General features: G+C 37.4%; 4 protein-coding genes across 4 annotated transcripts in view; 1 reads left to right on the top strand and 3 right to left on the bottom strand.

Annotated features, from left to right (window-relative positions):
- Positions 1–242: 242 nt before the first annotated feature.
- On the bottom strand, positions 243–68,085 carry LOC140149654 (uncharacterized). The gene is made up of 16 exons (XM_072171733.1): positions 68,023–68,085; positions 44,167–44,269; positions 42,645–42,928; positions 40,729–40,974; positions 38,795–38,892; positions 37,829–37,921; positions 37,210–37,243; positions 36,390–36,752; positions 34,726–34,961; positions 33,887–34,024; positions 32,990–33,170; positions 31,858–31,911; positions 23,640–23,930; positions 21,611–21,712; positions 20,638–20,790; positions 243–1,054 (listed from the first exon to the last, which is right to left on the bottom strand). Coding segments are annotated over exons 2-16 (3,087 nt in total). The 5' UTR covers positions 44,169–44,269; positions 68,023–68,085.
- Positions 51,430–66,193, top strand: LOC140149653 (zinc finger BED domain-containing protein 4-like). Its single transcript, XM_072171732.1, has 4 exons — positions 51,430–51,754; positions 63,598–64,488; positions 65,229–65,555; positions 66,072–66,193. Exons 1-4 carry the CDS (start codon positions 51,430–51,432, stop codon positions 66,191–66,193), a joined length of 1,665 nt encoding a protein of 554 aa, XP_072027833.1.
- Positions 68,086–75,378: 7,293 nt separating the features above from the next.
- Positions 75,379–77,286, bottom strand: LOC140150508 (probable G-protein coupled receptor No18). The gene is given in 1 exon segment (XM_072172541.1): positions 75,379–77,286. A coding segment is annotated over 1 exon segment (1,140 nt). The 5' UTR covers positions 77,024–77,286; the 3' UTR covers positions 75,379–75,883.
- A 22,675-nt stretch (positions 77,287–99,961) lies between these two features.
- LOC140150507 (tRNA-dihydrouridine(47) synthase [NAD(P)(+)]-like) overlaps positions 99,962–117,117 on the bottom strand; it is a 22,267-nt gene continuing 5,111 nt past the window's right edge. Inside the window, exons 2-12 of the mRNA XM_072172540.1 lie at positions 115,574–115,776; positions 113,680–114,700; positions 112,819–112,971; positions 110,401–110,517; positions 109,587–109,652; positions 108,733–108,843; positions 107,998–108,094; positions 105,241–105,367; positions 104,716–104,803; positions 102,944–103,125; positions 99,962–102,434 (exon numbers count right to left, since the gene is read on the bottom strand). Of these exons, the coding sequence (XP_072028641.1) occupies positions 102,362–102,434; positions 102,944–103,125; positions 104,716–104,803; positions 105,241–105,367; positions 107,998–108,094; positions 108,733–108,843; positions 109,587–109,652; positions 110,401–110,517; positions 112,819–112,971; positions 113,680–114,700; positions 115,574–115,767 (2,229 nt within the window). The 5' untranslated portion in view covers positions 115,768–115,776 and the 3' untranslated portion in view covers positions 99,962–102,361. The remainder of the gene's footprint in view (positions 102,435–102,943; positions 103,126–104,715; positions 104,804–105,240; positions 105,368–107,997; positions 108,095–108,732; positions 108,844–109,586; positions 109,653–110,400; positions 110,518–112,818; positions 112,972–113,679; positions 114,701–115,573; positions 115,777–117,117) is intronic.

Here is a 117,117-nt window from a genome sequence, read left to right as displayed (position 1 = left end):
ATTTCTATCCCCATTTTACCCCCCCCACCATATTCTTTTAACTCTCCTTTGTGGGATTTACAACATTTACCCCCCCATATTTATTCCCCTTTATGTGATGTAAAACATTTGTCCCCCTATATTATTACCCCCCCCCCCAATAAGCAACCCCCACCAAGCTATTATAAACCCACAGTGCTGCCGTCCCCTTTAATGGCTACTTGTAATTAATTTGATGTTGAAATATAAAAGTTGCATTTGGCCTACTGTAATTTGTATATCCTCACATTATAATCCCTCACTTGTCCCACAGCAAGGAACCCATCAGATGTCACTGATAAGTTCCTTTCACCCACCTCCCCTAAACCATCAATGATACAACCAGAGTTGATATACTCTGGCTTGCCCACCCCGTTCCATGTGTATTTGTACACACAACCCTTGTACCCACCCTGATCACAAGCAGCATATATTTCTGTACCATTATTCCTAAAGGAAACAGCCTGGAATAGCCACCCATCAGGTCTCTCTACCCTCCATACATCCTGCATCACATCAGATAATGCCTTCACTACCATCACGCCCCTACCCATTACCAGCAAATAATCTGATGTCATACTCATATGGTATGGATAGAAATGTATTTTTACACACGATTGATGTGTAAATTGTGGCAATCCACACACTATAAATGAATAGTCAACACCATGCATTCCAATAACAGCAACACTAGCATTAGCTGATATACACAATGGGGATTTACTATTACTTTTAATTTTATATTTGTTGATTTTTTTATCAGATTCATAGCATGGGCATTGATACACATACGGTCTGTCTTCACATATCACCAGCATGCTGTCTGGCATGCACTCACTCACGGCGACACCATAGATGAGCTTCCCTTTCCACTCCTTAGATGACACTGTGTATGCCAGAGTTGAGTTGTTAGCAGACACAGTGTACACCTGTACACGTTCACCCTGACACACAGCCAGCTGGTTGTGACTTATCATGTGACATGACCACACAAAGCCAGCTGCGTCTACTGTGTGCAGGTATTGCCATGTCATACCTGTAACAGAAAACAGATAAATGAGATCAAATGCATTATTTCACATTGATATTTGTATTAAATCATGAAATGTGTCAACTATATTATTTTAATACTCCTAAATGATTACATTAATGACATCATATTAATTATAATCATGTTAAAATAGTAATAAAAACAAGAAAATAATTGGCGGTCTGATAATAATAAATACATATACTAGACTGCCGTCCCCTTTTCTTGAACAGTGACTTACCCTCAATAAAGAAAGATCAAGTAAACTGAACTTGTATAAGGATGCAATAATAAGGGAGCGATCGTTATTTATGGCAGGGGGGAATGGGTAAAGTTAGGGGGGAACACGACATTTTTTTGTGATCTTGAGGGGGGAACCTGAAATTTTTAGCTGAACCAGGAGGGGGATTGTTAAATTTTAAATGGAGAAAATTGGGAAAACAAGGGGGAACGCGAAAATTTTGAGCGGACGCGAGGGGGGAACGTGAAATTTTTTGACGATATTTTTGCCAAAACACCCATTCCCCCCCCCTGCCGTAAATAACGATCGGTCCCTAATATTATGTAACAACAATACTACAAAAACAACATCATCAACAACAACAACAACAACAACAACAACAACAACAACAACAACAACAACAACAATAACAACAACAACAACAATAACAACAACAACAACTACCAGCAATGTAATAATAGTACTGCTACTAAATTACTGCATGTACTAATATTAACATTAACACAACCTCTAAATGGAAGTGTTTTTGAAATTATTTATTACTTTTACCTGAAAATTTTGTTTCAATTGATTTTTTTATTATAAGGATGGCTGGCTGATTTTAATGTACGTATGACCCAGAAGCCTTATCCCCAGTTTACTATGTGGGCTCTTTTTTAAGGGTAAACACTTGTGCACATGTACCCATTAACAATTGCATGTGTGCATACCCATAAACACTTGCGTGCATACTCATTAGCACAGGCGAGTGCACATGTATACATGCAAACACTTGCATGTAAACAAGCATGCCAGTAAACACTTGCATGTGCATATCCGTAAACACTTGTGCGTGCACAAACATACCCTCAAACACTTGCGGGCATGCATACATGCAAATATTTAGTGCACTAGTATGTGCGCAGAAGTGAACACTTGCAAGTGTTGTGTGCATACACGTAAACACCTGCGCGTGCATGTGCATATCCGTAAATACTTGTGAAAACACTTAATTGCTCTGATGCGAATCTGCAAACACTTGAACACATACGTACATGCAAATGCATGTGCATACTAAATTAAGAGATGGGCGTGCGTTTCCACAAACATTTGCACGTGTGTACCAGCAAACACTTGCACATGCGTACCCGCAAAAACACTTGCGCACGAGTGCGCAAACACTTGTGCATGCACTTACTCGCAAACACTTGCATGCGCACGTTCGTCTAAACACTTGCAAAAACTTACATGCGCATGCTCATTTATGTACAAGGAAACATTTGCTTCTGTGTACCCATAAACACTTTCATGCGTGCGTAGTACTGCATACCCTTAAACACTTGCATGCGAATGCGCGTGATACACGTAAACACTTGCACACATGTGTGCATACATGTAAACACTTGCGCGTGTGTGCATACCCGTTAACACTTGTGCGCGTACCGCAAACACTTGCCCATGCATGTGCGTGCTCGAAAACACTTGCTTGCATAGGTGCAAACACTTATATACATGCACACCCGCAAGCACTTGCGTGCATGGGTACCTGCAAACACATACCCGTAATCACTTGCACATGTGCCTGTGTACCCATTAACACTTGCAAATGCATGTGTGTACTCATAAAGAGTCGCGTGTGTGTCTCCATAAACACTTACGTGCGTGTAACCGTAAACACTTTCATGTGTGCATACACATTAATACTTGTGTACAAACACTTGTGTAGGGGTGTACTTATGTGTGTGTGCATACCCATAAACACTTGCGCGTGCTTACCTGTAAACACTTGCGCATGTGCATAGCCACAAACTCTTGCACCTGCACGTGCATACCCTGCATACACTTATGCGTGCACATGTGTAACTGCAAACACATGTGCCTTTTGCGTGTGAGTACCTGAAAACACTTGCATGCACATGCCTACCTGCGATCTCTTGTGGCATGCATGCATACGTACCTGTAAACACGTGCGCACACGGGTGGGGCACCACAAACACTTGCGCATGCATATACATACCCGCAAACTAGTCCAAAACAGAAATGTTTTGTAGACTCCTAACCGGAGCGATCTTACCTTTCCGATGTTGATTAAGATACTTCTTGCATCGATCCCTAGATGCGAAAAACCAATAGTCATTTTGTCCCACATAAATGAATAAATAACAAAAAACCTGATCCCCGGTGGACTCACCCACATTGGTGACGTCACACCAGATAATCATCCCTTATCCGACTTGGGATCCCCTACTCGGACCAAACTTGTAGGGGGTGGTCCGGGAATAATCAACATCGGAAAGGTAAGATCGCTCCGGTTAGGAGTCTACAAAAAAATTCTGTTTTGGACTAGACTCCATACACCGGACGATCTTACCGTTTCCGATGTTGATTAAGATACTTCTTGCATCAACATCTGAAAGAACGATCTAGCAAGTAACCGACGGATGGAGGTACAAGATTGGTTAGCATCTGATCAGGGATCGGGAGCGGGTAACGATGGTTTTCGCGAGGTCAGGAAAACAAAAAAGACCATGTGATCACAGACATAAACCTCCTTACTTATTAAGTTCGGTGGTTAAGAATAGAGCGGGTGTGGGTCCCACTCCGCCACCAGGGAAGGGCAAGCCCAGTAAGCAAACCTGAGCATGGAGGCTGGTCGCTAGTGGTACGGCTAACTTTATTACTAAAAATGTCAGACGGGTCCCTACCATGCCCCACCATATGAATATCTGAATAACTCGTCATCGGACTGGTGTGAAAGACATAACGATAGAGTAATCACCATAAACATAGCAACAATAACCTACCGTACATGATATACAATGTGCATGTACAAAACATCTATTGTAACTTACAGGCTGTAATGGTTGTTTTACGTGGGAAACAAAATGAATGGCGCCAGCGAGCAGCCATTTTGAATTGCTCGTGTGTCCCGTATACAAACGGAGGCACGATATGTAGCTAAGTTTTGGATCGTTTTCAACACTTTTTCGCCAGAAAATGTCGTCAAAACTATCCTCAGCCGAACAATACCGGTTTGGTTTTACCTAAGGTGTGAAACTATACAACCGTCTATCTCGCCTTGGTCGAGAAATTGATACTCAGTGCCATGAACAATTGATAGGCACGTCTGTGTCAGTCGGAGACCAAGTTGGATAAGGGATGATTATCTGGTGTGACATCACCAATGTGGGTGAGTCCACCCGGGGATCAGGGTTTTTTTGTTATTTATTCATTTATGTGAGACAAAATGACTATTGTTTTTTCCGCATCTCGGGATCGATGCAAGAAGTATCTTAATCAACATCGGAAACGGTAAGATCGTCCGGTGTATGGAGTCTCTTGCACCTCCAGGCATCCAGATAAGCGGGCGCTCGGGCGCTTTTTACCCCATGGTTCTGATGTTATAGCGCCTGGTTGAGCTATAAAAACAAACCCCCAGGCACTGAAGAAATTCAGTATTGAGCGCCTGGTGTGGAGTTAGGTGCGGGATTGTAACTTTTTTTTATATTTTTAGATAATTTGGATAATTTGTGTGTTGTAGTATAGGGTGAAAAATCTGCTATTTTAGATAGTTACAAGGTTGTTTTTGGCTATTTGGCTATTTTTGTGGATCATATTATCTCATATTATCTAAAATATCTGATATTTGTATATTAGGGACTTAGCAAATTTTTTGTGCAATTTTTTACTTAGTAAGTGATGGATATTAAGATATTATCGGCTATTTAGCTATTATCTAAATTAGCCAAAATATCTGCTAATTTGGATATTAGCTACAATATCTGCTAATTTGGATATTAGCTACAATATCCGATATTTCAGATATTTGTATATTAGGAACTTATAAAATTTTAATTGAATTTTTTTACTTAGTAAGTGATGGATATTAAGATATTATCAGCTATTTAGCTATTATCTAAATTAGCCAAAATATCTGCTAATTTGGATATTAGCTACAATATCCGCTATATCAGATATTTGTATATTAGGAACTTAAAAAATTTTAATTGAATTTTTTTTTGCTTAGTAAGTGATGGATATTAAGATATTATCAGCTATTTAGCTATTATCTAAATTAGCCAAAATATCTGCTAATTTGGATATTAGCTACAATATCCGCTATATCAGATATTTGTATATTAGGAACTTATAAAATTATAATTGTAATTTTTTGACTTAGTAAGTGATGGATATTAAGATATTAGCAGCTATTTAGCTATTATCTAAATTAGCCAAAATATCTGCTAATTTGGATATTAGCTACAATATCCGCTATATCAGATATTTGTATATTAGGAACTTATAAATTGTTAATTGAAATTTTGTTACTTACTAAGTGATGGATATTAAGATATTATCGGCTATTTAGCTATTATGTAAATTAGCCAAAATATCTGCTAATTTGGATATTAGCTAAAATATCCGCTATATCAGATATTTGTATATTAGGAACTTATAAAAAATTTATTGAAATTTTTTTAACGTAGTAAGTGATGGATATTAAGATATTATCGGCTATTTAGCTATTATCTAAATTAGCCAAAATATCTGCTAATTTGGATATTAGCTAAAATATCCGCTATATCAGATATTTGTATATTAGGGACTTACAAAAAAAAATTGAAATTTTTGTACTTAGTAAGTGATGGATATTAAGCTATTAGCGGCTATTTAGCTATTATCTAAATTAGCCAAAATATCTGCTAATTTGGATATTAGCTAAAATATCCGCTATATCAGATATTTGTATATTAGGAACTTATAAAATTTTAATTGAAATTTTTTGACTTAGTAAGTGATGGATATTAAGATATTATCAGCTATTTAGCTATTATCTAAATTAGCCAAAATATCTGCTAATTTGGATATTAGCTAAAATATCCGCTATATCAGATATTTGGATATTAGGAACTTGTAAATTTTTTTTATTGAATTTTTTTACTTAGTAAGTGATGGATATTAAGATATTATCAGATATTTAGCTATTATCTAAATTAGCCAAAATATCTGCTAATTTAGATATTATCTGAAATATCCGCTATATCAGATATTTGGATATTAGGAACTTATAAAAAAAAATATTTTATTGAATTTGTTTACTTAGGAAGTGATGGATATTAAGATATTATCAGATATTTAGCTATTATCTAAAATAGCCAAAATATCTGCTAATTAATATTAGCTCAAGAACGACGCATACATCATGCATGTTGTGTTAGTTCATAAAAGATGTGAAATTAATATGGTCCTTTGTATTGACATTTGGGCCCCTGGGATATCTGCTGGGCCAAAATTGGCCAAATTAAGAGGAAAGACCTTTAGGCCGCCGTCCACATACGGGGTCCTTTGTAGTTTTAGAGCCAGCTTTGATGATACCCTTATATCTAACATCTAACATTGGGGGCCCTGGGCCCATACTCGATGACCTACTTGTATTGTGAGAAATTGTATTCCCGAATATTAAATTTGGCCCCTGGGGCCCTTGATCTTTGACCTCTTGCTGGGTCCAAAACGGGCAAAATGAAACTTTTTAAGAATCATAAATAGGCCTACTGGCATAAATAGAATGTCCTCTTGCAATGCACGGGCATATATATAACCTTTTCAGTACTATTCTACCAACCGCACCTTTGAACCTTGTAGAAAACAATTAAAAAAAGCAACAAAAAAAAAAAAGCAGGGGGGCCCTTTGGCCAAAATAACAGGGGGCCTTGTCAGCACTTGCTGACAGCTTAAATCCGCCACTGGTGACTAAGAGAACAGTATTTACCATGATAAAATCATTGACATGCACATGTAAAACAGCAGAATGTGAAATCAATTTTTACAACAGAATGTGAAATATTTATTTATCTTTTAATCTCTTTCAAGTGGAAAAAGAGAATCATCATTCCTGCATCATGATAAAACAGTAAAAACAGTAAAAAACTCTTTGTATTGTGTATTGTGTATTCTTTTGATTTCATGAAGGAACTCTTGATAAACTTGATGCTATCACTGTTACATGTAAAGCCCTCTTCCATAGTAAAAGTGGCACAATTGTGATTTTACCCTTTCGTCTTTAACTAAACATATCTCGAGATTAAAACAAGCAAATTGAACAGAACAAACGGCATCTGAGAGCTAAGACTACACCCTTGACGTTGATGTAAGCATTATTTCACAACGGTATTTTCTAATTGCCAGAGAGGGCGCTTTTCACTTGCACAATTTTTTTGGAGACAGGCTGTACATGTAGTTGTATGATGATTTCTCATGATGTGTTTTAGTTCATAATCCTAAACGATGGATATAGTTGTAAAAGACTTTTTTAAAGAACGACGATATTATAGTATACATTAAAGTTGCATATGCATCAAGTTTCCTAAATCATGTATACTGCTGTAAAATCATACTGCAGTTACTGTCCGTTTTCCTATACACAATACACAGTGCTCTTACCATTGACGCGTGACCTCTACAAATAGCCTACGTTAAAAGTATGGGGATTTGCCTAGTTAACGTCGCTGTGTGAAAAATAACCGGCCAATATTAAAAGTACTCTTCTACAGTTCTAGAAAATATAGTTTTGTAACATGTCCTAAATTTTTAGCTAATTTAGATGTTTGGAAATATGCGTACTTTGGTGTTTTAGTGTATGTTTATAGGTAATAGTACATTGCCTAATGCCTAGTTAACGTCGCTGTGTGAAAAATAACCGGCCAATATTAAAAGTACTCTTCTAAAATTCTAGAAAATATAGTTTTGTAACATGTCCTAAATTTTTAGCCAATTTAGATGTTTGGAAATATGCATACTTTGGTGTTTTAGGAAGGATATGTAAACGACAGATAACACCAAAAATATGAAGAAATTATTTCCAAACCGTGTTAAGTCTGCAAACCACCATGCTTCTCATTTTCAAGAACGCTGGTTAACAATAAGCACGTATTGTCTCATTTCAGTAAACAAAGACCACACAGACTTGTTCTCTAGCGCTTCGCTTTATAATCGTTCACCCAACTGAAACTATAATCCCAGCGCATTGCTCCATTGTACGTGTAAAGCAGAAACATATGTTGTGTGTATTTAACCAGAGAAGATATGATTTAATCAGTTGAGCTGTTTTCAATGAGTGTTATCTTGGTTTAATAGCTTTTAATGGGGTTTAAGTCCTACAAAGGTCGAGGTGAATTCTACTGTAGACATGACTGCATCATGTATTGTAAAGAACGACGCATACACCTGTACACTAGTGAAATTGCATATTGAACAATATTATGAACAGCCTACATCATGCATGTTGTGTTTTAGTTCATAATGCTACACGATGGATATAGTTGGTAAAGAATTATAAAGAACGACGCATACATCATGCATGTTGTGTTAGTTCATAAAAGATGTGAAATTAATATGCCTGAGAACCATTTAATGAACAGCCTAGAATGGATAATGCATGCATGTTGTCTTCTAGTTCATAGTATAATCCTAGACGATGGATATAGTTGGAAAAGACTTTTAAAGAACGACGCATATTGTATGTGAATGTATTAATGTAGTTATATATACATATACATGTAGTTGTATGATGATTTCTCATGATGTGTTTTAGTTCATAATCCTAAACGATGGATATAGTTGTAAAAAACTTTTAAAGAACGACGCATATTATAGTTTACATTAAAGTTGCATATGCATCAAGTTTCCTAAATCATGTATACTGCTGTAAAACATTGTAAAGAACGACGCATACACCTGTACACTAGTGAAATTGCATATTGAACAATATTATGAACAGCCTACATCATGCATGTTGTGTTTTAGTTCATAATGCTACACGATGGATATAGTTGGTAAAGAATTATAAAGAACGACGCATACATCATGCATGTTGTGTTAGTTCATAAAAGATGTGAAATTAAAGGGGCATTTCGTGATCCACAGCCTCATCCCCCACTTTTCTCAAAAAAGTTGAGATTTTTATATCACTGGAAACCTCTGGCTACATAATGTTTATGTACAAAATATTTCTTGCAGATTAATTCGTTTTGCAAAGATATCGTGAAATTTGAATTTCGTTCTGGTGCACCAGAACGAAATTACAACGCATTGTCTATGGAGCAGTGTAATACACATAATCATGCATAACTCGCATAAGCAAAAATCGGAATCAACTGAAATTTTGGGGATAGGCTTTTTTCGTGGATATGTACTGACAAATGTCATAAAAAGAGGATGCTAGGATCACGAAACACTCCTTTAATATGCCTGAGAATCATTTAATGAACAGCCTAGAATGGATAATGCATGTTGTCTTCTAGTTCATAAAAGTATAACCCTAAACGATAGATATAGTTGGAAAAGACTTTGAAAGAACGACGCATACTATATTGTACATTAAAGTTGCATATGCATCAAGTTTCCTAAAGCATGTATAGTTGGAAAAGACGACGCATATTGTATTTTACATGTCAGTGTATTTATGGTGATGATGATAATATTGTACATTAAGGGGGGTACTACACCCCTGGCCAATTTTGTGCCTATTTTTGCATTTTTCTCAAAAATTATAGCGCATTGGTGACAATTAAGATATGCATGTTGTAGGGGCAAGGACTACAACTATTGCTCTGAAAATTCAGCAACTCAAGTCAAGTAGTTATTGATTTATTGATCAAATACTGGTTTTCCCTCATTTTTGACTGCAACTCCACAACTGCTATATGTGCGAAATAAAATTTCCAGTGCAGTAGTTGTAGTCCTTGCCCTATAATATACATATCTTACTTGTCACCAATGCACTATAATTTTTGAGAAAAATGCAAAAATAGGCACAAAATTGGACAGGGGTGTAGTAGGCCTACCCCCTTAAAGTTGCAAAAACTATGAGAGAAAGATGTATCATTTGAAGACTCATATTTGTAAACGTTGTGAAATAGGTAGGCATAGCCATAATAATATCTGAAAAATATCCAAATTATCCTAATTAGCCCTCAGATCATAAATATACAAATTATCCTAATTAGCCATAATAATATCCAAAATATCTAAAATATCCAAATTATCCAAAATAGCCCTAATAATATCCAAATTATCTAAAATATCCAAATATCTGAAACATCCAAATTATCCTAATGACCCATAATAATATGAAAAATATCAGAAATATGCAAATTATCCTAATTAGCCATAATAATATCCAAAATATCTCAAATATCCAAAATAGCCCTAATAATATCCAAATTATCTAAAATATCCAAATATCTGAAATATCCAAATTATCCTAATTAGCCATAATAATATCCAAAATATCTCAAATATCCAAAATAGCCCTAATAATATCCAAATTATCTAAAATATCCAAATATCTGAAATATCCAAATTATCCTAATGACCCATAATAATATGAAAAATATCAGAAATATGCAAAATATCTCAAATATCCAAAATAGCCCTAATAATATCCAAATTATCTAAAATATCCAAATTATCCTAATGACCCATAATATGAAAAATATCAGAAATATCCAAATTATCCTAATTAGCCATAATAATATCTAAAATATCCAAATTATCCAAAATAGCCCTAATAATATCCAAATTATCTAAAATATCAAATAGCTGAAATATCCAAATTATCCTAATGACCCATAATATGAAAAATATCAGAAATATCCAAATTATCTTAATTAGCCATAATAATATCCAAAATATCTAAAATATCCAAATTATCCAAAATAGCCCTAATAATATCCAAATTATCTAAAATATCCAAATAGCTGAAATATCCAAATTATCATAATGACCCATAATAATATGAAAAATATCAGAAATATCCAAATTATCCTAATTAGCCATAATAATATCCAAAATATCCAAATTATCCAAAATAGCCCTAATAATATCCATAATAATATGAAAAATATCAGAAATATCCAAATTATCCTAATTAGCCATAATAGGCTAATATCCAAAATATCTAAAATATCCAAATTATCCAAAATAGCCCTAATAATATCCAAATTATCTAAAATATCCAAATAGCTGAAATATCCAAATTATCCTAATGACCCATAATAATATGAAAATATCAGAAATATCCAAATTATCCTAATTAGGCATAATAATATCCAAAATATCCAAATTATCCAAAATAGCCCTAATATCCAAATTATCTAAAATATCTGAAATATACAAATTATCCTAATGACCCATAATAATATGAAAAATATCAGAAATATCCAAATTATCCTAATTAGCCATAATAATATCTAAAATATCCATAATAGCCCTAATAATATCCAAATTATCTAAAATATCCAAATAGCTGAAATATCCAAATTATCCTAATGACCCATAATATGAAAAATATCAGAAATATCCAAATTATCCTTATTAGCCATAATAATATCCAAAATATCTAAAATATCCAAATTATCCAAAATAGCCCTAATAATATCCAAATTATCTAAAATATCCAAATAGCTGAAATATCCAAATTATCCTAATGACCCATAATAATATGAAAAATATCAGAAATATCCAAATTATCCTAATTAGCCATAATAATATCCAAAATATCCAAATTATCCAAAATAGCCCTAATAATATCCATAATAATATGAAAAATATCAGAAATATCCAAATTATCCTAATTAGCCATAATAATATCAAAAATATCCAAATTATCCTAAATAGCCCTAATAATATACAAAATATCTAAAATATCAAAATTATCCTAAATAGCCATAATAATATCCAAAATATCTAAAATATCCTAATATCTGAAATATCCAAATTATCCTAATTAGCCACAATAATATCCAAAATATCCAAATTATCCAAAATAGCCCTAATAATAGCCAAATTATCTAAAATATCCAAATATCTGAAATATCCAAATTATCCTCATGACCCATAATAATATGAAAAATATAACAAATATCCAAATTATCCTAATTAGCCATAATAATATCCAAAATATCTAAAATATAATAAAGAGGGGGCTTTTTATTTTCTATCGCAAAAATTGGTGTAAATACCCATACTTAGAGCTGTTTTAGCGTATACAATAATGCCTGGAAAAAGGAGGAGGCCCTTTTTTATTTGTTGTTCTGAGAGTTACACCCCCTCTAATGATCACAAAACCTTCCTAAAATGTTTCTTGTATCTTAACAAGGCCATAGAAAGCATCCCAACTTCCTAGACATATTTGTTGAAAAGTTATAACTGAATTTCAAAAAATAAAAAGATATTTGAGGAAACCTCAAAAAAGGAAGCGGGAGGGGACGTGAAACATGTTTATTTTTTTATTTGGCCTAATATCCTTGATAATATCCAAATTATCTAAAATATCCAAATATCCAAAATATCAGTGGTGCAACTATTATCCAAATTATCCATAATATCCTTTAATAATATCCAAATATCTTAATAGCTAATAGCTGAAGCTAATTGGATATTTGTCAGGATATTTTAGATAGTTACAATCCCGCACCTTAATGCTGGTGTGACTGTGAGTGGAAAACGCCACAAACATTCCTACATGTTGATGTTCATGATGTTGTTTTCTAAATCAGGCTCAAAACTTGCATTATGCACATCATTTTCGAACCATCTGAACCCCTGAATTACCAAGTTATGGCTTAATTCACTTCAATAATTAATATAGGCCTAGTGCACAGTAATATTGCTTTCAGAGTGATATTTTTGACAGCAAAACAGCCGTGATATCGAGAAAATTGGGTGAGATCTCTCTGGCTGCCATATTGTTTATATGGTTGGCAACTTCCATACAAAAGAGGGCAGTATTTAAAATTATTATTGGCCAGCAGGGGCATGTATGTACGTCATCCACCAGTGGAGCTCCTGCGCCCCTCCGCAGAACTTCCGGTAGTGGATGTTCTGCGCTCGGGGGCGCAGAGAATCCACTGTCGGAGTTGCTGCGCTCGGAAGCAAAATAATAGATTTTCTTATTATAATAACGGTGGTTCATTGCTGCGCTCGGGCGCAGAACATCCACTGTCGGAGTTGCTGCGCTCGGAAGTAAAATAATAGATTTTCGTATTATAATAACGGTGGATCATTTCTGCGCCGGGCGCAGAACATCCACTGTCGGAGTTGATGCGCCCGGCGCAGTCCCTTATATGTAACGGTGGATCATTGCTGCGCCGGCGCAGAGAATCCACTGTCGGAGTTGCTGCGCCGGAAGTAAAATAATAGATTTTCGTATTATAATAACGGTGGATCATTTCTGCGCCGGGCGCAGAACATCCACGGTCGGAGTTCATCGCGCCCGGGCGCAGTCCCTTATATGTAACGGTGGATCATTGCTGCGCTCGGGCGCAGAACATCCACTGTTGGAGTAACTGCGCCGGAAGCAATATAATACATTTTCTTATTATAATACTGGTGGATCATTTCTGCGCTCGGGGCGCAGAACATCCACGATCGGAGTTCATGCGCCGAAGCAAAATAATACATAGGCCTATATTAATAAATATACATGCGTATAATAACTAGTATTAGGCCTATTATAACTCCAAATTGAAAGCAAAATAATACATTTTCTTATTGAAATTACTGCGGATCATTGCTGCGCGCGGCGCAGAAAATCCACTGTCGGAGCTTTTGCGCTCGGAAGTGAATTGCTATTAGTATAACCGAATTGACATCAAATAATATATTTTCTTATTATAATAACGGTGGATCATTGCTGCGCTCGGGCGCAGAACATCCACTATCGGAGTTGATGCGCCCGGGCGCAGTCCCTTATATGTAACGGTGGATCATTTCTGCGCTCGGGCGCAGAACATCCACTGTCGGAGTAACGCAGCAACTCCGACAGTGGATTCTCTGCGCCCGAGCGCAGCAATGATCCACCGTTACATATAAGGGACTGCGCCCGGGCGCATCCACGCCGCCAGTTGATGTTCTGCGCCCGTGGGCAGAAATGATCCACCGCTATTATAATTAGATTATCTACTATTTACTTCCGAGCGCAGTTACTCCAACAGTGGATTCTCTGCGCCCGAGCGCAGCAATGATCCACCGTTACATATAGGGACTGCGCCGGGCGCATGAACTCCGATAGTGGATGTTCTGCGCCCGGCGCAGAAAATGATCCACCGTTATTATAATAAGAAAATCTATTATTTTGCTTCCGGCGTAGTTACTCCAACAGTGGATGTTCTGCGCCCGAGCGCAGCAATGATCCACCGTTACATATAAGGGACTGCGCCCGAGCGCAGCAACTCCGACAGTGGATTCTCTGCGCCCCAAGCGCAGAACATCCACTACCGGAAGTTCTGCGGAGGGGCGAGGAGCTCCACTGGTGGATGACGTACATAACTCGCAGGGGTGGGCCGTAAATATTAGGTAATTATACTAATTTGATTGAAAAAAAAAGAAAAGAAAAAAGAAAAGAAAAGAAAGTAGGAAAAGAAAGAAAAAAGAAAAGAAAAAAAAAGAATGGAAAAACACTGAGTGATTACCATAAATGATATCAGTATCATTGTATCAAGTTTGTACTTTTGTAGTCTAGTACTGAAGTAGCAGTAAGGGACTCTGGGTGGGATTTAGGGGGGTTGTAGTAGTACTTAGGCCTACATGTAACATATTACAGTGTAGTTAACACTTAACAAGTAATAAAACTGTTTAATATTGGATTTTAAGAGTAGCTCCTGGTTGTGTCAAAGTAGCTCCTGGTTCCTTGGTAAAATTGAATGACCAGGAGCTGCTTTTTTTAAAAAGTAGCTCCTGGTTTGCGCCCGCTTATCTGGAAGCCTGCTTGCAGGTGTGTACCCACAAACACTTGAGTACACGAGTGCATACCCTGCAAACACTTGTGGGCTGGCAAACACTCATGCGCATGTACGTACCTGTGCAAGTATTTAGTAACTCTTGTCAACACAAGCTGCACATGGGCACTGAAGAGGTTCACCCAATTTTGTTTTGACATATTTTGTCCTCAAGTAGTGACATGGGGGATGGAGATTGGTGGTTTCCCAGGGGAGGTAGGTGGGGACAGGTTCATGCCCTACAAATTTATCAATGTGTCTATAAAGCCCTCCCCTGTCAAAGTCACCTTGCTGATCTTCTCCAATGAATTTACAAATCTTCTTGAAAAAAATGTGTGCAGAGCATGCAAAAATATCTACACTATAATAATATGTCGATAATCACTGTAAATTTCAAGCCTGAAACACAGTGATCAAGTGCCAGTATCTGATCAAGTTTGTTTGTAGTGCTGTATGGTCCCATCCTGGGGAAACTGTGGGTAAAAACCCAAGACTAACAGGCAAATACCCGGTCCGGTAACAATGTCCCCTTTGTGCTGGCCCTATTTGAAAGAAGTCCACTGGCGGCAACATCTATCAATGAGGGACAAATACACTGATGTCCCCTTCGTGCTGTCCCTATTTGACAGTAGGAGGGGTAAATCCCAAAGATGAGGGGCAAATCCCTGATGACCCATTGGGACTGCCATTATTTGACAGGAGAGGGGCAAATGGGTAAAAAAGCCCAAGACTCATTGGAAATACCTTATGCGCCCTTTGTGCCGCCCCTGTTTGACAGGGGCAACTGGCAGCATGAGCCCAAAAATGATGGCTAATTGGAGGGAACCCAAGACTAAGGGGCAAATGCCCTAATAATCTTCATGCCGCCCCTATTTGACAGAGGGCAACTGGGGGAAACCCAAGTCTGAGAAGTCAAATGCCCACATTCCCCCTGTTTATTTTTATATGAAAAAAAATACTAAAAAGTTATGCCTTGTTATGTAAATCAGACAATTTCATGCTCTGTGGCTTTTATGCTGGATCTCGGAGCTTGTTCCTTTGTTATTATGCTAAATCCTTTTTCTATTTTCTGGGCATAAGGTCCTTCCTATACAGGTGAATGAACATGAAGAGTGTATCGCACAAGTATATCGTGCGGAGTAAATATCACATTAGTACATTTGTATACTCAGGGAATGTAATGAAATGTAATTGTAAACTTTACAGCAGAAGAGGTCATACAATATCACCCTTATAGCATGTAGCTGCAGAGTGGACTAATAAAATTTCACAAAGGCAAACTCACTATATTCATAAATATGCAATATGATGACACTAAACTATACAGCACAAGAGATCATCATAGTTCTATCAATAATCCTACTAAGCTGAAGTTCATTGGTTATTGCATTCAAGGTGCAGAAGGATGAATGATTTTGCTTCCAACCAACCAATACCATAACATACGCCCCACACAACACATTGTTTTGGGGATCAAAAGCAACTTTATGAGGACCAAGCATTATAAATTATAAACAAATAAGAACATCTCCACCAGTTTGTGTGGTCGTAACTTAATGCACAATTAATTAAAGGTCCGTAACCCGATCAACAGCATCATCCCCCCGATTTTTCTCCAATGTTGATGAGTTTTTGATATCATCAAATGAATCGTATTTTTCTCATTACCATCCTGCAATTTGACGCTTCAAATCGATGTATTTCCGAAGAAATCTTGAAAAAACCACCTTGTTAATAGAGGCTACCACTTGATCGACATTTTACACGACACGGGAGTTTTGGGTAGTCATAGAATGGAATCGGAATAAATTCGGAAGACTTCACCCAGTACCAATTCGTCCGCAAAAATACATCAAATAGGCCCCCCTAACATCAAACTATAGATGGCGCTATAATGATATAAAACAAAAAACAAAAATAAAGAAATACATAAGGGGTGAAATAAATAAGAAAACATGACCTATTTTGTCAAGCATGATACGAGGAATATGAAAAAAATATGATAGCACCTCCCCCCATTAAAGAATTAGTTAAAACAAAGAAAAATAAAAAAATGTGTGAAAATGTGTATGATATAGCTAAAAACAAAGACATAATTGAGCGAAATAAATGCAGCATGGGCTATCTTGTTAAGAATGATCATGAGCCCAGTGATATGTAATGTTTTTTAAGATTAATCAGTATGAATGACTGGTATAAAAGTGTAGAGGGGCGAGCTGGTTGTCATGTACTTATGTGTGTGTGCATACCCATAAACACTTGCGTGTGCTTACCTGCAAACACTTGCGCATGTGCATAGCCACAAACTCTTGCACCTGCACTTCCTGTTTCCATCGGGACATGCACTCGGGATGCCTGACCAGAATGGAATTCACACGTACCAATGTATTGGCTTGCTAATTATGCTAATTATTCACATTTACGCTGAAATTGTTCCCATTTTTCTCACATAGATGCATAAAGGGGATGCTATTTTGACATTTTATGTAAGTTTGAAGAGAATCCATATCCTAAACCGCTAGGGCTACCCCCTTAAAAAGGCAATAAAATAATATGAACGCAAGGAGAATTTTGTTAGCTGCAGTATGATACCAATGGCGGTCAGACAGTGTGTGTCATCAATTGGCAAGAACCACCGCTGACAGCGATCTTTTCAATTTTGAGAATTATGCATTATGTGCATGGTTGATTGTTAAAGTGTATGCTTTGACACAACACCCCTAGTGGTGAAAGACGAATCGGGTATGGTGTGGGCTAGTTCTTCTTTAAATGGTGAAATCAGTGGCGTAGCGTCATAGGTGCAGGGGGTGGTACGTGCCCCCCAATCGATCTGAAATTGTTTTAAATCCCATAGGAAAATTGCCGAAAAACGGTTTGTGTCCTCTTCCCAATCAGACCCAGTGCCCCCCCCATATCATGGTCGGTGCCCCCCAATGTAATGACCCACGCAACGCCACATGGTGAAATGATCTTTGATCTGGTTTTTTAATGCTTTGGGTTCTTGGATATTGATTATTTCTTGTTGTAGATTGTTCCAGTGTATGTGCCCCCCCCATCATGGTCGGTGCCCCCAATGTAATGACCCATGCAACGCCACATGGTAAAATGATCTTTGATCTGGTTTTTGAATGCTTTGGGTTCTTGGATATTGATTATTTCTTGTTGTAGATTGTTCCAGTCTATGACGGTTCTTGGAATAAATGAATACTTGTAGCAATCTTTTGATGGTTGAAGTTCAATGAATGATTGTAAATAAGATCTCCTGGTGGAGCGCTGTACCGGGTGCAGTAGTGTTCGCACTGGTATGGAAAGGTAACAGGTGATGTTTCTTCTTCTGGCTAGTGTTCCCCCATTGTAGTTGTTGGATCATGGTGGTGACACTGCTGTATCTGTCGTAGTCATTTTTTACAAAGCGGGTTCTGTGGTATACGGGTCCAAGACCGCTGAGCAATATCCAAGTGATGGCCTAACTAGCCAGCAGTATGCCAGATCTTTAATGTCTTGTGTGCATGAACGTAAATTTCTCTTTATGAACCCCAATGATCTGTTTCCTTTTGCTGTCATGTGGTCTATGTGCTTATTCCATTTTAGGTCATTTGACAATTCTTGCCCGAGGTATGTGTGTGAGTTTATCTCCTGCAGGGTAGTGTTATTTAATATGTATGTATGAGTTTTGGTTATGTGAGTTTATAAATTTCAGAACAAAACATTTTTCTTGGTTAAATTTCATTTGCCAGGTATGCTCCCAACTGTAAGTCGGTCAAGGTCAGTCTGTAGAAGGTCAGCGTCACGGTCACCAGAAATGGTTCTGTAGATTACGCAATCGTCTGCAAATAATCGTACAGTGGAGGTTATATCGTCAGGAAGGTCATTGATATACATTAAGAATAAGAGTGGACCGAGTACAGTGCCTTGCGGAATGCCAGATTGGACACTGACCCAGTCCCAGCATTCACCTCCAATAACTACCCTTTTCTCTCCGAGCATTAGGAAGTTGGAAATCCAGTTGTAGGTCGGTCTTGTATGCCGTAATGGTCAAGCTTCAGCATGAGCCATTTGTGTGACACCACATCAAAGGCCTTGCTGAAATACATAATCACAATGTCCATCTGTCCTTTTGTGTCAAGGGTCTTTGTAAGGTCATGGATCGTAAGAATTAATTGAGACTCGCATGAACGATTGCGGAGAAAGCCATGCTGTTTGTCGGTCAGTATATCACATTTGTCTAGATGGAGCATGACGATATTCGAATGAAGTACATGCTCCATCACCTTGCAGCATATAAACGTGTGTGAAACTGGTCTACAGTTGAAAGGCTTAGTGCGGTCTCCTTTCTTGAAGATTGGAGATATGTTAGCACATCTCCAATCATTCGGCAGATTGCCTGATTCAAGAGAAAGCCTGAAGATGGTAGTCAAGGCTGGAGCGATTTCTTTAGCCCCCAACTTTGACAGGATGCGTGCCGGTACGCCATCTGGTCCTGTCATTTTACAGTAATGTTAGCATCTAGCATTTGTTGGTAATGAACATGTTGTTTATCAATGTTAGATAGTAAAGTGTCCTCCTGTGTGAATACTGGTTGTTAAGAGCATTTGCTTTCATGATGTTGTCAATAATTAATTTACCATTAATTTCTAGAGTGGGAAAGCCAAACGAGTTGGGTTTTTTTGGCTCTTAAGGTCCAAAATTTCTTTGTGGATGTAGCACAAATATCTCTGATATACTTGCAATGCTTACTACGAGTCAAGCAGTTGATAAATTTTCGGAGGGAACGAAAGGTCTCCCAATCTTCAGGAGTGTCAGATTTTCTAGCATGGCTGTTAGCCTTATGCTTCTGACGAAGGGCTTTTTAAACTTTGTGGTCAACCCTTGGCATGTTTTTACTAGACGACACAAACTTAGATGGCACATTTGCATCTATTACTATATCACTCCACAAATTCATTCAATCATTCCATTTTGTTTTTACACAAATTTATAATATCAATAATGTACATGTATTGCTTTCTGTCAGTGATGCAGCCAGTGTGTGTGGTTGGGGGTGGGGGGGGGGGGCTTAGCCCATCATAGTCTCTCAGAACATCACAGGTCATTGGGTATGTTGTGACAGTCCCAGGGCAGTGTACATACAAAACTGGCCAACCAAAATCTGTGATGTGCTTCTTCAATCCTTTTGGCATGTTTCAGGCCAATATAACCTAATTTTGACCCATTTAAGAAATAATATTGCACATTTTTGCATGCAGTTGTCCCAATAAAGTCATTCTGAAATTTCTGAAATTTTTGGCAGGTACACCACTGAAAGCTACTGAAGTGGGAGGGGATAGGGGTAGTCACTGATGTGGCATGCTTGACAAGAACACTCATCGGTGAATATTTTTGTTGGTACATTCACAAGTTTGGGCCTCTCCCACTCCGAGAACCTGGCTACACCACTATGCTATCTGTTGTGCATTTTGTGGCAAGTATGCCTACAATCAACTTTATGTGAGACCAAGATATGCTAATTATTTTGTGAGCATGTGGAAGAACCAAAACCAAAGTGATTCTTGGTTGTTACTTTACTCAGTAAGTTCTACATGAAGTCTTACCATTGTCAGTTTCACATAGTTCCACATAGTTTGATGGTAACAGGCCAAATGAGCCATCTGGTGCTGTACCTTGCCACCAACCTACATCAATGCCATGTTGTTCAATGTTTGTGATAATGTCACCAGGGTTCAGGGTTATTTCTGTGTCATCAGCTGTGAAATAAGAAGAAACAAGAAGACAATCAAACTCATGTGTTAATATAATAAACTGAATTTGTCTGAATTGGGGACAAACTAAGAAATAGGACTTGTTTTTACATGACAAGCAATTTGAGATCAATTTAATTGAAATCGGAGCATTTTTTAATTTTTGGCCCCTGTATGGCCAAAAAAACTGACCACCCCCCAAAATTTGACCTTCTTGCTTATAACTCAAGAACGGTATTGCGCAGGTAGGTCAAACTATACTTTTTCTGAATACTTGCAATGAGCGGAATAATTTGGTGTGCTTGTTAACCAGATTTGAGCAACTTTGAAATTTGAAATGGCGGCCATTTTGAAAATGGCTGCCACCGGAGTTCATCCCTACGGTTTCCATGTTAACATGTAAAATATCACTCAGAAGGATCCAAGGAACAAAATGATACCACTCGCAGAGGATCTGGGGTGGGGTGCATGGGGGCCTTATCTAGCTCATGGACTAGTACTAGTTTTACGTGGGTAGGCACGATACGCGCATATCGTGTTGACGGTGTCAAAAACATGAAAAATTGGAAAAAAAGGGCAGCAAAATTGCAATTGCTAATACACGGAAACGAACTTTAGGGTATGAAATTTGATGCAAGGAATACAATCCCTCTTTAGGGTGTGAAAACAGGCGCGTATTACCTGTTTAGGGTATCGTTTTAGCCAAGGGTTAAATCCTTGTTTATCTCCCCCACCCGATGGCCGTTAGCCAAGAGTTTAGTCTTGTCGATAGTGATCTCTGTCTGAAAATGACTATATATGAATAACTTCTCTTTTGTACACCTACCTGCTTGGTAACGATAGATAGCTTTTGCTTTTTGACCATCACCTCCATTAGTAGGTGTTGCTGCATGTGGCTCATCATAGGTTGTTGGAGCTGATACACCATCTAAAACAACAAAACATTAAAAATACCATGATAATATTGTATAATTTTCAACCTTTGATTGTGATAGAAAGTGTTATAAGTGTTTAAAGAAATGAGAAATAAAGAAGACTGGTAACATGAATTGACTTGAAACCAACTGGCAATAAATAAAATGCATGAATGATTTATCATGCCATATCTGACACTCCTATGCCACATTCACAGCCACAAATTAAACCTAAACCCATCTATTGTTATGTCCAGGGTTCGAATTCAGTCAATTTTTTTGCATAGCTGTTTGTGCGATGCAAAACACATTTTAAATTTGTATAGCAGTTTCCAAATTTTGCATAGCAGTTATTTTGCTATGCAAAAAAGAAAAATGCGTAGCATTTTGCGATGCACTATTGGTATTTGCGTAGCAAATCTACATCTCCTGTCATTGTCATCAAATCTCGGCTATAAAGCCCCCAGATGATCACTTGTCACGCTCGAGGGCAGAGTTTGAGGGCAATTAGCAAATATAATTCTTATTCAATGGGTATGCGTCTTGTAAAGAATTCACGTAATTTGATTTGTTTTCTGGTGTATATAATATCTCACAATAGTTGATAGTGATATTAGTCAGGGCACGATAATGCATTCGCGTAATACACATGCGAGAACTAAGAACGCGACAACGGGAATGTCCTCACAAAAGTAACTTTATTTTTTTCTGAAAAAAGGCAGTTTTTCTCGCAAAAATTACATTAAAACTGAATAAGAATAATCGTAGTGGATGCCGGCTGCGCCGGCATCCACTACTCAAAATATTGGCCAGCCCATCCATTATGACACGATATTGGATATTGGATAGGCAAAAGACAAAATTCTATCTTTTATTCTCTAATTATATGCACCATGCAGGATCATAGCATTTGAAAAAAAGGGTAGGCCTAAACTTTTACCGCGAGGAATGAGCATTAAAAAATAATGTTGCAATTTTGCAAACCTGGTAAAGTCGCTCCACGAACAGCAAAAATACCAAAGATGAAAAAAACCTTCAAAAATTATAAAACCAGATTAGGTCTTCAGTAAACTCTTCGCCTAATTTTTGTTCAACATCTCGACATTATCTCATCCCCGTAAAAATATTGCAAGCTTCCGAAGGTCGCTGATCTTATGGTTTTGGTAACTCCCTTCACCAGGAACGTGTGTTATGATTTTGTGTATAGTTAGTGCGTGCAATGGCGACATTCTCTCGCATAATTGGGGGAGTAACGCTAGTAAACATAAGCATGACATAAGCAATCAACCACAACAGATTCCGCAATATGGTACCCAACATTGCTTTGTCTTATTTTTGCAACGGAATACAGTATAATTATCTTAGATGTAACTAGAATGAGCAAATACCGACTGTGATGTTTTTGATTTTCGGGGAATTCCAGATCATCCAGATGTGTTTTGCGGTTAATGCGACGTGTCGTGGAATTTGGCTCGCAAATAGCGATGCATTGGGGGACTTTTGAGGCAAGTGCGACATGAAATTTAGCTCAAATTTATGTATAGCACTTTTAGCGATGCATTTTGGAAAAGTGAATAGCAGTTGATGGAAATTGCATCGCAAAATGCGATGCGATACCATCGAATTCGACCGCTGGTTATGTCCATGTGATACTACAAGCAGGGAAGAAGTGGGTAAATACTATTTAATCATTATGTAAAGCAAGAGCCCCTTCAACATATAATGTGCACAAAGGTATCCCTGCACTTAAAACAAAAGCAATTATTTAAAGACACTAAAACTAAATTACAAAATTAAGTGGTCGATAGATGGAGAATTTTGTTCTGCATACTTTGATAACTCAATCAGTACAATGTGACTTTATATCTAAATAAACAAATAGTAGAGGTTCAAAAGTGACAAATTTGGTTATTTCCTTTTTCAAGGCTATTTCTTGCTCACCTTTAAGACCCCATTTCTCCTCTAAAATTTCTTTGGCCTCTATCAAGTCACATTCCTGTAATGCATCAAGGATGGTTTTCCTGTTTGCTTTACTGCCACTAGATTTCCGCCAATGCTCCAACACTTTAGTTGCCTGTATTTTAAAATCTAGTGTATTAGCCACTCTCTTAGCATTGTCGATATCAGCACTCTTTATTTCGAGTTCTATATAGAGATTTTCTAGATCTTCATATGCAAGGTCAGCTTTATTAGCTACATCACTGATGTCTTTGTCGCTTACCGTCTCCATTTCTATAATATTAATAATGATAATAATATTTATTTGAATTATACTTGCAAAACAGTACAAAATATAATACTCAAAATATTGCACGATAATCAAATTCAAATATAGAGCAAAATTACAAAAAAAACCACACACCAATATACAACCATGTACATTCAGTAAGTAAACTCGATCTGAATGTCTGAATGAGCTATATATGCAAGCCCGGACACGTACGTGTGTCATAACTGTGGTCCAAGTTAACTTTTTTTTTTATCTTTCCACAGTATACACTAGGTACACCGTGCTTTTATTTTATCAGCAGGTTACATACATGTACAACGTAGCATGAATAATATATGACATGTGATATGTATAAACAACAATGCATTTGTACTCAATAAACATGATACGGTATACAATTATAATTATTTTACAAAATGGAGTTCCAACGTTTATGCCATTCATTTAACCTTTTTTCAGTACATGACATGCTTTTTTCTACCTTAGCAGTCTTCTTAAGCCTCCTAATAAAATAATAAATATTTAGAGAACCTTGTTTATACTTCACATCATAAATGAATTTTTTCCCATGAAGAACAAGGAAGTTGAATTTGGACAAATCTGGGTCAAGAATACCTAACAAAACACTCTTCATGTCCAGGTAAACCTGTTTTTTTACACAGCCGTGACGTTAGTCACGGCTGTGTCTTTTTTCTTCCAGGTTCTTTCTTCTTTCTTTCTTCTGTCAACCATTACATTTGCTCTAGCACTCATATGCTTACATCGATTTTGACCTAACTTGGTCACAATGATCATTGACCGTGCCCCTACATGTCACATGAAACTCGTGGGGTCAAAGGTCACGCAGGGGTCACAGGGGTCAAAAACGTGATTTCAACTAAAATGCATCTTCTCCCAAAACTTCCGTAGGACAGCGACCCCACTAGCACACATGCATTGATATTACCCAGTGTCTATGTGGTGTACACAGATTTGGGGTCAAAGGTCATTAAGGGTCACTTCCGGTATAAAACGAAAAACCTTCAAAAATTTTTATTAGCTAAGTAAAACATAGCACAGTAACGGTATGTTCACATATGATCTGTAGTCACCCAATGTATATGTGGTATTTTTTTTACTTGGGGTCAAAGCTCATTAAGGGGTCACTTCCGGTATAAAAAGAAATACTTTTAAAATGCATCTTCTTCCACAAATTATGTGGGACAGAGACACCACTTGCACACATGTATTGTTATTACTCAGTGTCTATGGGGTGTACACAGATTTGGGGTCAAAGGTCATTAAGGGGTCACTTCCGTAAAAACGAAATATTTTAAAAAAATTTATAAGCTAAGTAAAACATGGGACAGTAACGGTATGTTCACAGGTGATCTGCAGTCACCCAATGTATATGTGGTATTTTTTTATTTGGGGTCAAATCTCATTAAGGGGTCACTTCCGGTATAAAACGAAATACCTTTAAAATGCATCTTCTTCCACAGATTCTGTAGGACAGTGGCGCCACTTGCACACATGCATTGTTATTACCCAGTGTCTATGGGGTGTACACAGATTTGGGGTCAAAGGTCATTAAGGGGTCACTTCCGGTATAAAACGAAAAACCTTCAAAAATTTTTATTTGCTAAGAAAAACATAGGACAGTAACGGTATGTTCACACATGAATTGTGGTTACCCAATTCATATGTGGTATTTTTTATTTGGGATCAAATGTCATTAAGGGGTCACTTCCGGTCTGAGACGAAAAACCTTCAAAATGCCCCTTCTGCTACAAATAACATGGCAAAGTGATGCCACGTGCACACATACATTGACATTAGCCAATGTCTATGGGGTTTTCATATATTTTGGGGTCAAAGGTCATTAAGGGGTCACAACACGGCTGTGTTCGTGGTCTTAGACCACAGCTAAGTCTAGTTATGATTTGATTTTGAACATCATTCCAGAAATTTCTTACAACATTACATTCCCAAAAGAGATGCTGTATATAGTCTCAACTTCATGTTTACAAAAATAACACAAATTGGAATCAACATAACCAAATTTAAACATATTATTATTGGTACCAAGGTACCTATGAAGAATTTTAAATTGAAAATATCTAAGTTGGGTCGATCGGGAGGAGGACAATGGAATTTGATAAATATCACACCAATTCAAATCAATATTATCAAAGATATACGACCATTTCTCCTCAGCGATTGGTGGTTTGAAGAGCTTACTCATACAGATATCACTAATGATTTTACACACTTTAACAGTCTTTGTAATTCTGGCAAGCATCTCCTCCTGAGATGAATTAATATTATCATTGTCCTCCCCCCTCTTGACACTTCTTTTCCATTTATTTGGAATGGCATAAATAAGTGAATAGTAGTCCAAAAAGTTACACTTCAAATTAAACTTATCTTTCAAACGTGACAAGGCTAAAAATTCCCCATCATCATCTAAAATATCTTCCAAAAACTTAATCCCTTTACTGCACCATACATGCTTATAAATAGTGCTACCATTGATAATAATAGAAGAATTATTCCAGAGAATTTGATGTCTAAAATTATATGCAGGAGGATCATAAGTCGTAAAACACCATGCATTTACAACATCTTTAATAAAATTACTTTTAATACGATTAATACATCTAGCAGAAGGCTTTACATTACACTCCCAAATGAGATTACCACCTAAATTATGTAAATGGTGTCTATAAAAATACTTCCAACTACTATCATTCAGTATCCAGAAGGCGTTTCACCCAAGCAATTTTGAGACCGTTAATAATGGATGGAACATGAATCATCTTAAGACCGCCTTGCTCGTAGTTCCCAATAATAGTACTTCTTCTGATTTTATCAGGTTTGTTTGACCAAACAAATTTGAAAATAATAGAATTCAATTCCTTAACAAATGCATCAGGCGGATTTGGGAGAACCGAAAAAAGGAAAATAAGCTGTGAGAGAGCAAGAGATTTAAGAATGGTAATTTTGCCAATTGGAGTGAGATCTCTCATAGACCAAATTCTAAGAATCTCTTTGAGTTTTTTTAATTTGGGCGCAAAGTTTAACTCAAAAGTATTATTTAGATTAGAATAAAAAAGTACTCCTAAAAGTCTAACAGGCTGAATGGTGTATAACAAATCAATATCACTAACATTGGGAGGGTTTCTACGAAAAGAGCCAAGAGCCAAAAGCTCAGATTTATTAAAATTAATTTTAAGACCTGAAAATGATTGAAATTTCTTGAGGATACAAATAATCTGTTTTAAGGAATCAACATCCCTAATAAAAATCGTAGTGTCATCAGCATATGCACTTACAAGAATATCCTTATCAACAATTTTAATACCTTTCACAATATTATCATTCCTGATCATACAGTTCAGGATTTCACTACAAATAATATATAAGAGAGGGCTAAGCGGGCATCCCTGACGAAGATAACATAATAATGGAAAAAAGGTGGATCCATGACCATTATTTGTTACACAAGACGAAATATTTGAATAGAAAACTTGGACCCATCTTATAAGATCTTGACCGAAATTAAAAAATTTAAGAGTTTTAAACAGGAAAGACCATTCTAATTTATCGAACGCTTTTTGAAATCAATTAAAAACATTAGCCCTGGCAAGTTATTATCATTCAGATACTCAATTGTATCAAGAGCAAGCCTAATATTTTCACCAATATAGCGTCCTTTTAGAAAACCTGTTTGATCATTATGAATGATATTGGGAAGAACCTGTTTCAAACGAAGAGCAATAATTTTTGTGATGATTTTGTAGTCTGTGTTTAAAAGAGAAATTGGGTGCCAATTTTTTTAAAAAAGATGGGTCTTTGTCTTTCTTAGGTATTAAATTAATAATACCTCTGCACTGATCAACAGAAAGGTTTCCATTCTGAAAAGAATAATTATAACTTTTAATTAAAATGTCACCTAAATCATTAAAAAACAATTTATAAAACTCAGGGGGAAAACCATCTGTACCAGGTGTTTTGTTATTAGGCATTGTTTTTAAAGCATCAAGACATTCCTTTCTGGTCACCTGATCCTCACATTGTTTTTGCATGTCATTGTTCAACTTGGGAATATTATCATTATTATCAAAAAGATCATCATAATTAAAATCTGGAGGTTACATGAACTATAAAGATTCTGATAATATTTCTTTTCTTCATCTAAAATTCCCTTGGGATCTGTAATTGGTTGATTGGAGTCACTGCTATACAATTTAGAGATTGTTTTGTCTTTGATTCCTCCTTTCTAAATTAATGAAATATTTTGAATTTCTCTCGCCATGCTCAATCCAGTTTGCTCTTGATCTAATAATTGAACCCTCAGCTTTAATCTTATACATGTCTTCAAGCTCAGATTTACACTCATTAATAGTATTTAAAAGATTATCACATGGGTCAGAACTATATTTTTCTTCAAGATTATTGATCTTAGGGCGCGTTCTCACTATGCCTGTTTGATACCAGGACGTGGACTCGATCCTACATCGAGTCCACTTCCAAGCATAGTGAGAACGCGAAATAAGATCCTACATCCAGGATGTAGCATCGAGACCACCTCATTGAGGTAGTCTCGTACCTAGGACGTGGTATCAAACAGCCTAGTGAGAACGCGTTTACAAGTGGACTCGATCCACTTATACCGGAAATGCTCTATGCACGACCTTGATGGCCGTCGTTGTACTATAGGCCTATACAATACAGTCTACATTATATAATTCTCCATTATAAAATTTAAACATATGCATTTTCAACTTAAAAAATTCATAGCTGGTATTATAGAACAAATTTCTACAGGCTTTATTTCATGTAGTAATTTACAACATTTATTTTTTATGTGGAAAAAGCTCTGGGAAAGTGGCTATACACGGAAGTTCGTTTGAGATGCTTGCCGTAGTTTGATGAGCAGCATGCTTCTCGTGCAGTGTGAAAACAACGGCATCGCAGCAAGATACAGATTTTATCCAGTTTCAGAATTAAACAAAACGACATTGAACTTTACAGGATAGTACAAAAGGATATTATTCTGGTGTAATATATTCGTTTTTGAGGTGTACATTTTGCTAGACCGAGTCAAAATTACCAATGGTGATAGAGGTTGTGTTGCATGTAAATCGGCGTGTTTGACCAAAATCAGAAATAACAACCCGATGTATTTCTCTCATTTTACACGTATAGGCCTAATATAAAATAATAGTTTTTAGAGCGTTTTATTTCAGATCTTACCAAATTATACATATCACAAAATAACATATCCATAGATTGCAGAAATATATCAGGGGCCTGGAAATAAAAAATGATCTTTCAAAATTGATAGTCTAGTAAAGTTTGATTTGTGCTGTGAGTTCGGCTCAAAACATGCATTGCAACAGAATTCGTGACGTCATGCATTGATATTATAACATCCGGGTAAGTGGAGTCGATCCTACATCAGCATTTTGGTGTTAGTGAGAACACGAAATCAATGTGGACTGAGTCCACTTGTATGTGGACTCGGACCTAGGTACGAGACCCCATGTCTGTAGTGAGAACACGTCCTTATTGACCAATCTAGCTTCGCGAGTTTTGCGCTCCCTGGAAAGTTTTGCAGAATATTTCATTGTCATTGATCTAATATGACATTTTAAATAATCCCAAAGCAAATTCGGATTCAGATCTTTATTATCATCATTTTTGACAATGTCATCAATCCAGCGAGCTGCATTAGATGTTACAATGTTAATATCAACTGATGAGTGGTCATTTTTAAAACCAGTAGAAATACTACAGTTATCAATCTGAGACAATAAATTAAACGATACAAGGAAAAAGTCTAAACGACAATATACAGGAGGATTACTATTAGAGTGCCAAGTATACTTATACACATTAGGATTTTTCCTTCTCCAAATATCAACTAAATCATATGCAGTAATAATATCATTAATATATTTAGGTGAATTACAATGTGTTTGCGCCCTTCCCCCTTTTTTATCCATCATAACATCAAGAACACAGTTGAAATCCTCACCCTAAACAATTGACTCACAATGAAAGTCATTCATCTTTCTATGGATACTTTCAAAGAAAAGAGGATCATCTTTGTTTGAACCATAAACATTAATAACAGTAATCTTTTGGTTATTCAAAGTAATATCCAAAATAATAAATCTACCATCCTCATCATGGTAAGTTTTAACCAAATCAAAATTGCAAGAGTTTTTAAAAAGAATACAAACTCCTCTACTATTGGAGGTGCCATGAGAGAATAAAACATTTGCATTACCCCAATCATCTTTCCATTCCTGCTCAAAATTTTCCTGAAGCAAAAATATTTCAGGTCTATTTTTAAGCCAAGAAAAAACTTGAACACGTTTGACACGATCCCCCAAACCTCTAACATTCATTGAATAAAAACTAACCCCACGTGGATTACTCATTTAAAAAAACAAACTAGATTCGAATGAATTAACCACAGGATAAAAACATAATCTGAACAAGGAACATTTTGTTTGCAAACATCAAAACACAAAGTACGTTTGAAGGAATAGTGCACATTACAGGGAAAAAGATTGTATTTCACCAGACCGGCAGAAGAGTCAAACTTGTGAATACCACACCAATACATGCATATATAATTGGTTCATGAAAGGGAACTCTATTGTACAACATAACATACACGTATTTGACATAATTATAATATTGTTGATATAATATTGAAACATTATCATGTTTATAAGTGTTACCATGTTTGTAGATATCATTTAAAGAATTCATATTGTTAACTTATATAGCACTAAATTCAAATTATGTAGCTGTGGTATGATACCAGGCTTGTGCAACAAGATATTGCAATATTCAAGAAATTAATGATTGAATGGAATATGATACATTTCAAAATGTTGCTATGTAAAAGGATATATATGTTAATGGGTATATGCACAATGCTCTTGGCAATCAATTTTATAATATTAAATTTTGTGTCATAGCTGACTCCTTCCTTCCATGATACCGGAAGTTGGTCAAAGTAACATTGATATCTTTAAGAGCAATGCTCTAGAGCATACATGTAGGAGAAATGTAATCAACATTTTTAACTAGTTTAGTTTATAGGAATTCATCAGTCTTTTTGTTTGTTCCTTTAGCTCTGATATAAGTGTATCAACTATGGATTTGCTAAGGCGTAGCTTCTTCGAAGGAGCTTCAGAGTAGCTCCATTATGGTGTAGCTTCAGAGTTACACCAGGTGTAGCCGCGAAGGTTAAGCTGCCGCGGTGGTACACCGTGAATGAGAATCTGGATGTGTACTTTTCATTTATACATGCTTTGTTGAACTTCAGAGAACAATTAAATGTAGCTTGAATGTGGCTAATGTGGACCTTTTCAACAGCTGGTCAGATATCTTTACAAATTAGTCCAGAAAGATGTCATGTGCATGCAGTATTAATGCTCTGCGTGCTATCCATGCGCCTCCATGGAAAAAGGTCAAGTTTTGAAATATTTTCTCAAAATATCAAGAGCTATCTTAAGAACTACTGAATCAATACTAGGCTTGTTTGTACTCATTTTAATGCATTTTTCATGCTGATTCCAAATATGGTCATGAAAATTTACATTTCTGAAATTTTTGAATTTCTAAAAATTTTTTGAAACTTGTCGTCTGCAGTCGACATCCGCGTGAAGAGAGTTAACCACAAACACCACAACCAATCACTTACTTGACGCTAGCATGCTTGATGATCATGTGGCAAGGTGTGATCATGGTGATTGTTCACCATATCAATAATATACGTATGGTTTTTCTTACTTGACACAGCATAGTGTATGGTCAAATACATGTCCAAATCACTTATATTGATTGGTTGAATATGTTTTGAAAGTTGCGCGTAATCATTTTACCGTATATGTCCCATGTCTTTGGGTGCAACATATAACTTACCAAACTTTGGTAGAGGTATCATCCTGCCTTTTGATAGGGCTACTGGGAGCTTGGCTGTAAAACAAAAAGCAAACAATTAAATTGTAATACTGTACATATATCTTTTCTTTTATAATTATTAGAACTCATAGACAATAGGAGAGTTTTAAGAAAATCAATAGTTCAGCTTGCATGCAGTTGATATTATTAAATGTAACCCCTGCTGGGAAATACAGCTAAAATTACAGTGGCGGATTTAGAGGGGGGCGCACCCGGCGCGCGCCCCCTGTATTTTTTGCAGATCGGCGCCTGACTCTGTGTATTTTTGCAGAGCGGCGCCTGACTTTGTGTGGGCGCCGAGCCGCCGTGGCAGCGGCTGTGGCTCAGCGCCCTCTCTATTGAAAATTCCTGGATCCGCCCCTGAATTATATTCATTTTTAAATGAATAGAAGAAATTAAAAAAACAACACATTTTTTCATGGCACAAGGCAAATTTTGGTTGTATAGTTATTATTCAAAGATCTGTATTGGTCATAATATCGTCTTTTTTATCCCTAGTTATATCGAGAACCACAGAATAAACCTATGCTGAAAATTCCAGTTTCTGTATATTTAGGTCCCATAGGCCACTGTTCTAAATCTAAGTCTAAAAAATATATATACAAAATTCTCTGTTGTAACGTACATAAAAACGCAGTTTAGAGCTTATTAATTTAAGTTACTATATTGGTAAGCTTTGCAGACAATGCAAAAACTCGGAAAGTGTGGGGAAATTTTGGTTCCTTGCCATTTCATATTCACTGATCTCTACATATTGCTTTAAAGGAGTATTTTGTGATCCTCTTTTTATGACATTTGTCAGTATATAACCACAAACAAGTTTTGATTATGAGTGAGTTTGCATGACTATGTGTATTACACTGCTCTAGGTCACTGTGTTGTTATTCTGTTCTGTTACTCCCAGAAAGTAATACAAATGACAATATTTTGCTAAACGAATTAATCTCAAAGAAATCTTTTTGTACATAAACATTAGGTAGCCAGAAGTTTCCAGTGGTATAAAAATCTCCATTTTTGTTGAAAAAAGTGGGGGGAGGGATGAGGCTTTGGATCACAAAATGCCCCTTTAAAGATTGAGTAACAAAATGTGTACCTATTGCATCTTGAAACATGTGGCTGTCGAAGTAGCGACCCTTGATTTCACATTCTGTGTCTTGCTGTTGTACATCATATTGACCACGCAGCTCCATGAGATTCATGTGTGTAGGTTTTTCAAAACGAAACTGACATGCTGACCCTGAATCTCCTGTCTGAAGTTGATCATGTGGAATTTTCTGTGTCACAAGGTGTACAATATCATTAAATTAAGTGTGATGATGAAAGGCAACACGCTTTGGCATTCTTATGTTTTTTATAATAATACCGGTAATAAAGATGATGGAGGGTTATTAGTAGGCGCGCAATCTTCAAAAGAACTCAAGGCGCACATACAATAAAGACAAACAAGTTACATATGTGAATCCGGAAAAACACAAAGAAAAAGATGAGTTTTACAGGCGTGTGCCCAGTGGGGAGCTTTGGGGGCTGCAACCCCTGGGTCTTAAAGGAAAAGGGTGAGGGAGAGGGAGTGAGACAGCAGAGGCACAGCAGTGGCATAGCCAGTGAAAAATAATTAAAAGGGGAGTAAAAAGTGGATTCATATTTCACAAATTTTGAAGAAAATTAAACCTATTTTATAGCCGGAGGCCCACTTTTCCGATCAAATTTTCCGAAAATTGAAAGAAATTTCCCGAAAATTGAAAACAAGTGAACCATTTGTTGAAAAATTACAAAATAATCTAGTGTACCCAACCTGGGACAAAAAAGTTACCAAAACCGGGTTGAAAAGTTTGTTTTGCAGCCCCCACCCGTACCCCGACCGGGAAAGTTGGCTATACCATTTTGATTTAACAAAATTTGGTTTCATTAGACATAGGCCTAGGCCTATAATAAATACAGCACTTTTGAAATGCTACATTTCATCCATGCATAGCACATAAAAATAACCAACCTCTACTTTTTGTGTAAGTTTCCAAGTTTCTGGTTGTATTTCATGCAATCTAATTGCAAGATCTTTTCCTTGGACTGTAATTGTTTGCTCTTCAGCACATTCCACATATTTCTTTCCAGCTTGTTGTATCCTTATTTCCTGTGGGCAGAACATTTTGATGAAATAATTGTTCAGATCATTTTATTTAGCAAACAACCCACATCTTTTCTAAAGACAAAAGAAGACAGCTATTAATGATTTCAAATATACACAAAAGAACTATTTCAAGGTAAATAAGAGTACAGTAGGTACTTTTGAATATAAGAGTACTTTTTCCTGAACAATATGTACAGAATCAAAATCGACTGAATTCAAATATAAACAGGGTTCAGCTTCAGCCAAATTTTCTTTTTTCCCTTCTTCATTTCATATTATTACCGGTTCGGTTTCTCTGCACATGTACATATTGTTTACTATAAGTTAAAGCCACATCTTCATCACCTGTCACTTCCTGTATCTTGGGTGTGATCGATCACAGTCTCATGGCTTTGACCAGCGCCCTAGCATAGATATTTGCAATTGGGATCCATCATAGGGCTGGATAGTGGAGCACTGGTCTCACAAAGCAGAGGATAGAATCCTGCTTCAGCCAATTTTCTTTACTTCCCTTCTTCAAGAAACTTTTTCAATACACATGTTTCTCATTTTGGGTGTCCATAAGAGCACAAATGTGTGTGGGGGGGGGGGGGTGCTGGTACTTTGCATCACTGAATACTTCCAAACAAGGGTTTCAATACATTTGGGAAAACTTACATGAAAGTTGTGAAGAATAAATGTCCTTAACACTATAGTTTTCTTACCTCAGTACGACTCTTGTGTACAGAATACACTGTCAAATACACACACTGTTTCTCTGCAATATCAATTGCCTGTGGTATAAACATTAGGAGCTCCATTTTGAGAGGTCTGAATGATGAAAAAACCCACCGAGCAAAGTGACAGGTTTCAAATATAATTGTGCAAACTGTAATGCCCATCAGCCGAACTCCTTGAGTTGTACCTCTGGCAAGGTTACCTGCAACTTTCTGCCAACCTCCTGCAAAAAAACAAAGTGTAATTTCCAATTTGTTTAAATGCTGGTCTTGAAATGCAACAAGATGAATCTGAATGCACTAAAACAAGACATACTTTTAAGTAAAATTAAAATCTAACACCAGTAAATAGCCCAATATTTAAAGGATAACCATTGCGCATCCCATGTAATGCCAATCACTCTGAGCCCTATATATGCACCGAATTGCTGGTCGGGCCAGAGTATGCACAATGGGCAAGTAAACTACGGAGAAGTCTAAACTCTATTGTGCATGCTTTTTTGACAAAGACAAACAGAGCAATATTGTCTATGCTATTGAATGCAAGGTCAACAATTGCCAGGACTTGTACATCGGTGAAACAAAACAGACCTTGGCTAAGCGTATGTACCAACACAGACGTGCCAGCACCAGTTGTGGGGATTCTGCAGTATATACGCATTTGGACAGCACGAATCACTCCTTTGACAACAAGGACGTTGTAATCTTAGACAGGGAGCGCAGGTGGTACGAAAGAGGAGTAAAAGAAGCGATCTATGTCAAGAAAGAACAGCCTTCACTCAACAGGGGAGGCGGCCTGCGTCACAACTTGGCGGGGGCCTACAATTCCGTTATCAAGAACATTCCAAAGAAACACTAGACGTATTCATTCACAGATAATTTGAAAAAACAAAAATGGAAAACATTACAAAACTAGATGGACGGCGGTTCTCGGATGTCGCGGTTTTCGACGCCTCCACCTAAGGGAGTGATTTAGCACAACGGTTGATACAACCCACCAAGTTACATGCACATGCGACCAATTTATTAATTTGACCTCAGGTGACCCCTCGGTGAACCCAAAATAACCCGCCAAAAATTTGGCTCTAAATGTGGACTATACCCATTAAGTTACATGCCCATGCAACAGTTTTTAGTAATTTGACCTCAGATGACCCTGGTGACCCCAAATGACCCCAAAATGACCTTCCAAAGATTTGGCTCTAAATGTTGACTGTACCTACCAAGTTTCATGCCCATGTCAACTTTTTGGAAGGTCATTTCCAGGTCATCTGAGGTCACCCAGGGGTCATCTGAGTTCAAATCACTGAAATCAGTCATATGGGCATGAATATTATACATGCATTGGTTTTCCATGCATTTTAAAATATGTGCTAGATGAAGAGGTAAACATTAGTTAGTGGTTTGCATATTAAGGATAACAAACTGTAATTTTTTTGTAATTTTTTCCGATTGTTTTCAAATTAACTGTGAATGATCCTAGCACTTCAGAATAGGTCCAGTGCTTCTCCAAATTTATTTATTTATTTATTTATTTATTTTTTTTTTTCAGAAAATCGGAGTACTCCGATTTTCGGGGGTTTAAAACTCGAAATCGGAGTAACTCCGCGAAAATCGGAGTAGTTGGCAGGTATGCAACTAAGCCTACATACCTTGCATTGATTTAAGTGGGGATTTGAACCAAAGATGGACATCATCATCATCAAGTCTCCTTATGTCAAGATCCTTGAAACTTTCAACAGAGTGAGGAAGAGTGATGATAACTGGTTTGTCAAAAGATTCAATTTCACCGGCAGTACAACTGGCAACGGGAGTTATCATCAGATGATCAGGATAAATTGGTGGGGAATCATCATCACTGTCTTGTATAGTCAGGGACACATCTACCGCTGGGATGTCCTTCCTAACAGCGCCCTCTGGAATTTCACATTTGGCTCCAATCTCTGGAAGTGAAAGGTTTCCTCCTTGGAAGTCCACTTTACTCTGGTCACTTCTCATGTACTGTAATAGTGCCTCTGAAATTAGACAGAATGTATATAATATAGATTAGGACACAGTGCAAAATCTCGCCGAGTAAGTCAACATCGTTGGAATATTTTGATGGCTCTCCTGCATCTTGCATTTTTAAGACGTAGTGTACCGATGATATCACTGGCAGGGCACTGATGAATTAATATAGTGTAGACTTATCAATGATTGCATCTTCACAAGGAACAATTATCGACATGAGAACATCTTGACATTTTCAGAACTAGAACTAAGATGAAAATAATGTTGTCCTAACTCGAACTAAATTCCAGTATGCCCTCTATATATTTTGATATCAAAAATAATATATGGTACAAAACAAACAAACAAAAGTAATTTGAGAGCTTATTTTCTATTTTTTATAGTTATATAATATTCAAATCTCAAATGGTCAAATTGAGTGGTTTTCTTAGTCATATAATTCAATGTTTTATAGAAACTTACTTGATCTTTTGATGCCTTTTTGACCGCTGAAGATCTGCCAAAAAATAACAAAGAACAAACAAATTTAAAAAAGTACATAGCACTCCTCAGTTAAGTGGACTCGAGTCTAACTATATACACATTTGTCCAATGTTGCTATCTAGTGCAACATGGGTCGATAGTGAGGAAATGTACTTCAATGAACAGAGCACACACATCCAGATCTTGCAAAACAGGGCTGTCAACTTTTTGGAATTGCTTGGCGTGAGACAGAGGCACGTACCGGGATTTGCCGATTCCAATGTTCATTTTGTACCATGATTATTTGAGCCATGGCGCTCGAGGTGGGAGCAACAAATTATTCATGACGATGCGTGAGATTTTACTCATTTTCCAGCTTTTTGCGTGAGATTTACTATCTAGGCGTGAGATTATACTACCTTGGCGTGAGACCGTGAGAAAGTGACCCAATGAGTGAGAGTTTATTTCTTGACTATCGCACCAAGTTTAACCAGTTTATTCTCAAACTGAAAATAAAGGGAACCTGTACAACAGGAGTGTCATTTGATGAAATGAAGTGACATATCAGGTTACAAAGGATTCTGGGAAGGGTAAGATATTTTCTCTGATTTAAACCTACCTCAATTGGTGTGCAATGACAGAACTGATCAATATATGTGATTATTGCATTTTCATCTGTTTGAGGGTTGAGAATGTTGTCAGCAGTCACAAGCTTTAAAGTAAATAAGAAAAGAGAAAAATATAAATATTTAAAATAAATATTTCAAACAATTCTATTATGATTTACATTTTTCAAGAGTATTGATTTCCACAGGTTTAGATTCAAAATTAGATGAGGGATTGCCATTTTGAATTGACGGGCTGGCTGGCGGCAAGTTGTGTAAATTATATATAACCACCAGGAAGAAACATGTTATATCCATTGACTTACATGATATCAACTCTATGTGAAAGAAACAATCAAGTGTGCAGAGTTTGTCTAGTGTAAGAGATTTCTGTTTACATGCAGATTTGTCAACATATTTATAATTAACTTGTTTGTCACCAAAAGGCTTGCGCTGCACTCTGCAGAGGTTTCATATATTGTGAAGTATCAAGAAGCTGAGGTGTACGTCGTTATTTAATATCACAGTAAAATATTTCACACAATGACCCCATGTTGATATTGGGTAAAAAGTAAGCTGTATTTTCACTCATAAGGGTATGAATTCATGATATTTTATGGGATGCCATTTGCTTTTTCTCTGACAATTGAAATATAATCGCAGTACAAGTTCAGCAAGTTGTTCAAAAGTGAACTTCAATGTGCAGGTCTTGGCACCCTTGTTGATTTCTACAACAGGATGAGATCGACGGATGGATTACGAGAGATGGTTAAGATACAAGATGTTATTATTACGGCTATCGTTGTGATCACATATTCATGTACGGCGCCATATTTGTTACAAAGCCTCATGGGATACCGGTGTTGGGCGGTATCTCTACAATTTCCATGCCAAACAAGCTGTTCATGAGATGTATTATTTATTCCAAAGAATAGAATTAAGACATGGCATTACATATGTACTAGAATGGGACTACTTACTTTGTACACATTGAGCCAATTTTCAGCAAATTCCATTGCTTTGTTGATGTTCTCAAACGCATCTTCTTTTTTCCAGACTTTCCAGTCTGGAAATGCACCTGTTATGTCAAATGTAAAAAGTAAACAGATCAAATTATCACAGCTGTATCTCTGTTCTTTATTGTTGTGTTTAGTCACTTATATTTATAATGCAAAAACAGACTGACCTTCAGATTTGAAGTACAGTTAAAAAATGTGAAATATATTTTACAGTGTAGATACACTGTGAAATATATTTCACATTTTTTAATGACCTGCCATAGTTTTGTAACTGAACATTCAGCATTTTATTTTTAACATACAAATGCATCAGAATTGTAAAATCTATGCTATGAAATATATGGGGTCGTTTATCTTTTCAGTTTCCGGAGCTCTATTGTTCAGAAACGAAAATGCAAGGGATTATGCGAGTTGATATGTAATTTGAATTCATTGAAGTACCAATCAGCTTAATATTTCAATAGAGGTGAATGCCTGCTGTCAATCAAGGCTGGAAAAGACTAAATTACATTATATTTATAGAACACACACAGTGTGTGGGATACCGGTGTTTTTAGTGGTCTAGCGAGCCTCTCGCTTTTATGTCCTCTAATACCCATAATAGGCCTTTGATGTCGTTAAAGTGGTTCACATTTATGTGACAAATTGCCAATTTGAATAAAAAGGTCTCCTCTTTTTCTGGAAAACGTTGAAAAGCAGCCCTTAAATCACGAAAGGTCCGCTTTTGAGCTGATCTCACCCCAATAAATCCTGATATTTGGCTATTTCAGATGCTTGTTTCATCGCTAATATGAAAGACTTTTGCTTATAACTTGGCAACATGGTCAGTATATATTTCAATGCTAGGCTATTTTCACAAGCCACCCCCGCCCAGGCGGAAGTGCCTATACACCAAACGCAAGTCAATTGAAGCTGTACAACTTATTGCGAATTTACGACTGTAAAATTTAGACATTTCTTTAGTCTATATTGGCACCAACCCTCTCATCTCACGTTTTCATGTTAGAAATTAACATAACTCACCAAACCGAAAACATAAATTGTCTTCGTTCAACTTTTCAGTGAGCAACAAAAGATTAGAATAAAAGGATTGTTCACACGTATTATTTGCTAACACTTCGAAATAACAATGAGAGCCGAAACCGAAAACTGAAAAAGGAATCAAAACTGAAAAGATAAAACAACCCTTAGTAATGTTCCAATTTGATTTGAATATGCCTACCAATTTGTGAAACATCATATTACGAACCTGAACAACTGTATCATATTATTGTAGTTTACTCGGGCTAAAACATCAATACCTTTATAGACATCACAGGGAGCAGTCTGCCCCTCCTGCCCCCTTCTGGTTATGCAACTGACTACTTAACCTGGGCTAGAACATCAATAACTATCCAGACATCACAGGGAGCAGTCTGCCCCTCCTGCCCCCTTCTGGTTATGCAACTGACTACTTAACCTGGGCTAGAACATCAATAACTATCTAGACATCGCAGGGAGCAGTCTGCCCCTCCTGCCCCTTCTGGTTATGCAACTGACTACTTAACCTGGGCTAAAACATCAATAACTTTTCCGACATCACAGGGAGCAGTCTGCCCCTCCTGCCCCCTTCTGGTTATGCAACTGACTACTTAACCTGAGCTAGAACATCAATAACTTTTCCGACATCACAGGGAGCAGTCTGCCCCTCCTGCCCCCTTCTGGTTATGCAACTGACTACTTAACCTGGGCTAAAACATCAATAACTTTTCCGACATCACAGGGAGCAGTCTGCCCCTCCTGCCCCCTTGTGGTTATGCAACTGACTACTTAACCTGGGCTAGAACATCAATAACTATCCAGACATCGACATATATGTCTGTCCTTCCCCAACATTATACCACTAAATACTTTACCTGGGACTAGAACATCAATAAGTACCCCTAATGCCCTTCCGTCTCTCCAGTCTTCTTTGAAATTGTTGATCTTTGGTGACGGGAGTTTTTCTCTTAACCATTCCAGTAATTTTTCCTTCAGAGATGGCTGTCTCCTTGCTGTCCGTCTTCCTCCTCTTCCTCCTCCAAGTTTGGAATAATGCTGGATGAGTTGCCATACCAGACCTAAGATTAACTTCCGGTCACCATCTACAATGTCTTCCATTCCTACAGATAATTGCACAGAAAAAGAATTATATAAGAGAGTGTTAGTGTTTCAATCTAAACACTGTTCAAGAACACTTCCACTGTAACAATCAACTTGTTGATGGTTTTAAAATGATTTAATTGTTATAGACACCTTTATGTCTCAGTGCAGGTGTATGAAGCCCAGTTTGAATTCAAATGCCGTCAGTTTTGGATAAGCAAAAAGTTTGAATTGAATTGGCAACAATGAGTATGTAAATATTGCAAGTTGCTATGAGAAAGTGGTCTTTTGAGGTTTGCTCTGTACGAACCTCCCTAGAGGAGTAGAAAAGTACCTTAGGTTAAAAGTATTAACAATTAAAATAACAATTTTAGTGTACACTTTAGGTGTTTTAATTAAGACAATTAAATTGTTTTAAAATGATTTAATTGTTATAGACACCTTTATGTCTCAGTGCAGGTGTACGACGTATGAAGCCCAGTTTGAATTCAAACGCCGTCAGTTTTGGATAAGCAAAAAGTTTGAATTAAATTGGCAACAATGATCGTTTTCTAGATTTGATTAAGTTCAGACTACATGTACCACTCTCCCCATAAAATAGAATTGAATAAATGAACCATGAGAGTTTGTAGGAGTGTTCTGCCAGCGCATAGACAATAAAACCAGCCGTCTGTCATATATAGCCATGCCTGTACATAATCACAGTCAGATTTGAATTGTGAATGCATGAGTCACTCACGAACCACACATCCATGCAGCTACATGACCAAGTTGTCATATACTGTATATGGGGTATAATTAGAAATTATGGCACCAAAGTGCGATAAGATTTATTTCAAACGTTGTTCAGAGATGCTATTGTTATTTATTGTAAGCATAAAACAACTCTGGCAATCATGTTTGTGTTTTCTCACAATTCTACAAAACCACATATGATTGTGACTTTATAATGGATCAAGATGTGGGTGTGACATTTGATATTATACCCCCACACTTTTAAAAGTAGGGAAATGTCAAATGTGTCCCCCTGTCCCCATCTGATTTATGCCCTTGCTTATAGACAGTAAACTATAATAGTCATTTTCTTTGGTGGTCTCTTTCATTTACAGAACAGGCATCAACGCCCCAATATGGTACTATTATTTTTTATTTTACCCATATGTGCACAAGTCAACATAAATGATATTGCGATTGAAATTGCACTCCGACCCTCTCACAGTAATTGTATTGCACTGATAGTCATGTGATTATTATAATTTCTAATATTGAAACCACATGACGGTGAAACACTGACACTCATGATCCACTCTTTCTATTTCACTTTATCATGTTAATTGGAGTTATCAATGTGGATATTCTTTTACAATACGCTGGCGAAGTTACGTAATAATCGGATTAACTACCATAGCAATAGGTGAAAACAATTTTTGAATATACCGCGCTGCACTGATACGTTCACGCAGTACCTCTGCATTGAACCACATCATGCTGATTACTTGCACCTGTAAGATTAGTATCTTTGAAAAGACCAATATTGTATTCAATCTATGATTGCAGACATACACAGGTGATGAGCGTAACCTGCTTGTAGTGCAGCGCGATATGTTCAAAATTGTTTTCACCTATTGCTATGGTAATTAATCCGATTAATTACGTAACCTCGCCAGCGTCTCAAATACCGTTATTGCACCTATGCCTATCAAGGGTACATGTTCTGTGTCCTTGAGAAATTCCAAAGCCATCGACACCACATCAAGCCGGCGAATTCTATCGGTTGGTAAAGCTGATTTCTGTCTGTTGCCAGGTACCTTCTTTTTGGATAATGCTTCCACTAAAGCAATCAGCTTCAAGCCATTTGAGAAATCCGTTTCCAAGTTGTCAATGCGTTCATCAACGGTTTCTAGGTGCTTGTTGCACCAATTACGAAAAGCCTGCAGCTGAGTCTCTTCAGTGTAACTACCTGTTGCAGAGGCCCTGAATTAAACAAAATAAATACAAGTATATAAGCAATTGAGCAAATTCCCCCTTTCTTATTATATTCTCTTAGAGCCTCAGATCAATAGTGATATTTACAAAGACTTTTATTTCTGTTTTAGTTGTCTTTTTAAAGAAATAATAACATAGCCGCATGAAATTCTCCTTAGGTTAGCTCCCAAACATGCACCCTCCCCATGGTTACACACACTCCTCCCTGGTTATTGATTCATTCTGATTAAACCCAAAGCATGAGATAATCGTATATAAATACAGGCTGTATCAAAATGATTGGTACCCATCAGCTTCCAGTGACTATGGACAAGACTGTTACATCAAAATGCAACACAGGAGCTACATGTACCTTATTTATAGATGAATCATGAATGTTACATTTATATTCATAAAACTATTAACTATGGGCATTTCAAAAGGATCCAATGTCGCATAAAGCAGGTGTGTCAATAGAAACCACAAAAACTGATGCGCATAACAATCATTTTGATACAGCTTTTAGGTACCATGCAGTGTGGATTTCCAATTTGTAACATAAAAGACACATTCAAGTGTGAGGTATGTCTTGTGTAAGAGATTGATGTTTAAGTTGCTTCACTTTTCTTTCCATTGCTGTCATATTGTGACATCATTGCAACATAATATCATTTGTCAAAACTTTAATTTTGATTCTACACCCAATACATTGACTTAAAGTTGGGTAACCCGATTGACAGCTAGCCTCATCCCCCCACTTTACCCCATCAAAATGCAGATTTTGGTATCAGGTGAAAGCTCATATTTTTCTCATTAACATATTGAAATTAGGCATTCCAAATCGGTATATTCCTGAAGAAATCATCAAAAAACTGTTGAAATAGTCTTATTTGTCGTATGTTTGAGACAAATTCGACAGTTTTTTGGGTGATATCTTCGAAATACACCAATTTGGAACTCCTAATTTCAATATGTAAGTAAGAAAAATAGGATCTCCCATTTCATATCAATTTTTTTTAAATGAATGTCATTAATAAAAACACTGTAGGCTATATTATCATGATTATCACACTGTATAAATGTCAGTAATTCCATAAGGAATTAGTCCCATTTACCAAAAACATTTGTGTTCTTTTTGCATGAATGCTTGAATGGGACACATGTATCAATTTTAAAGAATTCTTCTATTTTCCAAATAAAAAAAAATATATCAGGTCAACTTTCTTTAATAATTATTTGGTACTTACATGTTGATGTTGAGTTATACAAGGATTGTTGAACTGTGTAACAATTCAAAATGGCGTAGTCTTCAGGTTTGAATTCCTGGTTATGTTGTTAAGTGTATCAAGCCTGCATGAACAGCAAAGAAAAATACATGTAATAATAATTTTAAAAAAAAGTTAAGCACAAACAATGCACAGAAGTGAAAGAAACAATTAAAGCAAAAAAAGAAAGAGAGATCAACAGAACCGTAAGCAAAATTACAGAATTTAACAAACAACTGACTGATCACTCAGTATATCAATGAGCTTCATCTACATCAATAAAATTTTAGTGTTATTTTCAAAGCAGAGCATAAATAGCCACTTTGTGCTGAGTGGCATATAACATAGGCCAGACCTATGATAGGTATGGAGTATATGGGGGGGAGATGTAATATCCTAAATTTTGACGTTGCCATTGGAATAACACATAATCATGAAAAATAATTGACTGCCCTCCTCTCCAAGCTGGTTGTTTAAACACACACAAATAAATCGCATGTATGTATATGACATAATTCGGCTGGGTCTATGAAAATTTGCCAATATTTAAAAAATGATTTAAACATAACATGCTTATTTGTCTGCATATAATTTGCATTCATATGAAAGAAAATAAACAGAAATACACACTTATTAATCCAGTTATCCTTTTATATGCTGACATGTTATTTATAGACCTTTAGAGGTCAATGCTTGACCTTTGAACTTTTAGTAATAACTCAAGAACAGTACATCCTAGATCTAGGTAAAACTATACTTTTTCTGAATCCTTATGACCAGAGGGATACATAAGTAATGTTATTGTTACAATTTGATGAAGTTTGAAATTTGACCAGCATGTAAAGTTTAACATTTCCCCGCCCATGGGACAATATTTTGTTTTTGGGAAAAACAAAATTTGCGTACTAGGGACCTTAAGGGATCTGGAATGAAGCGTTTCGACAGTATTTTTTGTGGGACATGAGAGCACATCAGACATATCGAATTGCATTCTGAATCGAAGAATGTCTTTCTGATATCAAATAATTTTCATTTTTGAAATTCACGATATAATACAAATTTTATGACACATTATTAAAATTTGATATTTTTCACATTTTGATATATAACAGTCCTCGAAGTAAATTTTATAAATCTAATGATATATTCTTAAAGTGTATGTAGCTGGGAGGAAAAGCCGACGATCAATTGAAAATTTTGACCTTTCATATTGAAGATATGGATTTTTTTCCCAAAAAGACCTAATTTTTTTGGTGTTTTGGGAAAAAAATCCATATCTTCAATACTGAAGGTCAAAATTTTCAATTGATCGTCGGCTTTTCAATCCACCTACATACACTTTAAGTATAAATCATCAGATTTATAAAGTTTACTTCAGTACTGTTAAATATCAAAATATCAATTTTAATCATTTGCCATAAAATGTGTATTACATTGCGATTTTCAAAAATCAAAATTATTTGATATCAGAAAGACATTCTTCAGTATTCAGAATGCAATTTGATATGTCTGATGTGCTCTAATGTCCCACAATAAATACTGTCCAAACGTCATACCCCAGCCCTTAAGGATTACAAAGAAATAGGTTAAAAAAATACATCATCTGGGTGCATTCTTGGATTATTAACTTTAAAACTATGTCTTCTATGAAAATGTGAACTACATCAGAGCTCTTCAAATTACAAAAGATGCTTTTGTCTTCCTTAAAAAAAATGAAATTGTAACATTGTAAAATGACCTCAGATGACCTTTGACATCACACATGTCAATGTATCCAAGGGTCATTGAACAACAAAAAATATTAAAAGTCCATGTATACTGTATTGGAAATGCATTTCATTCAATAATATACTACTAGTCCTAATATTGATCTTCACTGAGAGTGACAACCCGGGGGGGGTTCTCAGTACAAATGACCATACGGGGACGTGCCGCAAATATGGGTAGCATTTTCAGCCTTTTGGTATATCAATGACCCCTTTTTCAAAGCCTATTTTGGTATATAAATGGGTCCTTTTTTCAAAATTTTCTCAATTTTTTCGGAAAATAGCCCAATTTTTCCTTAATCTAGCCAAAATTTTCAAAATTTTCCCAAAATTTTGGGAAAATTTGTAAAAACTAAGACAATTTGGTTAAATTTGGCGAAAATTTTGACTTTCGGTATATAAATGGGTCCAAATTTCTTGAAAAATTGGTATATTTATGGGTCCACTTTCAAATTCTCAGCGGCACGTCCCTACCAAAACCAAACTTGAGTACCCCCCCCGGGAGTGACAACAACCAATCTCAACCCTTCTCAGCAAATGGTACAATATTGCTCTCAAAAAATTCTTAAGTATAGCTTCTAATATTAATTCTCACTATATAGTATGAGTGACCATTGGTTTTTTTTTATTTTTGAAAATGCAATAACGTTTTATAAAATGCCTTTATAACTAGAATTACGCGGTTCATAATTAAAGGCCCATTCAGTGATTCCAGCATAAGTGTAAAAAAAATTAAATTGTTTATAAATGGCTTAAAAGTGAAGGATAAGTCATTCAAATTGTCATTTGATATTTTTTTAATGAAAAAATTTGGCAAAACACAAAGAAAACAGCAGTATTGATGCAGTTGAAGCACCATTCAAATGCATGAAGCTAATTTATATACTGTCAGTATATTATACAGATTCAAGTAAATGCTTTATTTTGTTTAAATACACGGCCTTCGGCGGAACCACTAGCAGGCTATTTTAGCATATCTGTGACAATAACGAAGGTACCAAAATCTGAATAAATTTTACAATCGTCCAGACGAGCAAATCACTGAATGGGCCTTTAAGGTGGCACTGTGAAGTTAACAAGGTCAATGCTATCAAAAGCGGAACCTGTTGAAATTGTTCGTTTCACACAGATCTTTATGCAAATGCACTGAAGTGGAGAAAAGGGGAATTTTACAACAAAATCCCTAAACCTATACTGAAATGGCAATAACTCCTTCAACATGATTGAACAAAATTCACAGTAAAATAGAGACACATTAATAAACATATTATTTATAGGCCTATATCAGTTTTTCCATTTCCAGCTCCTACCACAGAACATTCTATGTCTGCATCTTGTCTCTTGGTCAAGTCATTCGAGCCAGACCTGATGAAAGTGTGACAACTTTTTCAATCTAACGGTGGCGGTACACACTGAAACTTTAAATGTTGATTATTTTGTGTCTGGTGCAAAATTCTGCAGTTTGAATGAAACATATTACCACATTTAAAAACAGTATTTCAGAAGTTATTCACCCCCCGGTTACACAACCTGAACTGAAGTCCAACAAACTTTGAGTTTGACACTAATAATTGATAGAGTACCTGTAAATTACATGTACATAATGAGTAACTGTTTCTCTCACAAATACAATATCAAAGAGCTAGTTTAGTCTATAAGCGTGCATAGTCCTGTTCGCAGAGGGGTGGGGGTACCCCCATTTGCAAAAGTATAAAAAGTTCTCACAAAATCCCAATTTGCAAGGATAGGGAGCAAATCAGGTTTTTTATGATGCTTTTTTAAAAAAAAAAAAGATCCAAATTTTTAGGAAGGTCCATTTCTCACAACATTTGCTCCTCCTGGAAAAAAGATCCACTTTTTCAAAATGTGTACCCCTAAAAAATCCTGCATGGGCCTGAGTAAGCCCTTTTACTGATTATATTGTAAGCCCTTTACTGATTATATTGTAAGCCCTTTACTGATTATACTGTAAGCCCTTTACTGAGTAAGCCCTTTTACTGATTATATTTTTATAACATATTTATTTTTCAAATAATTGTTTGCTCAAATGTAGACAAAATAGGAGGAATTCCATGTCCGCTCTTTTTCATTGGCAGACGCTATTCAGTATAAACAAGCATTACATTTAACCTGCAACTTCACAACATGTATTATGTGCAGTATACTATGTTAATATAAAAAAAACTTACCTTGACATTAAATATTTCCCTGTCGCTCCAGGTTTGTTCTGTTTTCCGCTGCTTTCTTATATCTATAGGTTTGCATAATTAAATGTATGCTCAAATTTTCAATCAATGCAATTTTATTAATTTAAAAGGCCCCATAAACCCAAGAATTATAAAAAAAAGCATTCTGTGAAAACACAGACTGAGGGGTCAACAAAACAGAACTTGAATGAGGTGGTTGCCATTTCAAGATATGTCAACCACCTCATTCAATCAAGGTCAATTATCAGTGCCCACCTCATAGTGATAGGGGAGGGGACTATCAGGCTATACTGGGGGTTGCATGGGGATAATTCAGTCAATTTACTTGGGTTGCGTCACAGTTGCAATTGACCACTGAATTGGCACCATATTCTCTCATGAAAGTCTCATGATCATATCTCAATCAAATTGTTGACCTTTGACCTATTTGGGCTCATATCGTACAATCAAAGCATATGAGAAGTTTCTATTCCATGTTTTGTAAGGAAGAATTTGAGTTACAGTACAACTTGATCGGAGCAATATGCTTTTTGTACCCCTAAAAGGGGGCGTGACCTATGATGTCATTGACAACTCAAAATTTTGGGGCACCTCTTATATATAAATTGTTCTATACACCCCAAAAATGGTTCGTACCCAATTCCTTGCTTATATCCAGAAGTGCACGATCAAATAATATATGCACCATCATGTTGACAATAGGCAGTTATTAACTACACTGTGTAAACTAGGAATGGCTGGAAGTGGAACCCAACCACAATATTTTGTGATTCATAACCTCATCCCCCACAAAAAAGTTGAGATTTTTATACCACCAGAAACCTCTGGCGTCATAATTTTTGTGTGCAAAAGATTTCTTGCAGATTCACTTGCTCGTCAGATAATATATAGTCAAATTTGCATATTATTTAAACAGAACAAAAGTATAGCACATTGGCTTTATGGAGCAGTGTAATATATACATAATCATGCATGCATAACTCAGAAGTATACCGGGGGGGGGGGGTACTCAGTACAAATGACCATACAGGGACGTGCCGCAAATATGGGTAGCATTTTCAGCCTCTTGGTATATCAATGACCCCTTTTTCAAAGCCTATTTTGGTATATGAATGGGTCCTTTTTTCAAAATTTTCTCAATTTTTTCGGAAAATAGCCCAATTTTTCCTTAATCTAGCCAAAATGTTCCCAAAATTTTGGGAAAATTTGTAAAAACTAAGACAATTTGGGTTAAATTCGGCCGAAAATTTTGACTTTTGGTATATCAATGGGTCCAAATTTCTTGAAAAATTGGTATATTTATGGGTAAACTTTCAAATTGTCAGCGGCACGTCCCTACCAAAACCAAACTTGAGTACCCCCACCCCCCGGGGAAGTATATACAAAATTAGAGACTTTTCTTGTGGATTTCTACTCAAACATACCATAAAAAGAGGATGTTAGAATCACAAAATACTTCTTTAACACCAAATACTTTTTTTTAAACAAGTAGGTTTTCAGCAACTAAAGAACTGAGTGCACATCACATAGGTTGGAAGGCTGTTCCATAGATATCTTCTTCCCTATTTGCCTCACACTCATGCGGACTACAAATATGTACTACTTGTTTTAAAGCCATAAATATGGTGGAAAGCTGTTCCATATAATTATTATATCACTATCCTCTTCCCTATTTGACCCACACTATAAGCTACTATACTCCGGGACTATACTACTATTACTAAGGCCATAGACCAGGGCTCCGCAAATAGCGGCGCGTGCGCCACATGTGGCGCGCCGTGGCTTCCCGAGTGGCGCGCGGCGCCGTTTAGATTTTAAAAATAAATAAATAAACAATGCGATTCCCATGTTATCCTTGTAAAGACAGGCTAAAATAGTACAAAATGTTGCACCAAATGGCGTCATTTGCACCTCAAATTTAAAAAAATCGATAGCTTCCGAGGGGGCCAACACCCCTCTGACTCCCCCGGCGACTTCGCAGCCCTTGAGTGGCGCTTTGCAGGGTTTTTTTTTACTTCATGTGGCGCTTCAACAAATCTATTTGAGGAAGCCTGCCATAGACCCTATGCTCAGGCTGACAACAAACATGTACCTGCAGTAGCCCGCAGTGGTTTTCAATTGAACTTTTTACCATGCAGGGTTTTCTGTGTAGTCTTACCTTGCCAATCTTATGAATTGAAAATACCAGCTATAGATACTGTACAAGTTCACCATTGTTTCTGATAAGAATTGCCTTCAAACACAAATTGGACAACATAACCCTAACCGTACTAAATACTACAAAATACTACTTGATATATGCGCTGTTCGTGCATGCATCCCACGTGGTGTGATGACGCAATCGCCCTAAGTGATATATAGGCACAGTTTCGCTGGCTTAACGAAGCCCAAGACCGTGGCAAAGTGTCGCCGACCGAGTGCTTGGCATGCGAGGGTCTCGGGTTCGAATCCCACCCAGAGCAAACAACTTCTTTCCTTCTTTTCTCTCTTTATTCTTTCCTTCTTTCCCTTCCGTCCGCCAAAAAAAAGCCCTTAGGCGGTTAGGGTTAGGTTACCACTATCGAAACTCAGTATAGGCTTCCTTAACCCTAACCGTACTAAATACTACAAAATACTACTTGATATATGCGCTGTTCGTGCATGCATCCCATGTGGTGTGATGACGCAATCGACCTAAGTGATATATAGGCACGGTTTCGCTGGCCAGCGAAGCCCAAGACCCGTGGCAAAGTGTCGCCGACCGAGTGCTTGGCATGCGAGGGGTCTTGGGTTTAGTGTCTAACAGATATGATCGGTAAAATAATAATCGGCCCGATATTGACCTTATCAGGGCACAGTGCTTGGTCCTCTGCTGTTCTTATCATTCATAAATGACCTTCCATCAGGCATTACTTCAAATATCCGGCTCTTCGCAGACGACTGCCTCTTGTACAGACCTATCAACAATTCAGAAGACACACTAGCATTGCAAAAAGATCTTGACATGCTTCACCAGTGGACATCTATTTGGCAAATGAAATTTAACACTGACAAATGCCATTCTATGAGATTCACCCTACGTCGCAATATTATTGACGGCCGATATCATTTAGGGAATAGTGCTCTGACATCTGTTGACGACTATCCATATCTTGGCTTGACATTCACCTCCAATCTGTCATGGTCCAAACACATCAGCGGTGTGACAGCCCGTGCAAATAAAATCCTGGGGCTCATCCAAGAGAAATCTGAGAGGTTGCTCTATCTCATGCAAGTTGAAGGAACAAGCCTACATGTCGCTGGTCCGACCTCATCTTGAATACACATGTCCATTCTGGTCTCCATACCATCAAAAAGACATCAATAAAATTGAAAACATACAGAGGCAGGCTGCAAGATTAGTCCTCCACCGATACAGACGGCAAGACAGTGTTTCATCAATGCTTCAAGAATTACAATGGGTCTCCCTCGAGCAAAGGCGAAAAACATCCAGCCTCATTCTCATGTACAAGATATGTAACAACCTTGTGGCAGTCAACCCAGCTCTTTACATGACTCCAATGCTTCCATCCTCTACAAGAGCCTACCATCCCAGTAAATTCAATCCACTACCAGCCCGTATCCAGCTCTTCAAAGCTTCGTTTTTCCCGCGTACAGTCGCCTGGTGGAATTCTCTACCAGTGGAGCTAGGAATGAGAGCAAAAACTAGAAGGCTATATATTTGTACACAAATACGGCTATACCCGCATGTTATCGGTGTACCCAAACTTACAGTCCTTATTTGCTGAGGACTTAAAATAAAGAAATTGTAAAAAGTCGCCCAATTGGGCAGAAAATGTGTAAAAAGTGAAAGTCCAAGTCACAAGCTTTAATTGAATGTAGGTTGCACTGTCGTCGCACTTAAAATAAAGAAATTGTAAAAAGTCCCCTCCCAGGGGAGTCGTCTCTCTTACTCTCCATATGTTGCTGTTGTCAGTATCTCTTACTCACAGTGAGGCTATGCAATATGATTAGGGGGGAAACTATTCCAGAGGGAGTATGTAAATTAAATGGAACAGCCATTTCAGAGGGAGTGTGTAAATTATACGGAACAGCCGTTTTGGGGGCCATTTCAGAGGGAGTACAATGTATGTAAATTAAATGGAACAGCCAATGGGTATGTAATTTAACTGGAACAGCCTTAACGCTTCACGCTGGTATTTCCAATTATGATATAATACGATCTGTCTGTTTACTCCTACGTGTGCGGGGGTGGATGTGTGTGTGGGTGTTAGTAACAATATAATAATTCTCAGGTGCTATCTGTGCACATATTCTGAGCCCGGAAGCTGCTTTCTTTGATGAGAAATGGCTCGCCCTTTGTTTTAACATTTGGGGCCCTGGGCCCATAATATTTGACTTATGAGGCCCATGTACATAAATATGTTGAAGTATAATTCTCTAGTGCTATCAGGAGACTCAAGCTGGCCACTGTAGCTACTTTATTTACTGAGTAACGGCCGGCCCTATGTTTTAGAGTTTGGGGCCCTGGGGCCAATATTATGTGATATATGGGGCTCATATGTACATATAACAATGTAATTCTCAGGTGCAATCTGTGTACATAATCTGAGCCATAAAGCTGCTTTATATGATGAGAAACGGCCGGCCATTTGTTTTAACATTTGGGGCCCTGGGGCCCAATATATATGACTTATGGGGCTCATGTACATATGTTAAAGTATGATTCTCAAGTGCTATCAGTAGACTCAAGCTGGGCATTGTAGCTGCTTTATTTACTGAGTAACGGCCGGCCCTATGTTTTAGCGCTTGGGGCCCTGGGGCCCATATTATGTGACATATGGGGCTATATATACATATGACAATATAATACTAAAAGACCTATCAGTGTACCAAATCTGAACCCTGTAGCTACTTTATTTGCTGAGAAACGGCCGGCCCTTTGTTTTAACATTAGGGCCCCTGGGGCCCCAGCCTTGTATATCTGGGGCCAAAATGGGCAAAAGGCACATCTACAACTTAAGGCCCATACATATGCCACATATGAGCCCTAATGATCTTGTACTTTCAGAGCTAGGCTTGTCAATCTGTTGCACCATATTTTAACATTTGGGCCCCTGGGGCCCATAATATATAACATATGGGGCTCTTGAATATTTGTAAATATAGAGTACCCTTAGGGCTATCAGTGTACCAACTCCGGGCCCTGAGGCTGCTTCATTTGATGAGAAATGGTGTGCTTTGTATTTTCACATTTGGGCCCCTGGGGCCCGTGACCTTTGACCTCTGGGGCCAAGATGGGCAAAAGGCACTTCTACGAGGTAGGGCCTATAAGTGTACCACATATGGGCCCCAGGGCCTTTGTAGTTTTAGCGCTAGCCTTGACAGAATGATATGTTTGATGGAGAAAGAGGAGAAGGAGGAGAAGGAGATGAAACCACAGGATGGCAATATACCCGTCCATGCTTCGCATGCGGGTATAAGTAGGAAGTCACCACGGTACTTTCCATGGAAACTTTTACCAAACCGACAAAGTCTCCACGGAAGAAAAATCAAGAAGCACAAAGTCACCACGGATATCGATCGTGAAGGACGCTATGGTGTCTTTTGAAATGTCCACGGAAACTATTTCCAAACAGGCAAAGTCACCACGCTGATCAATCGCTATTTGCATAACAATGAAACAGGAAACGGGGGTGCTGGATGAGCTGACCTTTGACTGTTGTCACAAGGGGGAAGCAAGCTTAATCAAGTTAATTAGTCTGGTGGTGGAGGAAGTGGAGGAGCTCTGTGTAATTCCAATGGGAAGTTGGTGTGCATAAAGAATTTCTGCACTTTGGTGCATCTAACTTAGTACAACTGCATTTTCATAGTGTTAATCTTAATTTTAAACTTAAGCAATTAAGGATTTAACAAGCTTTTAATTTATGCAGTGGAATATGTGTGTCATGCAATTCCGTGGGGTTTAAACAACTTTTTAAGGCATAAAAAGGGAAAACTCGAAGACTGTAACATGTATAAAAATAAATTGCATGATTTATTATAAGATTGTTTTTGTTTGATGTTCAAAGTACTTAATAAAATAAGAAATTAGAAAAAAACCTTAGAAAGTCAATATTATTTGATATCAGAAGAATTCAATTTGATATGTCTGATGTTCTCTCATGTCACACAAAAAATATTGTCAAAACGTTCATACCAGAGCACTTAATGTAACTTTTCCTTTGGCTAAAACTGGCATTACTTTTATACATATAAATATCTAATTCACATATTAGTCGGGCAGCAAACTACCCAGTTTTTAAGGCCCGTGGCCTTTTGATGAAGACAATGTGCCACCTATCCTAGCATGTTGTTTGGGTCCCAAGTAACATATTTATACATGTTTACAAAAATCCAGATGCAGCAGAAGGCGGCCATCTTGTTTTTCAAAATGGCGCCCATTTTGGCAAAATATTTCCAATATTTGTCAAACTGCCCCTTCCCAATGTGATTTTATTGGCACAGTAGTGATTGTTTTAAGCTTGTTATAGTAGTTTTGTCATGTTGGCATGCAGTAGCACCAATATTAATGATTTACAAATTCAAAATGGCTGCCAAAAATTCAAAATGGCCACGAAATCAATTTATTTCCTTCAAACATACAATAAGCCTACATCAATCTGGTAACATATGAGATTGGACACGTGACATCAATATTAAAATAATAACACACACAAATCCCATACTTAATGCACACAACACCACCACACCCTTACCCCCCCGTATATTTCAGTATATTATTTTAAAGTGCCACAGAAAATGTATCAAAAACGTTTTTTTGGCTCATACGGGTATCCTTTATACAAGAACAGTTGGTGGTGCTAGTTTGGGCTACAGGCTGTATAACTACATCCATAAGCACATGGCAGCAGAGGGTACGTGGTTCTTCAAAAAAAATTGAACCATTTAAGGACAATTTTGCCCAAATGTGCCCAATTGGTTGCACTGGTCTCCACTGAAAAGCCACCCATCGATATACCAAAATCGCTGAAAAGGGTACCCCAAAACCGTGGCACCTTCCTTGACACCTTCAAACAGGAAGACCCCCCAGGACATGGCATTGGCCAGACATTGAGAGGTATTGAGGGGTATTGAGAACAGGGTAAAAGGTACCGAGTGGTCCCAGAAATGGTTTATGGGTCCCGGGGGATGGAATTTTTAATGGTTTCTAGGGATGGAGTTAGGGATACCAGGGATGGGGTATAAAAGAGCACTGCAAAAAGCGTGTTTAGGAATTAAACACTTTCTTGCACCACATTCTAAACATGCTTGATTCCTAAACCCTATAGTGGCAGCCAGCCCTGATATATAGCTACTAACCGCTCCATCTCGGGGCACTTGACGTGATGGGGGTGTGCAGACAGCGCACTGCAAAAAGTGTGTTTAGGAATTAAACACTTTTCTAAACACTATCTTGCACCATGTTTTTAAACATGTTTAAATGCTACACATGTTTAGGAATTTGATGGGTATGTGTTTAGGAATTTAACACATGTTTTGGAATTTGACATTGGTTTTTAGGAATAAAACACTTTTCTTGCACCACGTTTCTAAACAAGTTTGATTCCTAAACACCAATGTCAAATTTCCTAAACACAGCCCATCAAATTCCTAAACATGTGTAGCATTTAAACATGTTTAAAAACATGGTGCAAGATAGTGTTTAGAAAAGTGTTTAATTCCTAAACACACTTTTTGCAGTGTAAAGGGTACCGAAGGTCCCAGGGACAACAGTTTATGGATCCAGGTGAAGGTGCTAGGTTCCAGGGGTGACATTAGGGGTGTCAGCAATGGGGTTTGGGGTACCAAGGACAGGGTTAGGGGTTCGGGGGATGAGGTTAGGGGTTCCAGGAATGGGGAGAGTCCCATGGTCGGTGTTAGGGCACCTAAAACAATGCCTACTGCATGCGCGTATTTTGGGGGGGGGGCATTGGGGGCGCCAGCCCCCGGGGTCAAAACAGGGCGGCCAAAATGAAGGGGCGGCGGAAGAAGAAGGGCGGCAAAAACAGGGGCAGCAAAAACGAAGGGCGGCAAAAAGAATTAGTAAATAAAAAAGGGCGGAAAATTTTGAAAAAAATGGTACTATACATCGAAATGTGGTGCTTTTAGGGCGCTTGGGGTACTGAGGACAGGGTAACGGGTTATGGGTCCCGTTAAGGGGCTAGGGGTTTCAGAGATGACTGGTCATGGGTCCAGGAATGGGGTTAGAGGTCGCATGATCGTGACGCGTGTTTGAGGGATAGGATATGGGTGACTGGGGATTGAGTTAGGGGTACCAGGGTTGGAGAAATGGGTACCAGGAACTGAGTAAGAGGTACTGGGCATTGGGTATGGTGAACCAGATGTGGGCTAACAGGTTCCGAAGATGGTATTAGGGTCCCAGGGATGTTTCATGGCCGGGTCTCAGGGACGGAGTTTGGTGTTCCATGAATTGAGTTAAAGGTCACATAGTTTGTGTTAGAGGTCCCCGGGAATAGGGTAAGGGGGATGGACGCCAAGGGTTAGGGATATGAGTACCAGGAACAGGGTAAGGGGTGTAAGGCATTGAATATATGGGGAACCAAATGTGGAGTTACAGAAGCCAAAGATGGGATTATGGTCCCAGGGATGAGTCATGAGTCTCGGGACGGAGTTACGGGTTCCAGGAATAGAGTTAAAAGTCCCATAGTTGGTGTTAGAGGTTCCAGGGAATAGGGTAAGGGGTAATGGTGATAGAATTAGGGGTCCCAGGGTTGGGGTAGCCCATTAAATGGGTACCAAGAACAGAGTAAGGGGTGCCGGGCATTGGTTAAGGGTAAACAGGTTGTGGGGTTGCATGTACCAAAGGTGGGATTAGGATCCCAGGGACGGGTTATGGGCAGACCTGCCAACCTAGCGCAGTAAGAAAGAGAGACATTGAGGCCAAAACTTTGTACATGTACACAAACCAAACCGACAAATTCAAAGACTTGAGGTGTGCAATACTTTCAGAATTCAGGGAAGGTTTTGCAGGTTTAAATTTATCACAATAGACTAAAGAGAATGCTATAGCAAAATTTTAAAGTGAAATTTGCATCATTTTCTGCTGTTCTTACATTTAAATTTGCCATCACTGTAATTTTCAGAAAGCAGGACTGTCCCTCTTTTTCACTTTGGAAAACCGCAAATGAGGGACAGTCCCTCAAAATGAGGGACAGTTGGCAGGTCTGTATGGGTCTTGCGAGAGTTCCAGGTTCCAGGAACGGAGTTTAAAAGTCCCAAATTTGGCGTTAGAGGTCCCAGGGAATAAGGTAAGGGGTAATGGAGATGGAGTTAGGGGTCCCCGCATTGCGGTAATGGGTACCAGGAAAGGGGTTAAGGGTACCGGGCATTAGGTAAGGGGTACCGGATGTGGGGTTACCGGTACCAAAGATGGGATTAGACTAGAGGTTCTAGGAATGGAGTTAAAGGTCCCATAGTTGGTGTTAGGTGTCCCGGGAATAGGGTTAGGGGTACTGGAGATGGAGTTCCGGGTTTCCAGGTTTGGCGTTAGGAGTCCCAGGGATGGCGTTAGGGGTACCGAGGACTGTGTAAGGGTACTGGAGTAAGAGACTTAGGGTACTAAGGATATGGTTAGGGTGCCAAGGGTGTGTTATGGGCTGGTCCGAGTACATCAAATTTAGCCAGAACATATCAGGTTATGGGCCACTGGGTAGTGGATTATGGGTTCCGGTGTTGTGTTAAGGGGTCCCTTGGATGCGTCTAGGGGCCCCATGGATGGGTAGTGCTACTGGCCAGGGATGGGGTTAGGGGTACCAAGAATACAGGGTTACCCGGTATGTGAACCGAGGAGGGTATAAGGGTAGAACATTCGGGTACTAGTACGGAATACATGTTATTGGGTATAGATATCAGAGTACAATGTACGTTTAGCAGGGTAGGCCTACAGGGTTATGAGTTAGGTACCAAGTTAGGGGTGATCGGGGTAAAGATTAGGATTACGGGTTCGGGTATGAGTATGGGCTGGCCCCGGTACATCAAACTTAAGCGGGAACATAATTATTATTATCATATCCAGATGAGGAGGCATGAAGACATTTAAGGTGGAAGTTACAGATTTTAAATTCAGGAACTATTTTAAAATAAAATGTTATCATAGAGAGTGAATTATAGGTAAGCATTGGAATGTGGGTGTGGGTGTGTGGGGTGGTGTGGTGTGGTGTGTATTTGCAGTGTAGTATGGAGTTTGTGTATCTGTTGGTATATTAATTAAATTAACATGTTACTTGCTTAAACTTATATTTTATAATGCTCATTGTATGTATATAGGAAATAAGTTGAATTTGGCGGCCATTTTGAATTTTTGGCGGCCATTTTGAATATCAAAATCGTCAATATTAGTGCATACATGTCATAAATAATGAATTTTACATTCACTAACTATGGACGCCAAAGGACTTGAAACAAGTCTAATGATCAACTTGACCAATGTGATCGGCTCATATGCAAATGTCCTATTGTACACGCAAAACAATGGGAACAATTGGGGGATATAATTCGATGAAGATAATTAGGCCTATATGATATGATAATATGCAAAATATAGGTAGGCTTTTACGACATCTAATTATTAAAATATGCACTGCATACATTAATAGAAAATAATGATTTACAATATCTTGGTGCAGATTATTCATCCAGTAGTTCAAAACATTATTTTATAATTATATTCAATCTAGGCCTAGGCCTAATAATACTGGAACTAAAATTTGCAACTCGCTTTGCTACGTTGCTTCCGATCAGATGCCTGATGAAATCGAAGTTTTGGACACAACACGAGCAAAGTGAGTTGCAAATTTTATAGTTCCAGTATGGCAGTATTAGATTGAATTTATAAAATAATGATTTACAATCTTATAAAGATCATAAGATGTGTATCTTTAATGAATGAAGGAGTGAATGAATGAATTGTTGAATGAATGAATCTGAGACGAATATATGAATGAATGTATTGTTGAACGAGCGGATGGATGAATGAATGAACTTATATATGAATGATAGACTATCACCACACCACCACCCCAAAAAACCCAAACACCCCCCCCCACACACACACACACCACCACCAGCAAACACTAACAACATTATAAACAGCAATGATAAAATATAATGTATAATTATCGTCAAGCACAAAACAGTAGTTTCGAGGATTCAATAGTGCAACCAGCATTACGATTTTCAACAAGCGTTTCAAAGCGACTGAATTGATAGACTACCGTGGCTACTTTTACAAAAATAGGGAAGTCACCATGTCTACTTTTACCAAAATGACAAAGTCGCCATGGGTGTAAAATAATGTAAAGTGAGCTCAAACTCTATTTTTCTGAATTCTGCGCTCAAAATCAAAAGCTATAAATTAGGCCATATACATTGAAGATATAGTGGGGTCTGCAGGTATTATACATGTGTGGGGTGTGTGGGTTTTTGTTGTTAGTGTGAATATACGCTTTACATGCTTACTCCAAAAAAGTTGAGACCATTGTATACCGTACCACCAGAAACCCTCATCGGTGCTATCTACTGTAGATAGCAAGCTACACAATCTTACATGGGCTATCTCAGTAGAGATGGTATTAATGTATCATGCTGTGTTTCATCACAGATATGGTTCCATATAGAAAATTATAAAAATACGAGTGTGTATAATTATGCCCTTATAGTCCCAGTATCTACAGCATGCAGTTCAATTGCGGTACCTCTTCAGGTTCGTATATAATTTATAGGTCTTTTGGTGTCAAGTTGATCGCTAATCTTAAGGGGCACTTCAGATAATCAACATCATGATCCCCATCATCATCTTGCTCCAAGGCCATAAGATGGTATATAGCCAGTTTTAATTATGTATGACATGGTATGTACTATCATGCTTTTTAATATAGAAAATTAGGCTATAATATGCGAGTGTATAGGCCCTAGACCCAGCTGTGTTCACGTCACAGCATGCATTTTAAGTGTTCAATTGCGGTATAGGCCTACCACTCTAGTCTAAGTTCACTATTATGATTTATAGGTCTTTTGGTGTCAAGTTAATAGCCAATCTTAAAGGGGCACTTCGTAATCACTGGCATCATCCCCACCCGTTTTGCTCCACAAAACTTATAATATTATACCATCAGAAATCTGGGAGTCATAGTTTTGTGCATGGGCTCGCTTTAGCATAGTCATGACAATACTTTGAGTACAATTTTGTAAACAAGCGATCTGCTATAGAGTAGACACTAGGCATACAGTCATGATAATACGGTGCTATCAACTGCATGCATGCGGTATGATAATATTAATCATTAGGCCTACAAAGCGGTTTAATAGCCATATTTGGCGGTTCTCGGCGGCGCGATTACCTGGCTGATGGTGACTGTACCCACTAAGTTTCATGCCCAATATGACAGTTTTACTAATTTGACCTCAGAGACCCCTGGTGACCCCAAAATGACCTTCCAGAAATTTGGCTCTAAATGTTGACTGTAGGGCCTACCCACCAAGTTCCATGCCCATGCGACAGTTTTTATTAATTTGACCTCAGATGACCCTGGGTGACCTTCCAAAAATTTGGTTTTAAATATTGACTGTACCTACCAAGTTTCATATCCACACGACACTTTTAGTAATTTGACCTGAGATGACCACTGGGAGGTGGCCCGGGTCAGATGACTTAGTGAGCATAAACTTCTTCTTGCCAGGACAGAACTACACCCACCCAAAAAATCTAAATGGTTTGATCATAAGGATATTCTTCGTATTCAGAATGCAATTTGGTGTGTCTAATGGCTCCACAAAAACACCATACAAACGTTGTTGTCCAATTAGCTCCAATTCCTTAAGCCTATTTCTATATTATATAGGCCATATGGCCCTACTTTATACTGAGTCGGTTTATACTTTTTTTTTATAGTCTTGTCATGCTATATATCACGTATCTTACGTAGGCCTATATAATATTAGGCGTATTATAGCACTAACCGATTCGTCACGAAGACAAAGCATGAGGATAATTATAATTAAGTATAGGCCTATCATTTATATTGTGTGCAATGTAAACGACAGGAGGATAAAATTCGATTGTAAATATAATATATATTGTTCGCTTCATATCTACTCAAATAAGAGTATATCCCTTTCAAGTTGAAAAATGTTGCCAAAATTAACACATTAAGTCCCTTCAGTTTATACATGAATTAACTTAACAATTTTTGTAAATTATGTGTTACTATTTATCTTCAGGCCCGCTTATCTTCAGACAATTTTTTAATAACACATTATTTTCTTGAATGTTGAATACTATAATGAGCAACCAGTATTAATACGATTTTAATACGTTTTAAGCGACTGGGTCAATAGACTACCGTGTCTACTTTTACCAAAATGACAAAGTCACCACGGCGTAAAATAAAATGGACTTGTTATACCGCCCTCATACACGTGATCACTCTCGTGGCGACTTAGCTATTTCTGTAGTAGTTTCCATGGCGTCTTTGCCATTTATGTTCTATATTCCGTGGAAGCTTTTATGGAGACTATGTCATTTTAGTTAAATTTACTACCTGACCAGTGAGCACCTTGTCTTCTCCAACTTACGAGGTGTTCAGGGGAGCAGTTACTGGTTCAATGTAATTCCAGGTCCATTTTTACTCGCACTTTGTATATATCGGCACCTTCATTACTGCACGGGAGCAACAAGTTTTCTTCCTTGGCACTACATCCAAACTTATGGACCTTGCCAAGTATTTACGTAGAGGTAGAGGTAGAGGTTATCGGTATCTGATCGGTATCTGAAAAATTTGTATCATTTACCGATTTCCTATACCGATTTCAATAATGTTGGAATGTGACTCAAATCTGTTAAAATAGGCCTACATCATTACTGATCGTCAGAAGCCAAGAATAAATAAAAGTTGATGTCATCAGACAACGTTTTATCAGCAAAATGGTTTAAATGTTGTTCTTAACTTACTAAATGAGTCAATTTCCTTGATGTTTGCGTCCCGGGTTTGCGTTTTATTTGATCTTCTAGCATTGCATCAACATGGGGAAACCCCGTCTGTCACCATCACATTTCCCCACCGCGCCCTATGTTATGATCTGCGTCTCAGGTTATGATCTACTCGATCATTTAATATTTTCCATTTCTTCAATGTCTTGACTTGTGTACTGCGGTTCCAAATTAATTAAATAATCACAGATCAGTTATAGCGTAAGCATTAGTACATCCTTCTGTGATTTTTATGTAAAATGCCAATGTTGATTGACGAATTCTGAACTGAAATACTCGGATCACGCATGCATGCACTTCCGGGTCTTGGATGGGTCGTTTGCCACGGCCACGTGGTTCGCGCTCAGAAGGTGATGGTCACCAAAGGAGCCTTGCTCAATTTGGCAGCGGTTCAATTAGCCGACTGAAATCAATTTATTAATTATTTTGTTTGAGTCAACAATAAATCTCCAGCTCTTATTTAAAATCATGGATCAAAATAAATTAAATACTACACAGGTTTTATTAAATTAATAACTTCTTGGAATTAAAAAAAAAATAGGGCCTACTCATCCCACAAAATACTACTAAAACGTAAAAAAACAAAACAAAAACAAAAAATCATAGGCCTAATAATGGTAAGTGAAGTAATCATTTTTTGTTGTTGTTTATGCTGAAGTGAATGGTGTACGCAAGTTAACACCGTGCGTGCTGTGCGACTGCCAGGACGCAATAGCGAGCGTAGGCCTACGCCAACGCGCGCGATAGCATTTAGAGAACTTGGATTTTTTTTTTTTTTGTTCATTGTTAAAGAAAAACAACAAATGTTGAGAACAAGTTACAAATCTGTCTGATTCAGGTCTGATTGCGGTTGTTTGGCGCGTGGATAATATCTAATTGTCTTGGATTGCAGTCTTTTACTGAAAGTTATAGGCCTATTATCGAGATACAATCATACAAGTTAGAATAATGCCCGGGTCCCGCTCAAGTAAGATTTGGGATTACTTCTGTCGACCCGAATGACAACTCCAGAGCAACATGTCGTGTATGCAAGTTGTTTGTTTCAAGAGGAGGCAAATCAAGCGCAAGCTTTACAACTACAAATCTGAAAAACCACTTGAAAAAAAACCACAAGCCAACATTTCGGGAGTTTGAAGAAGCCTCTGCGGCCGTCGCAGCTGAAAAGCGAAAGGCAGACGAAGAGAGGGAGATGGTCAGTACAACCCAAAATGCCAGAAAAGTACACAAACAACTTCAGCTCTCTGAATCGGTGGAAAGGTGTGCCCCGTGGCCTTCGTCGGATCCGCGCGCGTTAAAAGCCACCAGCAAGTTGGCCGAGATGATAGCCCTTGATCTCCAGCCGTTGTCTCTGATGTTGGTTTCGAGCGATTTGTGAATGAGCTTGAGCCTCGATACAAGCTTCCTTCTGCAGCGCACATCAGCAGGAAGGTCATACCAGACATCTATGATCGTGTCGTCTTAGGATTGAAGGAAGAGATACAAGATGTCAAGTTCTTCAGTTTCACTACCGACCTCTGGTCTTCTACTGTCGGACACAATGCTTTGATGAGTTTGACGGCCCATTGGATAACAGACGACTTCACCTACCGGCGTGGGATCTTAAATGCATCTTCATTTGAAGGAAGTCACACAGGAGCAGCAATTGCTGCTGAAACGGAGAGAATGCTCAATCAATGGGAAATCGAGAAGGAGCAAGTACACACAATCCTCAGGGACAATGGCGCAAATGTTGTTGCAGGTTTAAACCTAGCCAATGTTAATAACCAGGGGTGTTTTATTCATACCTTGCAACTTGTTGTTGGAAACGGTATCACCACGCAGAGATCTGTCAATGACATGCTGGCCATATCGCGAAGAATCGCAGGCAAATTCAGCCACTCAACTCTAGCATGTCATCGTCTTGAGTCACTACAAACAAAGCACAATGTTGAACAGCATCACATTCTGCAGGATGTGCCCACGAGGTGGAACAGCAGTTACATGCTGGAGCGTATTCTGGAGCAGAAACTACCTCTTGTGGAGTACGCAAGCCTTTATGATCTCCCAAGTATGACTGCAAATCAGTGGACATTGGCAAGGAAGTTGGTTACTGCGCTACAACCCTTTGAGGTACTTACCAGAGAAGCAAGTGCTGCTTCAGCTACGTGCTCAATGGTCATACCAAGTGTCTCTATATTACAGCGTGCACTCGGCAAACATGATGCTGACCAGGGCATCCAAACCCTTACTACGTCAATGCTGGAGTCCTTGAATAGGAGATTTGAAGACATGGAAATATGCCAGGAGATATCTATCAGCCCCTGCAAGTAGTGTCCCAAGCGAGCGTCTCTTCAGCGAAGCAGGCGGGTTATACGAGACAAAGAGGAATCGTCTGAGCCCAAATAAAGCAGAGATGCTTCTTGTTATCAGAGGCAACCTGGCGCTTCTGAAGTTCCAGTATTAACTCTACCTATAATCTACATATAGGCCTACCGCGACTCTGCGTCTGCGATGAAACTGTTGAACATGTTGAACTGAGTGTTAACATTTTGAAATTTTGACGTTGTTTAATAATGCCTACATCAGCACGGTCATAGGCAGTTATTGTTGATAGCAGTTAAGTTTGGACTTCCAGTTCTCCTTTCTTCACTAGTTGAGTTGATTTTTTCGCAACTTTGCACGGTTTGTCAGTTGACCAGAAATTTTAAAGGTTTAGTCTAGTCATCAAATTATTGATACTGTTGTTTGAATTTGAAGTTAACATTTTAAGATTGAACTGAACTTATACGCTGAAAAAGAATCAGACAAGAATACGCTACTGAACGGGGATCATATTCATTATTAATTTGGACAAGAAGTTCAAGAACAAGACATTGAAGACAGGTAAGACTCAATTTCATGATATAATTTTAACTGTTAAGCCTCCAGCATACTTTCCTGCCGCTTGTCGCTGCGGCAAGCGGCAGGGCGTTTCAACCAATGACAAGCCTTTATTGTGTCCGTTTGTCTGCAATGCGCGATTTGTGAATGAGCTTGAGCCTCGATACAAGCTTCCTTCTGCAGCGCACATCAGCAGGAAGGTCATACCAGACATCTATGATCGTGTCGTCTTAGGATTGAAGGAAGAGATACAAGATGTCAAGTTCTTCAGTTTCACTACCGACCTCTGGTCTTCTACTGTCGGACACAATGCTTTGATGAGTTTGACGGCCCATTGGATAACAGACGACTTCACCTACCGGCGTGGGATCTTAAATGCATCTTCATTTGAAGGAAGTCACACAGGAGCAGCAATTGCTGCTGAAACGGAGAGAATGCTCAATCAATGGGAAATCGAGAAGGAGCAAGTACACACAATCCTCAGGGACAATGGCGCAAATGTTGTTGCAGGTTTAAACCTAGCCAATGTTAATAACCAGGGTGTTTTATTCATACCTTGCAACTTGTTGTTGGAAACGGTATCACCACGCAGAGATCTGTCAATGACATGCTGGCCATATCGCGAAGAATCGCAGGCAAATTCAGCCACTCAACTCTAGCATGTCATCGTCTTGAGTCACTACAAACAAAGCACAATGTTGAACAGCATCACATTCTGCAGGATGTGCCCACGAGGTGGAACAGCAGTTACATGCTGGAGCGTATTCTGGAGCAGAAACTACCTCTTGTGGAGTACGCAAGCCTTTATGATCTCCCAAGTATGACTGCAAATCAGTGGACATTGGCAAGGAAGTTGGTTACTGCGCTACAACCCTTTGAGGTACTTACCAGAGAAGCAAGTGCTGCTTCAGCTACGTGCTCAATGGTCATACCAAGTGTCTCTATATTACAGCGTGCACTCGGCAAACATGATGCTGACCAGGGCATCCAAACCCTTACTACGTCAATGCTGGAGTCCTTGAATAGGAGATTTGAAGACATGGAAATATGCCAGGAGATATCTATCAGCCCCTGCAAGTAGTGTCCCAAGCGAGCGTCTCTTCAGCGAAGCAGGCGGGTTATACGAGAGACAAAGAGGAATCGTCTGAGCCCAAATAAAGCAGAGATGCTTCTTGTTATCAGAGGCAACCTGGCGCTTCTGAAGTTCCAGTATTAACTCTACCTATAATCTACATATAGGCCTACCGCGACTCTGCGTCTGCGATGAAACTGTTGAACATGTTGAACTGAGTGTTAACATTTTGAAATTTTGACGTTGTTTAATAATGCCTACATCAGCACGGTCATAGGCAGTTATTGTTGATAGCAGTTAAGTTTGGACTTCCAGTTCTCCTTTCTTCACTAGTTGAGTTGATTTTTTCGCAACTTTGCACGGTTTGTCAGTTGACCAGAAATTTTAAAGGTTTAGTCTAGTCATCAAATTATTGATACTGTTGTTTGAATTTGAAGTTAACATTTTTAAGATTGAACTGAACTTATACGCTGAAAAAAGAATCAGACAAGAATACGCTACTGAACGGGGATCATATTCATTATTAATTTGGACAAGAAGTTCAAGAACAAGACATTGAAGACAGGTAAGACTCAATTTCATGATATAATTTTAACTGTTAAGCCTCCAGCATACTTTCCTGCCGCTTGTCGCTGCGGCAAGCGGCAGGGCGTTTCAACCAATGACAAGCCTTTATTGTGTCCGTTTGTCTGCAATGCGCGTGCGCCACGCCGCTCAGCGGCAGAGTAGTATGAAACCAGCATTACACTGATCTTCAACATGTTTAACTTATAGGAATATTAAATTATTAAACATGTTAAATATGGCACGGTTGACCCTTCGTCTTGTCAGTCAGATGACAAGGAAAAAAAAACAGAACGAGTGATGATGGTTATATACCGAACCTTTAACTATCAATTTTCATTTGTGGAAATTATTGTTATTCTCTACCGGTCTCTTTTACATTTTAATCAAGCACTTTTTTTAGTAAATCTATTGCTTATCATGCTATAAAAATTATACCACCATTTGTATTTGTCTGTGCAACGTCGGAACATTAATTTGTAAGATCATGCATCTTTACTATAAATTGTCATAATTTATCCCGCCCCCGTTGTCCATGTCCGCTATCGTCTGAGCTGATGGGATATTCCTGATTATCCTGATGAACAAATTGGAAACCCGTCAATGCCGTCATCAAACGTCATCACCGGGATTCCCCTCACGTCACATGTTGTCGCTTTGTTTACTAATTTGGTCGATAATTACCAAATGGTTTAATTTGTAAGTTTGCTATTGAATATAAATCCCCCCAAATCAAGAATAAAAATGTTATTAAATAATAATTAGGTTCAGGAGATGTCCGCAATTCATTTGATTGACGCCGGAGATGATAACTAGTTCTTCATTCACGCAGGTATTGATGTCATTTTCGGATCGAATTTGTTACCTTTGCAAACGATGAATGCGTCTTCATACTGCATGCATTGTGCATGCGGCTTATACAATTTCACTTCAAGCATGTTTTGACATTTTTTTCAAGACCTGCTGCTTATCAAACGTGCGCGTTTTAGTTATATTTTTTATACACAAGAAAATGTAGTCAAACTCCACAATTGTGATCATCTAATCGGCGAATTCTGCAATCTGCAAGGCGACTAGCGTTTTAAAATTTGAAGAAAAAAAATCGGAATCGGAATCTGATCGGGCCGATTTTGGAATCCAAAAATCTGTAATCGGTATTACCGATCTGATGCTTATCTGTTAGACACTACTTGGGTTCGAATCCCACCCAGAGCAAACAACTTCTTTCCTTCTTTTCTCTCTTTATTCTTTCCTTCTTTCCCAAAAAGCCCTTAGGCGGTTAGGGTTAAGCTAACTTATTGGGTATCAAGATAACTTAATATATTTCTCCAAAACACATACCTGTGATTCTTCAAGTTTGTTCTTCAAATGTCTCTTCCCTGTATGGATCCAGTATGATTCCCTGCAAGTCCGGCGGCTGGGCGTTGTCTCCTAATCTGGAAAATGCACCAAGTTATATCATGTATAGAGGACTATGTGTAGGAGACGTCAGAAATCTAACTAACAATAAGTTAACTTTGTGACGTGATATCACATTATTTCCCAATATGCATACAGCCTGGATAGCGTCAGGTTCCCAAAATAAATGTAATTGTTTACTAGAATGCTTGTTTCCACTGTTGACTAGGTTGCAACAATAGAAACTAACAATAAGTTAACTTAGTGACGTGATATCACATTATTTCCCAATATGCATACAGCCTGGATAGCGTCAGGTTCACAAAATAAATGTAATTGTTTACTAGAATGCTTGTTTCCACTGTTGACTAGGTTGCAACAATAGATTAATAGAATACCAAAATCACATGATCTAACCTTGAACTACTGGAATACAAGTATAAAACTTTCCCCATTTTACCATATATAATTGAAAAAGTTAAATGTCATTCTACCTTAAAATACCAAATAGAATTTTTAACAAATATGTTTTATTAAAATATCATAAACTTCTGAAGTTCAGAACATGCTGCAGTTTGGTCCTGTTTACCACACGCATAAACCGTGCATGCATGCATGCACACACAAATTTTGTTAGTAATATTGGGAAACTCAACTTGTACTTGCGTCACTATATTTCTAACAATATTAAATCTCCACCTCCATAACAATAAAACTTGTACAATAGAATCTAATAATAAGTTTTATGATCTTTATTGATATTCTGGTTTCTATTGTTGTTCTATCAATGTTGCTATGGTTCAATTTCAATTTGTTTAGAAACAGATTTTTTCATTAGTTAAGGGATCTGGAATGAGTGTTTTGAGCGTTTCGACAGTATTTTTTATGGGACATGAGAGCACATCAGACATATTGAATTGCATTCTGAATACGAAGAATGTCTTTCGGATATCAAATCATTTTCATTTTTTGAAATTCACGATATAATACAAATTTTATGACAAATTATTCACATTTTTGAATTTTTATAAGGGTCCTCTAAGTAAATTTTATAAATCCAATGATATATTCTTAAAGTGTATGTAGCGGAGGAAAAAGCCGACGATCAATTGAAAATTTTGACCTTTCATATTGAAGATATGGATTTTTTTCCCAAAAAGACCTAATTTATTTTGGTGTTTTGGGAAAAGAATCCATATCTTCAATACGACAGGTCAAAATTTTTAATTGATCGTCGGCTTTTCATCCCACCTATACACTTTAAGTATAAATCATCAGATTTATAAAGTTTACTTCGAGTACTGTTAAATATCAAAAATATCAATTTTTAATCATTTGCCATAAAATTTGTATTACATTGCAAATTTCAAAAAAAATCAAAATTATTTGATATCAGGACATTCTTCGTATTCAGAATGCAATTTTGCCACCACCTTTTTGAATGGCCACGAAGCACCATTGTGTCGCACGCTTACCGCGCGTAGGCCTATGTATGTGTACGTGGCTGACTTCTTCTCTGAGACAGTGGCGGATCCAGGAATTTGGGAAAGGGGGGGCACACTCGAAGTTTTGGCCGCCACCTTTTTGAATGGCCACGAAGCACCATTGTGTCGCGTGCTGTGCAGGGGGTTGTGTCCCTTCAGAATTGGAAACTTGTTAAAGTAAAGGCCGTGAAGCTATTTTGGGGGATCATTGGGTGTAAGCTGATGAAAAAGGGGGTCATTGGGTGATAGATTTGCAAAAAAGTCAACTTTTCAGAGGGAATATATATAGGGCGCGAATTAGTCGTTCAACTGTTCAGTAAAGCCCGAAAAGGTTGAATCATTGTTTTAAGTAACACAATGAGGTGAAACCGAGTTGTTATACGGCAAAATGATGTCACCCGTGCACACCGTCATCATCCCTATATCTTCGTGTCAAAAATTGCCGTGATAGTACGGCGAATCCTCTCGTTTTTCAATAGCTACGCATGGCGATTTTGTTCGAGATAGGCCGAACAACTATCATATGAGATACCAACAAGTTCTATTCTACACATTATTACAATTCGTCGTCCGTATTCCATAGTGGCGTATAGTGTGGCGCCGCGAATAAACAACTTTTTCGAGAAAATCGGGTTTGAAGAAATGCCAATTTAAAATCGAGTTGTGTAAATCAGACATTCATTATATTTTGTAAATGATGTGAAATTTCTGTAGTAAACTAAATAGATTTTATTGTTATATATTTTTCAAAAGAAATAAATACATACTATTGCTGGCAAACTGAAAATAAAACTATCGTCACTATGGAAAAGCGAACAAAACGCAATACCCTAACCTAACGTTAACCGTGACGCCACCTCGGTCGCCGTGTAATCCCTATGGCGTTACTTTTAAATCGTTTAAGTATTCCATAGTGGCGTATAGGTCCGATACGTGTACGCCACTATGACATACGATGTTTTTCATTTTTTGCCGATATTTCATAGTTATAAAGTGGGTATACTAAGTGGCGTATGGTCGATACGCTACTATGGAGTCCACAAAATGTCACTTTGTAACTATCATACATTTAATTAATTAATTACTAATTAATTAGCTAATTATGACTGATGAGACTTAGAAAAAATGAAAGAGAACATAATTAAAAACATATGTGCCAATTTTCAAAAAAATGACCAAAAATCACTATACGCCACTATGGAATACAGCCGACGAATTTGCGCATGCTCTAGTATCCCATATGGTGTTACTATTACAAGGAAATTCGATTTGTTTTGAGGTAAAACCAAGGTTTTGTTTTAAATACACTAACTTGAAATTAAATACACTAATTAGCGACCATCACTGTTTGCTCTGGATACATTTTTACTGCATTTTTGGCGTAACAATTTTTAAATCGAAAGTTAAAATTGTGATATTTAATTTTGAGAATTACAATTATATAAAGGAACATATTTATGATCCAGGTGCGTGTATAATAGAAAATTCGATCACACGTGTATATCACAATGCATATGTAAACTTTCTTTATCGTGTCAACAATAGAATATTGATCACCAACGGAGCATGGAGCTTTATGAAAAAAAATATTTATAATATAGCGTGTTGACACTGTGCCGTGTTATATGAGCTAGACAAAAATACCTTCATATGAGACTAAAAACAATACCTTCATATATAGTCTATAAACACTTCAATTCAAATAAAAATATTAATTATCAGTATAAAAAATTTATTTTATTCAAATTAAATCATATTTTACAAGGGACTTACCTAGGGATTAGAAAGATCAGTTCTGTTGTTGCTAAGCACCTCCGCTCCGATTGGTTCAAATAGCGGGTACGTGTATCATGTTGATATGCACGTACTGAACCATGTTATATTGTGTCATATATAACACGGCTAAGGACCCAGATTGCAGTAACTTTATCAAGTGTTTTTTTAAAAACGCTTAAAAGAATATCTCAGTTTGACGCACTCCCGTATCATGTTCATAATATTTTTAACCAAAATTTTATAATTTTGCAAACAAATTATAATTAGCCTAGGCCTATAATTCATCCGCTTCATTCCATAGTGGCATAGTGATTTTTGGTAATTTTTTTAAATATTGGCACATAATGATGTTCTTTTTCATTTTCCTAAGTATCAGCAGTCAAAATTAGCTAATTAATTAATAATTAATTATATTTGACATATCGTTACAGAGTGAAATTTTGTATATGAACCATATGCCACATTTTATGCACATTTTATAATAGTAAACAAACTAAGAAATATCAGCAAAAATGAAAAGCATTGCATGTCATAGTGGCATACACCTCTCTACATTCCACAGTAACCTATCGGACCTATATAAAAAAAATTTAAAAAAGCGCAGTGATTTATAGTGCGCTACGCACAGGCACAACGCCTAGACATTGATCCACAAGCCTCAGCACACTTTACAGAAGTATGTGTATGTATCAAGAGAAAAGCAAATTTTGCTACACATAAAAAATGCTTAATTCCAACACTGATGACCCCAAAATGAACTAGAATTTTTTTTGTCTGGCTCGTTCTCACCAAATTTCATGAACATGCAACAGTCTATGGTGATTTTACACCGACTGACCCCCAAATGACTGACATTTTTTGTAGTAGCACACTTTACCCCACCCTACCTCACCCCTGAACCCATTAATATTAAATGTACCTTTCTGCATGCAGTGTGACTAAGAGAGAGAATTACTATGTGCCAGATAAGATTCAGAGAGATTTGGGAAAAAATTATGCAAATTTCCAACTTTTATTACCATATTTTGAGCTGAAAATCTAAGCAGGTGTGAAAATAGTATCTTTCCTTTAACCAGGTTTTGCAACAATACTTCAATCAATCTGGAGATGATTTGTCCAAAAGGTTGATTTTATCTTGTTTCCAACCATTTGTAGAAGAGTTCGGCAGAAATGATGCAAATTAACTACTAAATGTTGATAATTTTCGTCAAAAAACTAATCATCAGCAGGTATGTATGGTTCCTTCCATCAGGTTTCACTAGCATCCGCCTGATAAAACACAAGATAATTTGGTAACAAAGTTCGCTATCAATTTGCGATGCTTTGCATAAATTATGCCAATATGGGCACAGATCACAGCTGGATATCCTTCTTTCCACTAAGTAGCTTCCCCATAGGTCTAATGGATTCCAAGTTACAGCTACAGATGGACACTACCCCCCCCCCCCCCCTCCCCACACACACACAGAGACAGAAAAGTGATAACTACTCCCCATTCCAGAAAAATACAGAACCAATTTGTTTGGATTAAAAAAATATTATCCGGATTTGCCAAATGAAACATAGCTTAATCCTAATCCTTTAGGTGTCCTAACTGGCAGTGAAAGTCAAATTTTAATATTTGGTCAATTTTTGGAAATAAGGGCCAAAAACATGCAATTTTAGGGTGTTTTTCGACCTTTTTCGTATTCTGTGACAATCAGGCCCAAAGACTTGAACAAAGACTAATTTCAAGTTATGTACTCTAATTTTTGGAAAACACATTTTCCAATCTTTTTCATAACCAATTGACAAAAATAAGAATAATATTAAAATTATGAGCTAACTCTTACCCTATACTCAAGATTTTGAATGCTTAGACTTGTGCCAAGTCTTACAATTTTGTCACTACAATTGTAAGAAAACATGCAAAATTGCATTTTTGGATTAGGATTTAGCTATGTTTCATTTGGCAAAACAGGATAATATTTTTTAATCCTAAAAAAATAGTGCTGTATTTTTCTGGAATGGGGAGTAAATCTCATTCTGAGCATAGTTCAAGTGAGACAAAAATGACGACAAATAATTTTGGCATGTCACTCACAAATTTTATTTTAATTTATTTTATGAAAAACCCCTTGCTGGGATCATATTTATAATTATATCATATATTTGGCTTGTTGCTTACATAATTTTATACAATTTTATTTTAGGTAACAACACAATGCTCACACAAAATAGCCCAAACCCACCAACATACGGGCTGATTCAAAAAGATGTAAACTCATGCTTACGGTGCGTTTGTTCAAATTCTATAAGGAATCGGCTGTAAACATGGTAATTGAAAAGAGCAGATTCTGAACATCTAAATTAAAAAAAGAATTGTTATATTTGTTTATACCAAACCAGAGTTATACTCATTTGAAATTATTGCAGCAACAGCAACATTTAGCATTTAACCCCCTGAGCACTACCTGCCAATCTAAAATTGACTCTGATTGGTCAATTACATGATATTTTCACTTTAATCACCAATCAGAATGGAGCTTTGCAAATAATTCACCCCAATTTTTTGCGTGGTGAAATTATTCTAACAATGTTGCTGATTGGGTCAATTGATAATGAAAACTTCTTTTTGGCCAATCGGCAGGTAGTTCTCATGGGGTTATAAGAGAGATGAACATGACCAGATTCGATCATTTTCACAAAACGGACTGTTATGACAACTGGAATAGCCCAATGCACCTCACAGATACTCACAGTAGCAGGGTGAAGAGTAATACACTGATCTTTTTACACCAGTTATAATAAAATCTTAAAATAAACCCGTATCCCAGTGATTTGTAGGCCTACACATTACCTGCTGCTTTCAACTTGTTTGTCAACTTTTCATAAATATAAGCTTTCTGGTACTGACATATATTTCCCTTTTAGAAATGGCATTGTGTCAATTGTAATTTCAATTGTGAAGAGCATGACCTTATTTATTTGAACTTATAAAGTGCTTTTTTTCTCGTAAATTTGTATTATTTGCCAAATTCAGCTCAGAAATAAACAACCTCTGAAGTTGAGTAAAATAAAGTAAACCACAGTAAATAAAATAAAACATAGCAAATTAAACCGAGTGACATCCCTCCTAGTTACCTCTAGTTTGTTCAAAATCTGGGTCGGTCGGGCCCGTAGAACAGGGTTTTCTTTTTTGTTGCCTTACCATGATTACTAAGTCTTAACTTTTGAGATTGTTTGTATATTTAAAGGTGCAGAATTAAATATAAGGCATGCTGTTTTATGCATTTTCAAGAAATTAAGAAATGCTTTGAGCATGTTTTAAACAGATTAATTGAGTAGGGTAAAGTACACTGATCAATATGCCTTTTGTTTGAAGCAAATCGGACATACGGTTTTCATAATACATCAAATTATATTTTCTTTGTATCTTATTGTTTTTATCAATAATCAATATAGTTAATGAGCTAAAAGGACTGTAAAGGCTCATTAATATGTAATTTTTGCCAATATTTTGCTAAAAATCAATGCATAAATGTTCATGGTACTTTTATTTTGCATACTTTTGCCCTGAAACTTGGTCAAAGTGTTTCTAATATGTTCTAATGTATTATATAGTGAAGCCGCCCCCTCATTTGCATATTTGCATAATTAATGAGCTAATTTGCATAAATGCTAATTAATTATGCAAATTAGGGCGGCTAGCTCATTAATTATGCATAAATTATCTGGAAGTCATTAGGAACACTTTGACCAAGTTTGAAACCAATATTCTGTTAAATAAAATGTTATGAACATTTATGCATTGGATTTTAGCAAAATATTGGCAAAATTACATATTAATGAGCACTTTCAAGTCATATTAGCTCATTAACTGTATTGATTATTGATAAAAACAATACAATACAAAGACATTTAAAATGTATGTATTATGAAAACCGTATGTCCGATTAGCTTCAAACAAAAGGCATATGGATCAGTGTTCTCTGCCCTACTCAATTAATATGTTTAAAACATAAATAGAGCACTTCCAAAATGGGTCCAGAACCACCTTAATTGACAGATGACATCAAATGCAATGGGTCCTATCCTGTAAATCCAGAACCTAAACTATTGAAATCACACAAATCCTTCATAAAAAATTGCCTGTTTTAAAAGTATTTACTTTCAATAATATATGCCCAATCGGCATTGGAAGTTTGCAATGCATTGTGGGTCAGTTTTTGCAGTTTTTGGACACTTTGCCCTCTGACCTATTGGGAAAATTCAGAAAAAATGTTTTTTGTGCGTACAAAATATAATCTAAAATGTTTTACAAAAATAAAAACAAACCCAAAAAACATTATTATTGAAAAAATTAATGATAGCATTATGACAATAATGAATTAATTAATAATAATTACAGCAATTTCCCCGATATGTCAGAGGTCAAAGTGTCCCAAAATAACCAGAAGTTACAATGGCGATTGGGCTTATTAAGAGTTTTGACTACACCTCAAAATCCATTTTGACAAAAGACAGTCGTCTTGTGGCATGATTGCTTCATACACAAATATTACTTATTGCCTGCCACAGCAAAATCTTTGCAATTTTTTGAATCCATCAGATTGTTCTGGTACTTTGTCCCATCTGCAAGTCAACAAGCACCTGAAGACTTGATTGAAGTATGGATGTTTGAACCCATATATGACTGGATTCACACAGCAATTGCTTAGTACAAATGCCAATGCATATGGCGCCAGCGGTTTGATATCATTAGAGAACAGCAATATTGCTGAAGGCACATAACAGATGACGAAGCCGATGAACGCCATGAACATGTTCTTTGTGATCATGTGTTCTCGCTGACGAAGCCTCGCTTCTGCATTGCTGACTTTTCCCCGCTTACCCGTTACCCGCCATTTTCCTTCTTTACCTGTTGCATCAATGTTTTCTGTTGTTAACGTTCCGCTTTCTGACATTGCCAAAGTGTCTCCGCTAGAGCTTTCTGCTGATGCCACACCTTGATGACCATGATGTATGAGCTTCTGTGTATGACGATGAAAATGAATATATATCCAAGAATATGAGACGATGAGTGTAATAAAGGGCACAGGAAAGCATCCAATAACTTGGATGTAGTCGTACGTATCTTTCAACGGGTGCCGTGATTTATGCGAACACAAGCGATATTTCTAGGATGTGCCAAGTTCTCCGACACCAGCAAGAGGTGGAATTATGAAGAAACAAAACGGTAGTAACCAAGTTGCTGCAATCCAAACGCCTGTACAAACTGGTGAATAAACATACATGTACGTTTTTACCGGTTGGGTGATGAGTATAAGTCGATTCACCGCAATGGTTGCTAGAGTAAACAAACTGGTACCGATACACATAAACTGCAATCCTGCGACAACGGCACATCCCCAGTCTTTGATAGGGTATTCCTCATGGCCAAGCAATATACCAACATTCCACGGTATCATGAGAGAAGTTATAAAATCAGCAGTGCTTAGATTCACTACAAAAGCATTGGTCACAGTCCGAAGTTTCCTTGACACAAACACTGACAGTATCACTAGACTATTGCCAATGATTCCGAGAATTGACGCAATCAAGAAAGCTGTGGCTACCACGATATGTTGATTATAATCGTCAAATACAAAGTCATACTCGTAATCTGCGACACTCTCCATTGGGGTTACTGTTGATTCCTCCATGATTATACAAATTAAAATAAGCCACAACCAATGCAGTAGAGGCGGTTAAGTTTTCAATAAAACAATGCTAGTTACAGATGAAGAATTCACTCAAATCTAAAACAATCCAATGCATCAGGACACAGTTCTTTAACCCCAATAGTATTGTACATTCACAAGTTGACCTTTGACCTACTTACAGAAGAAGAATTCACTCATATCTAATGAGCTGCCTTGTGTTATCAATGTGACCCAACAAGAGTAAATGAGGCATGTGTCATGAATTTTGCTAATTGAGATTTTTGCATTACATCTTATTTATTCATCCAGCTCAATAATGATCGGCGAGCTAATACACGCATTGACAATATTTGTAGGCGCTGGAATAAAATAGCAATTTTCTTTATTTTACCCCATTTGTTGACTCGAATCACGGGGACATAATGTGATCAGGGAAATTTACAGGCATGAAAACTGGTCTTAAAAAAAAAACTGATTCAGAGATAGGTTGAAAACACTGAATGCTGTCTCCAGAATAATGCTGAAAATTTTCATGCCTGAATTAAACATTTTGTCGAAAACAAATAAGAATTTATTCTTGATTGAAATTGTATATTATTGCCTTAAAAATAACCAAATTAATTAAAAAACCACACATGGCAGCTTTAGGATTACATCTAAATACCAGTTTTTACAATGGACAGGATATAGTACCCATCACTTCCTTTCATAATATAATTCACCATGGTCAATAAGCTTAGCTCTGTGAACTTTTTAGAACAAACTTATATCTCGGACTTCCCTTATACTGACCCACAAAAGTTCATACATACTAGGTCAATACACTTTCAAATAATGGGCTATTCCAGTTGAAATCCATAGAAGACATGACCTTAAACTTCTACACAGGGAGTGTAGATTTCAAATGGAGTCACCCATTCAGGTAGTCCCGTATGAAATTCACACTTCCTGTGTGAAAGTTTTATGTCGTCCATTGGAGGTGTAATTATGGGTTTCAACTGGATAACCTAATGTGGGAATACTGGCAAAAAACCTGACAGAATCACTGCCAGTCATTGGTACGTTATTGCGTTATTGGCCCTTGGCCCTTGTTAAGTGTTTTAACAAAGTCAGCAAGGCAAGCCAACTTAATTGTCTGTTAATTGTATTTTGAATTGATGTGTGAGCCGTTAAAGTCTGAAGTGTCACAAAATGTGGACCACTTTAACATTCATTTGAACTTGAGCCAGCCAAGAGGGGGGAGGGTCTTATTTGATTTAATTTGAGTGTCTGTTTACTCTCCCTGTATAGGCAATTGAAAGGTAAAATATTGTGGAGTCTTGCACTGACTCTCAAAAGGAGTCTGATTGCACTCTACCCGTTTGAGTCAATTGACTCAGTTTGAGTCAGTTGATGCGACATCCTTAGAAACCAGAGTTGTAGACTAAAGTTGTCTCGAGCCACGACTCGAGTCACTATTTTTGCAACTTATGACTTGACTTGCAACCTTTGGAAAATGACTTAACTTACTTGTGACTTAAAGAAAATGACTTGGACTTGGCGAAAACGACTTGTTACCAACCCAAGTCTGATTGATGGATGCACATAGAATTTATGAATATTAGTACAATTACATCGTGAATTATCACTTTGCTCTACAGATAATTCGACCATTGCCACCTCTCCACACATTTCGTCATAGGTTTTTTTTCACTTCCAAAACTACCACCGTTCCGATTTTTATAATTTTAAAAATCCAAGATGGCAACATCCGAACTAGACTTGTTTCATGATGACATTCTTCTAGATGACAAAGGTGATCTTAAAAGCGGTCAATCTTCTTCTTCTCATACGGTGGTAAATCGCCTAGACCTTCAGCTCAACTGTGTAAATATTTGACATGTGAAAACTTCCCGTCTAGTGCGATACCAATCCGATCGCGTCTGCCACATTATGATCAAGCGGAATAAGAAAAGACAAGAATTTCTCAACTGCAATTCCTTCGTCTTCATCAACAGCAAATCTGTCTAAAATGGATGCCAGCTGCTCCCAGTCTTCCACTTTTTCCACACCATTCCCTCATGTTCTGCATGAGGATTGGAAATCTACTACCAACAAGTATGAAAAAACAAACTGCACATGAAAGTTATCAAACACCTTCCAAACATCATAGACTTCGTGGAAGAAAAGATCCATATTAAGCGTGAAACCAGACTTCAGAACTTGAAAGAAAGTATCACCGATCCTTCTCAGCGACGTAGGGCAGAACAGCTTTTCCTTCGTTTCGTCAATGAGACGGAACATCCTTCAACTCCTGCAAGACGTCCCCAACAATTCTGGGGAGATAACAACCGACTGAACCTGTGAACTCATCTTTTGAGAAATTTTTCAACAGCTCTTTTCAGAGCCACCCATACTCCTAAAAAGAGAATATGATGCTTTGTTTTATATGCTGTTTGCACTTTTACATACTATTTTCTACCCTTTATATGATTATTTTAACCTAATTTCCGTAATTTACTTTTTTAACTATCACAGATGTGGTGTATTGCCAAGCAATTGTTACCGTACCAAGCTTAGGCCAAAAAAAATTGTTTGTTTGTCCACGTCCGACCGACCCTGTACTCTGGGCCCGACTGTGTCTTTCTTTTTTCTTTTTTTTTAATTTGGGTTGACTGTGCTAGTAAAACAGTGGTTAGTATAAATTTAAAGAAAGAAAATGCAAAGAAAATGAACAGTATAACATGCAGAACCATCTCAAGAGTTAAACCAGTAAAGTGCTGTGTGTTTTGATTTATTTACCAGTCTTCAAATTGTCAGTTTCAAGTGCAATATCTGTAAAAAAAAAATTTTTTAAAAAAAATCCGACCTACCGACCCAACTGTTTCATAAGCCTCTATGGACAAACAAATAATTTTTTTTTTTGGCCTTATTGAATGAGAATATAGACCAGCTCTTAAAAAAATTGGAAGATGATAAGCAAACAACCCCACACATACTGTCAGCAGATCCCATCAAGTTGGAGCTATTCAAGATCATCATGGGGCAGATATGTAACACCAGTCTGTTGAAGGCCATACGGTTGCTGTTAGCATCCTTCTAAATACTATCGCATACCCAAATGCAATTAACTCAACGCTAACATTCTTCCAGAAGGTCTTTCTCAAACTAGACAATACAGCAAAAGAGGACACAAATGTCATAAATCTAATGACCAAAGGAAATTTTTACATTTTTCTCTTTGTTCACTATCGCAGATGCGGTGTATCGCCAAGCAATTGTTACCGTACCAAGCTTATTGAATGAGAATATAGACCAGCTCTTTAAAAAGTCGGAACATGATGAGCACACTGCCCCATATACATACTGTCAGCAAATCCAATCAAGTTGGAGCTATTCAAGATCATCATGGGGAGATATATAACACCAGTAGTCTGTTGAAGGCCATACGGTTGCTGTTAGCGACGTTTACATTTTCAATTACGCATACCCAAAAGCAATTAGCTCACCGCTAACATTCGTTCAGAAGGTCTTTCTCCAACTAGACAATACGGCAAAGCAGGACACAAAAGTCATAAATCTAATGACAAAAATTATTACCAAAGACATGTAACTTAACAGTATTCTTACAGGCAGGATAGGATCCTGGAGCTATTCAAGATCATCATGGGGCAGATATGTAACACCAGTAGTCTGTTGAAGGCCATACGGTTGCTGTTAGCATCCTTCTACATACTACCGCACGCATACCCAAATGCAATTAACTCAATGCTAACATTCTTCCAGGTTTTTCTCCGACTAGACAATACGGCAGAGGAAAAATAAGTATATAAACATAAATATAACATCACCAGATTGTCTGAGATCACAATACAAATTGGGTGCGCTGATATTGTTCCATCTCCCACCATTAAAAATCTGGGTATCATTTTTGATGCTGATATGACTATGTCTAATCAAATCACATCCATGTGCAAATCAATTAACTTCTTACCGTGGAACTTGGCTAAGATACGCAGATTTATAGATCATGATGCTTCCTCAAATGCTATGCGGGTACTTATTTTATCTAAACTAGACTATGGACTATCGCTAAGCAATTGTTACCGTACCAAGCTTATTGAATAAGAATATAGACCAGCTCTTAAAAAAATTGGACGATGATGAGCACATTCATTCCGACTAGACAATATGGCAAAGGAGGACACAAAAGTCATAAATCTAATGACAAAAATTATCACCAAAGGCATGTAACTTTACACAGATGTTCAAGATCATCATGGGGCAGAGATGTAACACCAGTAGTTTGTTGAAGGCCACACAGTTGCTCTTAGCGTCCTTCTACGTTTTCAATTACGCATACCCAAAAGCAATTAGCTCAATGCTAACATTCTTCCAGAAGGTCTTTCTCCGACTAGACAGTACGGCATAGGGAGACACAAAAGTCATAAATCTAATGACTAAAATTATTACCAAAGGCATGTAATTTTACACAGATTGAGTTGTCTTTTAAAGGATACAGACAGGACAGGATCCTAGATTGAGTTGGAGCTGTTCATCATGGGGCGGAGATGTAACACCTGTAGTCTGTTGAAGGCCACACATTGGCTGTTAGCAACCTTTTACATTTTCAATTACGCATACCCAAAAGCAATTAGCTCAACGCTAACGTTCTTCCAGAAGGTCTTTCTCCATCTAGACAATACGGCAAAGGAGGACACAAATGTCATAAATCTAATGACAAAAATTATTACCCAAGGAAATTTTTATATTTTTCTCTTTTTTCACTATCGCAGATGCGGTGTATCACCAAGCAATTGTTACTGTTCCAAGCTTATTGAATGAGAATATAGACCAGCTCTTAAAAAAAATCGGAAGATGATAAGCAAAGAGCCCCATACATACTGTCAGCAGATCCAATCAAGTTGGAGCTATTCAAGATCATCATGGGGCGGAGACGCTAACATTCTTCCAGAAGGTCTTTCTCCGACTAGACAATACGAGACACAAATGTCATAAATCTAATGACAAAGATTATTACCCAAGGAAATTTTTATATTTTTCTCTTTTTTCACTGTTTTCATTTAATTCATGATCTCATTTTTTTTAAATTGAATTGTTTCTCATCATTGTTTTTGACTTCTTGTTTGTCATTTCAGCCCCTTGGACCAGACACCACCTCCACCGTAGACGAGGACAAAGACCCAGACAAATCGTACCACAGACAGTGCGCAACCGTCTCCATTCTGTTGGTTTGAGGCCGTACAGGATGGCAAAGAAGTGTAGGCTACTGCAAGCTCACAGATATGCGCGGATGGCATTCGCAAGACGCTGTGGAAGGTGGACGAGACGTCAATAGAGAAACATCCTCTTCAGTGACGAATGCAGATTGTGTCTCTGAATGCTTGATGGGCTGATGTGTGTTTGGAAAGAAAAGGGCCATGACAGATTAGATGACGAGTGTGTGCAACAGTGAGAGCAATTTGGAGGAGGAAGCATTATGGTGTGGGCGGGCATTAGCGAAGAAGGAAAGACTGATCTTGTGGTCCTGAGAGGAGGTGTTATACTAACGACATGTACATCAACCAAGTCCTGCAACCTGTTGTAGTCCCATATAGCATTGGTAAGGGATTTTACCTGATGATGCAAGACAACACAACACCACACACTGCAGCCAGGACAGCTGCATTCCTGGAAGCAGAAGGATGATTGAGACACTTAAGTGGCCCTCCAGAAGCCCTGATCTTAACCCCTTGGAGAACCTTTGGGATCAGCTCATCAAGAGACAAGTCAACAAGAAGATAAAGGCAGATACAACTCTGGTGGGATTGCGTCGTATCGTTATCAACTAGTGGAACGGGATTGAGCAAGGTAACATTTGACACCACATTAGGAGCATGAGACACCACATGGCTGCTGTAAGGGAAGCCACAGGTGGACACAAAAAGTACTGAAAGACTGGTACAGAAAGATATTAATCTCAAGTGAAGTTGGAAACAGCAGTATGCCGCCTGAAATATGCTCAGCAAGTAAACAAAAAATGTTATCTGCATGTTTGTTGTTATTTAGTTAGCAAACATACAAAATTCGTCACTAGATTTGTAATAGTGGGTAAATTTCCTAACTATAAAGAAACTTTTTTGCATAGTATGTGTAACCATGGTAACATGTCTATTGAACAGGAAACTCAAACAGATGAATGAAGCATCTACTCCAAACTATTGGTAGAAAACGAAGCATTGAAAGAGGAAATTAAACAATTGAAGTCTCGCCAATATTAATTCATCATGAAAAACAAGGACATTAATAGAATTTTTAGCAAATCAGGGCAATGTCTGCACAATGTACAACACACTGCAAAACCAGCAAAGGTTCTCATACCAGAAACAACATATACATCAGAAATGCAAGAATGTGTATTCAAACTACTTAACCATAATGTGCCTTGCGGTCAAATTGGGCCTGTTATTCAGTCAGTTCATCAATTACGTGGACTATCAGCATCTGATCTACCTAGTAAAGCAACAATCAACAACTGGAATATTATGTGGTTATTGGTTGCACAAAAGCAGCTGGCTAAGGAGCTACCAGATCAAAGCAACTTAGGATACTTTAGTGATGAGACCTCCAAGTTTGGCCGCAAGTTTGAGGGATTTCATGTCAGTGACCAGGAAGGAAATGTACAAGTGTTGGGACTTTGGGATATTACATAAAAATCAAGACAAGATGTTTTGAGCATTTAAAACCATCCTTGATGACATTCAAGATATGGCCACCACTGCTGATGATGCAGCACAGAAAATACTTCTGAACATAACCTGTACACAGAAGAAGTTTAACAAACTTCAGGAAGACTACAGAAGCACCATTCTACCAGAAATGGTTGAAACTATGACTCTCTTACTGAAGCAGAAAGATTAGCTGTTGGAAAACTGTGTAACTTTTCTGTGGACTCCACGCACTCGTTCACTCTTTTGGAAAAAAATGCCCAAGTTGCGCAAATCGCACATTTTCAAAAACGGGCGTGCGCATTTTGCTCTCGAAAATTCTGTGTTTTCCCAAAACATATACTTGCGTATACAGGAGTATCTCAAAGGGTGCAAGGCATTGGGCCTTTTGTCATACCTATGGGCTGCAATTGAGGACAATAGTATATATGTACATCTAATGGATATAGGTGTTCCCTACCAAGATGTGATTGACTTTCTCAGAAATACAAAGATAATGCACAAGCATTTATGGAGGGCAAACTACAATTATCATTCAGCAAGACATCCAAACTTGACAAGGATATTATTATCCACCAAAAACTCATCGAACCCTAGGATTATGATGAGACAACCGAAGTCATACTCAAACATATGCTTGATGCAATGGCACGACTACTATGAAGAATATATTCACTGACCACTTGGATGTGGCAAATGGAGCAGTGCTAGCCAAGAAATCCGAGACAAAACAAGAGGTCTTCCTAAACACAACAAGTTCTCGGAAACAATATTTGGTCATCTAGATCGTCTGTTGCATGAAAAGCCAAATATATCTACAATAGCTAGCGAAGCATACATAGTGCTTGTTCATAACAAAAAAATTGACTGGCTGGAAAAGACGTCTCCATCAGAAAAGACACAAATTATGATGGAATGGAGGCATGCAGTTAAACAAACAAGGGCAGCATTCAAAGAGAGAGGCAGCTGCAAATCCAAGTGGCTCGAAGAACCCTCATAATGGAACGCCTCAAAGAAGCTGAAGAAGCTGAGTTTAGGAAATTAAAGAAGAAAGACAACCAAACACCTGACATTTTATACTGAGGACTGTGGATCTTCAAGAAGGGCACCAAGTCAGACCCAGCAAATTACAGGCCTATTTCGTTTACCTGCTTGTGTTGTAAAGTCCTTGAACACATCGTCTTGGGTCATATGGCAAAGCACCTCAGCCACCATAAAATTCTGCTATATTCTCAACATGGATTTAGGGAACGACTCTCAACAGTCACCCAATTCATCACTTCTGTAAATGATTGGGCCTCCACCCTTCAACACCAGGGGCAAACTGACATCATTTTATTGGATTTGGATTTTAGCAAAGCGTTTGACAAAGATTCCCACCAACTTTGTCTGCCAAGCTCCATTATTATGGCATCAGAGGGTCTACTATACTTTGGATCAACACTTTTCTAGCAAACCGCTCCCAAGCTGTCTCTGTCAACGGTCAACATTCTTCCTGGGTTGATGTTACATCAGGCCTGACTTAAAGGGCAGGTCTATAGCGAAAACAACATCATATCATTGGCAAGCTAATATTATGAGCACAATGAAAATGACTCCTTTTTTTAGAAAATTAGACGTTTAAAATTGATATTCCGCAAAAAACAACTTAAGCGGTGAGTTCCTTGAGCAGAGACAGATTTAGCCTAGAAAACCGGTGGCGGCATGAAATGAGATGTGCACGCGGAGAGAAAAGGGACTATAAACGCTCTCAATGGACAGAACGTATACTGTTGCTGTTCACAGAAAAAATTCCAAATTAAGTATTACAAATTTCATGGTTTTAAACATATGGATAAAATCAGCCGCTTCTTTTTTATATATTAGACAATTGTGATATTACAATTCATATGTATATCAATATCATGAGAAATATTAGGCCTAAAAAATAAATACATTTGGGCTTAGAATTTTATCTGAGACCAGCATATAAACCATGTTAGTCCACAAACTTATGTATCTGATCTATAGTTTCAGCTGGATGAAATATTACAAAGCAAACGCATTGTAACAATTACTGTGTGGGCTTTGTTCCCGAAAGAGAACAATAGCGTGCATATTGTTATGCAGCATTGTTATGGTAAGTGATAGTACAACTCATTGTTGCTAATGTCAAACTTGTAAAAGTGATTGTGATTGTATGATGTGAGCACGATAAAGTGTCCGCTTCATTTACCTACGTCATCAGTCAAGCGGGGAGAACACGTGCACGCTTCAAGCGGGAGAAGAACACGTCGAGGCTGAACTTTACCCACACAATTTCTCCTTTTTCAGGAGAAATACGCAAAAAAAAATTGCAACAAGTGTCAACTTGTAATGTAATAATTATTCTCTTCAAGTAGAGATCAACTTGTTTTGGATATAGACCTGCCCTTTAAAGAACCAAATCTGGCTTGACAAACCAAGAAGGAGCCAACTTGCAAGCACTATATGATGATGTAACAACCAGATACACCTTGTAAGCATTTTTTGACAAAAGTTTCATGGACCGCTTCACCGATAAATGTTACACAGTCAACACCAGCCAAAGTAAACTTTTTATAGGTCATTATAATTACTTTCGGTTATAATAATTAAAGAAAGAAATAAAGAAATATTAGTATATTTTTCAAATATTATCTTGTAAAAAATTGTTGAAACTTATTTATTAGGATGCCAAATCTTGAGTCAGGGTGACTCTAGAAGCAGACTCCAGCCACTATGCGAGTTTGTGACTGTCTAAAATGACTCCATATAGGTGTAGGCCACCTATAGGTACATGGTTTCGTCTACCTCCAATACATGCTGTAAGGGAGGGTTCTCCCAGAAATTATTTTATGTTTCTCCTAGAAATTTCCTGACAAAAAATTAGCAAAATTGACGAGGGTCACAAAGAATTTTTTAAAAGAACTTGAACAAAATTAAGGGATCTGGAATGAGCGTTTGACAGTATTTTTGTGGGACATGAGAGCACATCAGACATATCAAATTGCATTCTGAATACTGAAGAATGTCTTTCTGATATCAAATAATTTTCATTTTTGAAATTCATGATATAATACAAATTTTATGACAAATTATTAAAATTTGATATTTTTCACATTTTTGATATATAACAGTACTCGAAGTAAATTTTATAAATCTAATGATCAATATATTCTTAAAGTGTATGTATAGCTGGGAGAAAAAGCCGACGATCAATTGAAAATTTTGACCTTTCATATTGAAGATATGGATTTTTTCCCTGAAAGACCTAATTTTTTCTGGTGTTTTGGAAAAAAAAACCCATATCTTCAATACGAAAGGTCAACATTTTCAATTGAACGTCGGCTTTTCATCCCTCCTACATACACTTTAAGTAAAAATCATCAGATTTATAAAGTTTATTTCGACTACTGGTCATGTTTTTTATACTGGGCACCTAAAAAGGGTGGCTCTGTTGCATTCTTACTCATCAAGACATGTTAACATGCATGTCGTTTATTTATTTGATGTTTATTATGAGCTTTTCTAGTACTATTTTGTTCCTTAGACATTGGCCTTTCAATTTCTGAAACAAAAATTTATGATTTTCATTTGTACTAATTACTGCAACTCGTTAAGTCTAATTAGTCAGGGGTGGCTCATGTGATGGAGGATCATGTGGTGGAGGATCACAATGCTGTACAATGGTGATCCTCCGCCACATGATCTTCAATAAACATTATTGATGGATTTCTATTTTGTACTTATTTCTGAACTTGGTCTCGGCTAAATGATATCATGTTTAGCATTCATTGCCTCAGTATTTGTTAATTAGACAATTAAAATTTACTAATTACTTGTTGCTACACTAATAAAGTTCATTGACCTCTATGCATTTGAATAGGGATTTAATGTAGGGAACATTCAAAAGGGTGCTACGGGCAAACAAAACATGATAAAAGGCTCAAATTTCTTAAGCAGACCTTGGTTGTGATCCTCTTTACTTTAGTAAACAAAAAACTAGTAAAACATAAAAGGTTTGCGACAAATCTAAAAGAGCGCCCTCACACTCAATTTTGGTCCAAAAAGTCAAATTATACAAAAACGCTTTGTCGAATTCTCTTTTAACTTTCAAAACTGGATTGTTGAGCTTATTTTACATCTAGTTACATCTCTCAATCATGAAAATCTGCATTTCCAGTGCCAAATAAGGTGTGTTTTGAAGAAATTTATATAAATATAGATATATTTTTGACAACCCTGTATCTACATTTCTAATTACTTGACCGCCATAAGTTCCATATGACTGGGTGGGCAATTAAGTTAGCTATTTTAAACATTTGTCGAATTTTTACATTATCGATGTAATGCGGGGTGACACCCTAACTGAATTAATATTTTCATCCTTATTTTGCTTGTTACACCCTGTATATTTTATGGGCCACCCTGTATAATGACTCCCATTGTTTCGTTTCTGAAATCATCCGAGTATATGCTCTCAGAATATATACTTTTAATTGGGTTCTAATGTAAACTTTTGAAGTTATAGTACCAAACCTGTAAAAACATGTGATTCGCTTGAAAAATACACATGCAACGCAATTGGTGCCCAACATAAAAAACATGACCTACTGTTAAATATCAAAAATATCAACTTTTAATCATTTGCCATAAAATGTGTATTTATACATTGCGAATTTCAAAAAAATCAAAATTATTTGATATCAGAAGGATATTCTTCGTATTCAGAATGCAATTCAATATGTCTGATGTGCTCTAATGTCACACAATGGCGTTTAATTAAGCGAAGTCGAATTAAAACCAGATTGTCAATGGGGAGAAAATTTTTGGCCAGGCGTATAAATGGGTTTTTTACCCTTGTGTATAATATGGGTTAAGCCGTTGATCCACTTGGGAGTTATGCACATCAGTGTTTTCAGATATGCGTTCACCCATGTAAAAACAGGTGCAGGGTTTTGTTGCAATCATAATGGTTTTGTTAAAGGGTTTTGTTGTTGCTATGATACAACCAATCACTTGGCATAATTGTAGCTGGTCAAATGCAAGTGGGCTTTTTGACTCATTCATATCATGTTTTATCATCGAGAGATCAACTTCTATTGAAAAATGGTTAAAGCATCTATGGTTAAATAGCTGCATGTCAATATAAAACAGTGGCATGTTTAATGCTTGCATTCGCTCTATGGCAATGTATAGGAATCTCCTAACAGGATATTAACAAAATGGCAACAGTAAAACAATCAGTGTATCGAGTGCAAGTAGAATGTTACATAGATTGTGATGGTAAAGCAGGACGGACGGGCGTCATCATGGTGGAATCTTTGTCTTTCGGTATGGAAGAGACAGAGGACTTGAGTAGGCAAGTTATGATTATAATCTGTTAATTTATACGATGAAATAATAATGATAATAATAAATAACAGAAATAGCAATAAGGAGGATCACCACGAAGGACAGCGATTAAGTTATAAGGGTGACATACATATAGCAAAAGATTAAGCAACTATTATACTTTATCTCGTATCTTTTGAAAATTTTATTAAATGTAAGCCTTACGTATAACATCTATTAAAATACGCGTATAACATCTATAAGCAGTGCCAAGAAATGAGTGCGTAAAGGCATAAGATAGGAGGCGAGTTAATTAAAACATTAAATAGTGCCAGCGGGGGCATTTCAGTTGATCGAATAATTATGAATAATATGAATTAATATTATTATGTGGTTAAATAGATTAATTTCAAACATGCTCAATATACACGAGCACATGGGATGTGTAAGACGGAGGGCAAGTAGTAGGACCTATGGTACCTTCTGTATACTGGGGGATCAATTTATATACAAATGCACGGTCAGATTCATCCTCGAGTTATTGCGAGTTGAGAGAGTACGTAAAAACCCCGAATTAGTATCACACAAGTTCGAATTAATGACGCTTCAGATTGACATGGTTTCGTCAAAAATAATAGGCCTAAACACGAATATTCAGGATATAAAAGTTGTATTAATTATGGTAGGCAATAAGTACAAGCAGGACTAGCGGGGAACAAATGTAATTAAGCAACAAATGGTAGGGTCAAGGAGGTTGCACTAAATTCATGGTTCTATTTATAATGAAAAACAGAATAAGGAGAAAGAAAAACTATTGTTTATCAAGAGAGATAGACCAGCTCTATATAATGGCAGAGTCTGGATCTTATCAAGTAAATGAAAGGATAAAAAAGCTACTAGAACTGACATCTGAATAACATAAGAAACTAACCAGATTAACAATAGATGTGAACAATTGCTGTAAAACGGGAAATAAAGAAGGCAAACAAGAAAATATATCTTATTTTCTGGAGGTAAACAAATAGAGATGGTCACTTAAGTCGCAAATAAGGAAAAGGGAAGTATAAGTAATAGGCCTAATATAAATATAAAAATAATAAGCATACCAGATACAGTAATAGCAAAATGAAACCCCATTTGTAAAGGTAATGATAGACATAATATAGATATGCAGTAAAATACAAAAACGGGAAGTAAGGAAGGCCAACAAGAAAAAATATCTTATTTTTCTGGAGGTTAAACAAATAGGGATGGTCACTTAGGTCACAAATAAGGAAATTGAAGTTTAAGTAATATATAAAAAGAATAAGCATACCAGATACAGTAATAGCATCTAGTAGATTAAAATGAAACAAAATTGTAAGGGTAATGATATAATATAGATATGCAGTAAAATATATAAATAGTCTTTCAAAAACATAAATTAGTAACAAGGTAGAAATGACCGATTAGTGGATCAGCATTATACAATTTAATACAACTATATCAAAGAATACATACAGGTAATATAGTGCAAGAAGAAAAATAAATAAAAAAAAATAAATGGAATTGAGTATAGTAGGCCTTAGGCCTAATATCAAAAAATTATAAATTACATGCGTTTAAAGAGATTCTTTGGGTGGTTGCCAATTAATACGGGTTATATTGAATTCGTGCATTCACACAACTCCACCGATGGTTTAGGACGTTTGGAGTGCAAGTATCGAATAAAGCACGAGAGGCTTGGTTAAAAAGAATGATAAAAACAAAAATTGTCTCGTACAATTGTAAAATTTGAGAACCCTTAAATGCTTATTACAGTGTGTAGCAAATACCTTAGGCATTGGCTGATAATATGGAACATAGGCATATCAAAATATTGTAGTGGCATGCATTAAAATTCTTTTGAGGTGGTTGTTATACTCCATCGATGGTTATGACGTTTGGAGTGCAAGTATAGGGTAAATAACGAGAGGCCTAGCTAAAAAGAATGAAAAACAAAACAAAAAACAAACAAAAACAAATTGACTTGTGCAGATGTAAAATCTGAGAACCCTTATGCTTATTACAGGGTTAGGAAATACCTTAGGTACTGGCTAATAATGCGGAACATATAGGCATACCACATGGCATATTCAGTACAGGCAAGAAATATATTTTGAGTATAGGCCTATACTAAAAAGGTGAACTGTGTATATAGGCATTCATGTTTATACTGAGGTGGTATTATAAAGTATGCGGACACATCAAATATGCTATAAGATATGTATGTAGGCAACGGGCAAGGAATACATGATTATACAAAGTAGATGAGAAACATGTTGATTTTAGTAAACAAAGTAGGAGGAGCAGTTATATGAGGAAGCCACTAATGGCATAGTGCGTTGTGATGTTGGCCACCATTTACATTATAGTTAAACAACTAATGTAGTAAGACAAGCCTAAGTTGAAAGGGCGAAGGTCACGCTTGCGAATCCACATGCATACAATGAGCTACAATGTTAAAACAATTTTATAACAAATAGGCGTTTTAAAAATAAAAACAAAGGCGTAGGCCTATATTTACAAGTTACAGACGTCCAAAAAAGAAACATGGCAGAACAGACACTAACAGACAAATCATATCTGCATATCATAAAATAGTAGTATAAGACATACAGTGTATAGCATCAGTTGTCTCTTGCTGTGTATTTTTCTTTCATTTCAGAAATTCATAGTGTTGAAGTTGTGGAATTAGCATATACATTGTAGGCCACTTGTGAACATTACGAACATGAACAATATCGAGTGGGATATGGCCAAATGTGTAGTGGACATCATGCACGGTATAAAGTTCAGTCTACAACAAGCGACAATTGACAGTACATGTACTTCACAAGGCGAAGTTCATGATCTCATGGAAATTAAAAACAATTTCACGCAGGAACGCTTGGACATATATGAACACTTGGATATATATTGATTCGTTATCTAAATCAATATATCAGGGAAAAATAACACGTTGATGTTTGGCAAAGTTCATTCTACAAATCATATACCGTGAAAACGTGTTGGATTATTGTATTGTTGTTAAGGAGTTGGTAAGTCCACACGTCTTACAAAAGTGTTGTTGTTTCAACATTCTTTACAACATAACTCAAGAACCACATGACCTATGTGTATCTGTGATATTTAAATTCTTCTACCAAATCGCAAGGACCGGATGTGCGAACGTCTCTCACATATGCAGGAATTATTACGTGTTTAGATGAACGATGTTGTAAACCGTTAAAATCGATGCACAGTCGATTATAATATTAATAGTCGCATCACCGCATCATCAACATAATTGTCAGGGGTGTGACAGCATGGAATTGGCAATTGATGGAAGCTCAGATGAAAACAAAACCAATGCAAGTAGTTTGTAGTCACAAAACAAAGTCAAGCAAACTTTATTTGGAAATGGCATGATCATCACCAGAGTAAAACAATGTCCAAAAAAGGACAATGAACTACAAGTATACAGTACAAGATTAAGCAGTCTAAAATGCATTTAATTTGGTTTCCTTGGGGATACAAATTGAAACGTAATGCGTGAAATGCATAATAAAGCCAGTAGGTAACATATATTGATATAACACTCTTGCTATGAACCTCACAGTTGGCAAAGGCGAAATGATAAACCAAGTTCATAAAAGAAAAAATGTATATAGATCCTGTATGAAAATCCTTTGTAAATATTGAAGCGATACACGCTGCAATTGGAAGGTTTTCCTGCTTTTATCCCACGAAGGTTTTGATTAGGTTTTTTTTCGTTCCAATTGCATCTATTCGGTATCAGTGACAGTATTAAATCCAAAGGATTGGTATAGGAAGTTGTGTTTGATATGTATGATTTCAAAGTATGGGTTTATTTTATTCAACAATTAAGTGAAACCCGTATAAGAAATAAAATATACTGTAAAGCATTTAGCCACTTCAATGCTTAAAATCAGTTCTCGAGGTGCTAATCGCTTAACCCAAAAAGTAATTTGTGTAATTATGTTGGCCAATCTTGTGCCACTCTAAAATCGCAATCATCAACTCAAGCTCCACAAGTGAAATAATTCTTTTTCCTATAAAGCCGAATAGCGCCCGCCAGCTTCATGCTGCATGTTCCATGTTGCATCCATTGCAATCATTGAAATTGAAAAAAAAGGGGCGGGTGTTAAGCAAGTTCCTTTTGAAATGAAGGAACTTGTTTGGCAGTTATTTTTCGGCTTTCAATGATATTCTGAATTAATTATATGCATTTATGACAAATCATGGCAAATGACATGGTCATTATTTGAAATCTGAGTAAAGTATTGAATTGAGTGTTATAAAATACACACGATAATGATTCCATATGGCGATGGCCTTTCAATTAGCGCGTGATAGTTTTGTCTGCGTTTTGGGACCTTTTGGGCTCAATTATAGGCCTATGGTATAAGATATATAGTGCTAATTAGCGAATATTAGAAATATGATGAACCCCGGGGATGATGAACAATGGTATATGGTAACTTGTGCCCTTAATTAGCGCAAATTATGGTCATGTTTGGCTTTTGGGCATTTATCATAGGGAATAACATGTGCCCGGAAATGGCTGCGGATTATGGTCTTGTCCGGGTCATGGGTCACTTTCCCATGGAATCTAGAAGTTGTTAGATTACTATAGTGCTAATAACGTCATAAGAAATAATGTGCCTTTAAATACGCCAAGCAGATTATGGTTGTGTCTGGTGTCGGGGCATTTTTCTTTGGTATGAGATACTTAAGAAATCCCATAGAGGATATTCTTTATAAATAAACCAAATGATCTCTCGGTTGGTATAGAACATGACCACCACAAAAAGTGTTGTCTCCCATGTTTGTTGTTTTTGAGTTCATTGACAATGGCGTTTAATTAAGCGAAGTCGAATTAAAACCAGATTGTCAATGGGGAGAAAATTTTTGGCCAGGCGTATAAATGGGTTTTTACCCTTGTGTATAATATGGGTTAAGCCGTTGATCCACTTGGGAGTTATGCACATCAGTGTTTTCAGATATGCGTTCACCCATGTAAAAACAGGTGCAGGGTTTTGTTGCAATCATAATGGTTTTGTTAAAGGGTTTTGTTGTTGCTATGATACAACCAATCACTTGGCATAATTGTAGCTGGTCAAATGCAAGTGGGCTTTTTGACTCATTCATATCATGTTTTATCATCGAGAGATCAACTTCTATTGAAAAACCCACCCTCCACGCCCAATAAATGTACATGTTAAGTGAAAGTAAAGTAACAGTGAGTCATGTATAAGTTTACAGGTTTTAGTGGAAAGTAAGTAAGAATAATCAATTGGTTATAAGTTTTACGTAACTTTGTAAACATGTTTAATGCTAAATTATGCGGTTTAAATTAACACAAACATTAAATGTTTTATCAGAGCGTTAAACGTTTTCAAGTTAATCATTTGAAACAGAAATATCATATAATAAATGTCAAATGTTCACTTCGAATTCATGCATAACAATATAAGAATTGAAGTAAATATAATCAAGCCTTGCAGGCTTAATTGAATTGAATTTAATGGCTTAACATGTTTAATAAAACATGTTTATCATAACAAGTGGGGACACGGATAAGATAATAACTCGCAAGTCAGCAAGTGATTATAAATGTGAATTCAAGTTTAAGTCTATAAAAACTTTCAATCGTATATACAGAAATATCACAATAAATGTCAAATGTTCACAAAATGAGGTAACTTCGAATCATGCATAACATAAGAATTGAAGTAAATATTATCAAGCCTTGCAGGCTTAATTGAACTTAATTTAATGGCTTAACATGTTTAATAAAACATGTTTATCATAACAAATGGGGACATGGATAAGATAATAACTCGCAAGTCAGCAAGTGATTATAATTGTGAATTCCAAGTTTAAGTCTAAAAGCTTACAATTGTGTATACAGAAATATCACAATAACTGTCAAAATGTTCACGAAATGAGGTAACTTCGAATTCATGCATAACATAAGAATTGAAGTAAAGATTATCAAGCCTTGCAGGCTTAATTGAAATTAATGGAATGGCTTAACATGTTTAATAAAACATGTTTATCATAACAAGTGGGGACACTAAAGATAACTCGCAAGTCAGCAAGTGATTATAATTTTGCATTCAAGTTTAAGTCTAAAAGTTTTCAATTGTATAGACTTGAGCCTTAAACACTGCATAGAGCGGGCGTGTTAAACTAAATATGTCTCTCAGCGCAAAACACTGGAGAAAAATGGTTCACAATGGAAAGGAGAACCAGACGTATAGAAATAAGTTAATAAGTCAACAAGTTCAAAATAAGTTTGATATGACTTTGAATTCATAGCAAATTCTAAAGTCTGAAAATATGTAAGCTAAATAATTCCACAAAAAAGAATGTTTCTGTTGGCGTCAAGTAGGCACTTTATCATAAAATCAAAAAGTAGCCAAAGTTAAAGAAAAAGCACTTTACCACTGTCTACCAGGTTTACTGCATAATCAAAAACAAAAACAAAACAAATCAAAAATGGTTGTTGAAGTTAAAGACATAAGCCTGGTACATGTATGTCAACAGTTTCCGAGGCATTGTGGTAAATACATACCAATTAACTGTACCTATCGGAAATAAATACATGAAATGATTGAAGCAAAACTTTTCATGTCCATAAACGAAGACGCATACATGCAGTTATTTTTCGACTTTCAATGATATTCTGCATTAATTATATGCATTTATGACAAATCATGGCAAATGACATGGTCATTATTTGAAATCTGCGTAAAGTATTGAATTGAGTGTTATAAAATACACACGATAATGATTCCATATGGCGATGGCCTTTCAATTAGCGCGTGATAGTTTTGTCTGCGTTTTGGGACCTTTTGGGCTCAATTATAGGCCTATGGTATAAGATATATAGTGCTAATTAGCGAATATTAGAAATATGATGAACCCCGGGATGATGAACAATGGTATATGGTAACTTGTGCCCTTAATTAGCGCAAATTATGGTCATGTTTGGCTTTTGGGCATTTATCATAGGGAATAACATGTGCCCGGAAATGGCTGCGGATTATGGTCTTGTCCGGGTCATGGGTCACTTTCCCATGGAATCTAGAAGTTGTTAGATTACTATAGTGCTAATAACGTCATAAGAAATAATGTGCCTTTAAATACGCGCAGATTATGGTTGTGTCTGGTGTCGGGGCATTTTTCTTTGGTATGAGATACTTAAGAAATCCCATAGAGGATATTCTTTATAAATAAACCAAATGATCTCTCGGTTGGTATAGAACATGACCACCACAAAAAAGTGTTGTCTCCCATGTTTGTTGTTTTTGAGTTCATTGACAATAAATACTGTCCAAACGTTCATACCCCATCCCTTAAGCATGTTTTAGCATAAATGTAAAATTTCTAGAAATTCATACATAAATTTGATATCATTTATTATAGATATTATTATAAAAATGGTAAAATGGTCTTTGCAAAGAAAACATCAACCCTGAGATGAATGTAAAGTACACTCATCTCTGCAAGCCACCTGTCCCCGAAACCAATTGGTTATTGGGTGATAATCTCAGCACACATCAAGATTTGGCAGAAGAGCAAAAAATTACAGAAGGGGTGTTGAGAAAGTAGATATGACATATAATACGCATTATTACCAACCTTACCAGAGCAGGCAGTGTTAATGTTGTGTGTTGGCTGCTCTGCAATATCAACAACACCAGCTAGCAGAGGAAGATCTGTTTAAGGCCAAGCACACACACTCTGCACAGCACATGAACCAGTTCAAACAGCACATAACCAGTTCAAACATCGATACCAAAGAGGAAGCACAAAGAGGATGCCTTGAGATGGAAAAGGTGCATGACACCTAAACTTAACTGTGTAGGCCTAGATAATGCATTTTGATTAAATTTTTTTTGCCGTACACTGACCTACTTATGATGTTGGTGGTCAGGGCAAGTTCAGCAACAGAAACCTACATGAAATGCTGTAGTAATCCTGAGATAGTGTTCCGAGTAAGTGATATCCAGCAAGCATTGGGAGATACCAGAAACTACTTGTTGTCACTTCATGCCATCACAGGTGTAACACACTGACACAGTCTCAGCCATCTATCGCTGGTGAAAGTGTAACTCTTTCAACATGGTACACAAGAAAGGCAAAGATTTTCCTAGGGACCTTTGTGAACAGTACGAGTACGCATGATGAGGTACAGAAATCAGGTGAAGGCTTCATCCTTCAGCTTTATGTGGCCAGCAAATATGCTTCATTTATTGAGTACCGCCATATCGCATATAAGCGTGCAATTGGTCGCAGTTCTCTTAGTCATTTGATTTAGCGAGCTTACCCCAACGAGTGCAGCAGCGAGGCAGCATTCCTACTGTACATATCTCACAGTGCAAGAGTGGCTGGGAAATAAACTGGATCCGACTGACTGCGGTTGGAGAGCACAAGAAGGCATCATTACCCCAGTAGAAACAGACAGCCCTGATGCACCTGACACCACGGCTGTTTGATGTATATAAAATTGGCTTCATTATTAACTAAATGCAAACTATAGATTGCGCTATATATCCTAAATCATATTTCTTTATTTGCAAGGGTTAGGTGATTAATACCGCCATTAAAACAGCTGGAATAGGTGAAACAAGCAACAAGGAAATTTTATAAACATATTTTATCAAACAATTAAAGGAATTATTTGTATTAAAAGCTTGAAAGGGTAATTTAAATAGCGCCACCAATTTTGTCATTAATAGATAAATTTTATATCCGAAAAAGCTTTGAAAAATACTATAAAACTGAATAATTTTGTAAAAGAGGGGAAATTAAAGTTGAGAACGACTCAAAAGCATCTGTATACATTCGCACAATATCACTTTTAGCTGTTTAAGCCTAAAATTTGGTTATACACGATGTTTTGTTTGAAAAATGAATAAATGATCCCATCAAACAACCGTGACACTTTGCTCAACATGGTGTCTTGTGGATGTAAGCCTGATGGATGCAACACTATGACATGTAGTTGCAAGAAACTAGGTCTTCACTGTACAACAATGTGCAGAAAATGCAGTGGCCATACTTGTTGCAGCACAGCACCAATCATCATAGAGGATAATGAAAATGAAACTGCAATCACATGTCTCTTGTTGAGAAGCGCAACACACATTGGAATGGAGTTGTACACAATCTTATATGAGAGAGGCAAAAGGGTCCTACTTATATACTGCAGGAGAGAAGATATGGTACCACACATGTCTCCTGTTGAGAGCAACACACACTGTAATGGAGTTGTACACAATCTTATATGGTCATGTTTTTTTATGTTGGGCACCAGTTGCGTAGCATGTGTATTTTTCAAACAAATCACATGCTTTTACATGTTTGGTACTATAACTTCAAAAGTTTACATTAGAACCCAATAAAAGTATATATTCTGAGAGCATACACTCAGACGATTTCAGAAACAATACAATGGGAGTCATTATACAGGGTGACCCATATAATATACAGGGTGTAACAAGCAAAATAAGGATGAAAATATTAATTCAGTTAGGGGTGTCACCCCTCGACGTACATTGATAATGTAAAGTTTTGACACATGTTTAATATAATTAACTTAATTGCCCACCCAGCTATATGGAACTTTTAGCGGTCAAGTACTTCAATTATGTAAATACAGGGTGGTCAAAAATCTATCAATATTTATATAAATTTCTTCAAAACACCCCTTATCTGGCACTGGAGATGCAAATTTTCATGATTGAGGCATGTAACTAGATGTAAAATAAGCCCAACCATCCAGTTTTGAAAGTTAAAAGAGAATTCGACAAAGCGTTTTCGTAAAAATGGACTTTTTGGATCAAAAGTGAGCATGAGGGCGCTCTTTAAGATTTGTCGCAAACTTTCTTTGTTTTACTAGTTTTTAATTTACTGAAGTAAAGAGGATCACAACCAAGGTCTGCTTAAGAAATATGAGTCTTTTCTTATGTTTCGTTTGTCCATAGCACCCTTTTGAATGTTGCCTACATTAAATCCCTATTCAAATACATAGAGGGTAACAAACTTTATTAATGTAGCAACAAGTAATTAGTAATTCGTAATTGTCTAATTAACACATACTGAGGCAATGAATGCTAAATATGATATCACTTGGCTGAGATCAAGTACAGATAAGTAGAAATCCATCAATAATGTTTATTGAAGATCATGTGGCGGAGGATCACCATTGTACAGCATTGTGATCCTCCGCCACATGAGCCACCCCTGACTAATTAGACTTAACGAGTTACAGTAATTAGTACAAATGAAAATCATACATTTTTGTTTCAGAAATTGAAAGACCAATGTCTAAGGAAAAAAATAGTACTAAACAAGCTCATAATAAATATCAAATAAACAAGCTACATGCATGAAAACACGTCTTGATGAGTAAGAATGCAACAAAGCCACCCTTTTTAGGTGCCCAGTATACAAAACATGACCATATGAGAGAGGCACAAAGGTCCTACTTATACTGCAGTAAAGAAGATATGGTACCACACACATGTCTCCTGTTGAGATGAGCAACACACACTGGAATGGAGTTGTACACAACCTTACATGAGAGGCACAAAGGTCCTACTTAAACTGCAGGAGAGAAGATACGGTACCTCACACATATCTCCTGTTGAGATGAGCAACACACACTGGAATGGGGTTGTACACAACCTTATATGAGAGAGGCAAATAGGTCCTACTTATACTGCAGGAGAGAGGATATGGTACTTCACACATGTCTCTTGTTGAGATGAGCAACACACATTGGAATGGGGTTGTACACAACCTTACATGAGAGAGGCAAATAGGTCCTACTTATACTGCAGGAGAGAGGATTTAAGGTGCTTCACACATGTCTCTTGTTGCATGAGATGATCGGCATACTTAGTGGGCATTCTGACTACATATATTGGAACAAATGATGGAAAAGAGAGGACACAAAGTGTTTTTCTCCCATGTTACATATTTGTGAACTCATTCTTATAAAGAGAGCTTGGGGCAATCCAAAGCATAGCTTCAATTTTATGCAATAATCTTCTTCAACCAAATACACTGTGTAACAATGCAGTAATGCTGGTAATGATATATAGCGAGAAAAACAAGATTGATCAAAAGAATGTATCAATGACTCATTGATTTACGATGAAGAGAAAGGCGCCATGTACTGCAGACACACTCTTCACAAACAAACTTACAGACAAAGGATGCACTCAATAATTATGAAAGTTTCAATTTTTTTATGACGCTGTCATCTTTTAAAGCTTTTCAAATCATTTCTGGTGACACAAGAATCTTTACAATACAATAATTATTGATGTATTACTTTTCACCCTGCTATTGTGAACTTTGCACAAAATCCTTAACAACTACAAAGGACAGACTCACACTTTACCATTACCTTATGTAGATACAACAGATGTCATTGAATTAAAGTTGCTTCCAAAATGATTATTTTCAGTATCGCAGACTTTAAGAATGTATCAAGTATAATGTACCACACACTTGTCTGGGCTATTCCATTTGAAATCCACTCTCCTTGTGGAAGATTTAGCTAAAGCCTTCTGCAGAGGGAGTATGTGTTTCAAATAGAATAGACAATTGAGTAACTTCCATATAGGTAAAGCATGTTTGCGGGATTCAAAAAATGATCAACCCCAGCCAGTTCCATTTGAAAAACATACTCCCTTTGTGGAAGACTTCTCTTAATCATTACAGAGGGAGGGTGAGTTTCAAACAGAGTTGGTTAATGTGCTAATTCCATTTGAAATTCATACTCCCCCTGTGGAAGATATTTCCAAAATCTTGCAGGGGGGAATCAGGACTTTAAATGAATTAGCCCACTCTATCAAGCATCGACAATAACAAGAGCAACAACAGCTTTGATTCACAAAAAAATAGTATCACCACTTTCATCCATTTATGGAAAAACAACCCATAAAAAACACCTCTATGTTTTATATCGCTGAGCAAATGTGTAAATTGTGAAATCTTGGAAATGCCAATTGCTTTGTCCCATAGAAACCAATGATAAAGAAAAAAATGGGTGACTTTTCAACATATTGTCTCCCTCGACTTCCAGTAGTTCCTGTCTCATAGAAACTAATGGTTAAGAAGAAAAATTGGGTGACTTTTCGATTATTTGACCTGCAATTCAGGCTGAAATTTTTTGCCAACCATGATTAACATGATACTTGGGTTTGGCTCTTTTGGTAACTTTCATATTGATAACAATGCCACGGTTTAGGAAGTGAAATTAATGGGCTATTCCAGATGAAATCCATACACATCATATGGAAGACAAGATCATTTATGAAGTGTACATTTCAAATGGGATTACCTGAATGGGTGACTCCAATTTACATCCCCTGTGTGGGATAACCCAAAGTGTCCATTCTGTATGCTTTCACTGGATCACAGAAAGTTTTAAATATTTTGGTAATTGATTATTTTTGCACCTTGAAATAATGCAGCATAAATGTATCTTCTGCATATTTATGATTATTTCATAATAATCAGAGTGCACATTACAGTTGCTGGTAGAAAAGAACGGCTCTCACTTGCAGGGTTGACACAGCGCCCCTGTTAATGAACAACAAAGGGAAGGTTTTATGCTCCCTTTGTGACCCTTCATGAGTGCCAAACGCAGCTTTGATGTATAATCACCCCCATCAGATTACTAGTCAATTGTTATGATTGTGGAACGATTGAATTAGCCAATCAGGACCCACTTCTGTGTTCACGCATTGTACGTGCACCATATGCAAGAGAGTACCATTCTACTCTGCCAGCTAGTGTAGTATACCTACAAAAAATAACGCTTTAGCTTACAACCAAAATATCCAGGTATTTAAGCTTCCTTGAATTGAACATTTTAAAAAGTGATAGTGGTTTTATGTGAAGAACTTTTCTTCAAACCAAACCTTAACCACCTTAAACATCAACTTAAACATCTTCAACATCCCTAATGACTTAATGTCAAGGCAAGGTGTTGTGATGACTTTATACACAGGTGGTGTATTGAAGACATCAAGGGTGGATCCACATAGAAGATCTGGCCTACTAGGGGCGGATCCACATATGAGAAAATCCGGCATACACCCCTCTAAAATTCCCCAATCATAGGAAATTAATTAAAATCAGGAAAAATCATGCCAAATCTGTCCAATGTTTGCCAATTCTAGCATCTGCACCCCCCCTTAACAATCCTGGATCCGCCCCTGGACACTAGCCCAACTGACCTATCACATCAGCTGTATGAGTTGGCTTTGTGCTTGGGAAGAAACTGGAAGTTCTCTGGTACGGGGCCCAGCAGCATCTCACTGTAAATACAAAGTGATAAGACAAAAAAATTATAAATTTGCTAATCCACCACATGCTTTAGATCTCACATTTTTGACTACCTTAATCAAAAGTTCATGCCATATTTATCCAGAATTTCTCTCAGATTTTTAATCTGTCCTGATTTTTCTATCCAGAATATGTACTTGGTATAAGCTTGGACTGTTTCTAGACTCAAATTTATACTCATTTTTGCACCTGATTATAAACACGTAAGATTGGAACATCCCGTGCATGTGTCCTCTAAGAGTGTTTGAATTCGACTGAAGCCGGTTCAGAGTTCGGACCTGGTGACCTCACCCATCTGAGCGTACACGCAGTGCTCAACTTGTCAGTGCTTATCAGTACACCAGCTTCCCTTCCTGTACATGCTCACGCTATTCTTTCAGTTCGCTAATGCACCTACACTTATCGTTGCCCTCGAGTGATAAGATCTACTTTCCGCATTACAGCAGTTGACGTCACCAGTAATTCTAAATATAATTCTTACCTAATTTTGATCCAGTCATTAAAGTTGGCACTAGCCATGAGTGTTTCTAGATCATTGCGTCCGACATAGTGAGGTGGTCTTTCGTTAATCCGTTGCGGGGCTCTCTCAAGGATACCGACTGGTATATAGCGATACAGAAAGGACAGCCACTCCAGCAGGAAACGTCTTGTTTTCTCAACACCCTGATTGATAATAGCAAGATAGATATTTATGTAGTCTTCATAGACCCTTTTTGAAATTCATACTTAAATAGCATCTCCTCTCCATATTAACGAGATTTGCTCCCACCCGCAAAACGACCCTCAAGAAAAAACGTCTGATTTTTTTTCTTCTTTCTGCAGAATAGGTTTTTACATATTTGTGAAATATCTGTATAATTTTGATTAAAGACCCATTGAGTGATCACAGTGCAAGTGGACAAAATTATTAAGCGCTTAAAATTGAAGTTTAAGTCATTCAAATTACCATTTGGTATTTTTGAAATGAAAAATTTGGCAAAAAACAAAGAAAACATCTTTCAGTACAGATTCATGTAAATGCCTTATTTTGTCTTTAATACACAGCTTTCGGCTGAACCACTAGCAGGCTATGTTAGCACATCTATGACAATGACAAAATTCACAAAAGTACCAACATCTGAATTTTTATGATTTTTACGATCGTCCAGATGAGCAAATCACTGAATGGGTCTTTAACCCAACTATTAAATATTTGCATTGGTGAAAAAATTAGACACTTTTTTCTCTCACAATTTTTCCTCAGATATATCCATCCACACTGCCACTGTGTTTTTGCCTTATCCTCCGCAGTAAGAAACATATGTCAATGTTTTCATCTACATTGGCTATTCCAGTTGAAATCCATACACCCCCTATGGAATACATGACCTTAATCTCCCACACAGGGGGTGCAGATTTCAAATGGAGTCACCCATTCAGGTATCCTAATTTGAAATTCACACTCCCTGTGTGGAAGATTATGGTTATATCTTGCATAGGGGTATATGGATTTCAACTGGAATAACACAATTTCTATGTAAAGATTTCCATCTAAACTGTTTCTATGTAAACACTCCTATCACCTGAATATTAAAGGCCTATTCAGTGATTTGCTTATCCGCAGGATCATAAAAATCATCAAAGTTCAGATTTTGGCACCTTTGCTAGCGTCTTAGATGTGCTAACATAGCCTGTTAGTGGTTATGCCAAAAGCTGTGTGTCAAAGACAAAATAGTGTATTTGCAACAAAGCTCATGTATACCAAGCAATGTTTCATTTTGTATTTCCCCTCTATCTATATACCTGTGGATATTTTCTCATTAATCAAGGTTCATATGCAATTCATACTTGCTAACATTGTGTTTGTAGAAACTTGGATAGTAAAGGCGAGCAGTGGTGAGCCTTAAAGCTATAACGAATGGGGTCCAGGCCCGGGGGCCCAGGTCCACCTTAAAAGTCATTAAGCATTTTTTTGTTTCTTTGGAGTTTCCATGTTCAATTTTGCATGTATTGCATGAAGAAATCACAAAAGAACTATAAACTGCAACACAAATCAATACCAACATTCTGAAAAACATATTCTGAAGTGTGCAGGCTGCCATGAGATTGTATCAATCGTCAATGGAAACCCTGTGGAAATTTGTTTTTTTGCAGGAGCACCATGTTTTTCTTTTGGAATAAAAAAAATGGACAAACCCATTTTTTACTGTTAGGGCACACAGAAAAGAGGACACACGGGACAGCTAGCAGATATGCAATTTATCATGTCCTCACCTCAGTATCTGATCCCCAGTGCTCCATGCCATAGTTGACAAACTTCTGTAGGATATCATAACGCTCCTGGGAGGAAATATCCCAATGTCTGGAAACATAAATACAGATTCAACAACTCAGCTCTATTTTTTATACAAACAACAACAACAACAACAACAACAACAACAACAACAACAACAACAACATTGGGACAGTCAAGTGTTAACACCGTATTACTGAATGCAAGATAAATGTACAGGTGTGGCTCTCTGTACATGACTGACGACTTAATTCCCTTCCTAAGGAAGGTGTACTTTTATGGTTCATTTTCCCAATTCTAAATGCACCTTGGAGAGGGAACGGGCATCTGAATTTAATCTACAGGTGTTGCCAATTAATTTCAGACTTTTTTCCCCCCAAGTCAATACCCCAGCAAATCTCCACTGCCTGGAATTGAACCCGGGACCTCATGCATCAAAAGGCAAGTATCCAAAACAAGAGTCAATGCTTTTGCATTAGGCCATGCTTATACATTCAGCCAATTACCTTTGTTCTTTGATTTCTGTAAAGATCCATGGCTTCACCAACGCTCCTCTTGCAATCATCAGACCGGTAACACCTGACTTCTGTTTGAATAGATTAGCGTCTTCATATGATAACACATCCCCATTACCTGGAAAGAAAGTAATTTGAAGGATTGATTTTCAGTGCTTGTGTACTGTTCTAATAGAGAGACAAGATTAAAACCCAGGAATGTTCATAACTTTTGGTTGGCAGTTGCTAGGCTCAATCATCCTTAGTTCCAGATCTGCATGAACAGCTATGATTGTAGTGCTTTAATGAAAGTTCTAAGAAAACATGTCTTATTTTCATCTCATTTTAGGTCCATAGTTTATTCATTTTTTTTTTAATTTTACACTTATTTACATTTGAAAATGCAATTTTAGATCACTACACTATACAAGACTCTGTCTTAACTCTGGATCCAAGTGTAGCATTGTCTGCTCCTCCGATGTGGCCGAGATCGGCGACTAACTTCATTTGTGCAAACAAGTGGCTTATCCTATAGTATACTAGGCGGTTACCCGTATTTGGCGGTTCTCGGCTGTCGCGATTACCTGGCTGATGGTGACTGTACCCATCAAGTTTTATGCCCATAGGACAGTTTTTACTAATTTGACCTCAGATGACCCCTTGTGACCTCGAAATGACCTTCCAAAATTTGGCTCTAAATGTTGACTGTACCCACCACCTTTCATGCCCATACAAACAGTTTTTAGTAATTTGACCTTGGATAACCCCAAAATGACCGTCCAAAAATTTGACTCTAAAAGTTGACTGTACCCACCAAGTTTCATGCCCACACAACATTTTTTACTATTTTGACCTCAGATGACCCCTGGGTGACCCCGGATGACCCCAAAATGACCGTCCAAAAATTTGACTCTAAAAGTTGACTGTACCCACCAGGTTTCATGCCCATACGACAGGTCAAGATGCATGCATGCCCATATGACAGTTTTTACTAATTTGACCCCTAGATGACCTCTGGTGACCTTGACCCACTAACCAATACAAACTTGTTCTGTCCCGGGTCAAGACGCACCCACCCGTCATGTTTGAGGAACGTTCGACCCCCAGTCTCTGAGAAAAACAGTTTTTACTAATTTGACCCCTGGATGACCTCGGGTGACCTTGACCCACTAACCAATATAAACTTGTTCTGTCTGGGGTCAAGCTGCACCCACCCACCAAGTTTGAGGAACGTGCGACCCCTAGTCTCCGAGAAAATAGGCGAACAGACAGACTCACAGAGGGACAGAGGGACAGAGTCACAGACTACCAGTATTATTATATAGATTAGTACTCCAGAATCATTGATATTGTAGGAACTTCAACATTTGCAATTGTTTATCAAGAAACAAATTCTTTGAGTAATAAAACTTTTTTTTGTCAGACCAATATGAACCTAATTGCCACTGACCCCGATTCTTTTTTGTATATCTCATTTCATTTTTGTTTTTATTGCTGCTCATTATTATTACAAAACAGGGATGCATTTTACAGAAACCAAAGCTTGTATGTATTGTCAAGGCTGTGACAAACATATTCACTCCCTATACAAATGAGTGACATCATTTCTGTGGGAGTTGGGGAATTTTTAGCCTAAAATTTACATGTGTGCAGACGTCAATGCATGTAAATTTTAGGCTAAAATTCCCCAATAGCGAGATGGATTAAAACCCATCTTCATTAGCTTTTGATTGGCAGTTGCTAGGCTTGATCATACTTAGTACCAGATCTGCAAGAACAGCTATGATTTTGTTTTAATAGGGTAAAGAATAGACCCATTGTTTACTTATTTTGTTGAGTTTCTCGCTAATTTACCTTTGATAATGCAAATTCAGATCGCTAAACTATACTATACGACACTCTGTCTTGCTTCAAGTCTAGCATTGTCTGCTTTAACTTCATATGTGCCAACGAGTGGCTTATCCTTTAGGCCTAAAAAACTGTTTGATTGGTGTAACATAAAAAAAAAAAATTAGGGTAGGTGGGGGGATTTTTTTTGAAGCTGTAAATTGCATTTGATAAAGGTTTTGGAACTTTGTTTCTTTTTTTTGAAAAAAAAAATCAAGGTTGGGCCTACTTTGAGGGTCGGTCAGGTTACGCCAATCAAACTATTTTTTAGGCCTTAGTAAATGACCCCACAATCCTTGGTATTGCATGCACTTTTGCTATTTTTTTATCAAAAACAAATTCATTGAGTAATGAAACTAGCTAATTTTTGTCACATCAATATGAACCAAATTGACACCGACCCAGATTCTTTTTTAACATTTCATTTTTGTTTTTAAAGAAATTTTCAGTATACTTTTATTATGTGTTTATAGCGGGCAATAGCTGCTTTGACCTTTTCGATTACAAAATTGTTTTTTCAAAAGACCAGGTTTTGCTGGCATGCTGGGTGATTTGGAGATGCAGAGAGTTTAGCTTCAAACAATTTTTTCAACGGAATAATCCCTAATTTTCAATGCAAATATGAAAAGAAGAGTCCTGAAGAAAAGGTTTTATGGTTGGAACATTTGGGACGGTCAGTCGGACAAGGACAAGCAAACAATCTTTTTTTTTTGCAAATCAGTGCAGATATCAATACATCACAGATAGGAATTCCCAAACCAGCCCAAATGTGGCAGGTGAATTATATTGTACTGAAGATGATTCCAGCCTAGCCTTCAGTTGGTGACCTGATGAGGACATCATGAGAACTCCCTATATACAATTTATACTCATCAATCTTACCTAGTAATGGGTATGGTTGTGCTGCTTGTACACACTGCCCGATGTAATCCCAATTAGCACTTCTGGTGTAACGCTGTTCCCTGGTCCTTCCATGGAGCTATGAAATGATTACAAACAAATAAAATTTACATCTCATATCATTCCTGCATGTAGAAAAACATTGCATTGGGCAGAAGGTAGGCTCTATCTAGCCCAATACGCAATGCTACTCGGGCAAGTCTATTTGATATCTGCAATACCCCCCTGGAAGATTTAAGACAAGTCTTTCACAGAGGGAGTATATTTTTCAAATGGAATTGGCCAGGGTTAATATTTTGTAACCTATACTCCTCCTGTATAATGGCTTATATACCTATATCTTCCACATGTGCGCAAGTAAAGTGAGTATTTCAAATGGAAGTTACCAAATTGTCTAACCAATTTGAAACGCACACACCCTCTGTGGAAGACTTTGGTTACATCTTCAACAAGGGGAGTGGGGATTTCAAAATGGAATAATCCATAGCAACCAACCCACAATACTAAGTTGTATTCTAGAGTTTGGACATTTGGGCAAGTTGTCCCATATGCATACAGTTTTGGGGTGTACATACGGCAACCACATAGGCACTGGGCTTAGCGGCACTAAGCAATTAATTTCTCGATCAGATTTTCTCTTACACCAGTGTGGTACCAGTATCACATGGCAGCTTACTGAGTGGGGACCTTCTTTTTTTTGAGGAGTTTAGTACATACCGCAACAATAGATGCGCCCCAATCAAATATTCTCGGAATCAACTTGGCAGCAACAAGATGCTTGTCATGTACACCGGTTCTCATCTTAACAGTCAAAGGAACATCTAGTACCTGTAGTTAAAAAAATTTAAATAAATAAAAAAGATCATAGTATTTAAGTGGAAGTCCCTGGCCACATTGGCCCAAGACACACTAAATGAATCATTGGGCATCATTCAAGGATTGATTTGCAGCCCTAAACAGGCACAAACACATAATCAGCCTACACCTTGATAAACCACCACAGCCAGGATCAGTTCTTCTAATAGTATACTCAGTGACCCTGACCCACCTTTTAGGGTTGGTTATCCATTGACCCCTTTTTTCTAGAATTTTAACATCAAAAATAATTCTAGTAGTACAAATTTGGCAGAATTGGAACAAATTATAGAATTTTACTGATTTTTTTCTTTTGTTTATACCCAATGACTACCATTAAAAAAAACATTTATAGGCGATATGCCCCTACTTCCTGATGGTGGTAGGCACATACCCATCACTTCTAAAGTTGAATGTCCCCCGGGGTTTATAAAGTTGCTGATCTGGCCATTTGCAAACACATTTATGTTGCCAGTTGGTGTTTCTTCAAGGAATTTTCTTGAACCCTGTTTCAACTCCAACAAGATCAGCGCTGGAACTACTTCTGGTGTCAGTTGCCAATAGCAGTCACTACTCAGTCACATGTGTTGATAAAGGCAACAGTGGTTGCTGAAATGTACACAAGTAAGTCCAATTTTTGGATCATATACCAAGAACCTTTCTTCTGAGTTTACAATACCGATCTTGATGAATCTGTTCAACCATATTATACTCACTGTATCCATGCCTCGCACTATTTCTTCAAACCTGCCCACACGGTTCATAAGGCCACAACCAGCTCCCTGTAACATATTAATGTTAACAAGATGTTTTACTGTGATTACTGGAAATACCAACACTGTGACTTAATACCTTAAAAGTTGTCTACTTGGGTTAAATTGATGTCACCCTAGCTAGACCAGACACCAAAGATATTCTACAATACACTGCTGTGAGCATTTGGGACCAGTTTCAGACCATGATCCAAACTTGCATGGGCAGTTAATAATAGCTCAGTTTGCTTGTTGTAAAGTCACTGGGTGGGCGCATACAAGGACATGGGTGGTTAATGGAATGAATTTGGTATATTGTATATCCTTTAGACCAAAAAAAAAGATTGTTTGCTTGTCCTCCACAACTTTTTCAGAATTGGGTCGGTCGGTCGGTCGGAATTTTAGCCAAAACATGCCTTTAATTAGCTTAAAAAATAGTTGTGAATTGGGATGTTTCTCTTCTGTATAACACTTCATTCATGTTTTTAAAACAGTTTAGAAGTGCATAGAAACTGTTAAAAATCCTTTTAAGGGTGTCAAAAATGTTGAAAGAGAAAAAAACTTCTTCTGGATTTTCCAAAATTAGGGTCGGTATTCATTTGTACAGTAAAACAAAAAAACACTTTTTTTTAGATTTTCCAGATTAGGGTCGGTCGGTGGAGGACAAGCAAACAATTCTGTTTTTTTTTTGGCCTTAGTGCTGTGTACGGCCAATCCTGGTGAACTAGGTTGCAGTTGTAATTGCAAATACAGGGTGTCTCCATTATTCACTGCCTACCTTTTTGTATATCATGTCAATAGGGCACCCAACGTTGATGTCCACAAAATCAACATCAATATGATCATTGAGTACCTCGGCACATTTGGTCATTGTATCCGGAAAGGCGCCAGCTATCTGCAAAAACAACAAATGGTTCTGTTAAGTAGCTATGGGCATTGCCAGTGTTTTCCATATCGCATATCGTGGCCAAAAACATATCATGATATCGACTGTATCGCGATGTTGTTTAAGCATCCTTAGTTTCAAAACAACTTGAGCACATAAAATTTGACCTTCGAAAATCACTCAATTTTGAAGGCTAATCACTCAATTACTTACAGCAGGACATGAAAGTATGCTTTACACAAATATTATTTCAGATTCTAACAAATTTACTTGGATATTCAGTCAAATAAGTAACATTTTTGCTTCGAAACTTGTGATCAAATGGTATTTATGTTAGTAGCCATGTTGAATTTGTCACCTCCGGGGCCAATTCGGTGTCGCGCAATGCATTACTGGAAGAAAATTTCAGTCGCCATGTTGAATGCTATATATCGTAGGCACATCGTTGAAAGCTTAAAAAAATATTGCATCACAATATTGAAAATTATATCCCAATATCATTGTAAGGTGCGATATCGCCCATGCTTACTGTTAAGTATCCTGAAAATTTTGCACCTGTGCTTTCTTGGGGGAAAAACACCCTTAAAGTTTGTAACATGTCCGTATTCATTCCAATAAGCGCCCAGGGCGCTTAACAAAGTCATTTTGGGTGGGCGCTTATTTTTACCTGGTTTTTAGTCATCAATCACCGTCTGAAAGTATTTAGTTACTCTCAGTTAGTGCGCCCTCATATGTGTCTTAATTTAATATTATATTGACAAAAAAATTTTGAGGGCGCACTATAAAGATGGCCGCTGCCGCGCCGGCAAAAAATACGAATTTGAGACAGAATTAGCGCAAACTTGGCCTTTTAAAGGCATTTGCAGGTGGTTATTGTGAAGTATTTTTAATATCTATACATCTGCACACTATGAAATAGCGTCATAATTTAATTTTGGTGAACATTTTGGATACTATTGTTGTTCAATTTCCCTCATGCATGCATGTAAAATCACTTGACAGGTAAGCTTACTGGACGTATTTTGACAACATTGGATGGGCGGTTAATAATTTTATATTGTGTTTGTTGCAAAGTCGCTGGGTGGGCGCTTATTGGGGCATGGGCGCTTATTGGAACGAATACGGTACTATAAAATGCAACATGCTTTCCATAACATCCGCCAAAGACGCCAGTTGAGCTGGCGAAAGCGCTCTGGTGAGTGTACCAAGTTTGAGTAGCGTAGAAGTCTATACTTGCATTATTTTTACATTTACCGCTACATACGAATATACATCATTATATTTGATCTATGTTCAGGGACAAATTGGAAGTGGGGACAAGCTCTGGTCCCTATGAGGGGACATGGCAAGGATGAGTCAGAGAGGTTACCCTTCCCAGAATCCTTTGCAACATGACGCATCACTTCATTTCATCAAATGACACTTCTATATATTATTGAACAGATCTTTATTCTCAAACAGCTAAATTAGCTCACCTTTTGGGTAGCTTTCTGTCTGCAATTCGCTAGACTTTCTTCAGCCCCAATAAACATGTGGGGGCGCTGTTGGGTGTGCTATTGAGACTCAGCCCCGTCAGACGGTGCAGGACGTCTCAATAGCGAGGTATAAACTGCTGGTCCCTGTTCAATTACACTTCTATTACTTTGTTCATGTTCCCCTTGTTTTCAAGTTGAGAATAGACTGGCTAAACATGGGTCGATAGTCATGAAATAAATATAATTTACAAGATCTGGATGTGCTCTAGTCATTGAGGTACCTTTCATCACTAATCGGTACAGAACATTGAAACGGAAACAATGCATTGTGGGAATTGCAAGGTATCTTCTCTGGGGTCAAGTGACACACCCAAGACCAAGGAATTAGAGAAGGAGAACCGGGACTCGATCGCCATCTTGAAACAGGCATGGAGCAAATAATGAGGGTATTCGGTTTCCCTCGGAATGCACTTGAGGCAATCGTTGTCATGCAAACGCGACATCCGACATGGATGCTGGGCGCATATGAGAGACGCACTTGATGCGACCTGCACACGATACCAAAACGCTTCAGATGAGACACAGAATTGTTTCTGTTTATCATCGCGCACCGTCGGCAAGGACCCCAATTTTCTCCCCATAGCTGATGGCGCAATTGTACATGTATGTGGCGGTATGGAGTCCCGGTTCTCCTTCTCTGTGCCCAAGACACAGATGGATCAGACACTCACCTGGACTCCAAATACATGACACACCCAAGACACAGATGGGTCAGACACTCACCTGGACTCCAAATACATGACACACCCAAGACACAGATTGGTCACTCACTCACCTGGACTCCAAATACATCTTCTGATGAATGTCTTTTAAGCAGAGCCCACTCTGATGCTTGTCCTTGCAATAGATTGGTACACACAGCCATCTCACCACAAGTTATGTCAGCACCATACGTCTTGCATACACGACGGAATGGCAGATTGCCAACCTATTGAATGGATGGAGAGACAAAATTATTAACAAACATTATGTCATAACATCAAGAATATAACATGATGTGATCGATGAGTTATGTTAATGCACACACATATTACTACGATCAAGGAAAATAATGTTAACACACTCTGGCATGTAAATCGCCACCCCTCCACCCCAATTCAATGTTGATGAAAGCACCAGTCCCCCCAACATTGATTGAAAGGCAATGGGGAAGGTAAGTGGAAAGGGGAAGCTTCTCATCAAACATAGTCACAATTTTGTAGTGACTTTACTTGACTCAAGTCTGTACTGGCAATCGACTCTACTTGACTCGGGTCACATTCTCTAATTTGTTCAAATGACTCGAGTACAAAGCCCAAAGATTTGTCTTGACTTGATTCTTGCAGCATTCTGACTCGAGTCATGCATTACAGGTTAATAAATGCGTATCGCTTGATGGGAGTAAAATTGTACAAAATAATACATGTGTAGAGAGATATTAATGCATCTTACATGCAAAAACCCTGCAGGGAGGAGCGCATTAGATGCATCAACATCTGGGATCATCTTTGTATTTATATTGTATCACATGCCCTTGGTGTACTGATTTTGTTATCCATGATGCACTTCAAGACTACTCTATCGATGAGAGCATGCACTGTATCATTAAAAAATTTATTATAAATTTAAGATTTTAACAACAAATGAATCCACTTACAGTAGTAAGAGGGGCCAAATACAGCTTGTCCTTGAAGTCCAAGGTTTTCTTCTCACATTTCCTCAACCTGATCATATCTTCATCCGTCACCACCCCTGATCTTTGCTGGCATGGCTCATCATTACCTCCACCACCAGTAGTCTCACCGGGTCTGGCTACTTCTGACTGGTCCGTTTTCATCTGCGACTCTGGGTTCCCCGACTCCGATAGTACTGAACTTTCAACTTTTTGACCTGATAGTTCATTGCTTATTTTAACAGAACTGGTAGCATTTGAGTCTGTCAAACATAATGCTTTATTGCTTTCAGAAGCATCCGTCTCAACATCCTGAGTAGATTCCGATGTTGCCTTCTTCCCTGGGTCGCCATTTGTACTATCCTTCAAAGTCACTTCTTTCTTTTCAGACTCAGTGCACATAGCAGTTTCACTGGCAGACTCTTGTCCTTGTTTCTGTTTCTCCCGCCTCTCTTTAGCTGCTTTTGACATCCCCGCTAAATACTTATCCGACTTGGGGTATTTCTGCTTTCTCTTCCTCAACAAGTTCTGAAGATCTTTAGGAAGTATATTTGTAGTCACTGAGTCGTTCTTGCACCTGCTCCATTTTTCCTCATCCACCACATTTTTGAAATCCGCAGATATGTGTGAACTACCGTAGCGGCACATGATGCCTCGCAGACACTTTCCGTAGGTTTCAAAGTTGTAACACACAGGACCTAAATCAGGAGCTTTTTCTTTCATTAACTTGGCAATATCGTGACTGAACATGCATTTCTCACCATACTGGCATGCCTCACCGTAGACCAGTTTGTGACACAGACGTAAGGAGGCGTCGGCACGTTTCTCGCGGAATGGACGTTTCTTGTTCATGCCGCGATTTTTCTTCTTGGATCTTTTGGACGGTGGTTCAGAAGTCTCATCGTCTGCTTGGCCTTCCTTTGTTTCCTCTTCAGGTTGTGCTTGGGTGTTGTTATTTATGTTCTCTACACCATACAAGAGATTGACCTTGCTGTAATCAATAAACCTGCACAATGCACAAACAAAATATGCATAAATTATGCAAATTAGGTACTTAATTACCATATTTTGCAACCAAAACCTGCTAAATTTGGAGACCGCCAATTGCCACCCCTCCATCAAATTGCATCACTATACGCCTTACCAGTTCTGAGAAATTACACTCGCAAGCTCGGACGGACAGACGGACCGACGGACGGACAACCAGGAAACATAATACCTCCGGTGGAGGCATAAAAATTGTTAAGTACCAACCTCTTTACCTTCTAGTTTTGCTATGAAAAAGCTCATAAAACTAAGCAACTAATCCCAACGACAAAACAACTGGTAAAATATTATTTAATTAATGTGGCTTGTGGAAATTGTAGTCAGACTCACCACATCCGGTTGACAGCTCTATATCAATAGAGGGGATCAGCAGGGAGATCATTTTACCACCCTTTTTGAAGCAAAATTGGAGTACATCAGGTATACCGTAAATTCTCTATTAATTTTCCGTAAGGGGGCATTAATTCCCATTAAGACATGGGATCTTGATTCATTAATTCTTGTGAACCTTCCCTTTTATATCGCTACTTCATCACTTACATTTTATAAAGCACTTCTTGACTAAGCAACTACAAGGATATAAAATGTGACCCTACTTTGGCCACTAAGGCTAATGTCAGCAAATACGAAACCGAGTTATAGCCAGAAATAATTTACAGTTAGAAATAGTTAGACTATGGTGTTGTAACTTTGCAACCAACTCAATTATAAACATGGGGGTTGGACTGATAGAAAGGGAATTTTTTACATCCTATAAACCTGATAATAATTCAATTTTGAACAAATATGACTTAAGCCAGGGTGGACTGGATCGGATGACAACTCAACTCACTCTAATTTAACATGCGCCGTTCCAACATTGCTGTCAATCCGTGCCTTCAGCTTCTTCTTGTCTTCCTGAGAAAGAGCTTGTAGCTGCTGCTGCTGATTTTGTTGCTGCTGCTGATTTTGTTGCTTGGCTGCACCATCTTCTTTTGCCACATCTTGTGCACCTTGACTAGCCTCCTGATTGGTTGCTTCCTCCATTGTGTGTATCTGAAATGACATTGACATGGATACACAAGTTATGGACTCGGATATCAATGTTTGCACAGAATTTTTGTGCGACCTGAGAGCACATCAGACAATGTATTCTGAATATGAGGAATGTCCTTCTGATATCAAATATTTTATATTTTTTGAAATTTGCAATACAATACCAATTCTATGGCAAATTATCAAAACACCAAAAAACAAATTAGGTCTTTTGGGGAAAAAAATGTGCATCTTCAATACGAAATGTCAAAATTTTCAATTGATCATCAGCTTTTCATCCCAGCTACATACACTTTTGTAAGTACATATCATAATCAACTGCATATCAGGTACTGCTCCGGCATATTTACAAGATCTTGTCACGCTTTATAATCATCCTGATTCATCTAGAAGCAGTCGCAGGCTTCGCTCATCATCTGACAAAACAAGGCTCTATACAGTTCGCCCAATAAAAGAGCCGGGATTGCTGTTTCACCGCTTTGGGCCCCAGCACTGGAACAAGCTCCCTGTTTATGTCAGAGAAGCGGAATCTCGGCTGCTTTTAAGCTTCTGAAGACATACTTTTTCCAAATGTGTAATTATTGTTGTTGTTTTTATATTGTTTTTCTTTGTATTTTGTTTTGGAGCAAAAGCGCTGTGTTATTTGTAGAGCGCTATAGAAATGTGCTTTAATAATAATAATAATAATAATCTAAGTTGGACCCTTGAAAATTGGTGAGGACCCTTGGAATTTCAAAGGCAGGACCCTTGGATTTTAATATTTCGAGGCCTGTTATTCAGACTACAGTGGAAATTCCAAGAATAAACACAGCCTGACATAGCGTGATTTACATGTGAATTGTGCGACTGTGCGTATGTAAAGCGGAAGTGAATCCAACCATGCCAACGCAATCATGATTGCATGCGCATGATAGTCAGTGATAGTAGTATTGTATCTAGCTCGAGATAAAGTAAAAGGTAAAGGTAAAATACAGGTTTACATTTACTATCTTACATTATCTTGCTGTATTTCAGCTAGAGCTCCAAACGACAAGCTTCCGGTTTTTTTTGGAGAACAATACTGTTACGTAAGATGAAGAAGAAACCCACCTCGGAGCCCGCCTCTACTCATTATTTCCTTGTCCTTATTGCAATTTGCCTCCACACATTACGTAATCAACACAAAGCTTTTGTGAGGATTAGTGAGTGGATAAGAAATTGACAGTGGAGGATACGAAGGACACGCCGATTGTTAGTTGTCAATCATGAATTGCCGCAACGTATTAATATTTTATTTCATGGCATTCCGCAAACACCAAGACAAATTATGCCGTATTTTTCCAAAGATCATCTCATATGAAG

This window comes from Amphiura filiformis, chromosome 4 (genome assembly GCF_039555335.1).
Source record: "Amphiura filiformis chromosome 4, Afil_fr2py, whole genome shotgun sequence".
Taxonomy (NCBI): Eukaryota; Metazoa; Echinodermata; class Ophiuroidea; order Amphilepidida; family Amphiuridae; genus Amphiura; species Amphiura filiformis.
The sequence above is the reverse complement of the archived record's forward strand: the minus strand, read 5'-3'. Positions and strand labels throughout refer to the sequence as shown.

Excerpts from the sequence above, each read along its gene's own strand:
- LOC140149653 (XM_072171732.1), top strand. The coding sequence starts at position 51,430 with ATGTCGCTGGTCCGACCTCATCTTGAATACACATGTCCATTCTGGTCT. Across the intron at positions 64,489-65,228 it reads GGAGATATCTATCAGCCCCT|CGCACATCAGCAGGAAGGTC; the intron begins GCAAGTAGTGTC and ends TTCCTTCTGCAG. Across the intron at positions 65,556-66,071 it reads TGGCGCAAATGTTGTTGCAG|GAGATTTGAAGACATGGAAA; the intron begins GTTTAAACCTAG and ends GTCCTTGAATAG.
- LOC140149654 (XM_072171733.1), bottom strand. Across the intron at positions 33,171-33,886 it reads AACTTACACAAAAAGTAGAG|AAAATTCCACATGATCAACT; the intron begins GTTGGTTATTTT and ends CTTGTGACACAG. Across the intron at positions 1,055-20,637 it reads ACTATGTGAAACTGACAATG|GTATGACATGGCAATACCTG; the intron begins GTAAGACTTCAT and ends TTTCTGTTACAG.